Source organism: Saccopteryx bilineata, chromosome X (genome assembly GCF_036850765.1).
Source record: "Saccopteryx bilineata isolate mSacBil1 chromosome X, mSacBil1_pri_phased_curated, whole genome shotgun sequence".
In the NCBI taxonomy this organism is placed as follows: domain Eukaryota; kingdom Metazoa; phylum Chordata; class Mammalia; order Chiroptera; family Emballonuridae; genus Saccopteryx; species Saccopteryx bilineata.
In genome coordinates this window covers 128,163,794-128,302,295 of record NC_089502.1, presented here as the reverse complement: position 1 = coordinate 128,302,295, position 138,502 = coordinate 128,163,794, and the positions used below count along the sequence as shown (strand labels likewise).

Here is a 138,502-nt window from a genome sequence, read left to right as displayed (position 1 = left end):
CAAGCTATTCAGCGACCAGGGCTTAATTTTTCAATTTTTAGAGAGCCAGAGAAGGGAAGCATTTGTTGTTCCACTCAGTCGTGCATTTTTTGGTTGCTTCCCATGTACCCTGACTGGGGATTGAAACACAAACTTGTTGTTTCAGGATGATGCTCTTCTTAATTTTTTAAAGATTTTTTTTTTTTTTACAGAGGCAGAGATAGACAGGGACAGACAGACAGGAAGGGAGAGAGATGAGAAGCATCAATCATCAGTTTTTTGTTGCAACACCTTAGTTGTTCATTGATTGCTTTCTCACATGTGCCTTGACCGCGGGCCTTCAGCAGACTGAGTAACCCCCTGCTGGAGCCAGCGACCTTGTGTCTAAGCTGGTGAGTTCTTTGCTCAAGCCAGATGAGCCCGCGCTCAAGCTGGCGACCTCGGGGTCTCGAACCTGGGTCCTTCCGCATCCCAGTCCAACGCTCTATCCACTGCGCCACCACCTGGTCAGACATTTTTAAAGATTTTATTTATTCATTTTAGAGAGAGAAGAGGAGGAGGAGGAAGCATCAACTCTCATATGTGCCTTGACCAGGCAAGCCCAGGGTTTTGAACTGGTGACCTCAGCGTTCCAGGTCGACACTTTACCCACTGCGCCACCCAAGGCCAGGCCATAGGCTGACGCTCTTAACCAACTGAGTTAACTGGCCAGGACCAAGTTAAAACCTTACTTCAAGCCCTTACCAGATAGCTCTGCTGGTTAGAGCGTTAGCCCATAGCACAGAGTTTCCTGGTTCGATCCCGGTCAGGGCACATACAGGAACAGATTGATGTGCCTGTTTCTGTCTCTCTCTCCCTTTCTCCTTCTCTAAAATCAATAAAATAAACATTAAAAAAAGACCTTACCTCACACTAATAAACAAAAATTAACTCAAAATAGATCACAGACCTATTTTGTAACAGCTAAAGCTAGAAACCTTTCAGAAGAACACAGAGGAGTAAATCTTAGGACTTTATTTTAGGCAAAGTGTTCTTAAAAATGATACCAAAAGCATGACTCATAAAAGAAGAAATAAATTGAACTTCAAAGTTAAAAACTTTTGCTCTTTCTTCAAAGACACCATTAAGAAAATGAAAAGACAAGCTACAGAGTGGGAGAAAACATTTACAAATCATGTATCTGATAAAGACTTGTGTCCAGAATAGTTAAAAACTCTTGTACCTCAATAAGATAATGCAATTTCAAAATGGGTTTGAGAGCCCTGGCCAGGTAGCTCAGTTGCTTAAGAGCATCATCCCGAAACAATAAGGTTGTGGGTTCAATACCCAGTCAGGGGCACACATGGGAAGCAACCAAAAAATACACGACTGATGGAACAACAAATGCTTCCTCCTCTCCCTTCCTCTCTCTATCTCTCTAAGAATTCAATAAAAGTTAAGCCCTGACTGGATAGCTCGGTTGGTGGGAGTGTCATCTGAGAGTGTGGAGGTTGCTGGTTCGATTCTGCGGTCAGGGCACAAGCAGGAGCAGCTCAATGTTCATCTCTCTCTCCCTGCCTTTCTCAAAAATAAAGAAAAAATGGGTTTGAATAGATATTTTACCAAAAAGATATGAATGACTGATAAGTACATGAAAAGATGCTCAACATCATTAATCATTAGAGAAATGTAAATTAAAACCACATCTACTGCCTGACCAGGCGGTGGCGCAGTGGATAGAGCATTGGACTGGGATGCAGAGGACCCAGGTTCGAGACCCTGAGGTCGCCAGCTTGAGCACGGGCTCATCTGGTTTGAGCAAAGCTCACCAGCTTGGATCCAAGGTCTCTGGCTCGAGCAAGGGGTTACTCGGTCTGCTGAAGGCCCGCGGTCAAGGCACATATGAGAAAGCAATCAGTGAACAACTAAGGTGTCACAACGAAAAACTGATGATTGATGCTTCTCATCTCTCTCCGTTCCTGTCTGTCTGTCCCTATCTATCCCTCTCTCTGACTCTGTCTCTGTAAAAAATAAATAAATAAATAAATCCACATCTACTAGAATGTCTATAATAAAAAGAAAAGACAGTATCAAGCTGTGGTATTGTGACAGTGATATCAAGTTGATGAAGATGTGGAGAAACTGCAGCCTCATTATTGCTGGTGGGAAAGTAAGATGACAGCCACTTTGGAAACGTTTGGCTGTTCCTCCAAATGTCATACATAGATTTACCATAGGACTCAGCAATTACACAGCTAGATATTTACCAAGAGAAATGAAAACATGTTTTCATAAAAATTTGTACACAAATGTTCATAGCAGCATTATTCACAATAACAAAAACATGTACACGAATGTTTATAGCACTATCATTCACAATTGCCAAAAAGTGGAAACAATCCAAATATCCATCATCTGGTGAATGGATCAGCAAAATGTGGTATGTCCATAAAATGGAATTACATTCAGCAATAAAAAGTAATGAACTACTACTGATGGATGCTACAACATGGATGAACCTCAAAACCATTATGCTGAGAGAAGCCAGAAGCAAAAGGCCACATATTGTATTTTTCCATTTATATAAAATACCCAGAAAAAGCAAATCTATAGAGACAGACAGACCACTAATGGTTGCCTGGGGCCAGAGATAAAAATGAGGATTGACTGCAAATAATGGATACTGAAGATCTCTTTAGGAGTGATAGAAATATTCAAACTCTGGATGTGGTGATAGTTGCACAACTCTGTACATTTACTAAAAATCACTTAAATGTATACTTGAAACAGGTGAATTTTATGGTATGCAAATTTTACCTCAATAAAACCCATTTTCTAAAAAGAACATGCTTGCAATTGCATATGAATTCCAGCTCTGCTACTTACTAGCTCAGGAATCATAGACGTGTTATCTAATAATTTTAGGACTCATTTCTTCACCTGTCCAATAGTAATAATAGTATATATATCTAAAAAATAAATAGTATATACCTCATCAGATTGTTGTAAGGATTAAAGTTAATACTTGTTAAGTCAGTGCCAATGTTTAACTACTATTATTGTTATTTTATTTATTTATTTTTATTTTCCAAGAGAAAGGAAGGGAGATAGAAATAGACTTCTGCATGTGGCCCCACCAGGATCCACCCTGTAACCCCCTCCTGGGGTCAATGCTCTGCCCATCTGGGGCCATGCTGGCAACATAACTATTTTTAGCGCCTGAGGCAGAGGTTCCATGGAGCCAACTTCAGCAGAGCCATGGCTGCAGGAGGGGAAGAGAGAGAGAGAGAAAGAAAGAGAGAGAGAGAGAAGGAAGGGGGAAGGGAGTGGTGGAGAAGCAGATGGTCACTTCTCCTGTGTGCCCTGACTGGGAATGGAACCCAGGATTTCCACACCCTGGGCTGACGCTCTACTGCTGAGCCAACCAGCCACAGCCCTATTATTCTTATTAATGACATTATTTCCTGTTATGTTTCTACTTCCAAAAGTTTCTGACAATAAAGCATATATTATCAATGAATTTTATATTTTTATTGCTATACTTCACATACCATAAGATTCACCCTTTAAACTGTACAATTCACTGGTTTAGTATATTCACAAAGTAGTGTAACTATAACCACTAATTCCACATTTTTATCACCTCAGTGGGTTTTCTGAATTGGCTGGTACAACTATTTACAATGTAAGATCAATTCTAAACTTACAAACTTGTAAGTTCCTAAATTCAGAACTAAATGCCTTCACCCAAATACAATATATACAGTTTCTACCATTACTTAACCAATGAATGCATTTATCCAAACAACTTCCTATTTTAGGTAAACTGTTGTACCTAAAAATTATGAAAATACACTCATTTTAATCTTAAGTACTCAATGAACACAGGTAACCTAAATTCTTATTCATCTCTTATTAAAAATTTTTTACTAAAAATGAATTCTTGTTCATGATAGAAAATTTGTAAAGCATAAAAATGCATAAGGGAGAAACAAAACTTGTATTCTTTTTAACACTGGATAAAAAAGGGTTAAGTCTCAACTATCTTCAATTTTTTAAATATCGATTTAATTGGTAATCTTTCCATTAAGGAAGTGGGGTTTTTTGGATCAGTTTTATATATATATATATTTTTTCTTTTTTTAAATTTTATTTTTGTTGGGTCAGCTGTTTAAAAAAACCTCTCTGGACGTTCTCACCGACACCCAGCCTCTATCCTCCGCTTAACTGCATTCTAGCGCCACCACAGGCCACCTCCCTAGTTCGAGAAACCTTTCTCCTAGGACTCTGCTTTTGCCATCTCTGGGCCGCGGAACCTCCGCGCGAGGGCGCCCTCCCCGCCGCCTGCCAGGTGACGCGCGGCGCCGTGAACGTGGCCAGCTCAGCGCATGGCCTCCTCCCAGCCAATAGCTCCGTCACAGGTGGGCCGGACCCCAAGCCAACCTCGCCTTATTAAATTACGGAAATCGGTACAGAAGGACATTCCCACACTCTCTGCGCACACCCTAACTCTGGTTCCCAGGTTCCAGGGAAACCCTTCTACCCATGCGCACGAGAAACGGAAATGACTTCTCCGTTGCCAGCGCGCTCGCGTCGTTAGTTTCACCCGCCCACCAAGGGGCCTTTTTGGGGCTGCCCTCACATATGCCTGCACAAATAATCAACATGTCTGAGACAGAGAGATCGCGAAACTTTGCCTTATGTTTTCTGGCCATCTTCCCGGCAGGTAATATATGAACCCATGAACAAAGAAGTCCAAGCAGTGAGGCCCTACTGCACCGGTCATCTCCCGTTCCCTGGCCAGGGCCCTAGTCAGCCTTCCCGCCTTCGCCCCGCCCTCCTCTTCCGCACTGGCGGGCCTGCTTGTACGGTTAGGCTGTCGCCGCGGGGACACTTCCTTTTTCTCCGGACAAGATGGCGGGGGGCGATGCTGGAGTGACACTGGGCCAGCCGCATCTTTCTCGTCAGGATCTTGCAACCTTGGTAAGGTTTCGATCTGGCAGGATGCGGAGTGAACTCGGGAGTGGGGATGACAGAGCCTCCCGGGTGGCGTTGAGACAAAGCAATGCCTGGCTGTCCGGAGCATGCTTAGCTCCGGAGCCAGACGCCCTAAGCTGCCGCCGCCTGCCTCTTAGCAAGTCCGCGAGTTGGGGAGGGTGGTGGTGGTGGTGAGATCGTCAGACCTCGAGATAGTATTAAATGTCATTGAGCTTTTCACTTTTGAGTGAGAAAGGAGTGTCTACACTCGACTCGGTGCTAATGCTGTCAGTGGTGGGGCGGCCTCGAGCCTCTACATACCCCATAGTGAATGAAGGTGTAGTGTTGTATAACGATGAAGGACTTTTAGGGGTTCCCATTCATCAGAGTACAGATTGCTTATGCAGGAAAAGCGCTTTAGAAGTGGAAGAGAGCTATTCACATGGTGGCGAGCCGTAAATGAAATGTCAGGTTACAGGAAAAGTTGTGATCGCTTTATGTACCGTGATTAAAAATAAAAGTAAAATATTTTATTGCAGGATGTTACTAAATTGACTCCACTTTCACACGAAGTTATCAGCAGACAAGCCACAATTAATATAGGTAAGATAAGACAACTAACTTCTTGGAGACCTTTGTTGTTGATCTCTGGCAAGTGGTTTGAATGAACCTTTTCCTTCGTGTGATTACCTGAATTATAACGAGGATGCCAGTATTCAAATAGACATTGAGTACTTGTGAGCAAAGCACCTCCCAGATTTCTTTGGGAAGCACATGCTGCCCATGCCTAGCTTACAGACTAGGTGAGAAAAAGATAAGGACCTATGAGAAGTTTACTAGCATAAGGTGATATGTAGTCATGTAGCGCTTTAAAAATGCAGCTCTACTTGCCACGGTGTTATTGCAAGGGCAGGGTTTTTTAAAGTTTTATTTGATATATAGGCTGTTATTAAGTAGAGTATTTTTTCTTCTTAATTGACACCTAGAACTTTAGAGGAGAACTTATGTCTACTGAGTGTAAATTTGGGGTATTTGAGAGTCCATACAAACAGCACAGTAAAACCTACTTAAAAGTAAGGCTCCACCCTCAGGCAATTAAAAAGTTAGAAGATGTATGCTACCTTTGATAGCATTACCGTAATTAAATCTGGATTGTTCTCTCATTTTCATGGATTCCTTTTGGTTGGGCTCATCATACCTATTTATTTCATTCTGGGAATACTGGAAAGTTTCTGAATATACAAGATAGTATGTTTTTTATTGAGTATTTATTTCAAATGAAGGCAATCTCTTCTGTGATTAAAAGCATGAGACTATGGAGAATATTATGCTAAGTGAAATAAGCCAGGCAGAGGAAGAAAAATATCATATGATCTCCCTTATATGTGGAATCTAATGTGCAAAGTGAACTGAGGAACAGAATAGAGGCAGAGGTGGGGTCACAGGGAGCAGAGGGACAACTGTCAGAGGGAAGGGGGATGAGGGGATGGGATCAGAGAAGGTGAAGGGATTAGTGAAACTATATACATAACAGAGATACAGGTAACAGGACAGCAAATCCCAGAGGAAAAGGGGGAGGGACAAAAGGGGTATAAAAAGGAACACAGGTGGGGGTGAGGGAGTTATAATCAGTGGGACTCTTGAACTCATGTAAACACAATAAATTAAGAATTAATAAATAAAAGAAAATGCATAAGGAGAAAAGAATCATGCAAAATAAAAAAAAAGAACTAAAAAAACCCATGAGACTAATAGATTTTAGTATGCTGAGTATGGTTTTTGAATAAGGTTATCAGTTACATGGAAAGTTCTCTTCAGTCCTCTCTGAGAATGTTTTAAGTAGAAAAGAATATATAGGAGCAAGAATTTGAAGTCACTGTTGATTTTCTGTTGATTTTTTTTTTTTTTTTTTTTTTTTAGAGAGGGCGGAGGGGGAGAGAGTTAGAAGGAGAGAGATAGAGAAAGAAGGGGGGAGGAGCAGGAAGTATCAACTATATATGTGCCTTGACCAGGCAAGCCCAGGATTTTGAACCCGCAACCTCAGTGTTCCAGGTTGACGCTTCAACCACTGTGCCACCACAGGTCAGGCTTCTGTTGATCTTTATAGTGAGTTATGGCTTTGGGTTTTCTCCTTTAACAGTATTTGGAAGTGCACGTGAATTAATTTTTTGAATTTTGTCTGTAGGTACAATTGGTCACGTAGCTCATGGGAAATCCACAGTTGTGAAAGCTATTTCTGGAGTTCACACCGTCAGGTTCAAAAATGAACTAGAAAGAAATATTACAATCAAGCTTGGATATGCTAATGCCAAGGTGAGCTGTGTACTATGGAACTAGAAATGAACTTGAATTAGAATGCGCTGATAACAAATCCGATCTTTTCATTGAAACTTTTAGATTTATAAACTTGATGACCCAAGCTGTCCTCGGCCGGAATGTTATAAATCCTGTGGAAGTAGCACACCTGATGAGTTTCCTACAGACATTCCAGGGACCAAAGGGAACTTCAAATTAGTCAGGTGACCTCTTTGGTGCTTCATATTTTATTGTCTTGGGTTTGGTGCTTTTTTGAAATATTTAACTGAGATATTAAGCAGTGAACGTAATTGCTCAATGGTTTTGTTATTTTTCCATTATTTTAATTGTCTATAATGACAATAATTTGAAAAGTCAAATATTTAAACCTAAGATACTCACATGCAAGTTCTCCAAAGGAAAAGTATCACATAAGCAGAATGGGATGGAGGAAATACACTTTATTGGATTTTTTCTTTTTTTAAGAGAGAGGGAAAGAGGGACAGACAGGAAGGGAGAGAGATGAGAATCATCAATTCATAGTGTGGCACCTTAGTTCATTGATTGCTTTCTCATGTGTGCCTTGACTAGGGGGCTCCAGCTGAACCAGTGACCCTTTGCTCAAGCCAGCGACCTTGGCCTTCACACCAGCAACCATGGCGTTATGTCTATGATTCCATGCTCAGGCCACCAACCCCGTGCTCAAGCCAGTGACCCGGAGTTTGAAACCTGGGTCCTCAGTGTCCCACGCCAAAGCTTTATTCACTGCGCCACCGCCTGGTCAGGCGATTTATTGGATTTAAGGGATTCTTTTTGTCAGGCTCCTAAATTTCTTTTAAACAGTGTTGTTTTTGTTCTTTGATAGGGGAGACAAAGCCAGTCTTTTTTTAATTTTTAGAAACTTCAATTCATTGTTCCATTTATTTATGCATTCATTGGTTGATTCTTGTATGTCCCCTGATGGGGGATTGAACCTGCAACGTTGACATGTTGGGACAATGCTCTAACCAACTGAGCTACCAAGCTAGGGAAAGCCATTCTTAATTACCTCTTAATTAAGTGCATGGATTTGTTAGCCATCTATTTTCTAAATATGATTGCATATTCTGGTTCTTTATCAGAGGGTACTAACATGAACCTATTGATGTTTATGGGGGTTGGGTTGCTCCACAAAGAAATTTTAGATTGGGGGAAGGGCTCCGACTAGGGAGAGGTGAGAGAGGCCCTTGCCTTGGGCCCACAATTTAAGGGGGAAAGAGGATGCTAAAATACCCTCAGTAGTTACAATAAATAGTATTGTAAGGCAATTTTATTAAATTAATGCAAGGATATTGGGATAAACAATATCATTTGTTTAAATAAAGATGGGCTTGAAATTACTGATTTTTCTTTTATTTCAGCATCACTTTTTTCCTTATTTTGGGTTCAGCATGGCATTGTTACGGATCTTTTCTTCATTTAAAATTTGGATATTTTGGCCCTGCCTTGGTTAGAGCATAGTCGCAATACACCAAGGCTGCAGGTTCAATCCCCAGTCAGGTCACATACAAAAATCAATCAGTGAATGCATAAATAAGTGGAACAACAAATCGATGTTGCATGCACACGCGCTCTCTCTCTCAAAAAAAAAAAAAAATCAATAAAAATTTAAAATTCTGATATTCTGTTCATGATGCATTTTTTGCATTAGTTTTTTTAATATTAAATTTAAATATTATTTATCTTGATTATTAAGATTTTTTGTCACCCCCTTACATTTTGCACTCATGGCAAATGTGTCACTTGGCTCACCCTAGTTTGGACCCTGATCAGAGGTCAGCAAACTTTTTCTCTAGAGGGCTGACAGTATTTTTGCTTTGCAGACCATAGGCTCTCTGTTCTAGCTCCTCAGCTCGGCCCTTGTGTTATGAAAGCAGACATAGACGGTGTGTGCGTGACTGCTATGGCAGTGGGTCGGGTTCGGCTTGTGGCCGTAGTTTGCTGACCCCTGTTTTAGATAACTGTGAGCACATAGTTGTTTAAAATAATGCTTCTGGCCTGACCTGTGGTGGCGCAGTGGATAAAGCGTCAACCTGGAAATGCTGAGGTCGCCGGTTCAAAACCCTGGGCTTGCCTGGTCAAGCACATATGGGAGTTGATGCTTCCAGCTCCTCCCCCCGTCTCTGTCTCCTCTCTCTCTCCCTCTCTCTCTCCTCTCTAAAAAATGAATAAAAATAATAATAATAATAATAATAATGCTTCTGGCCTGACCTGTGGCAGCGCAGTGGATAAAGCGTCAACCTGGAAACGCTGAGGTCGCCGGTTCAAAACCCTGGGCTTGCCTGGTCAAGGCACATATGGGAGTTGATGCTTCCTGCTCCTCCCCCCTTCTCTCTCTCTCTCCCCTCTCTATAATGAATACATAAAAAAATCTTTTAAAAATAAATAAATTTTTAATAATAATGCTTCTGAGTGAGTAGCATGGTTGTTTTTTAAATAGTGCTGCCATCTCCACTTTAGCAATTCCAGCTTTTCAATGTGCTAGAGAAGTTTTTGGCAAATTATTTTTTCAGATGGCATTGCCCATTTTGTTAACACTTTTAGCTTTCAAATAGATAGCATTCTCTATATATACTCTATACCAGGAGTAGTCAACCTTTTTATACCTACCGCCCACTTTTGTATCTCTGTTAGTAGTAACATTTTCTTTTCTTTTTTTTTTAAATAAGATTTTATTTATTCATTATAGAGAGGGGAGAGAGAGAGAGAGAGAGAAGGGGGGAGGAGCAGGAAGCATCAACTCCCATATGTGCCTTGACCAGGCAAGCCCAGGGCTTCGAACCGGCGACCCCAGCGTTTCCAGATTGACGCTTTATCCACTGCGCCACCACAGGTCAGGCAGTAGTAACATTTTCTAACCGCCCGCTGGTTCCACAGGAACGGTGATTTATAAAGTAAGGAAGTAACTTTACTTTATAAAATTTATAAAGCAGAGTTAAAGCATATAATAATAATTACTTAACAAGTACTTTAGGTCAGATTTTCACTATTTGGCAGAATAAATCTTTATAAATTAACTTCTAAATCAATCTTTTATTTATACTTTGGTTGCTCTGCTACCGCCCACCATGAAAGCTCGAACGTCCACTGGTAGGCGGTAGGGACCATGTTGACTACCACTGCTCTATACCTTCTTACTTCCACTGGCTTTGGGAAGTCTTGGTTCTTCAGTTATTTCTAGCTATCACATGGCTAATTTCCTTTGCTTTGTAACGATCTACAATGATTTGACACTCAGCGAGTAGGTAATCTTATTTCTAAGGTTTAGAAATGCCAAGTCCTATAACCACTTGTCTTTATTATAGCAGTAAGAATTATTTTTACATTTTTATTCTATATTCATATGTAATGTTCATAGTCCACATTTAAAGTGATTTAGTTTTGGGAAATCTATAACTTGCATCTTGAAGTATGGGTTGATCTTAGGACTGACTGCTGTTTCTCCATTGTTAGACACGTTTCCTTTGTTGACTGTCCTGGCCATGACATTCTGATGGCTACTATGCTGAACGGCGCAGCAGTGATGGATGCAGCTCTTCTGTTGATAGGTAAATGCATCAGCATTGGTTTGGACAAATCAGTGTGGAGCAAACCCAAAGTGAAATATTTAAAGGGGAACTAAGGCCTTTAAGGGCCATATTTATTACTTGAGGGTGACATGAATGAAGGAAACTAACATGAAATCCAGGATGGCGTCCCTGCCTACCAGCGATCACGAAATGTTAGACAAGGTAGACCTAGGGCTGATGTCTTGTGAGAATTCATATGGCAGTATATATATATATATATATTTTTTTTTTTTTGCATTTTTCTGAAGCTGGAAACAGGGAGAGACAGTCAGACAGACTCCCGCATGCGCCCTACCGGGGTCTACCTGGCACGCCCACCATGGGGTGACGCTCTGCCCACCATGGGGCGATGCTCTGCCCATCCTGGGCGTCGCCATGTTGCGACCAGAGCCACTCTAGCGCCTGAGGCAGAGGCCATAGAGCCATCCCCAGCGCCCGGGCCATCTTTGCTCCAATGGAGCCTTGGCTGCGGGAGGGGAAGAGAGAGACAGAGAGGAAAGCGCGGCGGAGGGGTGGAGAAGCAAATGGGCGCTTCTCCTATGTGCCCTGGCCGGGAATCGAACCCGGGTCCTCTGCACACTAGGCTGATGCTCTACCGCTGAGCCAACCGTCCAGGGCCGGCAGTATATATTTTAAAAGCTTAGTGGTTCCTTTCCCCCACTTAGATCGCATAAAATGATTTACTATTTTAATTTTAAATTTACATGTAGAAGTACATGTACCTTTTTTCTTTTTTGTCTGAGCTGTCCACTGCAACAGTGACGTATAATGTTTTTAGATGCAGATCTCATTCTTAGAAAGTGTTGAAGTCTAGACCTAATTGGGGTTTTCAGAGCTAGGGTTGTGCTACCTTCCTTACATGAACTGTTCAGAGATTTATTGCTTTGGAATATAACTTTTTTAAAGTATGCCGAGCAGATACGGTATAGGACACCTGAACATCACTGCTCAGGGAGGGTGATCGTTTGAGTGCCCAGCCAGACATGCCTGCTTCTTTAGAATACGCTGTTTGGTATCTTCCCAATTCCCTCCTTCGTTAGGGAGTAGCCTCTGATAGTTGAAATCCATAGACTCTATTAAGTGTCTTTCCCTCTTACTCTTTCAGAAGCTTGACTAGGCCAGAACATTTCTAATACTAGATGGAACCTTATTCTTGAGCAAGAGCTGAGGGCAGACCCCAAGATGCCAAACTTGTTGATTCCAACCTTCTTGCTTAGGACCAGTAATAGGACCCCAACGATGTGATATCCAAGATTTTTGCTTTGAATAGGGCTAGGGCATTCAAATGTTTCATTCGTTGGATGGCCAGTTAATTTTTTTGGTAGTAAAATCCACATAATGTCAAATTTATCATTTTAGCCATTTAAAGTATACAGTTCAGTGGCATTAAATGCACTGACGGTGTTGTACAAGCATCACCACTATTTAGTTCCAGAACATCTTCATTACCCCTAAAGGAAGCCCTGTGCTGTCAGCGGCCATTCTGTTACCCCTTCCTTCAGCCCAGCCCCTGGCAACCACTAATCTGCTTTCTGTCTCAGGGATTTGCCTCTTCTGGCAAATATTTCTAGCTAATTCTCATGCATCATTTTTATTCTTTATCATCTAGCTGGTAATGAGTCTTGTCCTCAGCCTCAGACTTCTGAACACCTGGCTGCTATCGAAATTATGAAACTGAAGCATATTTTGATTCTACAAAATAAAATTGATTTGGTAAAAGAAAGTCAGGCTAAAGAACAGTATGAACAGATCCTTGCATTTGTACAAGGTAAGAAGGCATAATATCTGACACATCCATGAGTCACCTTGAGAGCCGTTTAATTCAGATACCAGATGTTAAATTAACTTTTTTTTTTTTTTGTATTTTTCTGAAGTTGGAAACAGGGAGGCAGTCAGACAGACTCCTGCATGCGCCCGACCGGGATCCACCCGGCACGCCCACCAGGGGGCGATGCTCTGCCCATCTGGGGCGTTGCTCTTTTGCGACCAGAGCCATTCTAGCGCCTGAGGCAGAGGCCACAGAGCCATCCTCAGGGCCAACTTTGCTCCAATGGAGTCTTGGCTGCGGGAGGGGAAGAGAGACAGAGAGGGGGAGGGGTGGAGAAGCAGATGGGCGCTTCTCCTGTGTGCCCTGGCTGGGAATCGAACCCGGGACTCCTGCATGCCAGGCTGACGCTCTACCACTGAGCCAACCAACCAGCCAGGGCCGAAACTATCATTTTTTAATAAAAAATCCTCCTCAGTGATAATACAATGAACAAAAGCATTTTTTTTAATTGGTCCTAAACTATTGCTGGGTAGTACTTTGAGAATTGGAACTGACGATCATTTATTGAATCTTCAGAGTCCCATTCTTAAACAGCATAGTATTTTCATTTCAAGGAAGACATAAAGATCTTAGTGTGGACGTTTGATTCTCTCTGAGCCTTGTTTTCTTGTTTAGAAAGGTTGACTTCCCATGAACCCAACTCTATCGTAATGAAAAAGAATAAGTCATATTGATTAAAATCTAATTGTTCGTTTCATTTCTTTGACCAGCCTGTCTGACATATAATTAATAAGGAGCAAATATTATATGTGCAGCAGTCTTTGATTAGCAAAGAGTCTGTAATTTTATCTTGACATTTATATGAAGATTAATTACATGTTATTAGAAATCTTTCAACCAGTAAAGTGCTCTTTCCCAGGAGTATTAGTGTTTTATTCCTTCATACAGTTTTTGTCATTTTAGTATATTAAATATAGCTATTCATATATTTTGACATTTTCTTTCCTTAAAGGGAATGGTATTAATTTTCACGAGTAAAAGCAAACAGAATACTTCTACCTCTCTAAATAGAATTATTACTTTCTACTGGTTGCTGGCATTTGGGTGAGGGTGGTTAGGCATCTCTTTTAGTAATTGAACATTTTCATGTAAAATGTATAGAGCAAGTTTTGTATAATTGAAGAATTCTGACTTTTCTCAATTTGATCATATAGGTACAGTAGCAGAAGGAGCTCCTATTATTCCAATTTCTGCTCAGCTGAAGTACAATATTGAAGTTGTCTGTGAGTACATAGTAAAGAAAATTCCGGTGCCCCCAAGAGATTTTACTTCAGAACCTCGACTTATTGGTAAGTGATAGAATTTGTCTTTAACCCTTAATTGGATCTTTTCTATATTGGCAGTTCCCCTTTTTGCAGAGGTAATAATAAATTTAATCTCCATTAAAAAAATTTTTTTTTGGAAATTGATGAATTTTGAGACTGTATTGGCAACGATAGATTGCATTACTGGGTGAGGAAAAGAGTCCTGAATGTATGGGATGTTCTATGATCAAGATGGGATGTTCCACAGTATTTTCTGTGCAATTCTGTTGTAGTCAGGAACAGGATATTAAAACTCCCATACAAATGATTTCTTCTTTTTTTTTCTTTTTTTTTTTTTTTTTTTCAGAGACAGAGAGAGAGTCAGAGAGAGGGACAGGGACAGACAGACAGAAATGGAGTGATGAGAAGCATCAATCATTAGTTTTTCGTTGCGCATTGCAACACCTTGGTTGTTCATTGATTGCTTTCTCATATGTGCCTTGACCGTGGGCCTTCAGCAGACCGAGTAACCCCTTGCTGGAGCCAGCAACCCCGGGTCCAAGCTGGTGAGCCTTGCTCAAACCAGATGAGCCTGCGCTTAAGCTGGCAACCTTGGGGTCTCAAACCTGGGTCCTCGGCATCCCAGTCCGACGCTCTACCCACTGCGTCACCGCCTGGTCAGGCACAAATGATTTCATTGTACCATTAACATTAATGAATATTTTCATGTCCCTTTCACTTTTATTTAAGTTCATAATACCAATATTGGTATAATTTGATCATTTAAGCTTGTGATCTCTACACAGAGATATAAGTCTTTTCAAAACTGACTTGGAGCCCTTCTGGGCCTTCACCCAGGGCCCACCTGTATGTTGTGGGTGGTTGTGATGTGCACCCATTATTAAGGGATACAGCTTTCAGGACCCAGATGCACATCATGGAGTCCTAGAGCGTTTTGTAGCTTTAAAACTAAATTTTTCTGAAACAATACCTGGGAAACTTGAGAAGTTTACCTATAACTACCTGTTGCTAAATTTGAATAAATTCTTGCAGAAAAAAAAAATAATAATAATAATTTTTATTTCAGAAGTCATAATGTAGAGATGTATAAAGAAAAAAATCCATAGTCTCCCTGCCTCCCATTTCTAGCCCCTTAGCCCTGGAATGACCAGAGTTAACAGTTGGTGTATAGTATTCCCATGCCTCTTTTTGTTCATATCATCATGTATAAACATATACGTGTTTTTATTTTAGTTTTTCTTTGTGGAGGTGGGATCATACTGTGTGTTATTTTAGTAACTAGTTTTGTTGTTGTTTTTTTAATAGTATAGGAGAGTTATCCTTCTAGATCATTACATACAGTTCTATATTATTTTCTTTTTTTCTTTAATGTTTTATTTTATTGATATTTTAGAGAGAGGAAGGGAGAGAGCAGGAGAGAGAGACAGGAACATCTGTTCCTTTATGTGCCCTGACTGGGGATTGAACCGGCAACCTCTGCACTCCAGGTCAACGCTCCAACTAACCGAGCTCTCTAGCCAGAGCTCTTTTTTTTTTTTTTTAAGTGAGAGGATGGAAGATAGACTCCCACATATACCCTGACTGGGATCCACCCTGGCACCCCCATGTGGGGTCGATGCTTGAATCAACCAAGCTATCCTTAGTGCCTGAGGCCGACACTCAGACCAACCAAGCCACTGGTTGTAGGAGGGGAAGGGAGAGGAGGAGGGGAGAAGAAGCAAATGGTCACTTTTCATGTGTGACCTGATTGTGGATCAAACCAGAGATGTCCGCATGCTGGGCCAATGCTCTGTCCATTGAGCAGATCGGACAGGGCCTGATTCTACATTTTTTACTACCTACGTGACACTTCATAGTATTGATATACCATAAAATATCTCCTATCAATGAACTTTTAAGCCAGAATAGGCGGTGGCGCAGTGGATAGAGCATTGGACTGGGATGCGGAGGACCCAGATTCGAAACACTGAGGTCACAAGCTTGAGTGCAGGGTTGCTGGCTTGAGTGTGGGATCATAGCCATGACCCTATGGTTGCTGGCTTGAGCCCAAGGTCTCTGGTTTGAGCAAAGGGTCACTCACTCTGCTGGAGCCCCCTGGTAAAGGCACATATGAGAAATAATCAATGAACAACTAAGGTGCTGCAACAAAGAATTGATGCTTCTCATCTCTCTCCCTTCCTGTCTGTCTGACCCTATCTGTCCCTCTCTCTGTCTCTGTCACATATACAGAAAAAGAGAACTTTTAAGTTCCTCCCACTTTTCTGTCCAAAATAAGGCTGTAGTAAATTTAGTTGGAATAATAATATTAGATTTTGTCACAAAATCACCTCTGTGGTGTAAATCTTATGTGTCTGGTCTTTTAGGAAAGTTAACTTAGAAAAGAATATTTTTTCTAAAGTTAAAAGGAACAGAATTGGCTTTAATATGTTTCCTTTTAGTCATTAGATCCTTTGATGTCAACAAACCTGGCTGTGAAGTGGATGACCTCAAGGGGGGTGTAGCTGGTGGTAGTATTCTAAAAGGAGTGTTAAAGGTAAATTGGGTTTTGTTCATTGTGGTGGTGTTTTAATTAGGGTAGCATTGGTTAATAACATTATTTACATTTCAGGTTTTTACAACTTTATAATACAACATCTGTATAATCCATTGTGTGCTCACTACCCTCACTACCCCAAGTCTAGTGGTTGTGGGTTTTTTTGTTTGTTTTTCTCTAGCCTTTATTTATTTAGTTAGTTTTTTCAATTACAGTTTACATTCAGTATTATTCTGTATTAGGTTCAGATGTACCTCAAAGTGATTAGAAAATCATGCACTTCCCTTGTCTGAATCAGAAAAACAGTATAGGATTCCAAATTGGAAAAATAAATGTTTTCTAAATAAAAAATAAAAATTTTTATTCATAGTGTCTAGTACTTGATATAGACGTCTTTGTTTCTGTTATGCTTTTTTAACATGTCTGACCTCTGACTTTATAGGTTACTCATGAGTACGAAACACATTTTTTGTGGGGCTAGGACTTTTTCATGTCAGTGGGAAATGTGTTGTCCCTAATGCTGCTTACAGTACTTCCGATTACCGATGTATATTTTTGTAGGTGGGCCAGGAGATTGAAGTCAGACCTGGGATTGTTTCCAAAGACAGTGAAGGAAAACTCATGTGTAAACCGATCTTTTCCAAAATTGTGTCTCTCTTTGCGGAACATAATGACCTTCAGTATGCTGCCCCAGGCGGTCTTATTGGTAAGGAGTTTCCTCTCCTCCCTGTGCTTTTCATTTGTGGTGCTTTGCACGTTCTCATGGGAAGTGGATTACCCAAACAGATACAGGTTTTTAATTGGATATTAATTGGATGGGGTGGGGGAGCATACATGTGCTTAAACTGTTAATTTTAAGTCATAAGATGATTTCGTGTGTTGTGTGTTTTTTTTAAGACTTTATTTATTGATTTTACAGAAAGGAGAGGGAGAGAGAAAGGGAGGGGGGAGAAGCGGGAAGTATCAACTTGCGGTAGTTGCTTTTGGTACGTGCCCTGACCAGCAAGCCTGGGGCTTTGAACCGGTGACCTCAGCATTCCAGGTCGATGCTTTATCCACTGCGCCATCACACGTCAGCCTCATGTGTTTTTCCGAAACTTACTTTTTTAGGGATGAAAAAAGAATACATTTTGGTTTAGTATGTAAAGCAGCTCCTTTTTAGCAATAACAGAAGTTTTACAATCTAGCAGTTAAAAATACCCAACTGTACCTTCCGGGGAGGCATCTACATGGTTGGGGAGTAGAGAGCGCTTGTTTTTATGTATGTTTCGCAAATGGAAAGTTACCAACAAGTCTTGCTTGGAACGCTGAGGTCACCGGTCCGAAACTCCGGGCTTGCCCAGTCAAGACACGTATGAGAAGCAACTGCTACAAGTCGATGGTTCCTGCCTCCCCACACCATTTCTCTTTCTCTCTCCTCTCTCTAAAAAAAAAAAAATCAATAAAATCTTAAAAAGAAAGAAAGTTACCCACAAATGTCATTTGAATTATATCAGATCATATTTACACTGAGGTGGGAATGAAAGAAGATATCTCCCATTGTGTACTAATTACTGAGATAATTTATGGTTTTCTTGGTCCCTTACAACTTAGTGTATTACCAGATAACCATAAAAAGGCTAGGTTAAGTGACAGTCAGAGGTACTGTGCCTTTGGATTAAAGAAGAAAATGGCGAAGAAGGAGTTTGCCCTTTGGTTCTATGGATTTGGCTATATAATTTTTCTACTTTGTCCTATAACTAAGAATTTATTGTATGTGTTTTGTTTTCCTTTTCAACCTTCATTGAAGATATTCAGACTCATTTTTGAATTAGGCTATAACCTCTTTGCCCTTTGTTTAGGGATTTAAATCAAGGGATTTTTTTTTTTTTTTTTTTTTTGTATTTTTCTGAAGCTGGAAACGGGGAGAGACAGTCAGACAGACTCCTGCATGCGCCCGACCAGGATCCACCCGGCACGCCCACCAGGGGCGAAGCTCTGCCCACCAGGGGGCGATGCTCTGCCCCTCCGGGGCGTCACTCTGCCGCGACCAGAGCCACTCTAGTGCCTGGGGCAGAGGCCAAGGAGCCATCTCCAGCGCCCGGGCCATCTTTGCTCCAATGGAGCCTTGGCTGCGGGAGGGGAAGAGAGAGACGGAGAGGAAGGGGGGGGGTGGAGAAGCAAATAGGCGCTTCTCCTATATGCCCTGGCCGGGAATCGAACCCAGGTCCCCCCGCACGCCAGGCCGACGCTCTACCGCTGAGCCAACCGGCCAAGGCCGGGATTCTTTCTGTTTTCAAATGCCCAAGTAACCTGTGAGTTTGCAATTCTATTTCTTTGGGCATTTTGTCATCCTTACCTAGCTATTACATGACTGTGAAAATATAAATGTGTATTAAAATGTAGAGGTATGTATGTGCTGGACTTCTTTAAGTTTTGAGGTAAAGAACTTTATAGGGGAAAAAGTTGGACCCTACATACATATATATATTATATACTTTATTTTATATCAGGAGTTGGAACAAAAATTGACCCCACACTGTGCCGGGCTGACAGAATGGTGGGGCAGGTACTTGGTGCAGTTGGAGCTTTACCTGAGATCTTCACAGAATTGGAGATCTCCTATTTCCTGCTTAGACGGCTTCTGGGCGTGCGCACTGAAGGAGACAAGAAAGCGGCAAAGGTATGTGCTTTCTGTAGTTCTGTTTCGGAAAAGTGACCGTGATGTTAAGATCAGTTTTATAGTTAAACATGGGATTTTAAAAATAACTAAAGGTGAGTAAGTTTGACTTGCTAAAAATTGAGAACTTCAATATGGCAATCAGTTTTTAGTGAAACCAAACAAAACGGGGGGAAATTCGTCACATATGACAGGGATATAGTGCTGTTATCCATGTGATTTTGGAAGTCTCAGTAAGATTTGGTTGGCAGAGGTGGAAAATGGCTGACATCTGTTGTTGGCAGGGATGAAGGAAAACCGCAGCAGTTTGGGGAAAGCAGTTTCTCAATTTGGGGGTTTGTTTTCCCCCAATTATTTCCCTAGGTGCAAAAGTTATCTAAGAATGAAGTGCTCATGGTGAACATAGGATCCCTGTCGACTGGAGGAAGAGTTAGTGCAGTCAAGGCTGACTTGGGCAAAATCGTTCTGACCAATCCTGTGTGCACAGAAGTAGGAGAAAAGATTGCCCTCAGCCGAAGAGTTGAGAAACACTGGCGGTAAGTTCACTAGCCTTAGTCACTAAGAAAGAAGCCACCATCAGTTTCCTTAAGTTCCTGGTGGTGTACACGCACACTTTTCCTGTATTTTCTAAAAACAAAGATATTCCATAAGCACTTAAAGAAGTTTAATATTGGCCCGGGCGCTGGGGATGGCTCCTTGGCCTCTGCCCCAGGCGCTAGAGTGGCTCTGGTCGCGGTAGAGCGACGCCCCGGAGGGGCAGAGCATCGCCCCCTGGTGGGCAGAGCTTCGCCCCTGGTGGGCGTGCCGGGTGGATCCTGGTCGGGCGCAGGAGTCTGTCTGACTGTCTCTCCCCGTTTCCAGCTTCAGAAAAATACAAAAAAAAAAAAAAAAAAAAAAAAAAGAAGTTTAATATTGATGAAGTACTGAAGTCTGCAGTCTGTGTTCCAGTTTTATTGTTTGTCCCGATGATGTCCTCTGGGGCCCTCCAGTCTGGGATCATGCATTGCATTTAGTCTCATGTGTCTTTGATCTCGAATCTTGAACTTCTTCAGCCTTTCTTTGTCTTAACTGACAGCTTTGAAGAATACAAACTAGTTCCTTTAGAGACTGTTCCTCAGTTTTAGTTTATCGAACCTGTAACCTAGGCATATTGGGACAACACTCTTAACCAACCGAGCTACCCGCACAGGGTGTTCCAGAATCATCTTGTACCTCCTTTCTCCAGTTTGGAATTGGCCATTTCTCTGAGGAACCCTAGTTCCGTTTAGTGGGAAATGGGATTTAGAAGTGAAGATCTCGGTGCTGAGTGTGCTCATCGCTTTTAAGGTGCTATTGCTTCTGGGCCCTTTCTGTTCTGTGGCCTCATCATTGCCCATACTACCATCACTTCGCGCTTCAAGACATTGCAGAAGATTCCTAGTTTGCCTCTTCGTTACTGAAGAGCTCAAACATTTTTATCATGCTGTGCTCGGTAATTTCCAGTAGCTTCTCACTACTTTCCATTACTCAGGACCTTTCTGGAAGCCTGCTTCAGTGCATTTTATATTTCCTCCTGCTTTGTCTCTAAACCCTCTGAATCAGACTATTGTGTGCCCTGTGTATCCCCGCAGTTCTTCAAACTGCCCTTGACTCTTTGTTTTTCCGTCACTATCGACCCCTTATTGAGGCTTCCTTGACCCTCTGCTCCATGGTGGTCTCTAATGACTTACTGTTCAGAAGATCTGAATTACTATTCTCCTACTTATGTTAAACTTTTTGTTGTCTTTTCTTTTTAATTTTGAAATTTTAAAAAATATTTTATTTATTGATTTGAGAGAGAGAGAAGGGATAGGGAGCAGAAAGCATCAACTCATAGTTGCTTCTGATATGCACCTTGAGCAGGCAACCCTGGGGTTTCGAACCAGCGACCTCAGCATTCCAGGTCGACGCCTTATCCACTGCGCCACCACAGGTCAGGCTTGTTGCCTCTCAAGTAAATAATCCTGCTTTGTGGTGACTTATGCCCACTGGATTGTACTCTTTTATATGATTGTACTATTTGTCATTATAGACTAAGGTGACCAACTTTTTTACAATGAAAAGGAGGACAAAAATAAATTGAAGAAAACAATATAAATAGAAGAAACATTTTATTCATTGCAACAATACACTATAATATGATAAATGCACAATAAAAACATTTGTAATATTTTATATTGTAATTGTGCTTACATGCCTATTAATTTTTAATATTGTAAGAAAAAATACTCATTTATTAAAACTAAATCTCAAACAAAACCACTAATTTAGAGTGATATTCAGATATATTTATCATTTTCTAATTAAAAACATGTTTTATGCAACTATTTAATCAAAATGTGTTATTAATAGATATGGTTTGAGGTTAGATTTCCACTTTAAAACTCGAATTTTGGAAAAATACTTGTAAATAAAATTATAGGTATTTGGAAATTATTAAATAGATAATGAATTAATAAAATGTGAATTGTGCTTCCCTGTCTATGATTGAATATTCACTGAGAAAGAAATAATCGTGAGTCTGCAATGTCGAATGCGCTGTGTTGTGTTTCAGTAAGAAGTACACAAAGCCATTTGCGCACTCAGTATATCGCACGCTCTCTCAAGGTCTCCCATGCAGAGCGCATGCGTCTCATAATCGCGTCTCGCGCACTGTACAGATCCTTGACAAATTGTCATACCAAATACAAATAGGTCACATTACACGCAATAGATCGACTCTGCATCAATTGAATACAGATATTTACAGATTAGTCTTCCAATATCAAAAAGGAGGACTTGTAGGAGGACACTTTTCGAAGGAGGACAGAACTTACAAAAGAAGGGCCGTCCTCCTTAAAGGAGGACGATTGGTCACCTTATTATAGACATACTGATTTTCAGTATATTTTAAAATTGGCCTAAATAGTAAACTTTCAACAACTCTCAACATGGGATACATTATTCTCAGTTTGAATGACACATTTCCTAGATTAGAACAGATTTTAAAAGAAAGGATTTGTTTGTGGAGAATCTATCCAAATGAAATGTTCGGCTTTGCTTAAAATTTGGCAAGTAGGAGGCCCTGGCTGGTTTGGTCATTGGATAGAGCGGCAGCCCAGCGTGCAGAGCTTGTGGGTTTGCCCCCAGTCAGGGCACATATAAGAAAGCAATCAATGAACAACTAAAGTGATTCAACTATGAGTTGATGCTTCTTGTCTCCCTTTTCTGTCTCTTTGTCTTGCAAAAAAAAAAAAAAGCAATTATGTTAATATTGTTAAAAGAAATGAGAGCATCTGACTGATTCTTACATTCTTTAGAATTGTGGTTTTAACCCACATGTAAATGGGTTTCGTTCTAGAAGCTACAGTTGAGATAGCAGTCCAGCCTGGTCATTGAGGAGAGCAGACATTGCAAGAGGGAGCGAGGCCTCTGCTGTTGAGAGTAATCTGCCAGTCGACTGTCAAGTCCCGTAGTTCTTCTCTTACTTTCCCTTACCAGCCCAGGTCAGGCTGACGCCTTCTGATATACTGAGTTGCTATGGATGGTAAACAAGCACTTTTCAAGGAGAAAAGAATAGAGAATGAGATTTTTTAAAAATATTAGACTGAGGGGGTTTTGTATCAGCATAGTTCCTTAGGTGGATGGGAAGGCTCTTGGCTCTGAAGGGAGAGGTATATTTCGGGAGAGTGAAGATGAGCATATTTATAGTAGCAACTTTTTTTTTTTTTTTTTTTTGCTTTTTCTGTCATTCATTCTGGCTAGAGCCCATCTCTGGGTCCAAGGAGCTAAGACGATAGTATGAACTTGCCTTTTGAAGGAGCAGGTTTTGGAAATATTCCGATTTAGCAGCTAGGCAAGTAAAACCACTTATGTCATCATTTTGTGGTAATGATGATGAAGTATACAAAAAAACTCACAGTTTCTTTTCATTTTGCAGTTTAATTGGTTGGGGTCAGATCAGAAGAGGAGTGACAATCAAACCAACAGTAGATGATGACTGAAGAACTTGCATCAAGCCACATTTACTATTAACATTCTAGGGGGGTATTTTCAAAGCTGTGCTGGGGAACGAATTTCGACCTTGTTAACTGTTACCTCATTTTCTGGCGATGAAAATGTAACTTCTAATACTGAAATAAAGTCTATAACAAGTGCAAAAACCATGGGTTTGTATCTCTCAGAAATTAATCCGTCACCAGTCATGTCTAATTAATCCTCACTGTCGGTTTCAAACGGACCTGCTACAACCAGCTTTTGCTGTAGCACATGTACCACCAAAGCCATTTGAAATAAAAATTTTCTTCTCATTTTCATCTTTTAGTAGCTCCAGGTTCGAAAGGTTGTTACATCAGTAAAAACTTGGAGATACAGATTCTTGAAGATCAGCTACCCTTGGCGCCATTTTCTGTTGCTTTATCTTCACAACTTTGAGTAAAAAAAAAAAAGTAATAGGTTCAAATAAAATGATCCTTTAGGGCTCTGGTCGGCAAATTGCGGCTCGCGAGCCACGTGCAGCTCTTTGGCCCCTTGAGTGTGGGTCTTCCACAAAATACCACGTGCGACCTCGATAAGGAATGTACCTTCCTAAATAGTTTATAGTTTAAGTTTAAAAAATTTAGCTCTCAAAAGAAATTTCAATCGTTGTACTGTTGATATTTGGCTCTGTTGACTAATGAGTTTGCCGACCACTGCTTAGGACAGTGGTTTTCAACCAGTCTGTGGAAGAATTGACCACCCTGATGTTGTGTGAAGATTATTGGGTCTGTAATCATCGGGTCTGTAATCTTTATTTACCACAACATCAGGGTGGTTCTCAGAGGGAAGGGGGAAGAAGGGACAGGATCAAAGAAGGTGAAGGGATTAGCTAAAAAACAACACAGACAGCCAACAGTGTCGACAGCCAGAGGGAAAGGGGGGAGGGGAAGGAGGAGGGCGGGAGGGGGGAATGCAGTGGAAAGACTGCTTGGGGTGGAGGTTGGGGGAATACGATGCAGGGTGTAGAGGTGTTATACTGAGTTGTACACTTGAAACCTGTGTAGTTTGGTGAACCATGTCAACCCAGCAAATTTCAATAAAAAACCCCAGGAGGGTTGGTTAACTTGCCGACTGGCCCGAAATTTCTGGGGGACTGGCAGTTGAAAAACACTGCTTTAGAGCCTGAGTGTTGTTTCCATGGACACACCTTCCTCTTCCTGGACTAGAACACAGGAACTCACCCGTTCCTCGTGAAACCCTGCCATTGTTTCTGTGTTGGTTGAGACCTGAACTGCCAACAGCCTACTCCCGTTGGAAAATCCTGTTACACCAGGTGATTCTAGAACAGCAAAACAAACCTTTCCAGGCCTTACTTTAGGACAGGGGTAGTCAACCTGGTCCCTACCACCCACTAGTGGGTGTTCCAGCTTTCATGGTAGGCGGTAGCGGAGCAACCAAAGTATAAATATAAAGGTAGATTTAACTATAGTAAGTTGTTTTATAAAGACTTATTCTGCCCAACTTAGTGAAAATCCGACATAAAGTACTTGGTAAGTAATTATTATATGCTTGCTGTAACTCTGCTTTATAAATTTTATAAAGTAAAGTTACTTCCCTACTTTATAAATCACCATTACTGTGGAACTGGTGGGCGGTTAGAAAATTGTACTACTAACATACAAAGTGGGTGGTAGGTATAAAAAGGTTGACTACCCCTGCTTTAGGAGATTCTAACATTAGTAATTTTTTTTAATAGTAATCTTTGGATCTTTCAAGAGGTAAAAGACATTTTAAAGCAAAGGGTGTGCCCTTTGGTTTCATTTGCTCTCCCTGCTCCTGCACTTACCCTGTGCTGTGCTTTTAAGCTTTAACTTATTTTTTGTTTCATAAGATTCAGTTAGAGCAGTGGTTCTCAACCCTGACTGATCAGAATTGCTGGAGAAACTTTTAAAAAAGAAAGACATGTCTTACAGAGATTCAGATTTAATTGGCTTGGGGTGGAGCCCAGGCGATGATGTTTTTAAAAATTCCCCAGTGTTGAGAAACAAGTTCAGAGAGTTGAAAAGTAGGTTTATCTGATAACACAATCTTACTGAGTTTTGGTAGTCTGATATGACTCTCTAGTTTACGTTTCTTAAATTTGCATCTAATGTGGGACTGGATGCCATAGTCATAATAGCATGCTCCTTTGGGCATTGAGGCCACCGCCTTGCAGAAGTTCAAAAGCTGTGGCTATGAGTTACATAAATGTGTAAGTTTTGAGGAAGCATATTAACGTTACATACTTAGTTGACTTTGAAGGATTGCGTTATAGCACGTGGAACACATTTAACTAAAGCCAAGTTCTAATTTAAGCAATTTTATATCTAACATGTCCCCATATGTTTTCTAAGCACCTTCTACCAGAAATTCTGGAATCACATAAGATCCAGAGCTCTTTAATAAATGACTACTGTATTTTTCACTCCATAAGACGCACTTTTTCCCCAAAAAAAGTGGAGGGGAAAATGCCTGTGCGTCTTCTGGAGAGAAAAATATGGTATTTTATTAAATATTTTAACACATCATTTGGTTCAGAATATTTTTTTTCTTTATTTTCCTCCTTAAAACCCTAGATGTGTCTTATGGTCAGGGGCATCTTATACAGCAAAAAATACGGTAATTTATTTTAATTAATGTCAGAATGAAACCAGAAGTCTCTTGTCTACTTCAAACATCCACCTGAATGTCAACAAAATTGCAAAGCACTATCCTTAGTGTAAATGAGAATACACAAATAAGAAAACAATGGCCTTATTTTCATAAAACTAGTCTACATACCTAGTTGGGAATCTGCTTGTAATGTGATGTTGCTGATGAAAGCACATTGCATATGTAAATCCCATCAGCTCTCCCGTGAAGATTGGAAGATATTTTCGGAATCTGACCAATTCTCACCTCCACTGCTACCATCCTAGCCGAAGTCACTACTGGCAATAACCTGGTAACTCCTTCCTGCTTCACTTTAACCTCAACATAGGCAGTTACCCTTTCTGTAAGAGAATGCTATGTACAACTTGATGATAATTACAAAGTTAGCCTCACAGAAATGGGGTGGCATGAGGACATTTCAGCTGTGCATCCAGATGATATCCAGGTGGACCTAGAAAGCTCACTTCACTATTTCACTGTGTGTAACCTCCCACAATGAGTGTGTGTGTGTATTTTGCAGAGGAAAAACTTTTCTTAAAATAAGAGTGAGCAAATAGCTGTGCTCTCATAAGATTTCTGAAATCCCATTTGAAAAAATATGAAGCCTGACCTGTGGTGGCGCAGTGGATAAAGTGTCGACCTGAAAATGCTGAGGTCGCTAGTTCGAAACCTTGGGCTTGCCTGGTTAAGGCACATATGGGAGTTGATGCTTCCAGCTTCTCCCCCCTTCTCTCTCTCAATCTCTCTCCTCTCTCTCTCTCCTTTCTAAAAAAAATGAATAAATAAAATTAAAAAAAAAAGAAAAAATATGAAGCTTCCAGTGAAATGGATGCTATTCTAGAAATACAAACTTTAAGTAAGAGGAAGGGAGATAGACTTCCACACGTGCCCAGACTGGGATCCACATGGCTGTTGGGAATCCACATCCCCTGTTCTGGGGCCAATGCTTAAATCATCCAAGCTATTTTTAGTGCCTGAGGCTGATGTTTGGACCAAATGAGCTATCATCAGTGCCTGGGGCAACACTAACCAATTGAGCCACTGGCTGCAGGAGGGGAAGAGGGAGAGAATGGGGAAGGGGGGAGAGAGAGGCAGATGGTCCTTTCTCTTGTATGCCCTGACAGAGAATCAAACCTGGGACATCCATATACCAGGTTGACTCTGTCCACTGAGTCAACTGGCCAGGGCCCATAAAAAATTTTTAAATTGCCTATAACAAAGCAGGTGCCCTTAAACTGTCGATAATCAAGAAACTGAGAAGGTTAGAAAATTACTTTTGCAAGAGTTTTCACATTCTGCCAAATTTTAATGAATAGGTAATTCTGATATTTAAAATGTTCCAGAAAATAGGAAATAAAAAGGGGTGAAAAAGGAGACATACTCATTGTTCAAAATTATTATATCCCTTGCCTGGCCAGGTGGTAGTGCAGTGGATAGAGCATCAGCCTGGGACTCAGAGGACACAGGTTCAAAACCCTGACATCGCTGGTTTGAGCCTGGGCTCATTCAGCTTGAGTGCACACTCACCAGCTTGAGCATAGGGTCACTGCTTTAAGTGTGGAATTATAGACGTGGCCCCACAGTCACTGGCTTGAGCCCAAAGGTCGCTGACTTGAGCAAGGGGTCACTTGCTCTGCTATAGCCCCTGGTCAAGGCACATATAAGAAAGCAATCAATGAACAACTAAGACGCTGCAATGTAGTATTGATGCTTCTCATCTCTCTCCCTTCCTGTCTGTCCCTATCTGTCCCTCTCTCTGACTCTCTGCCTCTGTCACACACACAAAATATTTAAAATCAATAAACTAGGCTGAAATCTAGAGGGTGGGAAGCAGTCATCAATTGCATTTCACCCAAATTCTTGTTATTTTTTGGTTTCTGTATTCTCAAGGTCTAGAACGAGTCAAGAATGTCAGCTGCCACTTCAATTGTACCACATGGTTCTCTGGGTCTTAGATGAGATATAATATTGGGAATGGAAGCAACAGAACATTATTTACAAATTATAAGATTGTCTACCTAAAAATATAACCCACAAACTGAAAAACTTGAACTGCTAAGAGAATTCAGTGAGGTGACAGAAATCAAGATAAACATACAACAATTACCAGTTTATTAAATAATTTACTAATTTACAATACACACACAAATACACAAATCAGAAAATGCAATGGGTATAAACTATCCAAGTATAAATTTAACAAGAATATGCAAGGTGTATATGAATCCAACTAACATTTGCTGAAGGACAAAACAGGAAATATGAATAATGAGAAAATAGGCAATATTCTTGGATGGGAATACAAAATGTACAGATGACTGCCTTTTTTCTCTAAATTCAGTGCAATCTGAGTAAAAATTTCAATAAGACTTTTTAAAGAACTTGTTCAACTGATATAAAAGATAGGGAAAAGTAAATTCATAAGAATAGTAAACTTTAAAAAGGAATTATGGCCTGACCTGTGGTGGCGCAGTGGATAAAGCGTCAACCTGGAAATACTGAGGTTGCCGGTTCAAAACCCTGGGCTTGCCTGGTCAAGGCACATATGGGAGTTGATGCTTCCTGCTCCCCCCCTTCTCTATAACAAATAAATAAAATCTTAAAAAAAAAAAAAAGGAATTATGATGGGAGAGTTCACATACCATATTTTAGAGCATAAAAAGCCATGATATAAGAAGTGTGGTAGTAATGCAGAAATAGATCAGCCATCGGAACAAACTATAACCAGATATACAATTTTAATAATGCATACTATAGGTAGCATTTTATCTCAGTGAGTTAAAAGACCATTTTTTTTAGTCCAAATGGCTAGCCAGTTGGGGATAAAAGATCTTTTATTTAAATCTTATTAAAGATTTCATTTCATTGAGACAAATTATGAACAAAGAAGATGTAGATTATTTTAGTAATTAGGATGAGGAAGGCAATATCAACCCCAAAGTCATAAAGGAAAAGTTGTCAGATCTGATACATAATTCAAAACTTACAGCCAAAGATTACAGATTTAAGAAATGATAGGTTAAGAGAAAATACTTAAAATTTACATGATGTGAAAAATGAATATCTCGTGCTTATCTGTGGTGGCGCATTGCATCAAGTGTTGACCTGGAATGCTGAGGTCACGGGTCCAAAACTCTGGTCCAGGCACGTAGGAGAAACTACTGAGAATTGTGCTTCCTGATGCTCCCTCCCCCATTTTTCCCTATATCTTCTCTCTAAAATCAACAGATCTTTATTTTTAATGAAATAGAGACTCCTTTAAAAAAATCAATTGACATAGATGTAAAAATTGATTTCTTGAATTCTTTTCTACTGATCTGTATGCCGCATTGTCTTGATTACCGTGGCTTTAAAGATTTTATTTATTTATTTTGTCCAGACAGTGTTTTTATTTCTATTCAACTGCAAGCAAACAGCAGAATGAACACAACATTCAGCAACTCCAGACCAGCTTTTCTTACACAAATGAAGAGTGATCAATTTAACAGGCACAGACCTGGATTTCCGATAGCCTCTCACCCAGCCCTGCAGCTCATAGAGACAGCTGTGCCTCAACGGGAAAGCAACTTCCCTGTTGCTTTTTCCAGTACTTACTTTAAAGGAGTCAGATACTAACCTGTTTCCCAAAGTGGCTGTACCACTTTGATGCAAGATACTGACACCTAGTAACTGATCCGAGATGTACCATATTGGGGGGTAGTGGACATACCAGCTTCTGGTCCTCTGGTGAGAAACAGGGCTGTGAAAACACATCTTGGAATATGTCAGCATGCACAATTCTGGACTTGGGCTCACAGAAGAAAAGGCAATGAATCTTTTCCTTTTTTATCTCCCTTAAAAGTTTTTTGATACTCTGCACTGTTATTGTAGACCTGTTCTTACCTAAATTTTTTCTCCTTTAAGTTCTTTGTTATTATTCTTATATTAACAATCTGATGACCACATCATAGTACCAAAATATCACCCTAAATGGAGTTCGAATTTGATCAAAACAGAAACCAGGATAGGCAGAAGGAAAAGCCACCCTAAACTACTATGTGCTCAGATATCCCTATGAAAATGGGAACAGGGCTTGACCTGCGCTGGCGCCGCAGGTGGGGCCTCCACCCGGAACTCTGAGGCCGCCCGGTGGAAACCCCGGGCTTGCTGGTTAGGGAAAGTACAAGAAGCAATCAATGAACAACTAAAATGAAGCAACTCCGAGCTGATGCTCCCCTTCTCCCTTTCTCTCTAAAAATCAATCAATAAATAAAAAGAAATGGAAGAGGAGAAATCTACATGCACCACTGAACTTGCAAACACTGTTTAGGGCTCCGAAGTCGATGTCTGTCTCCCACTTCCCAGAGAGCTGCTCATAGAATTTGGGCACATAGTTGTCCCATTGCACCTGGTAACACATGCCAACCAGTGTTACCAGCTCGTACTTTTTTTGTGGAAAGTTGCCACCTTGAATTTGCCACAGTGGTTTCCAGATCAGTTGCTGAGAACAGGATCATCGCACTTCAGCGGCCTGTCCTGCTCGTAAACCAGCCAGGTGTAGCAGTGAGGGCATGTGCCCCTCCCCTTATTTTAATTAAAAAAAATTATTGATTGATTGTTTAGAGGAAGAGAAAAGGAGAGACAGACAGACAGATAGAAACATCGACCTGTTCCTGTATGTGCCCTGACAGGGGAGCGAACCGGAGAGACAGACAGATGGACAGAAACATCGACCTGTTCCTGTATGTGCCCCGACAGGGGAGCGAACCGGAGAGACAGACAGACAGACAGACAGACAGAAACATCGACCTGTTCCTGTATGTGCCCCGACAGGGGAGTGAACCGGAGAGACAGACAGACAGACAGACAGAAACATCGACCTGTTCCTGTATGTGCCCCGACAGGGGAGCGAACCGGAGAGACAGACAGACGGACAGAAACATCGACCTGTTCCTGTATGTGCCCTGACAGGGGAGCGAACCGGAGAGACAGACAGACGGACAGAAACATCGACCTGTTCCTGTATGTGCCCTGACAGGGGAGCGAACCGGAGAGACAGACAGACGGACAGAAACATCGACCTGTTCCTGTATGTGCCCTGACAGGGGAGTGAACCGGAGAGACAGACAGACAGACAGAAACATCGACCTGTTCCTGTATGTGCCCTGACAGGGGAGTGAACCGGAGAGACAGACAGACAGACAGACAGACAGAAACATCGACCTGTTCCTGTATGTGCCCTGACAGGGGAGTGAACCGGAGAGACAGACAGACAGACAGACAGACAGAAACATCGACCTGTTCCTGTATGTGCCCTGACAGGGGAGTGAACCGGAGAGACAGACAGACAGACAGACGGACAGAAACATCGACCTGTTCCTGTATGTGCCCTGACAGGGGAGTGAACCGGAGAGACAGACAGACAGACAGAAACATCGACCTGTTCCTGTATGTGCCCCGACAGGGGAGTGAACCGGAGAGACAGACAGACAGACAGACAGACAGAAACATCGACCTGTTCCTGTATGTGCCCCGACAGGGGAGTGAACCGGAGAGACAGACAGACAGACAGACAGAAACATCGACCTGTTCCTGTATGTGCCCCGACAGGGGAGCGAACCGGAGAGACAGACAGACGGACAGACAGACAGAAACATCGACCTGTTCCTGTATGTGCCCTGACAGGGGAGTGAACCGGAGAGACAGACAGACAGACAGAAACATCGACCTGTTCCTGTATGTGCCCCGACAGGGGAGTGAACCGGAGAGACAGACAGACAGACAGACAGACAGAAACATCGACCTGTTCCTGTATGTGCCCTGACAGGGGAGCGAACCGGAGAGACAGACAGACAGACAGACAGACAGAAACATCGACCTGTTCCTGTATGTGCCCTGACAGGGGAGTGAACCTGCATCCTTTGCATATCAGGATGATGCTCCAACCAACAGAACCATCCGGCCAGGATTAAAAAAATTTTTTTAAATTAATTTTGAGAGAGAGAGAGAGAGAGAGAAAGAAAACACATCGATTTGTTGTTCCACTTATTTTTGCATTCATTGGTTGATTCTTATGTTTCATTCCATGACTGAGGTTCAAACCCGCAACCTTGGCACGTCCCGACTACCTCTAGTGGAGTTACCCGGCCAGCCCTCTGCCTGAGCCCTAAGGAGGCCCAGAGCCCACATAAGTGGAGAGGACTGTGCCACTGCTGATGTCATTGCCCTTCGTGTTGACCACCAGGAAATGGTGCCATTCCCTAAATTTGGGGTCCTTTCTGCTGGGAGCATCTGCATCTGTCAAGACCGAGGTGTAGAATTTACCTGGATTAAGGATATCCCATGTAATACTGGTAGGCCAGTTCATTTTTTTTTTCTTTTTCTTTTTTTTTTTTAATTTGAGAGCGAGAGAGGGAGGGGAGAGAGAGAGAGAGGGAGCAAGAGAGCGAGAGAGAGAGCGAGAGAGAGAGGGAGAGAAGGGAAAGAGAGGGGAAAAATACATCAACTTGTTGTTCCACTTATTTATACATTCATTGGTTGATTCTCGTATGTGCCCTGATTGGGGATAGAGCCTCAACCTTGGCGTTTAGGGACGACGCTCTAACTAACTGAGCGCCCAGCCAGGGCCTGGTGGGCGAGTTCTGAACCTGGGTGGGGTCAGCACTTTGCCCAGCTCGTCGACCTCCGCCCGCGTTTGACCTGCAGCGGGTGCTGCGGAGGCTCGTCCACCTCCCGCGGGCTCCGGGGCCGGGACCACTCGCTGAGGTCCACCGGCATCACGGGGCCGAGCGGGCGGACATCCGGGAGAGCCGCGGCAGACCAGGAGCAGTAAAGCAAGATTTTAAATTGGGTAATATAAATCCTCCAACTTTTCTTCTTTCCATATTCGTTTTCTATGCTAAGTCCTCTGAACGTCCATCTAAATGGTAGGTTCAGCTCGTCAGCGTCTCCCCCGAAAGGAAGCGAGCTGGGGTTTTGTAGGGATCGCATTAAATTTATAGATCCACGGCTGCTGGGCCCCGCGCGGCGCGGGGCCTGGAGCCGGATCTAAGATGGCAGCGGCGGCGGCGGGGCGGGCGCGGGCGCTGCGGGGGCTGCGGGCGGGCGGGCGGGCGCGGAGCCCCGCGCCGCGGTGTCGGGGTTCCCTGGCGCCCTTCGCTTCCCGAACGGAGGGAACGCGAACGGCGAGGTCCGCGGCGTGCGGAGCTGCGGGCGCCGCGCCTCGAGGTGCGCACTGCCCGGCCCGGCAGGCATCGCCCTCTGCAGCCATGAAGATGTGTGTGTGTGTGTGTGTGTCCATGAAGATGTGTGTGTGTGTGTGTGTGCGCGCGCGCGCGCGCGTGTGTGTGTGTGTGCTCAAGTGCTTGGTGTCCCGCGAGACAGTGCAGCCGCGTGGGCCAGCAGCCCTTCATCATCACCCTGAGTTGCAACAGCGTCCTTATCCAGTTGGCCACACCCAGTGATTTCTGTTCCTTCTGCAAAGTCCTGAAGACCTGCAGGGGCCATAGGGGGGGGGGGGGTGTTCAGCGAGAGGACTGAGGAGTCCTTCGCGATGCAGTATTTCCAGTTTTATGGCTCCCTGACCCAGCAGCAGAACACGATGCAGGAGTACGTGCAGACAGGCACCTACCGACGTGCGAGAATGCAGAACCACATGCACTCCCAGGATAAGATCATTCTTGCTACTGGCTGTGGCTCTGGGACCCTCAGGGAGATCTACCAGTGGAAGCCAACCCATGGTCCAGCACACCGAGGGCTTGGTGAAGAGTAACATCCTCACCAACTGCATTATAATTATCCCGAGGAAGGCAGGAGGTCTTGCTCCCTGAGCAGGTGAACATCATCATCTCGAAGCCCATGGGCTACGTACGTGCTCTTTAGTGAGCGCAAGATAGAGAGCCACTTCCATGCCAGGAAGTCCTGGTAGAAACATCTTCCCTCCCATTGCTGATGCCCACTTCACGAAGCCTTCACAGATGAACAGCTCTACATGGAGCAGTTCACTGAGGCCCACTTTTGGCTCTAGCCATCCTTCTATGGAGTGGGCCTGTCAGCCCTAAGGCACCAAAGTGGACGAGTATTTCTGGAAGTCTGTAGTGGACATTTTTCTTTAAAATTTATTGATTTTAGCAAGAGAGGAAGGGAGAGAGACAAAGAGACAGGAACATGGATTTGTTCCTGTATGTGCCCTGACTGGGGATCGAACTGTCAACCTCTGCGCTGCCAGAGGACGCTCTAACCAATCGAGCTATCTGGCCAGGGCTTATAATGGACACCTTTGACATTCGGATCCTGATGGCCGAGTCTGTCAAGTGTATGATGAACTTCTTAGAAGCCAAAGAAGGGGGTTTGAATGGGATAGGAATTTTTATCCCATTTAAATTACACATGCTGCATTCGGTCAGGTTCAATTTGGCTTTCTGGTTTGACATCGCGTTCATTGGCTCCATATGACTGTGTGGCTGTTGATGACTCTGGGGAGGCCCTGACCCACTGGTACCAGGTTTGGTGCCTGTTCTAGTCACCACTGTTTGCCAAGGCTGGGGACATATTCTCAGGGACGTGTCTGCTATTGCCAACAGAAGACAGAGCTAGGACATCAGTACTGTGGCCCAGGTAGACCAGATAGGTTCCAAATCAAGTAACGTATTGCGTCTGAAAAAGCCCTTCTTCAGATACACAGGCGTGACGCCCTCTCCCCCACCTGGTTTCCACTACACTTCCCCCTTGGGGAACGTGGGGAACAGGGGCAGCACCTGCAACCTCAGCGGCGGGATGGCTGCAGCTGGGGTGCTGACTGTCGGGGACCTGGGCAGTATTACCCCTGGTCAGTCGCTCCACTGTGGGCCACAGTCTGATTCCTCTAGGGTCCTCAGGCACTCAGGGCAGCAGTAGTGGCAGCTCCAGTGCCAGTTCACCTTGGGCAGTCCTGCCACCGCCCTAGCTTCATCCATGTCCATCCCAACCAACACCATGCACCATGGGAGGTAAGACACTCCAGGGGGCATGGACCGGCAGCACCAGGAAACCAAATGAAGACCCTGCCACCCACTCCTCCGGCCCAGGCGGCCCAGGCGGCTTTCACCCCTGGGCTGGAAAAGCCCAGACACTCGTGACAGCCCTCTTTGTTATGGGAACTTGGACATTTTTACGCAACATTGTTGCCGCTACCCCCACCCAACTGCCCACCCATATCTTAGCCCTGAGTGTGCGTCACTGCCACATTTTACACAAGACCATGTCATGGGAGCTTGTTTTCCCCTTCCTGCCCTCTCCGCCCTGACCTGGACTTAACATCCAACAAAACAGGCATGTCCAGGCCTGACAGCTGCAGGTCCTGCGGGGTGGGTGGCAGGGAGCAACTGGGGCCCCGCCCAGGTCCCCAGCGCTGGTCCGCTTTGCCCGCCTCCAGTGGGAAGGCCACCCTAGCTAGCCGGGGCCTTCCCTTCAACCACCAGGCCTTGGTCATAACGGTCGTGGCATGCTTTATTTTTATTATTTAATTTTTTTTTTTTTTTACTAAAGGAACCAATGTCAATCCACGGACTGTCTGAGAAATGAGATCGGTGGGGCCAAGCCAGCAAGCACCCCCTGTCCCCAGCTCAGAGGTTCAGCGGGGAAGGGTGGCCCGGCTAGGTCTTCAGGGCAGGGTGGGGCCAGGCCTGTGCAGCCCCACTTCACACTTGAGTGTACAGCCCACCCCAGCTGTGGAGAAGGCCCTCTGTCCAGCTGAGCCCCTCTGGGCCCCCTCCCCCGCCCCTGCCAAGAACTAGAACAGGAGGCCTGTGGGCCTGCAGGACAGCACGCTTTCACCCGGAGCAGACACAGAAACCTCACGGATCTGTCATGGAAGACGGCCTTTTTTTTTTTTTTTTTTTTGCAGCAAGTATTAGGCCTGTGCATTTGCCTCAGTATTTGTAGCTGCTCCAGTCCCTACTATGGTGATGGCATTTTGGTCCCTCCCAGCCTGGGAAGGGACCTTGCAGTGCTCTTTCCTTCCAAAGAGAAAAAAAGAAAATAAATAAACAAGGAAATGTGAACAAATAAATAAACTCATAGATCCAGTTTGGAGGGAATTACTATCTTGACAATATTGATTCTTCCAATTTGTAAATATAAAATGTCTCTCCATTCATTTTAGATTTTCTTTAATTTCTCACAGTAATGTTTCGTTAGTTTTCAGTGGACAAGTCTTATACTTCTTTTGTTAAAATTTATTCCTATTTAGTTCTTTTTGAGGCTATTGTGGATAGAACTGTTTTCTTAATTTCCTTTTGGGATTGTTTTTTTTGTTTCTAAAAATTTAGTTGATTTTCATATATTGATTTTATATTATGTGGCCTTGATAAACTCATTTATTGGTTATAATTATTTTGGTGAATTCCTTGGGATTTTCTTTATTTGCAGATGATAGGGTCATATCCCTATGATATGACCGTCACCACAGGTCAGATGATAGGTCCATATCATCTGCAAATAAAAATAGTTTTGCATCTTTCTTTCCAATTTGGCTACCTTTAACTTTTTTCTTTTCCTTTATAATACTGGGTAGAACCTCCAAACCCACACTGAATAGAAATAGCAATAGTAGACACCATTAAGTGTGATGTTAGCTGTTGGCCCCACGGATCTCATTTTTAGGTTGAGGAAGCTCCCTTCAATTCCTTGTTTGGTGCGAGTTTTTATCGTGTATAGGTGATGGATTTTGTGAAATGTTTTTTCTGCATCTATTGAGATGAACATGTATTGTTTGTCATTTATTCATCTTAAACACAGCGTATTGCTATAATGGATTTTTGGATGTTTTATCAACTTTGTATTCCCAGCAAAAATTCCACTTAGTCATGGTGTATGATCCTTTTTATATGTTGCTTAATTCAGTCGGTTTATATTTTGTTAAAGATTTTCGCATTTATGTTAATGAAAAGGATATTGAATTTTAGGGGTTTTTTTATTTAGTGAGAAGAGGGGAGGGGCAAAGACAGACTCACGCATGCGCCCCGACCGGGATCCACCCTACAAGCCCACTAGGGGGCGATGCTCTGCCCATCCAGGGCCCTTGCTCCGTTTCAAACGGAGCCATATTTTTTCTAGCGCATGAGGCAGCGGCTGTGGAGCCACCTTAAGCGCCCAGGACCAACTTGCCGGAATCTAGTTGTGGCTGCAGGAGGTGAGAAGGAGAGAGAGAGAGAGAGAGAGAGAGAGAGAGAGAGAGAGAGAGAGAGAGAGAGAAGCCAGAGGGGGAGGGGTAGAGAAGCGGGTGGGCGTCTCTCCTCTGTGTCCTGACAGAAAATCCAATGGAGGACATACATACGCTGGCTATCACTCTACCAGTGAGCCAACCAGCCAAGGCTTAGTTTTCTTTTCTGATGATGGCTTTGTCTGGTATTGTTATGGGGTAATGCTAGCCTCACAGAATTAATTGGGCAGTGTTCTATCTTCCTCTGTTTTCTGAAAGAGTTTGTGAAGGATTGGTAATATTTCTTCTTTGAATATTTAATAGAATTCACCAGTTTACCAGTGAAGCCACCAAGACTTGAGCTATTCTTCTGGAGATTTCAAATTAGTATCTCAATTTCTTGCTATAGGTGTATTCAGATTTCCTGTTGTTTATTGAGTTAACTTTGATAATCTCATCTAAGTTGTCTAATTGTGTGCACATAAGGTTGTTCATACAATCCCTTTTAAACCCTTTTAATTTCTGTAGTATGGGTAGTGATATCTCCTCTTTCATTCCTGGTTTTGGTAATTTGTGTCTTTTCTTTTTTTGAGAGAGAGAAAAGCATCAACTTGTTGCTCCACTTAATTGTGCATTGACTGCTTCTCCTCGTGCCCTGACCGGGGAGCGCGGACCGGCGACCGCAGCGCCACCACAGGTCAGGCTGTGTCTTCTCTTTTTCTCGTGGTCAATCTAGCTGAAGGTTAGTGAATTCTATCATTCTTTTTAAAGAATCAACTTTTAGGTTTTTAATTTTCTCTATTGTTTGTCTATTTCATTGATTTCAGGTTTAATCTTTATTATTATTATTTTGTGTGTGTGTGTGTGTGTGTGTGTGTGTGTGTGTGTGTTTTTCCGAAGCTGGAAACGGGGAGGCAGTCAGACAAACTCCCGCATGCGCCCAACCAGGATCCACCCAGCATGCCCACCAGGGGGCGATGCTCTGCCCATCTGGGGCGTCGCTCTGTTGCATCCAGAGCCATCCTTAGCGCCTGAGGCAGAGGCCATGGAGCCATTCTCAGCGAGCGGCCATCTTTGCTCCAATGGAGCCTTGGCTGCGGGAGGGGAAGAGAGAGACAGAGAGGAAGGAGAGGGGGAGGGGTGGAGAAGCAGATGGGCGCTTCTCCTGTGTGCCCTGGACGGGAATCAAACCCGAGACTCCTGCACGCCAGGCCAATGCTCTACCACTGAGCCAACCGGCCAGAGCCTTTTTTTTTTATTTTGAGAGTGCATTTATTAAAGCTGGGGACAGTGAAACGAGGAAGGGCTTAGGGTAGAAGGAGCAGCAGGAGAGAGCCTGGGCGGGGCCGCTTTGGCTCCTGACATGTTATGGGAAAGAACTGAACCGAGGCGGGGCTGCTGTCAGCTCAGTGGAGAGTCAGAGAAAAGGGGGCCTTGGAGACAGGTTCAGGGGGCGAACCCGGGATGAGCTGCCACTGCCCCTTGCTGTCCTGGTTGCAAGTCTCATAAGAACACGTCGAGTGTAAGAGAGAAAAGCAAAGATGCAAAAGCCTGAGAGGGAGAAAGGCTTGGGCAGCTGCAGAGAGAGCCCGCCTAGTCTTTATTATTTCTCATGCTGGCTTTGGGTGTAGCTTACTCTTCTTCTAGTTTCCTAAGGCAGAAGCACAGGTTATTGATGTGATATTTTCTTTTGTCATATAGACATTTAAAGTTATAAATGTCCCTCTAAGCACCATTTTCTCTGTGTTCCATCTTGTTTTTAAAAACCTTTTTATTATGAGATCATTGTGAATTCACATGCTGTTCTAAGAAAGCATGCAGAGAGATTCCATGTATCCTTTACAGAGTGTCCCCAATGGGGACAAAACTATGATATTGTGTTACAACCAAGATGCTGACATTGACACAGTCGAGATACAGGACTTTCCCATCACCAAAGACTCCTGTGTGGCCTCACACAGCCACACCTCCCTTCTTCCCCTTCTTCACCCCTGACAACCACGAATATGTTTTTCATTTCTATAATTTTGTCATCTCAAGAATGTTCTATAAATGGGATCATACCTTTTGAATTGGCTTTTTATTTTTCTCTCAGAATAATTCTCCAGAGATTCATCCAAGTTGGTGTGTGTATCAATAGTTCATAGTTCATTCCCTTTTATTACTGAATATTACCATAGTTTGTTTAACCGTTTGTTTAGCCCATTGAAGATCATCTTGGTTGTTTCTGGTTATCGCCCATTACAGTTAAAGTTACTATAAACGTTTATGTACAGGTCTTTGTGTGTGACATTAAGTTTTTATTTCACTGGTATAAATGCCTAGGAATGCAAATGCTGAGTCATGTGGAAGTTGCATGTTTAGTTTTCCAAGAAACTGCCAGACTGGTTTTCAGAATGGCTGTACTGTTTTACATTCCACCAGCAATACCTCAGTTTTTCCATATCCTGCCAGCATTTGACGTTGTCACTTTTTTTTAATTTTAGCTATTGTGATAGGTGTGTAGTGATATCTTATTGCAGTTTTAATTTACATCTCTAATGACTGTTAATATTCACGGGTTTTTTTTTTGTCATTTGTATATCTTCTTCAGTGAAATGTCCATTAGTGTATTTTCCTCATTTTGTAATTGGATCATTTGCTTTTTCGCAATTGAGTTTTGAGATACTAATCCTTTGTCAGATGTGTGGTTTACAAATATGTTCTCCCAGTCTGTGGCTTGACTTTTCATCCTCTAAATAAGGTATGTCACAGAGCAAAATTTTACTTCTTGATGAAGTTCTACCGACCCATTTTTCCTTTTATGGCGCTTTTGGTGTTAAAGTCTAAGAACACATTGCCTGGCCCCAGGTCCTGAAGATTTTATCCTATCATCTTTTCCTAAAAGTTTTTATAACTTTATGTTTTATGTTTAAGTCCACAATCCCTTTTGAGTTAATTTTATATCAGGTTGAGGTTTATTTTTTGTCTTATGGATGTTTAATTGATCCAGTACTAGTTGATGAAAAGACTCTCCTTCCTCCATTGACTTACTTTTTGCATCCTTGTCAAATATCCGTTGTGTATATTTGTATAGGTCTGTTTCTGGATTCTCTATTCTGTTCATTGATCTATGTCTATGCCTCTGCAAATGTCATCCAGTCTGGATTGCTATAGCTATATAATAAATCATGAAATCAGGTAGACTGATTGTTTTCTACTTTATTCTTCTTTTTTTCCTAATTAATTTAGCTATTCTAGTTCCTTTTCTTTCCTATGTAAATGTTAAGGTAAGCTAGCCTATAGTTATAAAAATATTGTTGATATTTTGATAGGAATTGCATTAAACCAGTACAGGAATTTGGGGAGAACTGGCATCTTTTCTATGTTGAGTGTCCTAATTCATGAACACAGAAAGTCTCTCCATTTATTTAGATTTTCTTGTATTTCTTTTTTTTTAATTTTTCCATTGATTTGAGGGAGAGAGGGAGGGAGAGGGAGAGAAAGAAGCATCAACTCGTTCCATTTAGTTGTGCATTTATTGGTTGCTTCTCATATGTGCCCTGATTTGGATCAAACCTGTGCCCTCAGTGCACGGGGACGATTCTCTATCCACTGAGCAACCTGGCCAGGGCTTGTATTTTTTTCATCGGTGTTTTATAGTTTTCAGTATACAAGTCCTATACATGTTTTATTAGATTTATACCTGAGTATTTCATTTTTTGGCTGATTATAAATGGTATTTAAAAAATGTCCATGTATTCATTGCTAATATAGAGAAATACAGTGATTTTATGCATTTATCTTATATCCTGTGATGCTGTTGAAATGATTAGTTCTATGAATTATTTGATAGATTTTTAAAAATTGATTTCAGAGAGAGAGAGAATTGTTGTTTCGCCCATTTATGCACGTATTGGTTGATTGTTGTATGTGTCCTGACCCAGGATCGAACCTGTAACCCTGGCACATGGGACAATGCTCTAGCCAATGGAACTACCCAACTAGGGCTGTTTTATAGATTTTTTAAAATATAGATATTCATGTTGCCTGCAAATAAGGACAGTCTTATTCCTTTTTTTTCAATCAAGATCCCTTTTATTTCGTTCCATTGCTTTGCCATGTTGCTCTGGCTGGGCTTTTCAGTACTATGTTGAGTAAGGTGACGAGAGCAGACTTCTTGCCTTGTTCCTGCTCTTAGCAGGAAAGCAGTCAGTTTTTCATGAACAAGTATAATGTAAACTGTACATTTTTATAGGTTTCTTTTAAAGGATTTTATTTATTCATATTAGAGAGAGGAGAGAGAGAAAAGAGAGAGAGAGAGAAGGGGGGAGGACCAGGAATCATCCACTCCCATATATGCCTTGACCAGGCAAGCCCTGGGTTTTGAACTGGTGACCTCAGCATTCCAGGTTGACACTTTATTCACTGCGCCACCACAGGTCAGACTATTTGTAAGTTTTATTTATCAAGTTGAAGTTACCTTCTATCCCTAGTTTTCTGAGAACTTTTTATCAGGAATCAGTGTGGAGTATTGTCAAATGCTTTTCTGCATCAATTGATGTGATTATATGCTTTTTCTTTTTTAGCTTGTTGATCAGAATTTTGGATACTGAACTAGATTTGCATCCAGGGAATAAACCTCACTTGGTCACAGCATATGATACTTTAAAACATTTTTTTAGCGTGACCTGTCGTGGTGCAGTGGATGAAGCATCCACCTGGAACGCTGAGGTCGCTGGTTCAAAGCCCTGGGCTTGCCTGGTCAAGGCACATATGGGAGTTGATGCTTCCTGCTCCTCCCCCTTGTGTCTCCCTCCTCTCTCTCTCTCTCTCTCTCTCTCTCTCTCCTCTCTCAAATGAATAAATAAAATCTTAAAAAAAGAAAAGAAAACAAAACAAAACCTTTTTTATTGTCATAAAATACACATAGCATAAAATGTACCATTTCAGCCATTTAAAATTGTACAGTTGTCATTAGGTACATCCCCAATGTTGTGCAGCCGTCACCAGTATCTAATTCCAGGACGCGTTCATCACTCCACAAGGAACCCTCATACTCATTATGGAGTCACGCCCCCGTTCCCATTCATCCCAGCTCCTGGCAACCACTAATCTGCTTTTTGTTTCTTTAAATTTGCCAACTCTGCATATTTCATATAAATGGAATTGTACAGTGTGTGGCCTTTCGTGTCTGGTTTCTTTCACTTAGCACAAGGTTTCTGAGGCCCCTTCATGTCGTAGAATGTGTCAGTATTTCATTCCTTTCTATGATTGAATAGTATGCCATATTTTGTTTATCTGTTCATCTGTTGATGAACATTTGGGTTGTTTCCATCTATTGGTTATTGTGAGTAGTGATGCTATGAACATTCATGTACAAGTTTTTGTTTGAACACCTGTTTTCAATTCTTTTGGGCATATACCTAGAAGTGGAATTAACTGGGTCATATGGTAATTCAATGTTTTAGCTTTCTGGAGAACAGCCAAACTTTTTTCTAAAGTGGCTATACTATTTTACGTTCCGGCTAGGAATATATGAAGGTTCCAGTTTCTTCACATCCTCATCAATGCTTTTTAAAATTTTTTATCTATTATTTTAATGAGAGAGGAAGAGAGAGGCAGAGAGAAAGAGAAAGACACATTGATTTGTTGTCGTCCTTATCTGTGCTTTCATTGGTTGGTTCTTATATGTGCCCTGACTGGGGATCGAACCCGTGGTGGGATTCAGCTGGTTTGCACCACTTTGGAAGAACAGATACCTAATTTTTTGTCAGCGAACATTTTAATTTGTTGTTAAAATGGCACTTATAATCAGGATTCTCTCTAAGGTGGGCGCTTGGGCAGCTGCCCAATGTGGAAATCACAAATTTACATCCCTTACTCTATTTTAACATTCATCTGCACAACAGTGTATTCTAAGCGCCCATAGTGACGTTCCTTCCGTCCATAGGTGAAAAAAATTTGATGGAACTCTGCTTGTAAGTCCTGCAATAAATTTATTCATCGTATTCTCTATGTTATTTGCAATCTCTACTGTTGCTGTTTGTTACTTCCTTTTCTGTTCCTAAGGTTATTTTCTCGCTCTCTTCTCTCTTTCTGATGATTAGACTTCCTGGAGTTTTTCTATTTTTAGTAGTTTGGTCAGAGAACAAGATTTGGTTTTATTGTTTACCGTTTTGTTTTTTATCAGTAATTTCTGCTTTTGTAGTTTTATGCCCATCTTCCTACTTGAGTTTCCTTCTTTACCCTGGGGTCTTGAACTGAATATATTACTCATTCAGCTCGTTTATTTTCAGGCTTTTCTATTTTTGCTTTTGCAACTTTTCTTTTTTATGAAGTCAAGCCCCTTTCCCAGGAGTGGCCCCTGGGCCCATCCTGTTCCTTGTGACTCAGGGTGTTGCTTATTTTATTTTATTTTTTCCTGAGAGATAATACACACATCGTCAAACTTGCCCGTTTAAAGTGCATGACTCAGCGGTACTTAGCATATTCACAAAATAATGCAGCGTCACCACAGTCCATTTTAGAACCTTTTCATCGCCTCAGAAGGAAGCCCTGACCCCTCTCACTGCCATCCCCCTCCCCCTGAGCACCCTTCCCCAGCTGAAAGCAACCACTAATCACACCTACTCACTCTTCTTATAGATTTCCATATTCTGGACTTGCAGATGACTAGCATCATATAATCAGTGGAGTTCTGCCACCTACTTCTTCCCCTTAGTGAAATGTTTTCAAGGTTCATCCATGTTGTAGCATGCACGAATACTTCATCCCTCTTTATTACTGGTGATCCGTACATTGTACGGACAGACCACATTTTGTTTATATGATACATTTGTCCATTGATGGGCATTGGAGTTTCCACCTTTGGCTAATGTGAATAATGCTGCTATAAACACTTGTATACAAGTTTTTGTGTGGACATATATATTTTAAAATTTTTATTTATTGATTTTAGAGAGGGAGAGGGAGAGGGAGAAACAGAAACATCAATCTGTTTCTATATGTTCCCTGACCAGGGACCGAACCGGCAACCTTTGCATATCAGGGCAATGCTCTAACCAGCTGAGCTATGTGGCAGGGCTGGACATAGGTTTTTATTTCTCTTCGGTATATTCCACCTAGGAGTGGAATTACTGAGTCATATGGTAACTATATTTAATCATTTTAGATACTGCCAAACTGTATTTCAAAGTGGCTGCTCCGTTTTACATTCCCGCTAGCAGTATGTGAGGGTTCCTATTTCTCCACAGCTCACCAACACCTGTCATTATGATGTTTTTCCTCCTTTGGCCTCATTCTTCTTAATTTTATGTTGTTTACTCTCTAGATTTTCTTCTTCTTTTCCTTTATTGATTGATTTTAGACTGAGGGAGGAAAGGAGAGAGACAGAGAGAGAAGCATTCATTTGTTGTCCCACTTAGTTGTGCACTCATTGGTTGCGTCCTGTATGTGACCAGGGATCGAACCTGCAACCTTGGCATTTTGGGATGACACTAACCAACTGAGCTAGTGGGCCAGGACCTATAGGAGGTTTTCTTAAAACTAAAGTCCATGGTTTACATTAGGAGTCACTCGTTTTACTTTTTTTTTTTAATTTTATTTATTCATTTTAGAGAGGAGAGAGAAAGGGGGAGAGAGAGACAGAGAGGGAGAGAGACAGGAGAGAGAGACAGAGAGAAGGTGGGGAGGAGCTGGAAGCATCAACTCCCATATGTGCCTTGACCAGGCAAGCCCAAGGTTTCGAACCGGCGACCTCAGCATTTCCAGGTCGATGCTTTATCCACTGCGCCACCACAGGTCAGGCACACTTTTTTTTTTTATTTTGAGAGTACATTTATTAAAGCTGGGACGGTGAACCGAGGAAGGGCTTCGGGTAGAAGCAGCAGGAGAGAGCCTGGGCGGGGCCGCTTTGGCTCCTGACATGTTATGGGAAAGAACTGAACCGAGGCGGGGCTGCTGTCAGCTCAGTGGAGGGTCAGAGAAAAGGGGGCCTTGGAGACAGGTTCAGGGGTGAGCCTGGGACGAGCTGCCGCTGCCCACTGCTCCCCTGGTTGCAAGTCTTGTGGGGACCCTTGGAGTTTAGGAGGTGCACGTGTGGGGAAGAAAGGCCTGGATGTGCTCCCGAGAGGGAGAGTGCTCCAGGACCTCTCTGTGTTCTATTTGCTGTGGGATTTGATAATTGTATAATGACATATTTCCACCATTACACTATCATACAGAGTAGTGTCACTGCCCTAAAAACCCCCTCGCTCCGCTCCTCATACCTCCCGTCCCCCGCCCTCCAGCTCCTGGCAAGCACTGACCTTTTCGCTGTCTCCATAGTCTTGCCTTTCCCAGAAAGTCATATCCTTGGAATCACACAGCGTGTAGCCTTTGCACGTTGGCCTCTTTCGCTTAGTAATATGCCTCGAAGGTTCCTCTATGTCTTCCTGGCTAGATAGCTCATTTCCTTTTATCACTGAATAATATTTCATTGTACAAATATGCCACTGGTTGTTTATAGATTCATCTATTAAAGGACATCTTGATTGTTTCCACATTTTGGCAATTATGAATAAGCTGCTATAAACACTCATGTGCAGAGTTTTGTGTGGATGTAAGTTTTCAGTTCATTTGGGTAAATACAAAGGAGAGTGATTGCTGGACCATATGGCAAGGGTATGTTTTGTTTTGTATGAAACTGCCAAACTGTCCTCCAAAGGGGCTGCACATTTTGCATTGTCACCTGCAGTGAATGAGAGTTCCTGTTGTTTATTATGACTTTTTGATCTAGCCATCCTAGTGGGTGTGAAGTGGTATCTCATTGTTGTTTTGATTTGTGTTCCCTTATGGTAATGATGTTGAACATTATTTTTTTATTCTTTTCCAAGTGAGAGGAGGGGAGATAGACAGACTCCTGCATACATCCTGACTGGGATCCACCTTGCAACCCCCATCTGGAGCTGATGCTCTGCCCATCTGGGGCCATGCTCACAACCAAGCTATTTTTAGCACCTGAGGCAGAGGCTCCATGGAGCCATCCTCGGCACTCAGGGCCCATGTGCTTGAAGCAATCAAGCCATGGCTGCAAGATGGGAGAAGAGAGAGAGAGATAGAGAGAGAGAGAGAGAGACAGAGAGAGAGAGAGAGACAGAGAAGGGGAGGAGGAAGGTAGAGAAGCAGATTCTAGCTTCTCCTGTGTGCCTTGACTAGGAATTGAACCGAACCCAGGACATGGACACTCTAGGCCAATGCTCTACCATTGAGCCAACTGGCCAGAGCCATCTCTTTTTTTTTTTAGTTATATTTTTAATTTAGAAATTTAAGTTTAACGGGGTGGCATTGATCAATAAGAATATGTAGGTTTCCTTTTTAAATTTTTTACTTATTGATTTTAGACAGAGAGGAAGGGAGACAAAGACAGACAGCCGGAAACATTGATCTGTGCCTGTATGTGCATGTGTCCTGACGGGATCAAACCAGCAACCTCTGTGGATAGCCGGCCACCTTTGTATACAGGGATGATACTCTAGCCAACCAAGCTATCTGGCCAGGGCACATTGAACATTTTTTCATGTGCTTATTGGCCATTTGTATATCTTCTTGGAGAAATGTCTATTCAGATCTTTTGCTCATTTAAAAAAATTGAGTTGTCCTTTTATTATTGTGACTAGCCCTCGGCTACCTGTTTGGAGCTACAAAGGAATCCGTTGTTTGTGGCTACTTCTGCTGGGCCTGGGTATGCATGGGGGGCACCAAACTGCACACCAAGGCTGGCTTCCACCAGCACCGAACTTGGGGGCTGGTTGGCAAAAGACCCTAGTCACCCCGAGATCCGCTTCTACCTGTGACATCCTGTTAGTCTCAATCACGGGAAGAGCCTCTGATGATATGCAAGTTGCATGAGGAAGGTTCTCAGTGAGTCACCAGGTAGGGGCCAGCGTTGTTTACCAGACCGATAAAGGTTCAAACGCGCGCGGTGCTGGGACTGAGGCCGTCAGCCTCAGAGCACACCGAGGTCAGCCAGCGCCCACCGGGTGCCCGCAGACTTTTGTAGTGGGGCAGTCCTGTGGAATGATCAGGGTGCGGCCGGCAGGGCTCATCAGGCCCAAACAGACCAAGATTTGGCCATGCAAAGGCAGGGTTGTCCCCAGGAACGGTGGCATTAGTCAGGCGTGTAAGGGAAAAATGGTACCTACTCTAGAGCCATCCATTTCGGTCTGTCCCTAATTCTGCCCGGACCTCCTTGAGAGGTTTTGTAGAAACTCTGCACTGTGAGCCCAGGCTGGCCACAGCCAAGTGACAATTCTACAGGACACAAGTTTGGCAGGGTGAGGCCACTGGGGGTTGGGAGGGTGGGACTAGTGGATTTGCTCTGGGTAAGTGCTGGTCAGGTGCATGAGGTGGGGGAATAGCCCCCACCCAGAGCCACACAACTCAATCTCTGACACCCCCTGAGTTCACCCTCAAGCGCCTTCCAAGAAATTCTACACCAGAGGCCCAGGCAGCTGAGTCCTTTTTAGGGCGGGGTGACAGGGGGATGGGAGGGTGGGGCTATTGCGTTTCCCTGGGCTGATGCTGCCTGGAGGGGAGTTTTCAACCCAGGGAAGATTATATCTGTGGGCAGTGCTGGAGAGGGACTCAGCACAAAGCCCCTGGTGGCTGTCCCTTCAGTTCTGTCCTGGGTGCCACACAGCCCAGTCTCTCCTAGCACGACTCCAGTCTTCTGGGAGCCACCCTCCCTTCTCTGAAGCCCGGGGTGAGTAGCTGTGAACAAGATTTTGTGCTCTGACCCTTTAAGAAGGCATTTGGATTTCTAGCAGACTCCTGCCTCTCCCTGACGGACAGAATCCCCGCTGATTTTCACAGCCAGATGTTCTGTGACGCCTCTTCCTGGCTCTGGTACTGTGGGCTGGGGAGCTCGGCAAGAGGCTGAGACTCTACGCTTCTGGCTCTGGCTTCTGGCTCTGGCTTCTGGCAGAGGGAACCTTTGCAGCTGAGAGGTCCCTCCAGATTCTCAGCCACCTCATGTGGGAGCGGGGCCAGCCCTTTTCGTATCTCCATTCTACCTACTAGGCTCGATGTGGCCTCTTCTGTAAATCCTTGATTATAAGACTTATGTTCAGTTAGTCTTCAGTTGTTTATTTAGGTTGATTTTTCTATATTTTAGTTGTAATTCCAGGTTGGTCCTAGGAGGAGGTGAGTGTGACTTCTGCTTTACTCTGCCGCCATCTTGGATCATCTGTGAAGGTATTTTTAAATTGTGATTAACATTTAAGTCAACAGCAAAGCGGATTATCCTCAATAAGGTGGGTGGGCCTTATCTAATCAGTTGAAGGCTTGAGTGAAAAAACTGACCTTCTCTGAGAAAGAAAGAATTTTGCTTTTGGACATAACTTTGCAGTTTTTTCCTAGTTCTCTAGCCTGCTGACCTGCCCTGAAGAGTTTGGACTTGCCAGCCCCACAATTGTGTGTGTGTGTGTGTGTGTGTGTGTGTGTGTGTATAGATAGATAGATACAAATACAGATATATTTTTCTATATCATTGATGTTTTGCAGTTTCAAAAAAAGTACCCACAAACTTCCTGAATATTCCCTAGAGGGCAGTATTGTCCCTGTTGCTTTTGAGCCCATAGCACTTTTGAGATCATTGCTGTCTCTCCTGAGGTTGTTTTTTGGCTAGAGACTTGGACGGGTTTTGAAATCTGGGCTGTAGAGTTCCAGTTTCTCATGGTCTCAGAGGCTAGACTAATCCCCTTTTATGGACAAAATGACATAGATTTCAAAATTTTAAATTAGGGGTTATGGCCCTGGCCAGGTTGCCCAGTGGGTAAAACATCAACCTGGCACACCAGAGGTCGCAGGTTTGATCCCTGGTTAGGGCATGTACGAGAAGCAATGAGTACACAACTAAATGGAACCACTGTAGTAAGTAAAACAAGTTGATGCTTCTCTCTCTCTCTTTCCCTTTGTCTCTCTCTCTCTCTCAAATTAATGGAAAAATTAAAGTAAGGGTTATACCCACAGGCTACATAATCTTTATTCTTCTTATATAAAAGTATATAAATAATATGTATCATATATTTATATATTATATAAATATTTCTGTGATAGTTCATGTTATATATAAAATGAGGGTTTTATATATGTTATATATATATATCAACACATCTACTTCTATTAAGCTCATCTAGTAAATTTTTAATTTTATATATTGTATTTTAATCCTCTAAAATTTCCATTTGGTTACTTTTTAAAAATTTTATTTATTAATTTTAGAGAGGTGGGGGCGGAGGGATGGAGAGAGATAGAGAGAAAGAGGGAGGAGCAAAAAGTATCAACTCCCATATGTGCCTTGACCAGGCAAGCCCAGGGTTTCAAACCGGGGACTTCAGCGTTCCAGGTCAACGCTTGATCCACTGTACCACTGCAGGTCAGACTGGTTATTTTTTATAATTTAATTTTACTCTGCTGAGAATTATATTTTTATTTATTTAAAGGGTATGTTTACCTCACAGAGCATAATTATAACATCTTTAGTTTGTCTGTTAATTTCAACCGTTGAGTTATCTTGGATTTGGCATCTGTTAAATGCCATTGCATTAGAAATTAGTCACAATTCCTTGATTCTTTGTATTTCAAATAATTTTGGATTGTATGTTAGATATTTTGAATCTTACGTTGTAAGAATCTGTGTCCTTTTAAAGTCCTCTGGTAGATGAGATTTTATACTTTTTTAAACAGGCAATCAACCCTGTTAGGTTCAGATTATGAGCTCTTAATTTACCTCCTGTATGCAGTGGTCCTAATGTCAGTTCAAAGCCTTTGATACTTTGGGCTAATTCCGCATATGCTCTACTCAGGGGTTAGTTTGAGTGGTGTTTTATTTAATAGTTTAGGTCTCAAAGTCTTTGCTATGTTGCTTTGGGTCTGTTCCACGCATGTTCAGCTCAAAAGTGAGCCTGGAATTTGTGCTGGTCCATACACAGAATTAACCCCTTCTCCAACAGTCTCCTCTTTGTGACTCCCTTCACGCGTCCAACTTTCAGGGGCACCTTACTCAGGTGGCTGGCCAGAAGTATAGGGTTCCTTGGAGGTTTTCTCCTTGTATCATCTAAGCAAGCTCTGTAGAGATTTCTCCTCTAATCAACGTTAGGATGGAAAGTAGCTACAATATACGGGTAACTCATCCCTGTATGAGTCACTTCTTTATTTTTACTTCCCTCTCAGTCCACCTGATTCTGCTTATATTTCAGAGTTCCCAGGTAGTTGCTTTTGTGCCCCCCTCGCCCAGAGATTGTAGTTGTTCTAAGTGAGAGACATAGACTGGAGTGGGCTTATTCCATCTTGGCTGGGACCAGAAATCTGCACATACACAGGATTTCCACTAGTGAGAGTCTGAGTGCTAAACTACTTCTTTGTATGTCTGTAAATATCTCTATTTTGCTTTTATAATGGTAATTTACCTAGGTATAAAATGCTATGTTGGTAATAACTTCCCCGTTTTAATTGGAAAATATCGTTCCGCTGTCTTCTGGCATCAACTGTTGGCTGATGCGAAGTCTGTTGGTAATCTAATTTTCATTTTTGAGTGGTAAGGCCTTTTTTCTCTTGTGGCTTTTAAGATTAATGTTTTGCTGTTTCACTCCAGCGTGCCAAAAAAAAAAAAAAAAAAAGTATCCACAAACTTCCAGAACACTCCCTAGAGGGCAGTATTGTCCCTGTTGAGCCCAGTGCACTTCAGAGACAATTGCTGTCTCTCTTGACCAAGGTTGCTGTTTGGCCAGAGATTAGGTGGATTGTGAGATCTGGACGGTAGATCTTCAGTTTCTCATAAGCTCAAAGGTTAGACTAATCTTTGCATAGACAAAATGACATGGCTTACAAAATTTTAAAGTGGGGGGGGTTGTACCTACAGTCTACATAATCCTCATTTCTGGGTTTATGGCCTATTTCTTTCATTAATTCATGGAAATCAACTTTCAGTAAGGTTTTGGCTAATTTCCTTCAGGCCTTTCATTGCTTTGTATTTTATTATTTTAAAGATATTTAAATATACTTTGGAGCAACTTAAAGCCACTTAAGGTCATTCATTGGATCCTTTGCCCTCCTTCCTTCCATCAATTATCAATTTATTTATTTAACATTAATGGAGTGGTTGTGCCAGGTTCTATACTAGACCAGGGGACAGAGAGAAAAATAAAACCCAGATCTTTCTCTCAAGGTTCCCTCAACCTCTTCAATGTATTAATAATCCAGAAAGAGAAGTTTCATGACATAGAACAGAGTTTTAAGGAACATGTGAAGTTGTGCCAGAAAATTATTTGACCAATCAGTTCTTGACCTTTTGGCTAAGATCAAGTGTAGAAAATTCTATGATTTACATAACTTAATCTCTTTCTTAGTTGGTATATTTTTGGTCAGGAGAACTTAATCATTATTTCTTAAGCTTCTATAGAACCTGCCCTGCTAGTTTCTATGAAATATATTACAGTAATATTTATTGACCCATGTGCATAGTGGTTGCGAGATATTTTACAATATTTATTGTCAAATCTCGTTCAATAGAGGACTGAAAATAGGACTTTTGGGAAATGTTATTTGTCAGGTTGAATTATTAGTTCTATAATATCATGTATTAAACCTGAAAGTAATAGACAAGTATTCAAAATCAATCTGAGTACTTTTTCTTTTATCAGTATTAATAACACCATTTCAAGTGGACATTTGAAGACAGTCTCTGAGCAGAAATTATACACATATAAATGTACTTGTATGATTTTAAAGATTTAAACAAATATCTGTTACTAAATATTAAAAAAATAAGTGATTGGTTTAGATTAGACACATCTTTGTTCATCATAAGTGGTTGTCCAGAGCTTGGAATTTGAATTTCTATTTCATATATTTATTAAAAATACAAAGAATCGCCCTGGCCGGTTGGCTCAGCGGTAGAGCGTCGGCCTAGCGTGCGGAGGGACCCGGGTTCGATTCCCGGCCAGGGCACACAGGAGAAGCGCCCATTTGCTTCTCCACCCCTCCGCCGCGCTTTCCTCTCTGTCTCTCTCTTCCCCTCCCGCAGCCAAGGCTCCATTGGAGCAAAGATGGCCCGGGCGCTGGGGATGGCTCTGTGGCCTCTGCCTCAGGCGCTAGAGTGGCTCTGGTCGCAACATGGCGACGCCCAGGATGGGCAGAGCATCGCCCCCTGGTGGGCAGAGCGTCGCCCCTGGTGGGCGTGCCGGGTGGATGCCGGTCGGGCGCATGCGGGAGTCTGTCTGACTGTCTCTCCCTGTTTCCAGCTTCAGAAAAATGAAAAAAAAAATACAAAGAATCAAACTATGTATTTAACCATTTAAAAAAAAAACATTTTAAAGGCATAGTTGTGTCTTGTTTGGGAAAAATAAACATTGCTGGTGAGAAGCAAATAATTTGTATGGTAATTTTGCCTAAATCAAATTTCTATTAATTGGATGCTGGTCCAAATTTTTTTATTAGAAAAACTTATACATGAAAATATTCTGTTTAAACCATGAAGTACTATATTAACAAGAAACATTACAATAATAATTTAAAAGGATCTTAGGACTAAAATGATTATAAAGTGATTGCATAGACTTAGTTTACTTAAATGTGCAGGGCTGTACAAGAAAATAATATATTTTAGGAGAAAATAATATTAATGAATAAATGTTTCCCTTCAAAGAGACGAAGAATGAAAAAATAGAAAGGAGAGGAGAGTCTTCATTTTCATTTTTTTATTCACAATTTAGTATGCAGTCCTCCAGAACATAGAACCAATAGTTCCGTTATTTGTAAAAATATTAAGATAAAATCTAAGAAATTAAGGAAAACACTATAAAATTAAAATTAAATTAGAAATGTTCATATAGCCTGACCTGTGGTGGCACAGTAGATAAAGCGTCGACCTGGAATGTTGAGGCCGCTGGTTCTAAACCCCAGGCTTGCCCAGTCAAGGCATATACAGGAATACAGGTTAATGCTTCCCGCTCCTCCCTTCTCCTCCTTTGTCTCTTCTCTCTCTAAAATCAAGAAGTAAAACCTTTAAATAAAATAAAATTTGGTATCTCTGAAAAAATATATTCATATAAACCCATGATTACATAGTGCATTAGTTATCTATTGCTACATAACAACATAACACAAACTTAGAGGCTTAACACAAGGCACATTTACTATCTCTCTTTTTCTGTGGGTCAGGAGTCTGCGCATGGTTTAGCTAGAAGCTCTGTTTCACAGACAAAGCTTCAGTCAAGATGTCCGCCCAGGCTCCAGTCACATGTGCTTCCTAGCTCACGTGGTGGTTGGCCGCCTTTCATTCCTTGCGGGCTGCTGGACTGAGGGGCTCAGTTTCTTGTTGGCTGTCAGCCAGGGGCTGCCCTCAGTTCCTTGCCAAGTAGAATCTGTATTTCGTTTAACCAAATATCCCCAACATGTAAGGGAAGCTGCATCACATATGAATGCCAATTAGTAAATGTAGACGAGATGATAGATTTTAAAATATAATAAATTTTAATGAAATTACCATGATCACTATCGTCATCAGAATAATTATCAACTGGTGTTAAAATGGGTGAATGGCATTGGATTTTTTTTTTTTTGTATTTTTCTGAAGTTGGAAACGGGAAGGCAGTCAGACTCCTGCATGCGCCTGACTGGGATCCACCTGGCACGCCCACCAGGGGGCGATGCTCTGCCCATCTGGGGCATTGCTCTGTTGCAACCAGAGCCATTCTAGCACCTGAGACAGAGGCCATAGAGCCATCCTCAGTGCCCGGGTCAACTTTGCTCCAATGGAGCCTTGGCTGCGGGAGGGGAAGAGAGAGACAGAGAGGAAGGAGAGGGGGAGAGGTGGAGGAGCATATGGGCGCTTCTCCTGTGTGCCCTGACTGGGAATCGAACCCGGGACTCCTGCATGCCAGGCCAATACTCTACCACTGAGCCAACCGGCCAGGGCCGTATTGGATATTTTTAAAATGCAAAAGTAACAATGGTCACTTGCTAGTTTCAGAACAAAAGTATAACTGTAGAATGGAGGGATTAGGCAGTCATCACCTTAATCCAGCAATCACTCTTAACATCATCAGTGGACTAACCATTATTATGTGTCTTCTGATGTGACTCAACACGAATACCCATCACCTATATAGCATTCTAGCCAAAAATGTTTAATAAAAATATTACAGATAGCGCTGGCCAGATAGCTGGGCTGGTCAGAGCATTGTCCCAATACGCAAAGGCTGCCGGTTCAGTCCACAGTCAGGGTACATACAGAAACTGATCAGCCTTTCTGTTTCTCTCTCCCTTCCTCTCTTTTAAAATCAATAAACATTTTTTAAAATGTTACAGGATATAACAAATAGACATCACCAAGAGGTAACAACTAAACAAATCCAGAAGGCGGCATATTCCTCAGAACAACTGTAGGACTATCTCTTTAATAGGCAACACCATAACAAAGGCGAGCTGATCATCAGATGTGATGTGTGGTTCTTGAACAGATCCTGATGGGGACCAAACAACTGTTAAGGCCATTTTTTTTGTCATTTGGGAAAGTTTTTATATAGTATAGGTCAGTGGTCAGCAAACTCATTAGTCAACAGAGCCAAATATCAGCAGTACAACGATTGAAGTTTCTTCTGAGAGCCAAATGTTTTAAACTTAAACTATATAGGTAGGTACATTCCTTATCGAGGTAGTGCCCGCACGTGGTATTTTGTGGAAGAGCCACACTCAGGGGCCCAAAGAGCCACATGTGGCTTGTGAGCCGCAGTTTGCCGACCAGGGTTCTAGGTATTTGATGAAATGAACAGATGGAGTTTGTTTTTATTTTTGGTTTTTTTTTTAATTTATTTTAATTTTTTTAATTTTTTATTTATTCATTTTAGAGAGGACAATGAGAGAGAGAGAGAGAGAGAAAGAGAGAGAGAGAGAGAGAAGGGAAAGGAGCAGAAAGCATCAACTCCCATATGTGCCTTGACCAGGCAAGCCCAGGGTTTCTTTTTTTTTTAAGACTTTTTAAATTTATTTTATAGAGGAGAGAGAGAGAGAGAGAGAGAGAGAGAGAGAGATATGGGGGGGAGCAGGAAGCATCAACTCCCATATGTGCCTTGACCCAGCAAGCCCAGGGTTTTGAACTGGCGACCTCAGAGTTCCAGGTCAATGCTTTATCCACTGAGCCACCAGTGTCACCTAAGCGCAGGGTTTCGAACTGGCGACCTCAGCATTCCAGGCTGACGCTTTATCCACTGCGCCACCACAGGTCAGGCCCAGATGGAGTTTGTTGACATAAAAAAGCAGGTTATAAAATAGCATGCACACTGTGATGTATTTCTCAAAAAAGTACATACATCCACAGACAAACAGTAGCACGGGGAAAGATCTGAAAGTATGGGTATTAAGGTGTTAACAGTGGTGGCTCTCTGTTGGAGGGGGGTTCTCATGAGTTTCCTATTGTTGCGGTAACAGATTACCACACATTTAATGGTTTAAAACAATACAAATTTGCCCTGGTCAGGTAGCTCAGTTGGTTAAAGCGTTGTCCTGACATTCCAAGGTTGCAGGTTTCATCCTCAATCAGGACTCACACAAGAATCAACCAGTGAGTAAGTGACAACAAATCAATGTTTCTCTCTTTCTCTCTCTGTCTCTCTCCCTTCCTCTCTCTCCAAGTCAGTTTTTAAAAAAGCCTCAAACAATGCAGATTTGTTCTCTGGAGTTTGGAGTTTGGAAGTTCTGGAGATTGGAAGTCTCAAATGAGACTCGTGGGACTAAAATCTAGGTGTTGGCAGGGCCGGTTCCCTTTGGAGGCTCTAGGGGAGAAGCCCTTCATTGCCTTTTCCAGCCTCTGTGGGCTGCCAGCATTCCTCGGCTCTGCCCGCATCACTCCAGTATCTGCTATCGTCACATCAGCTTCTCTGCCTTCTGACGTGCTGCTTGCCTTTACAAAGACCCCGGTGACTAAATGAGGCCCACAGGGCTGATCCAGGATAATCTCCCTATCTCAAGAGCCTTACCTTAGTCACATCCGCAGAGTTGCTTTGCCACGTGAAAGGTTCAAGGGATTAGGTCATGGACATCTTTGAGGATGGCCATTATTCTGTCTACCCCAGTATGTGATGTTTTTACTTTTTCTTTTTGTATTTATATTTTGTCCTTTTATATAACATGTATGAATTACTTAAAATGTCTAAGTTAAAAGTAGAAAACGGTTATAGTTTATTACCAAGTGACATGAAATATGGTTATTTTAAAACTTGTATCTGGTTCCACATGAAGCTTGAGTTTCACATCTAGTGGCTTCCTTGGTTGCTATGTATACTAAATCAGAAAATTCAAATGCACAAGCATGTGCTGCCAGAAATGGCAGCCAGTGTTCAGTAACTGGGTCAGAGACTTCAGTGTATTGGATTGAATAAGAACCCTTCAACTGAGAAGTCTTTTCTTCCATTTTGTGTTGCCCCCCGGACACTAAACGGATGAAATATAAAACTCAAATTCTGCCAGGAAGAATGCTTGACCTTAGGGTAGTAGGTGTCACTGAGGGCAGTACCACCCAAAGGGATGCTTTGAAAACTCGTGGGGCTATTTCGGTTGTAATAGTGATTGACAGGAATCCCCTGTCAGGGATTTCCTGGAAGTTAATGGGCAGGAGCCAAAAATGTCATGTTTTTCAATGCATGTGACATTCTTACAAGGACAAATTTTCCTACATCTTACATGATTTTCAAATGTCCCCCTAGACATTCATTGATATGAAAAACCTATTTGTAATTGTCTGAGCGTAAACCTAATCTCCTTTTGCATGTAAATTCCAAGTATACACTTCTTTTTCTAAAATTGATTTTTTTAAAAAAAATAGGGAATGGTTCCACAAATTTGCATGTCATTCTAGCACAGGGACCGTGCTTATCTCCTGTGTACTGTATAATTCCAATTTTAGTATATTGCTGCTGAAGCGAGCATAACTCAAAGTATTTCTTTTTTTTTTTTTGCATGGCTTTAATATCCTGGAATTTTCCAGGAACGGAGCTACTGTATAAATTGAAAGGAGTGTGTGTTGTTTTGTTTGGAGCTTTACCAAGAATGGTTTAATGGTTTAGAAAACCACACCAATGACATCAATGCCATTTATGGGCTGTGCTGGATATCTTCCATTTGCCCTCCCAGGGCCACTCCACCCCCTCTACCTGCTGTGTGTCCTGGAAAGGGACTGTATCCGCACATTTCCTTGCGCTCCAGCCTCTGGGTGGGTTCACACAGAGAGCATGCGCAAGAGATCAAGAGCGGCAGAGGAGAGGGGTGTGTGCCACTTGCAATGACCATCAGCTAGTAGGTGTTTCCCGATCCATGGAAATAGAAAATTGGATGTGACAACAGTGTTCCATTAGAAAATGATAATGCTCTGCATGTGATTGAGTCCCAGCTGGTCAGAAGGCACAAAACAGAATGAAGAAGTGTTTTAAACTCCCATGGCCATCATTGTGACAAGCTAAAGAAACATTTGGATATCTTTAAAATGTTTAGCATTTTTATGCTATTGCTATGAAATTTATTTTGCTTATGTTGGACTAATATTATTAAAACCCCATGAAAAGATAAACATATCAATTGAAAGGGAACCAACTATCTTAGGAAGTACATAGAAGACAATACCATTAACAATTTTCTATAGAATTTTCATTTGAAAAAAACCCTTTCTTGTGTAATATTTCCATTAAGAATGGGGAAGTAGCCTGACCAGTGTTGGCACAGTGGATAGAGCTAACATGACCCCATGGTCGCTGCCCTGAGCCCAGAGGTCTCTGGCTTGAGCCCAAGTTCACTGGCTTGAGCCCAAAGTTGCTACTGGCTTGAGCAAGGGGTCACTGGCTAAGGTGGAGCCCCCCGGTCAAGGCACATATGAGACAGCAATTACTGAACAACTAAGGTGCCGCAACTATGAGTTGATGCTTCTAATCCCTCTCTCCCTTTCCATCTCTCTCTAAAAAGGTTTTTTAAAAATGAGAAAGTAAACATGAAAAAATATTGGAAAAAAAAACTCCCATGGTACTTTCTCCCTTATCTTTACTTCTTCCCTACACACAGTAATGGCTTCCAGAGAGTTCTCTATGATCGATTTAAGAGAAAAACATAGGCCTGCCTGATGTTTGCAGTTTGCTGGCACTGGCTAAAAGTTGATAGCTGCATTCCAGCCCCTGAAAGACAGTGGTGAAGGAAAACACTCCTAGGGGCAAAACTTAGAGCAGTACTTCTTCTTATTTTCCACTTCAGGTGGCAGGAGAGATGGCTTATTTTCTCTCTAAGCATAATACTGTTAGGAGATGCAGTCTGTCACAGCCCGGAGTGTTCCTGCTGTTCTTGTTTTTATTTATTTATTTTTAATAAAGTTTATTTTGTTAAATTCATTGACTGATTTTAGAGAGACAGAGAGGAAGGGGGAGAGAGAGAGACAGACAGACAGACAGACAGAAGCATTAACGTGTTGTTCTGCTTAATTGTGCATTCATTGGTTGCTTCCCATATGTGTCCTGACTGGGGAAAGAACCCTTAACTTTGGTGTTTCTGGACAATGCTTTAACTGACTGAGCTAACTGGCCAGGGCCTCCTATTGTTTGTTTGTTTGTTTGTTTTTTGGTATTGACTGAAATCAGTGTAAAAACTTTATTTTTTTAATTAAAAAAAATTATTGGCTCTGGCCAGTTGGTTCAGTGGATAGAGTGTTGGCCCAGTGAATGAATGTCCCGGGTTCGATTCCCAGTCAGGGCACACAAGAGAAGTGACCATCTGTTTCTTTCCCCTTTCCTCTTCCCTTCTCTCCCTCTTTCCCTCCCGCAACCAGTGGCTTAATTGGTCCAAGCATTGGCCCCAGATGCTGAGGATAGCTCAGTTGATTTGAGCATTAGCCCCAGACGGGGGTTGCCAGGTACATCCTGGTCAGACACATGTGGGAGTCTGTCTAACTTTCTCTCCTCCTCTCATTTAAAAAAAAAAAAAAAAATATATATATATATATATATGTGTATATATATATATATATATATATATATTGATTTTAGAGAGAGAGAAACATCAATTTGTTGTTCCACTTATTTATGCATTCATTGGTTGATTCTTATGTGTGCCCTGACTGAGGATCAAACCCCACAGCCTTGACTTATTGGGACGATGGTCTAACCAGCTGAGCTACCCAGCCAGGGCTTATGTTGTTCTTGTTTTGTATGCCAAGAATGTGAGGCCCTGACCTTTTCTTTACCTGGGCCATCCTCTCTCAGGGCTGTATTTGCAGGGAGCTGTCTTGAGAGATAAGGTGCTATCTCCTCCTGGGACAGAGAGCAGGCTTGCTACAGAAGATATGAATTCCTCCGGCATGATGCAGATTTGCATTGGGTTCACAGTGTGTCCACCTGGGCCCCTCCACACGGCCCCTGTGTCACTAGAGGGGGTGGGGAACCCATGCAAATATGCTGATGATGTTCATACTGCTTACTGTGCCACTGGCACCCAGGGAATCAGAACAGGCTAACTTGTTAGATTGTAAGTAAGGAGATCCCATACCCCAGCAAATATTTGTTACACACTTTGCAGTTGGTTTTACAAGCCTTTGGATATTATGTGACTCGTATCTGATTTTGCATTGAAGGGTGCAACTTGGAATTATTCCTCTGTAATTTTAGGCCCTTAGGGAAAATTTTTGCCATTTTTATGTTTGAACAACTTATTTTTTTTCTTTGTTCAAGCAACATTCCATTGGCAGAGGTGTCATTGCACATCTGTTGGAAAAAACAGATAAGTTTTAATGACTTCATGAAACTATTTGACAAGTTTCAGAGCAAACAGTTCTAAGGACCCGGGGTGAACAGATTGCCAGTATAGTAAATCAGAAATTCAAATATTCATTGTCATTTTTTTCTGTTCACATTGTAGATGGATAACGTTGCATGGTCGTTTTCCATTGCTTATACTTCTATTTTGCCCCTTTCCTTAATGTATTAAGCTTTAATCTTCTTAGATCTGTCTTTATTGCTCTCAGTTCTAAATAATGGAACTTGAGCATATGAGAGGAAACCCAGAGGCCCTCTTTACTGCTGGTATAGTCCCAACAACAGAATAAGATTATTTCCTTGTTTTTTAAAATGTCCTTGAAAACGTTATGTCTAACAAGAGGGTCTTGTAAGACATCCAGAAATCAGAACTTATGGCTTGTTCTGTGAATTCTTTTTGTTTGTAATACTTGATGTGTTTCCTGGGTAATGATATTTAAATTAATATTTCCATGTCCTAAAAGCTATGAATACCAGAATTTTAATAACTAAGTGAATTGAAAATTTATGTGCACACAAAAACTTGTATGTAAATGCAGCTTTATTCATCAAAAACTGGAAACGACCAGATATTCTTCAGCAGGTGATGATAAACTGGTACATGCATACAGTGGAATACTAGACAGTGATAAGAAGGCAAGATCTATAGACTCACTCAACAACATGAATGAATTTTTTTTAGTGGTAAAATATACATAACATAAACATGGATGAATTTTTTTTTTTTTTTGAGAGAGAGAAAGGGACAGGAAGGGAGAGAGATGAGAAGCACCAGCTCATAGTTGGCGTCACTTTAGTTGTTCATTGATTGCTTATACGTGCTCTTACCTGCGGGGGCTTCAGGCAAGCCTGTGACCCCTTGCTCAAGCCAGCGTCCTTAGGCTTCAAGCCAGCGACCCTGGAATCATGTCAGTGATCCCACGATCGGGCTGGCGGCCCCGCACTCAAGCTGCTGAGCTATGCTCAAGCTGGATGAGCCCATGCTCAAGCCAGAAACTTTGGGGTTTCGAACCTAACCCTAACCCTAATCTCAGCATCCCGGTTTGGCATTCTATCCACTGCGCCACCAGCGATCAGGCTAAACATGGATGAATCTCAAATGAAAGAAGCCAGGCTCCAAAGACCTAAAAGTATTGTATGATTTCATTCAAGTGACATTTTGAAAAAGGCAAAACTATAGAGGTATGTGTTAGTTTCCTATCACTGCTATAAAAAATTACCAAAACTTGATGGCTCATGACAACACAAATGTATTCTTACAGTTCCGGAGGCCAGAACCCTGAAATCAGACTCACTAGGCTAAAATCAGGGTGTTGTAGGGCCAGTTCCCTCTGGAAGCTCTGGGGAAATTTTATGTTCTTGACTTTTCTAGCTTCTGGTTGCCACTGGTATTCCTTAGTTTATGACGTTTTCCTCGCTTCACTCTAACCTCTTGCTTCCATCATCCTGGCCTCCTATCTCCTTTGACTTTCCTACAGCTCTGTCTTAAAGACCCTTGTGATTACAGTTAAGACCCACCTGGATAATCCAGGATAATCTCCCCATCATGAGATCCTTAACTTAATCCGCAAAGTCCCCTTTGCCATATGATGTAACATTCATTGGTTGCAGGGATTAGGACATTGATATCTTTTGGAGTCATTATTCAGTCTACCACAGGACACAGGACAGAAGGCAGATCCGTGGTTGCCGGAGATCAGAGGAGAGAGGAAGGTTGAGTACAGAACGGGTTGTACGAGGGTGGTGGTGGACACATATCTCTACAATTGTCAAAACCTAGAGGATGATATATTACCGAGACTGAACTTTACTGTGGGCTATTTAAAAAAATCAACCTGGTTGTCAGTGATATCAAGATGAAATGCAGAGTGTGACAAATGAATCTAATTGTGTGAAAAAACATATGCCACAAGTTCACTGAAGAGGGTAGGGAAACTTTGAAAAAGTGCTTTCAGGCTGATAGACACAGAGAACAGATTGGTGGTCGCCAGAGCTGGCAGTTGGGACGGTTGAAATGGGTGAGGGCAGTCAAAGGTATAAACTTTCAGTTATAAAATAAATAAGTCATGGGGATTTAATGTACAGCATGGTGACTATAGTTAATAATACTGCATTGCACATTTGAAAGTTGCTAAGAGAGTAGATCTTAAAAATTCTCCTCACGAGAAAAAAATTCTATAACTCTATAGGGTGACAGATATTAACTAGACTTATTGTGGTGTTCATTTCACAATATATTGAACCATTATGTTGTACACCTAAAACTAATATAATGTTATATGTCATTATACCTAAATAAAAAAGAAAGAAAAACAGTGCTTTGATTCAATAATGTAAAGCTAATAACAAAAAAGAACTATATGGCCCAACCAGTGATGGTGCAGTGGATAGAGCATCAACCTGGGATGTTGAGGTTTAAGGTTTGAAACCCCAAGGTTGCTGGCTTGGGCACGGGCTCATCAATTTGAGCGCAGGGTCACTGTCTTGAGCATGGAACCATAGATATGACCCCATGGTTACTGGCTAGAGCTCAGAGGTCACTGGCTTGAGCCCAAGGTTGCTGGCTTGAGCAAGGGATCACTGACTCGTCTAGAGCCCCCCTGGTCAAGGCATGTATGAAAAGCAATCAGTGAACAACTAAGGTGCTACAACTACGAGTTGATGCTTCTCATCTCTCTCCCTTCCTGTCTGCCTGTCTGTCTCTCTCTAAAAAGAAAACAACACAAAAGCCAAAACTGTACGTAGATACTGTACTCTAGTTGGCAGACACAGAAATATAAATATGCATGTATACATGGAGTAGTACACTTAAATATATTCCCTGGCTCTGACTGCTGAGATGGCCTAGAAGCAGTGACGCCTCAGCAGCAATGAGCACACACCCAGATCTTTGTTTCTAAATACCATTCTCCAATAAATAGAACCGGGGCTCCTCGAAGAAATGGCTGATTCTAGGCAGGGAAGGGATAAAGAGCCTTCAAGTGACCTCTCCAGATCCCTGCTGTCAGTCACATGCTGTGATATTTATTCTGATTTTCAGGCGCCTGCTATAGTGTGTCCTTTCCCTGTAAATAAACTGTACATTTGTAACCTTTATTATTTGGGGTCCTGCAAATCTTCAGCAATTGAACCCTATTTAAGTGCCACTGTGATTGCAGCTATATATTTTATTTTTTAAATTGATTTTAGAGATGCCTGACCTGAGGTGGCGCTGTGGATAAAGCATTGACACTGAGGTTACTGGTTCGAAACCCCAGGCTTACCTGGTCAAGGCACATATGGGAGTTGATGCTTACTGCTCATCCCCCTTCTTGCTCTCTCTCTCACTCTCTCTCTCTCTCTCTCTTTCTCTCCCCCTACCTCTCTAAAAATGAATAAAATTTCTAAAAAAGAAAATAAATAAATTGATTTTAGAGAGAGGAAGAGAGAGAGAAACTGATTTGTTGTTCCAGTTGTTTATTCATTCATTAGTTGATTCTTGTATGTACCCTGACCAGGGATCGAACCCACAAACTTGGCTTACTGAGACGATGCTCTAACCAACTGAACTACCTGGCCAGGGCTATATATTCTATTCTTGTAAATCTTGCATGGAAACTAGGGGAATAAAAGGTATATTGTCTAGTGTGCATGTTTCTTTCTAGAAAACTGTTAAGCAAGATTTATTAGTCATATTATTAAATGATTCTCTATTCTTCATATTTTGACTTTATATTATATATATATTTCAGTGTCACTTTCTAATGTCAAATTATACTCATGTAAGTATTTTCATATTTGATTTCTCTTAATTTGCTTTTGTTTTATGTATTTCCCCTTCCTTTAATCTTTTTGTTTCATTTTCTGCTTCATTTAAATAATATGAAATAGAAAAAAATAATTGAAAATTTATTTTTAATTATTATACTTGCCATAACATTATTATATTAGTTGCAGGTGTACAACATAGTGATTCAATATTTTATACCTTACGAAGTGATCACCACAATAAGTCTAGTAACCACCTGTCCTTGTACAGAGTTACTACAAATTATTGACTCGAATCTTTACACTGTATATTACATCCTCATGACTTATTGTATAACTGGAAGTTTGTACTTCTCTTTAAAAAATTTTTTTCTTATTTATTGAATTTAGCGAGAGAGGAAGGGAGATAGAGAGAGAAAGGAACATCAATCTGCTCCTGTCTGTGCCCTGACAGGAGATCAAAGTGGTAACCTCTGGGCTTCGGGACACTGCTCCACCCAACTGAGCTATCCCACCAGGCTGGAAGTTTGTACTTCTTAACCCCTTCTCCTTTCTGCGGCACCCTCCTTCTGGCATCTTCCCTCCCCTCTGGCAACTATCAGTTTGCTGTCTGTATCCTTGAGTTTGTTTTTGTTTTGTTTGTTTCTTTTTTAGACTCCACATATGAGTGAAACCATATGGTTTTTGTCTTTCTCTGTCTGACTTATTTCACTTAACATAATACTCTCTAGGGCCATCCATGTTGTCCAAAATAGCAAGATTAAATCCTAAATTCAATTTGTGAATATTAATTTTTAATAGGGGAGTAGATTCCATTTATATTTATCACGATCACAAATACATTTGTTTCATTATTTATGTCATATTTTTCTATGCTATTATTGTTTCCTTATTTTTATTTGTTTCATGATTGTTAAATTTGTTTTCCCCTTTTGACTGCTTGCTTTTATCTTATTAATTTCTTTGGAAGGCATTCCCCTTTTGATGCTGCTAAGTGTGACCTTTAAGTTTTTCAAACGCATCCTGTGGGTCAAGGGAAGTAATGTACACAGTATTTTAATAGCAAGAAAGCTGTGAATGACTGTCAGGGTCATGTTGAAAGGACTTAGAGCCAACTTAAAGAAGTTCCCATTAGCCACAGTTGGGATAATTTGAGCACCAGTAAAAATAATTGCAGTGGATCGAAACACATGGAGTATACTTGACTCATGAGTTTAAAATACAACCAAACAAACTTATTTTTCACCAAGAAAAGAAAAACCTGCTTAAGATATCCAACTTTAAGAATGGTGGGGGGAGGTTCGTAGAGACACTCTCCCCAGTAAAAGAACCATTTAATTGGTGAAAATTATTTAAAAAACCCAACCATTCAAAGTCTCTGGAATTTGTCCCAAGGACATACAGCAAATAGAAACATTTATTCAAGACACTCTCCTTCTAAACCTTAGTAAGAACAATGGGAGTCTGTGGCATTTGAGCCACAGACTGCTTCCCACTCCCCAGCTCAGTGGGATGGAAACTCTATTCTTGGAAGATGCAGCCAAGAAAATGGGGCTCCCTTCCCTCCCAGTTCCCAATCTTAGACTATGATTTCACTCCTGGAAGGGCAAGCGGACAGCATCTCTCATCTCGCAGCCGCTCTGTGTTGCAGAAGCTGCATCCAGGCAGATGCAGAGCAGAGGACTGGAGCTCCCTCCTCTGCCCGGACTCCACAGTAGGACAGAAATCTTAATACTCATGTGGAGGCTGTGGTACTGGGTCCAGATTGCCCGTGCTCCAGCTTGGTCACAGTGCAGAGGTTCTATATTAGCAGAAGCAGGAGAAGACCAAGGCCGATGATCCCTGCCCAGTTTCCCTCTTGTAAGACAGATGTGTCACTCTGGGAGAAGTGGGACCTCCCCTCCCCTCCCCTCCCCCAGCTCAGGTGTAGTAGTACAGAGGTCCGCTTAGAACTTACAACAGTGCCAGTCACAAGGTGTGTGTTTAATATTTGTTAGCTGTTGTTGGGAAAGACCGTTTGGCAGAGAGAACGAATCTTTGATTACAGTCATTTTCTCTAAAAAGTCTAGCCGTTGCTCCATTTTCTACGGAAAGCTGATGTTGCAGAGAACTCGGAAACCAACCTGACTCTGTCTCCTGTACCAGAGCGGTTAAGAGCTCTGGTCGGACTAACTTGGTTTGTATCCTGGCTCCTCCGCTCATACTGGATGCGTGTGTGACTTTGGGCAAGTTAGCCGCCCTCTCTCGTCCTTGCTGTCATCACGTGCACAGCGGGACAGCTCGTACACCTCCCCGTCCTGGACCCTTTGCATTTCTTAGCCAGATCTCTTTTATTTGTATTTTCTCACTCCGCCCTTTTAATTCTGGTGGGATTTCTGGTCCTAGTGCCCTCAGCCCCTGGCCAGTTATCTCACTCCATTCCCTTGGCCACTGTGATGGGTCCAAGGGTGAGCACGGGGCATAAAGACAGCTGGAGAGCTCCTCTGGGGAACCCGGGACAGAGGCTGGGCTCTTTCTTCTGGGGTTCCCGGGCTAGGACAGCGTCGGGGGAAGCCTGTGGGCCCCCAGGACGAGGGGAAGAGCTGAGGCAGCTGGAGAACAAGGGGTCCTGACGGCGCGGTTCGGTCTGAGTGCCTGAACCTGGTCAACGTCAAGGCCAGCACCGCCCTTGCTTGGAATGCTGTGAGGTCTAAAGGAGAGAATTCATGTCATGCACCACGTAGTGTGCAGAACAAATGATGATTTGTTTTCTCCTGTCTCGATGATTACAGAGGTTTGCTTTTGTAGCTAAAAATTGTCGCCAAATGTGTCTGTGTGCAGAGAGTTAATTGTCTCTGAAATGGGGTAAGCTCTTTAGTCTCCAGATAGAGATCTTCCTTAGCTTAGGCAGACCTTCTAAAAGCTCTTTCATCATGTATCTCTTGGCCAGGAACATGACAAACCTGTAATTTGTTGTTCATTCTGTTCTAATGTACACCATCTCTCTCGTTGATCTCTCCTCCACCACGAACACTGAGCGCCTGGGGGCATGGAGGTGGGTGATACGGTATCAGTGCCAGGAGCTATTGACTCCCTGTTCTCCTCAACCCTCTTGGCCGCATCATGCCCACCGGAGGACACTAAGCCCTGGCTGCCACAAGCCCAGCCCTCCCCTCTGCGGAGGGTTTCAGAGGAAAGGGGTTTCTCCCTTGGGCCGGTCCCCCTCTCTGTCTAGCTGCAGTGCCCGCAGGTATTTGCGACAGCAGTTCTCAGTGAGACTTCACGCAAAGTCACGACTCTGCAGGATCCCAGAAAGCCCTGCTTCCGGGCCTTGCCCCTGAGCTCCTTGGAAATGCAGACCCTCAGACCCCATCCTGCTTCAGAAGGAGCGTTTTCACAACATCCGCAGGGGCTCTCTGTGCCCTTTCCAGTCTGGGAAGTTCTGCTCCAGAGCGCAGGTTCAGTTTAAGCCTCGTATTCATAATCCATTCTTTTGATCTACTCACGAAAATCGTTCCTTAAAGCAAAATCCTTCCCAAACTCCTCATCAGACCACATCATGTAATGCTCTGACACTTTACTACTTCATCTTCATGTGACTTTCCCTCCAAACAATGTTATGACCATAAAGTGGGGGTTCCATTGCCGGGGCATCTAGGGGTCATACGCACGATTCACGCTTTAGGGAAATCTTAATTTTTCAGTGAGATTCTGGCTGTGTTGTTGGCTTGCCTCACCTTTTTGAGAATTATGAAACTTTTCACATATCTGCCAGCTAGCTGCTTCTTCCTGTTTTGTTCTCAGTTTGGGTTGTTTCTACTTACTTGATGTCTGTATGCAAAAATAAGTAAAAAACATTTGTGGTTCGTGTAAACACAGAGCACAATTCAAGTTTATTCAATATGAGATTCTCTGACCAGGAATTCTTATGTCCTGCAATTGGTGAGAAGATTTTTGCTTTAAACTTCAATGCTTAATTATCACTCCTTTAAGCATATTTATTTAACTATTTGGAGTGAAAAGTCATTATACTTCTAATAATAAAAATAATTACAATAATGAAAAGTCATTAAAAAACGGTCTTTGTTCAAAATGTGGTAGAATTCTCAAGAGCTACTTTAACAAATGTTGCTGAGTTTATTCTGTAAGATAGTTATGTTCTTGGCAAAAATGAAAAAGTATGAGCACATCGAGAATTGGCCAAGGAGTGGGGAGTTGGGAATTCTCTACTGCTGGAGGGAATGTATATTAGTATAGTCATTTTGGAGAGTCATATTGAAAATGTGCCATGTCCAGCAATATTACTTCTTTATACTTTAGGAGAAACTCTTAAAAATATAGGCAAAGAGGCATTTACCAAGTTGTACTTACATTTCATCATTGGTGTATACCCATTTGTTTATATATCATCTGGGCTCCTGGTTAAATTGCAGATTCTTGAGCTTTATCCCAGACCTTCTAAAAATCAGAATTTCCAAGAATTGAGGCCCAGGAATCCACATCTTCAGCATGTTCCCTTGCACATTTGAAAACCATTGCAGTTTTCTTAATCATTAGTGGTTTAGTTTTATTGACTTCATTGCTTAATTATGGTAATTGTTTTGATAAGCAGTGTTATAAGGTCCACAGCAAGGCGAGAAAGGAAGCAACTAATATCTGTAATGCTTGCCCCACTCCTAAGATTCTTTGAAATTTGATGGTATTTTTGCCTTTGTATGTTTATTTTTGTTTGTTTTAAAATTGATTTTCTTTAGGGAGATAGGAGAGAGAGAGAGAGAGAGAGAGAGAGAGAGAAACAGCAATTTGTTGTTCCACCTATTTATGCATTCATTCATTGGTTGATTCTTGTATGTGCCCTGACCGGAGATCGAACCCACAACCTTGTTTATCGGGATGATGCTCTAACCAACTGAACTACCCGGCCAGGACCGGGTAGTTTGTTTGTATGAAAATTTTCAAATATATACACAAAGAGAATAACACATCAACCCCCACCCCTGCCAGGTTCCCATCATCAAGCTTCAACAACTGCCTGCTCATGGCCTGTCTTGTTCCATTTACATGCCCCACCAACTGCACCCTCAACCCCTGTTCTGCCCTCACTCTCCCATATTATTTTGAAGGCCATCTCTGATAGCATATCATTTTATCTGTAAATATTTCGATACTGTATCTCTAAAAGAAAAGGATTTTTTTAAAGATAGAATCACACTATCATAACAACTAAACCAAATTAATAATAATTTGTTTATATCAGCATATATCTGGTCAGTGCTGACAACAGTCCAGCACTTAATTGTCTCATCATTTTTTTATACTTGCTTGAATCAAGATCGAAACGAAGTTCATATACAGCAATTGGTTGATATGTCTTTTAAGTCTTTTCTCATCTATTGGTTTCATCTCCAATTTTTTCTCTTAATTTATTTGTTGAAGAAAGCAGGTCCTAGAGTTTCCCACCATCTTGATTTAGTTGATTGCATCACTGTGGTTTCATTGAAATACTTCTCTGTTCCTTCTGTTTTCTGTAAATTGGCAGTTAGACCTAGAGGGTTGATCAGGTTCTAGTTTGATTTTTTTTTTTTTTGGCTAATGGTATTGTGTACTTCCATCATGAGGCATTTGGTTGTCACTCTGCTTAGTAACCATTCATGGTCATAGCCTAGATCCATTGATTTATTAGTGGTTGTAACTCCATTAAGCCTTCATGTATTAGTTGAAATACTTCTATAAAAGGAAAACACCATCAACTATTTGTTTAGTCTGAGGAACAAAACAGTTCATATGGGATAAGTGCCTGATCTTACCCTTTACTAGTTTTCAAAATAATGGCTTGGTTCTCTAGCATTGTCCAAAGGTGATCATTTAAAAAAAATCAAAATATAATTCATATGCCATTCACCCTTCTGAAGTATACAGTTTACTAGTTTCTAGTATATTCACAAAACTGTACAACCATCACCACTAGTCAATCATTTTTAAAATTATTTAAAAAAATTTTTGACTTTAAAGAGAGAGGAAGGGAGAGAGAAAGAGAAAGACAGGAATATCAATCTGTTCCTATATGTGGGCTGCCTGAGAATCAAACCAGCAACCTCCGTGCTTTAAGATGAAGCTCTAAGCAACCCAGCTACTAGCTGGGTTGACTAGTGCCTTTACTAGTCAATCATTTTAAAAAAATCCATTATTGGCCTTGGTCAGCTGGCTCAGTGGATAGAGCGTTGACCCTGGCATATGGATGTCCCAGGTTCGATCCCCGGTCAGGGCACACAGAAGAAGTGACCCTCTGCTTCTCTCCCCCTTCTCTCTTTCCCTCCAGTAGCCAGTGGCTTGATTGGTCCATGCGTGGGCCCCAGATGGGGTTGCCGGGTGGATCCCGGTTAGGGGTGCATGCTGGAGTCTGTTTCACTATCTTCCTCTCCTCTCACTTAAAAAAAAATTCATTATCAACTCACCCACCTACTTGATGCATTTCAATCAATAGCAATTATTCTTTTGACATTCAAATTTTAAAATCTTTAGCCAACTATAACCTCTTTGAACTGGCTCCCAGACCTTTTGACACACCACTAGTAAGCTTTCTGTTATGAGGAGATATTCCTGGTTAATGTACTTCTCGGCTCCAGCCCAGGAATCAGTCATTTCTCCCAGAGCCTTGGTTCCTGTCGTGGATAATTGTACATAGAGGCAACAATCTGGACACCCAGCGTGCTCATTATTACTAGTCATTGTTGCTATGGCTCACTTAATTAATTTTCACCTCCTCAGTAGAGCTAGTTTGTTTGCTGTGTTCTGTGATTTATAATCCGTTAAGTAAAATGTGCCTATTGGTGATTTTCAGGAATTAAACAATGTCTTCTTTGACTAATGGCTCATGTGAAAAATACTGTTTGAAAATCATGTAATTGTCAGTCATTGTTTATTTTAAAATTATTTCCCTTGGGGAGGATGTGTGGCTTAAAAACTCAGATGAAGTACCCTTCCTAGTCTCTGACCTGTGGTGGAGCAGTAGATAATGCGTTGACCTGGGACACTGAGGATGCTGGTTTAAAACCCTGTGCTTACCTGGTTCATGCATATATGTGAGATGGTGCTTTTGGAGTTGATGTTTTCTGCTCTCCTGCCCCCTTTCTGTCCCCTCTCTAAAATGAATGAATAAGATCTTTTCTTAAAAAATTCTTACTTGACATTAATTATAGCCAGCTGAATTCCAACATGATGCAACTTGCTCATGTTAAGATAAATACAGATGAATTAACTATCAAGGATCAGACAAATGGTTAATTTTTATAGGGTATGCTTAGTTCAATAAAACTAGGACCTTTCTAGGGGAAAGTATTTTTTAACCTTTGGGATATAAAATAATCAATTACCACAACATTATTCAAGAAGGTCTATATTTTCTCATAACCTTATAATTTACTGCCTCATATTTGGATTTCCAGCAGTCAGTGATGTAGAGTGAAAATCAACAGTGTTTTTTCTTTTTCTTTTTTTTTTAACAGCTTCTTTTCTGACTAATCTTTCTCTGGAAAAGTGATTGAAAGGCCTTGTATTATTTCTGACTCAAGGACCTATAAACATGTCAGGTATTTTAAGTTAAGTTATTAAAACACTGTCAAAACCTTGAGTAGATGCTTTTAACTATCTGATATACATTAACAGCTCTGAAGGAACAAATAAATTTTAGCACAGAACCCAACTCCCTTTGACTGCTTGGAAACCATCTATTTTGTATTCACAGCATATGCCTTGGAACTGTTCTGCTCTCAATCTCCCTAAATCAAATTTCCCTTTATTGTGTTTATTTAAGTGAGAAAATGAAAGCACTTAAGAATGTTTTTATTCTGCCACAGGCAACCTCTTTACTCAGAGTTCCCCAAGGGCAAGCACCAGACCTCTTTATTTCCTGTGCCCAGATCTCTATAGATCCTTAATACCGAAACAATGAACGAAAGTATCAATGCAGGATAGGCTTTAGTAGGTCCTTTAAGGGCAGGGTGTCGGGTTAATCACCCAGTGCTTCGTTACCGAGTGCTTTCAGTGATCTTAGGTGTCCTTAAGATTTTACTGTGAACGTTTTCATGAACTTTATTTTGTATTTTATTAAGAGTATCGAATGATTTCTGATCTCTGCTGTTTATTCACACTTCCTTTGTGCCTTCACTTTCTCATGAGTATTTATATTAAGGGTATTTCTAGTAAAATGATTTTTATCATACACTATTCTTTACAGCCTTCCATAAATGGATTTAAGAAGTTATTTTTCCTTTCTTGAAAACTGAAAAAAAAAAAAAAAAAGTAGAGTTGACCTCATCTGTATAATCATCTATAGAACCATTTTTGTTGGACTTTAGTAAAATTTATCTAAAGTAGTTAATAGAAATAGGCTTTCCTTTCCTTGTTTCTCATCAGTTAAGTCTTTATGCATGAAAAGTAATGGCAAAGGGCTCTTTAAAAGTACTAATACCTAAACTATTCTGGTCTTTTAAGTTGAGGAAAACTTTATTTCATTTGTGTTCCTTGACACTCTTTTCTTAAGTGCTTCATACTGGTGGACTTAGAAGTATTTGATGGAAACTGTGGAGGAACCAACAAGAATGTTGACATTAGGTTTTTGTGTTCATGCTGCTTACAGTTGCATGCATGATGAGACCCCATTTTTGACATACCAGAGCATTAAACAGAGGTCCTTGGAAAATACTTAAATGCTGGTAATCAATTTTTTGAAGTTGTGTTAGAGTATACGAGCTGTTTCTCATTGTTCCTCACTTAGTTTTATATACCTTTCTGTGAGTAGAGTCTAGATCACAGCCGGATGGGGTTTTCTATGAATGATGAAGACGTTGTCATTTATCATTTTTGAAAGGAAATTTAATCACTTGAAAAAAAAAGCTGAAGCCGTGAGAGTAAAATTGCCATCCAGTAGTCTCAGAGATTTCTTGTTATTGTACCTTTGGTTTGTAAGATGTCTGAGGGAAAGGACAACTTGCATTCTGGGAGTTTTAAAATGTTATGACAGGAAACTAAAATAGATGGTTTCTGTATTTAAAGAGATTTCACACGTTTGTTTGAAAACTTTTGTATTCTGTACTGTTTAAAATGTTATCTAACATTTAGTGAACTAAAGAGTAAAGCATGTCAGATTCCTGACTAAAGACCACACTATTTACCATTTAACTATTAACTTTTAAACATAGTTTGAGTCCCAAGTTCAATATGGAAAGAGCCTAAAAATTAAACTAATGAAAACGGAAAAGACACATTTTGGGGGTCGACGAATGCTTGGTTTAATCAAACATGTTCACCAGTCTTTTAAAACTTTTAAGAGGCTTAAGTAGTTTGTAAAAAAACATCCAGACCCAATTCTGCTACCTCTCCCCATATTTATTAGAGAATGTGAAAAGTTGATGATTTATGAAACAATTACTCAAGACTTCCAATTCATAGGCTCCCAAATTCTGAAAGTTATATAGAAAATATACATTAATAATCCCTGTTCAATGCAATGTGCGAAACCAGTTTCAAACTGTTACCCTTTTCGTCATTTTTTTTCCCGCCCCCGCAAACTAATAAAATCAGTTAGGCTTTCTGGCTGAATGCTTATTAAAAACATTTTTAAAAAAAAGCAGTTTGGTAGTTGCTCTAGGATCCCCCTTCTCCCCCTGCTCTTGCTCACATACCCACTTAGGCTGGGAAGCCTATTTCATTTTATTTCGAAGACTTTTTTTTTTTTTTTTTTTAAGCGAAAGCAGGGGACGGCGGGGGTTGCTAAATTTATCTTCTTCTCCAGCCACGGGGATGAAGAAAACACATTTACTGCGGGCGGGGGTCTGAGGGCCTGCAAACAACTCGAGCAGGCGCCTCGGCCAGGGCGGCGTGGGCAGGCGGTAGGTCTCCGAGGAGGGCCCGGGGGGCGGCCGCGGCCCACGGGAGATGGTGGGGGGCGGCCGGGCCGGGCCCCGCGCGGGCTTTACGGCCGCGGCGGCAGCAGCGGCGCGTGTGTGGCGGCGGCGGGCGGGAGCGCGGAGGAGGTGGAAAGAAGGGGGGCGCTGTCACGGAGACTCTGGCCGCCGGAGACCCCGCGCCAGCGAGGCCACTGGGCTCCCTGGTGGCCGGGCGGGAGCTTCGCCGACCCGGGGCTCTAGGGGGACCCACCGGGCGGAGGAGGGGGCCCCTCTACCCTTCCGCATTTTCCTGGGGCTCTCTCCCGGGCGGTGACGTGACGTGCTGACGGCGGGCCCGTGCCGGGGAGCTGGGCCGCTTTTTGTCAGCTCCGAGCTCGGCCCCTCCTCCCTCCCTCCGCCCGCCCCACCAGCCGGAGCCCGGCCCAGTGCTCCAGAGAAAGGCCGGCCTGCAGCAGCCGCCGCCGTCGCCGCCCGCCCGTTCGCACGCCCGTCCGGTGAGTTCCGGGCGCCGCCGCGGCCGCGGGGCCTAGCGCGCCTGGAGCGGCCTGGTCCCGGCCTGGTCGGCGGCCCGCGAGGCGCCCTTCCGCGCTAGGCCGGGCGGCGTGGCGCGCGGCGCCGAGCAGGCCCCGAGGAGGCCGCAGTTAGGCCCGGGGAGGAGCCGGGCCGCCCCGAGCGGCGGCGGAGGCGCGCTCAGTGAACGGGCGGGGGTTGGGGGAGGGTCGCTAGGTGGCTCGGGGGCCGATTGAGGGGCCTCGGGTCACGCCGCGGCCGGCCCGGGGCACCGCGCAGGGGCGAGGCCTGGCCGGGAGGCGAAGGCTGCAGGCGTGAGGTGAAGGCCGCAGGCCGACCGGGCCGATTTTCGCTATGTAAATATCGGCGAGGGGGGGAGGGACGGGGGACAAGATGGCGGCGGCTCGGCGCCTGCTGCAGGGGACGACTGAAGGGGTTGCCGGGACGGGGAGCCGCCATCTTGAAGGCGGTGTGGGAAAAGAAAATTCCGCTAGAGCCCGTGAGGGGGGGTTGGAGAGCGGGCCGCGGCGGCGGCGGCTCCGGTGACGGGCCCCGGAGGCCCGGCGCGGCAGCGTGTGCGCGGAGGGGGCGGGCTCGCTCCCCGCGGCGGCCATTGCCCTCGCCGCCATGATGGGCTCCAGGCGCTCGGCGGCAGCGCCACCTTCCTGCCTGACTCGCGCAGCCCCGTGACGGGCTGCTGCTTCCGCTGCATTTTAGCTGAGGTGCGGCAGGCGGCCATGACCGCCGCCGCCCGGGCGCCCCCGCTCCGCGGCTTTCCCTCGCTCTTGCAGTCATCCGAGGGCGGTCGGGGCCGAGGGCAGCCTAAGCATCGGGGCTCGCCGCGGCAAGTGGCACCTCCAGACATCTTACTTTCCGCCAAGCGAAGTCATACTTGGCAGCTAGGGCGCCCCCAATGCGGTTGTTTTCCAACAGCCATTGCCTTTCCTTTTTCAGTGTCTGAAGCAATGGAGTAAAATTTCATAGGAAAGTAGTTCTCACCACTCTTATCCAATAGGGGGAAAAGTGCAAAGTGCACAGCGCGAAACGGAGGAATAACATTTTGAAGGAGTCCTTTGAGCCCATTTTTTGGGAAACAGCTTGCTTGAAAGGTGCATTTAAGCTATTTAGTGATCTGTTGGTAGTATTTACTTTTTTTTTGAGGAGTAAGGAAAGGGCAGAAAGTTTTTCATTCTCTTTCCCGAAAGACAACATAATGCGTGATGCAGTATTTTTTGTTCATGGACCGATCGTGGTTTTTAGGTTTCTTGATTTGATTTGAAAAACTCGGAGGTGGAATTTCATCCCTTAGAGTACTTATCCTTGCAAACTGTACAACTCCTCCGTAAACTCGGAGCCCAGTGTTAGTGATGCATTGTGCTGGGTGCTGAGAAGGATGCAAACGGTTCTTCTATGCAACCAGGACGCAAGAACTGGGTTGTTCAGTGGTCGTTGAGGTGCTGCGTGGAAGGTACAGCCAATGCCTGAGGTTTCAGAGGAAGGCGAGGCTTCCTTCTGGAGCATCAGGGAAGCACCCCTGACATTCTGAGGTTACTGAAAGATGGGTAGGACTTGATTAGGCGGTGGTGGGAAAGGGCATTTCAAGGGTGAAGGTTCTTGGGAAAATAACAAGCATTTCCAGTTTGGCTGGAGTAGATGGTGTAGGCAGGGGAGTGGTGGGAATTCTGGCCAGGAAAGGGAGATGGTGGAAGAGCTTGCTTGCCAGCTGGAAAGGCTTATTTATACCCGACGGCAGAGCCCAGGGAGTCCTCAGGTAGCTGGGTTAGGACACACCTGAGCCAGGCTTTGTATTTGCCTACTAGTTCCTCGAAACCAGGAAAAGTCTCCAAGTTGAGAAATAATGGGAGTAGTGCATTTATTACTGTTTTCACTACTGGAATGACTATGAAGAATGTTCAGAAGTGAAACCAATTTTGCTACTTTTCCAATGGTCCATCTACTAGGTAGCTGCTGCTTTTTCTATCCTAATTTCTCATCCCAAATAACCTTTTGCTCAGTGTACTTTCTCTAGTACACGGGGGGAGGGGCTTCTGACTTCTTGTTTACCAGGTGAGACAGGACTAGTGCCATGGACTACCTTACTAAAATGAGGCATGAACCTGGAAGCATTCCCATGGTAATTTTTTAAGAAGTCAGTTTTGAGAAGTAGGTTAGAAGAACCGGTTCCTGAAAAGGCAGTGGCCTTCATAAGGCCCTTTGCATCCCTGTTCTCCCCCCTGGTCAGAGTAATCAGCGTTTTGTTTGAGAGACTTACTAAAGCTGTTTGCTAAGCAAAACCTTCTCATATTTTGATTCATATTTGACTATTATAGATGCATATGTGGGAATGTGTGTCCTAGAATTTTATGGCATAAAACACAAGTATTCACTAGAAACTTGTTTAGCGGGAAGGAATTGGAGTTTCTCGTGGTGGTTATAAATGGCCTTGGTTTTGAGATGTTTAAGAAAGTGCATTGTAGGGGGCCGCTGGAAGCAAATTGCTAATGTGGGCTGGGCTGTCGAGGTGGTAATAAATGTATGGTAAGAAATGTAGAAGAACCAGTTGCTTTCTATCGTGACAGCTGGGAAAGACATAGAAAAGCTCAAAGAAGGAGAATGTTGCTGTGTACACAGTATAGCAGCCATAGATGTTTTAGTACAAGAGTGAATGTTCAAGATAAAGATTGTTAGACTCAAGTTGTATGACAAAGACAGATTAAGTGCCTAGTCTAGAAGGATTTCTATCTCAAAGAGTTACATATAAAATGCTTTTTGGGTGAAAAGGTAGGCCTTGATCTCAAAAACTGACCTGTGGGAAACCTTATTACCCTACCATCTTGGATTAAATGAGGTGTTAGTTTTTAAGTTATGTGGATGTTTCAGATAGATGAAAATTTCCTTTTTAAAAAACACGCTCACAATACATTAAAACGATGTTTTTCCATATTGCTTTTTAAAATGTTTTTTCTTTAACCCCGTCTGCACTTGTATTGTCACTGATGATCCTGTTTTTATTATGTGTTTGTGCGCACTGGCGAGTCCAGACCTTTTCACTCTAAAATGCCTCAGCCTGCCCTGAAACCCCTCAGCCTTAGCGGAGATCACCTAATCTTTTATTTAAGCCAGAAGGAGAGATGATCATCTGAACTAAGCATTTGCGTTTCTTTCCTTCCCTGTCATGCGCTGCCTCTGTCTCTGCCTAGGCTTTCCTCCCTTTCTGGTTCTTGCGCTGCTGGAGGAGTGGGCCTCCTTGAGGCCCAGCTGCTCTGCCTGTGCACCCCACCCTTCCTTTGGGAGGGAGCTCTGTAGCTGAGTCTGCCGGCTGCATCATTGCCTCGAGCCCCGCTGGTGCCTTTCCCTCCCATATAAACATTCCTAGGTTTGCTCATTGTGCAAAAAACCTCACCTTTTTTCTTTCACCAGTACTTTTATTTCTTTTTATCCCACTTATTCCTGAATTGAGTGACTGTTCCACAGCATGTCACCGGGTGCATTATATAGAAGTGTTCCGCGTTTCAGAAACCCTGTCTTCTCTGCCTTCTGTCATGAGATTTTCCTCAAGGTCAATCCTCTCTCCTTTTTTCTCCTATCTTCTCCCCTGGTTGCACTGTTTCATACCATGCCCATCGTCTCCTTTAGGTTCTCATCTAGCATTTCTAGTTGCCTACGGGCCATGTTGGCGTCTGACTCTCCCAACATGGCTGAAACCAAATTTATGTGGCACATAGTGAGTAGATGCCCGATACTATTTAAAAAAAATATTTTTAACCCAAAGCTCCTAAAACAACACCTGCTTCTAGCTTTCTCTCTCTTAATGGCATCATTATTTTCCCAGGCTTGTTCTTTCTTTGTCTCATATAGCAATGTGGACATCCTTAATTTAGCATTTAATTTGTTATGTTTTAACTGTGTGTGTGTGTTTATTTTTTTTAGAGAGGAAGGGAGACAGAATCATCCAGTCATTGTCCCACCTAGTCATGCTGCCGTTGGTGATTGTCGCACGCGCCCTGCTCGGGGATAAACCCTGAAACCTAGGCGTATTGGGGCAGTGCTTTAATCAGCTGAGTACCTGGCCAGGGCCTGTGTTTATGTTTTTGTCATCTTTTCTAAACTTTGAGTGTAGAAACAGTTTTATTCTTATCCCCAACCTGTACCTGGCACATGGTCATTATCTCTGAAAACAATTCTGTCAATTATTAGGTACAGAGTTTTATGTAGTTGAATAATTTTCAACTATTCAAGCATCTGCTCAGTGTGTCCTTTGACCAAGGGGTGTGTGTGTGTGTGTGTGTGTGTGTGTGTGTGTGTATTAAGGTATACCACATGAGCTGAGTACCCCTGCCCCTACTGCTTACCTGTTTGGGGTTAATATAGCCCGTGTATTCTTACTCTAGTCACATCAAATTTATAGAATAGATGTATAGGTACAGATAAGATATATGCTAAGTAGTGGAGCTGGAATTTGAATCTGGCTATGCTCTACTGCTTTTTATAAAAGCTCTTGCACAACTTTTGTTAGATTTTTTTGGTCAATACTGTGTAATTTTTGTTGTCATGAATAGGCTTTTCCTTTAGTTATTATTTCTATTTAGTTATCACGGATATATAGGGTGCACTATGCACTTACGTATTGACATGTAACCTTGCTAAACTTATATTACTGTATTTCATAGATTCCAAGATGCACTTCCCGCCTTAAGTTTTAACATCTCTGAAATCAGAATAAATCTTGAATTGATGGTATCCTATAATCAGTGTTGTCCAGGCAGCAGTCTTAATATATGTAGTTATTGCCTGCACATGCACAAACTTGGTCAAGACTCTTTATTTTGTCATCACTTAAGTGAGTATGTGCATTGTTGTGCTGTTTCATGCCAAACAATACAATTGAAGGTAGAAGAAATGGCGAGTGGGCATCGGACTGGAAAGAAAGTCCCAAAGATAATAACAGCATTTTAGTAAATGCTGCATCACTCTTGGCAGAGGGCAATATTGTTGGGAAAGACTGAATAACTTTGAGTAGAAAAATAATACATAGTGGGAACCCAAATATGAAGTTTTAGGAATACCTTACCAATTTCTTTTTATTAAGTGAGAGGCAGGGAGGCAAAGAGACAGACTCTGGCATGTGCTCTGTCTGGGACCCACCCTGCAAGCCCCCTACAGGGTGATGCTCTGCCCATCTGGAGCCTGCTCCGTTGCTCGGCAACCGAGTGGTTTCAAAGCACCTGAGATGAGGCAATGGAGCCATCCTCAGTGCCCCGGGCCAAATTGCTCTAACCATTCGAGGCATGACTGTGGGAGGGGAGTAGAGAGGGGAGAGGCAGATGGTTGCTTCTCCTGTGTGCCCTGACTAGGAATTGAACCTGGAACTTCCACACACTGGTTTGACGTTCGACCACTGAGCCAACCAGTCAGGGCCCCTACCAATTTCTTTTGCTTTTATTTTTCTTTCTATATATGCACAAGATACGATAAAAATAAGTCTAAAAGAATTGTCTCTTAAGTCTAAAATGAAAATTCTAGATAATAAAGTAGAGCATTATTTTAATTGGCAGTGTTTTTTCTTAGTTGTATATAGAATAAGGATGCAACTTATAATTGGTAGTATCTTTAAAATCAGTAAAATGTGGGAGTAATAACACTTTATAATTCTTCTGTATTTTCTAAGTGGTTGTGTGTGAATAGTGTTTTGTTTTCCATTACTTTTGCTTCCTGTTTCTTTTTTTTTTCCTTAAAAATTGCATTGAATGTCACTACTAGCACAGTGTTAAATAAAAGCATTGGTAACAGGTATCCTTGTCTAGGTACTTTAATGGAGTGCTTCCAATATCATTAAGTATGAAACTATGGGGATTTTTTGTAGGGAGTAGATGTTATTAGTTTACATTCTCTTCTGCTTATTCTAGAGTTTCATTGTGAACAGGAGTTGATTTTTTTTAATGCTTCTGCTGTATCTACTGGTCTGGTGAGTTGCATTATAGATTTTCTTTTTTAAAATTAAAGTTTTTAATTACAATTGACATTCAGTATTGTATTAGTTTCAGTCTGTTAACTTGCCTGGAAGCTGTGGATATTCTATTTTAAATTGTTTTTGGATTCCCTGGATATTTGCATTCCTTTGTTATTGGCATGTACTCTTCCTTTTTCATGTAGGCTTTGTATTATTTTGATAACAAACAAGATTATGCTAACTATGAGTTGGGGAGTATTTCGTCTTGAAACAAGTTGTATTTAAAAAATATAATCTGTTTTTTGAAAATTAGAATTAATCTGTGAAACTACATGGTGTCTTTTGTGAGTTGGTTTTTGATGAAGTTTTTTTCATGGTGGTAAGTCTTTCTGTTTTTTCTTAAGTTATTTTGTTATTTATACAAAATGTATATTTTAGAAAAATTAAATTTTCACATAAATTGGTATAAGATACAGGTTTCTCTAATGACTTTAAAATATGTAATTTGAATAATTTGCTCCTTTTTTCCTGATCAGTGCTGTCAGTAAATTGACTATTATTATTAAGACTTTTCAAATAGTTCATATTGACCGTTTCTCTTTCTGCTCATTTGGTAATACTTCTTTTCTTCTACTTTATTTGCATTTATTCTAACATTTAAGAAGTTTAAATTGGAAGTTTAGCTCACTAGTATTTAATCTCTACTCTTATAATATGTGGCTTTCAAACTACAAATTTTCCTCTGCACTATAACTGGATGTGATGATTTTTTATATGAATTTTTATTATTTAGTCCTAAATATATTTGATTTCCATAATTTTCTTATTGCCCATTGAATTATTTAGAACTTTGTTTAAAATTAGTGGGATTTTTTTGTTATCTGTGTGACTTTTCTTTTTAACTTTAAAAAATTGATATTAGAGAGAAGAAGGAAGGGATAGAGAGAAACATTGATTTGTTGTTCCACCTATTCGTGCTTTCATTGGTTGATTATTGCATGTGCCCTGACCGGGTATCAAAACCACAACCTGGGTGTTTTGGGACGATGCTCTAACCAGCTGAAGCTACCCGGCTAGAGCTGTGACATTTATTTCTAATTTTATTGCATTATAGTTGGGGATATTGGTATGTAAAAAATTAATTATATTTTTTATACTAACAAATAAATTTAAAAATCAAGTTAATTTTTAATTTTGGAAGTCTCTTTAATGTACAAAAATGTATAAGTAGAAACTAAAGCAAATTAAACATCATATTTGTTTATACCGCTATCTAGTTCTTCATATCAATTTTACTGATCAAACAATAGAAAACTGCCCTTTGACTCAGCCATCCCACTTAGAGAAATATATCCCAAGGACACCATATCATCGACTGAAAAAAAGAACACCCCCATGTTTATGGCAGCATTGTTCATGATAGCGAAGATCTGGAAACAGCCCAAGTGTCCATCAGTGGACGAGTGGATTAAAAAGCAGTGGCACATATTACAATGGAATACTATGGGGCCATGAAAAAGAAGGAAATCTTACCTTTTGCAACAATATGGAGGGACCTGGAAACTACTATGTTGAGTGAAATAAGCCAGGCAGAGAAAGAAAAATATCATATGATCTCACTCATTTGAGGAATCCAAGGAATAATGAGAACTGAGGAATGGAATTGAGACAGAGGAGAGGGATCAAAGGGACCAGAGGAAAAGAGGACAGAGGGAAAGGGGATGATAGATGGGATAAACCTGAAGGGAAGGGGAGGGCGCTGTAGGGAGAGGGGCAAGGGAGATGTTGAGGGGAATGGGGGGAGGGAGGAGGCATTCGGAGTGACCCTAGAATCTATGTAAACACAATTAAATAAAAGAAAAAAGAAAGCAGGTGGCAATATAGGGATTGGGAAAGAGATAAAACTTTTCTACCATGTTTATTGTATACTGGGTAGAGCTATGCTCACAGAGATATCTTTTACTTCTCCAATTTTCAGGAATTCAGTTGTATATAAAATTTAACCTGCTCAGGCCCTGGCCGGTTGGCTCAGCGGTAGAGCGTTGGCCTGGCGTGCGGGGGACCCGGGTTCGATTCCCAGCCAGGGCACATAGGAGAAGCGCTCATTTGCTTCTACTCCCCCCACCCTTCCTCTCTGTCTCTCTCTTCCCCTCCCGCAGCCAAGGCTCCATTGGAGCAAAGATGGCCCGGGCGCTGGGGATGGCTCCTTGGCCTCTGCCCCAGGCGCTAGAGTGGCTCTGGTCACAGCAGAGCGAGGCCCTGGAGGGGCAGAGCTTCGCCCTTGGTGGGCGTGCCGGGTGGATCCCGGTCGGGCACATGTGGGAGTCTGACTGTCTCTCCCCGTTTCCAGCTTCTAGGAAAAAAAAAAAATTTAACCTGCTCAAATGCTGAGGGAGACTAGAAATGATGGGTCCATATCCTGATGAATTGTCACACAATTCAAACAATGGTGTGGATGCCAGCTTGTAATTTTTAGAGACTGCAAACAAGGCTTTTTCTTGACGTTGAACCAAAACCAACTTACGTCCCTTTGGTTTTGTAATATGTACAGGAAAATATGGATACTGAGGAGATGCACAGTTTGGTCTCCACCTGTTACCAAGGCAGTCATCAATGACCCAGTCTTGCAGGACCCCATCTTGAGGACCTAGTATCTCTGTCATTAAGTGTTTCAGTCCTTCAACTTTATCTTCTCCTGGATTAAGTTCATCAGCAGGTAGTTTGAAGAAAGTTTTCCTAGTTCTAGCAGTAATACATGGAGTAGCTGGTGCTCATGTACAATCGGAATCCCTTCTACAGCCCTTATTCCAATTTTATCGAATTCCTCCTCCATGCATTGAAATCTGGCTGCAACAGAGCTGTCCTCATAGAGGGGCTCTTTTTTACCAGAAGTATAATTGGCAAGAGGGTGTGCTCCAAAGTGAGGGGATTAGTCTGCTGCAAGTACTTGTTGCCAAACTGGTTGACCCCCTGGGGCCAGCCTGTCTGCCAGCAATCCGGCAGCACCATGGACATGCTGGCTAGCACTGGTGGCGAGTGGAAAGGGGGAGAGGCAGGGAGACTGTCCCTGTGTAGGCTGTGGTTCTCTGCCTCCCACTCAGCAGCCACTGCCCACCACTAACAAGAGAGTGCAAGAGCACTAAAAATCAAATTTAAAAGCCAGTACAGTTTATAATAAGGTCAGAGAACATCCAATATCTTGAAATAAACTCAACAAAGCATACTAAGACCTTTAATAAAAGCATTACTAAGAGAAGTGAAAGAACTAGATTTTTGGGGAAAGATAAAATGTTCATGGATGGAAGTATTAATATTACAAAAATGTCAGTTTTGATATGTAGAGATTTGGTGCAATCCCAGTCAAAACCCCAACAGGATTTTATTAACCGATGTCACCCCACTAAGTTTAATTAAAAAAAAAACAAAACCTGGCCCTGGCTGGTGGCTCAGTGGATGAAGCATCATCCTGGCACCCCTAGGTCGTAGGTTCGATCCCCGGTCAGGGCACATAGGAGAAGCAGTCAGTGAGTACACAGCCAGATGGAACAACTAAGGGCAACAGTGTGTTGATGCTTCTCTCCCTCTCCTCAGATCAATAGAAAAACACCCTGAAAATCCAATAGGACTTTTTTTTTGACAGATTAGTTCTCAAATTTATATGGAAGTGCAAGGGCCAGGAATAGCAAAGGCATCTTGGAAAAAAAGTTGGAAGACTTATACAACTATATATCAAAGTTTATTATGAAGTTACAGTGATTAAAACAGTACAAAAGAAAAAAAAAACAATGCAAAAGCCAGATTGATCAATGGAACAGAATCAAGTCTGAAAGCAGGCCTGTATATATAAGGTCAGTTGATTTACAACAAAAGTATATTGGCATTTTGATTGAATGTTGAGGTTAAGAGTATTGATACTACTGATACAACATATTCAAGAGCAGGATTGATTTCTCAATATAAGTATTTGCCTTTAAAAAAGTCTTGGTACTTTTTCAGTTATCCTTATGAGTGGAATTTTTTTTTTTTTTTTTTTTTTTTTTTTTGTCTTTTCTCTGAAGTTGGAAATGGGGAGGCAGCCAGACAGACTCCTGCATGCACCCGACTGGGATCCACCCGGCACGCCCACCAGGGTGTGATGCTCTGCTCATCTTGGGGCGTGGCTCTGTGGCAATCAGAGCCATTCTAGCGCCTGAGGCAGAGGCCACAGAGCCCGCGCTCAAGCTGGTGACCTCTGGGTCTCGAACCTGGGTCCTCCGTGTCCCAGTCTGACGCTCTATCCATTGTGCCACTGCCTGGTCAAGCTTTTTTTTTTTTTTTTTTTTTAGATTTTATTTATTCATTTTTAGGGAAAAGAGAGATAGAAGGAGGAGGAGCAGGAAGCATCAACTCCCATATGTGCCTTGACCAGGCAGGCAAGCCCAGAGTTTTGAATCAGTGATCTCAGCATTCCAGACTGACGCTTTTATCCACTGCACCACCACAGGTCAGGCCAGCCTATTATTTTTTTAAAGGACTTACTAAGTTATAGGTACAAAACATACTGCTAACTGCATTAGCAAAAGATCGGTGTATAAACACTCCATAATTCTGCAATTTTCTTTTCTTTTTTTTTAAAGTGAGAGGAGGGAAGATAGACCATGTGCCCTGACGGGGATCCACTTGGCAACCCTCATCTGGGGCTGATGCTCCGACCAGTCGAGCCACTGGCTATGAGAAAGGAAGGGGGAGAGAAAGGGGAGAGAGAGGGGAAGAGAAGCATATGGTCGCTTCTCCTCTGTGCCCTGACCAGGATTGAACCCGGACGTCTGCATGATGGGCCAACGCTCTATCCACTGAGCAAACTGGCCAGGGCCAATTCTGCAATTTTCAGTTTAAAAATTTTATGGTGGTTTCCCTGCCTGGATAGCTTGGCTTGTTAGAGTGTTGTCCCAGAGTGCAGAGGTTGCCAGTTTGATCCCGGTTTGGGGCACATGCAGGAACTGATTGGTGTTCCTGTCTCGCTCGTTCTCTCTCCCTTCTTCCTGCTCTAAAAATCAATAAATTAAAAATAAATAAGTAAAAATTGTATAGTTGTTGGAAAGGTTGAAATTATATTCTTTTATTTTATTTTTTTAATTAAAATTTTTTTTTTAATTTATTCATTTTAGAGAGGAGAGAGAGAGTGAGAGAGAAAGGGGGGAGGAGCAGGAAGCTTCAACTCTCATATGTGCCTTGACCAGGCAAGTGCAGGGTATTGAACCGGCAACCTCAGCATTCCAGGTCGATGCTTTATCCACTGCGCCACCACAGGTCAGGCTTGAAATTATATTCTTGCCAGTGTTTTAAGATGTTCAGAGAGCATTGTTAGTGTTAGCACTGAGTTTACAGAACCTTAAAGACCCATGTCAGGGTCATGTATGATGTTTAGAAAAAACTTGAACAGGAAGTATGGATTCATGTTGGTGAGGGAAAAGTAGACTTAGTCAAGTTACTGTGTTGGTGATCTGGCAAGAAAGGAAGAAGTTTCGTAGTTTGAGAATATTTAAGTTTAAAAACAAAATGCTGCAATACATGTTTTTACAATTAGTAACTAGAAAACTAAGGAAAGCATTTATTAGCTTGACTAAAGTAACATGAAAGTGAAAATGCTTTAATCTGAAAAAACAATTCTAATGCATTATCAGAAAGATTTTTTAATACAAGGAAACACATTACTCATTAAGGAGTTCAATAAGATATACTGACCTTTTTCATCATATGCTACATTTGCCAGAAGTCACCCTTTCAAAAAGTTTTCCCCTGGCGTTTTATTTCATTTATTTCATGTACAATGTCGTCTATAAATTAATCTCCACTTCATGTTATGTCAAAACACTGTCTTTATCCTTTGATCACGTCAAGTGCTTCAAACACTCTACTCCATTACACCTGCAACTAAAGGAGAATACTTGATTAGAGGAAACGTGAATAGGATTTCTGTTCACAATCTCAACAAAAGCTACTAAACAAGTTTTAAATACACTACAAAATAAAAAACGTGTGATCCGAAGAGATGAGCTGTACATTATGATAAACAGTAGAATGTTATGTAATAAGCATGGATTAATAAATAGTGAGTGCATTGAATAGTAATACTTCATTAAGGAGGCTCTACCGCTTTACATTGAAAACTATTAATAGTTTGAAAGTATATGCATTTCCTAATAACAAGCTACAGTCTTAAAGACAAAGGCATTTAAAAGGTGTGGTGCTTAGTGTTTATAAAATATCAATGCAGCTGAATTCAGAGAGTGTATTGGCAGCTTCTAATCTGAGCATAAATAGGGACTTTGGAAAAATAAATCTTTAGGGAAGGCTTGTCATTTTAGGACCAAATTTTAAAAGGTTAAGCTTTTAGAATTTAAATAAGGCTTTAAATTGCAAATTTTTACCAGTTCTAGTTTCTCCCTAAGAAAATTTCTATTATAAACGGATCTGCTTTTGTTTGGCTTTCCGGCAGCTTCAGCAGTTCCATCTGTTGTGTATAATATGATTTGGTTCATTGGGTGTGACTTAGGGAGAGGAACTAGAGTTGAGTCATAAAATTAAAAGACACTGAATTTTTGGGAGACCAAAAGCAGAAAAGTAATTCTTGTATGCATATTAGCTGCAAAAAGCAAAGTGATTATATAAACACCCTGTTAACTTGCCCAAGAGGGAGATCATGAAAGGATCCAGGCATCAAGAGATAGAAAACAGAAATAAATTGTTTTCATTATCCCTGATTTAAGATAGCTAAAATGCCATTTCTATACCTATTAACTTGGTACACTATTTTTATTGCTATATTTTAATGAATGGAAGGAAGTTTTTGTGAATTTCCTGAATTTCCCTTCATTTTCCCCTTAAAACTACTTTTAAAAAAATTGTGAATTCTTCTACAGCAGTTTCAGGATCACAGCTCCTATAATTGGGAAGGGAATATTTTACTGAGCTTGAGGTGAAAGAGGGGGGGTCCCAGAACTATTTTGAGGGCATTTGATAATTGTTAGCACGTGTTCACCCAAATTGTTAGATTCTTTCTGCTTGTTTGTCTTCAGATTCAACTGGTCTCTGAGCTTGGTTCCTGCAGCCAAGTCAGGGGCACCTTTACTTTCATCACAGTCCTTAGAACTCTTCTGAGCAGGTTCCATTCTAACAACATTAGTTTCATTCTTATGGTCAGGAATTACTTCTAACCCCACTGAAGATTACAGAGCTGAAGTATAGTCATCTCTGCTTGGAAGTGCAAAACATGTATTTTACTGACTTGAATGTTTATAGTGACAAAATAGAAAAGTGACTAGTCAAATCCGTTCATTGAGGAATTACTGGATCACCTAAGTAAAAATAAGATGAGGAAATACCCTTTATTTGGGCCATAATGTCTTTTAGGAAATGGATGGGAATAATGGCTAATAAGTCAGTTGTGGTGCTCGGCTGAGCTTTTCAGAGCACCCTGAATATTGGGGAACTGTTGAAGCTTTCTGAGCAGGGCAGTGCCATAATCAGAGCGGTGCTTTGGAGGATGAGGCTGCCTCAGGACTTGGCACCAGCCCTTAATTGTAGTAAGATTCCTAGTCATTTGTTGTGGGAGTGGCAGAAAGGAGTGAAAGGCCACTTGAGAGGTTATTTTTGTTTCCCGGGGATTAGGAAATATGAAGCTGAGAGAGAATGGTGACAGTAGGAATAAAAAGAAGGGGACACATTCCTGCAAAATTGTGGACAAGGAATGGACAGGGTGTGACAACCTGACTGAATGTGAGCGTAGAAGAAGGAAAAGGCCATAGTGGTCCTGTCAGGAGAAGCAGGGCTTTATCCTGGTGACAGTCTTCAGCAGACGATCTGGTAAAAATGTTAGATGCTAGCCTGAGTATGTGGGTTTGGGAATCATCTTTGTGTAAATGGTAGTTGACACCATGGAGTAAAGAGAAGGCAGAAGAGAAGCGGGCTGAGTGGCCCTGGCCAGTTAGCTCAGTTGGTTGGAGTGGAGCATTGTCCCCAAAACGGCAAGGTTGAGGGTTCAGTTCCCAGTCCAGGCACATACGGGAAGCAACCAGTGAACGTATAACTAAGTGTAGCAATAAACGAATCTTCTCCCCTTCTCCCTTTCTCTGTCTCTCTAAAATTAATCAAAAAAGAAGAAGAAAAGTACCATCCTGGGCAAAGGGTGCAGTAGTGGGTGAGGGGAGGCAGAGTAAACAACAGTTGGGAAGGTGGGAAGAGAAGTAGAACCCAGTTTAAAGAAACTGCAGAAGAGAATTTGAAGTTGTTGAGGGGATTGATTATCTGTCAAACCCCAGTAGAAAGCTAAGGAGGATGAATACCAAGAAGAGGAGTTATTGTGCCAGTTGAAAATTCTTAGGCTTAGGTTTATGTAGGGAAATTGGGGAAAGGCACTTGACCTTAATGAATCATATTTATTGCCTTCTTAATTGGCTTAATTTCATGTTAGTAGTATGTCATTATGCTTGGAACCTTAATTCACATATATCATTTTGTAATTACATTTTTTAAAGGTGAAAAAGAATTACAGCCAGAGGTGATGTTGATGGGGATAAAGTGACAACTTACTCAACAAGTACCCTTTCCATTTTTCATAGTTGAAAATTTTTTCCTTTATTGGCCCTTTTAGTTTGAAGCAGTTTGAATAAATAACATGAAACATGCTTTCTTGAAAATGAATAGAATATGTCTTGAGCTGACATTTTGAAAATCCATTTATTAATAATGTTAGTTCATTGGGTTTCTTGTGAATATTTTTAAAGGAATATATACATATACAGATATGTTTAGCATCTGAAAACAAGCGTATGTAAATTATGATTTATGGTACAATCAAAAAAAGGAAAAAGGGTAAATGACAGTGGAAATTTAGAGAGGAGAGAAAGATTTTCAGCTTTCTCTTTTTTCGTGGGGAAGGGGATTTGGGGGAAAGATAGAAGAAACCCTGAGCCAGGTACAGGGTTGGGGTCATATGGGGACATTGGGCTTTTTTGTTTGGCTGCAGTGTGTGCATGTGCTGGTGGGGGAAGGTGCTTGAAAGAAAGAGGAGATGCTGGAAAGATAGTTTGGGTCCCCAACTTAGAAGACGGCAGGAGTTTGAACTTTATTTGAAGGCAGTAGGGAGCTATTAAACGTTTTTGAACAGAGGAATGACATTACCTAGCTGATGCATTAGAAAAACTACTCTTGGCCCTGGCTGGTTGGCTCAGTGGACCTCCTGGGTTTGATTCCCGGTCAGGGCACACAGGAGAAGTGACCATCTGCTTCTCTCCCCCTTTGTCTCTCCCTCCTCTCTCTTCTCTGCTCGCCGCCAGTGGCTACATTGGTTTCGGCATCGGCCCTAGGCGCTGAGGATAGCTCAGTTGATTGAGCATGGCCCAGACAGGTTGCCAGGTGGATCCCGGTTTATGTTTATGCAGAAATCTGTCTCCCCATCTCCCCATCTCTCACTTAAAACAACACTACTTAAAGGAAAAAGAAAAATGACTTCTTATTTGAAATTTTAATAAGCATGAAGCACTTATGTCATCAACAACAAAATGATAAAGTTAAGAAATTGTGTTCAATATACCATTTAGGTTGGGTTAGAAAGTGGATAAGTAGAGATAAGGAAACCAGTGAGAAAGGAGGTTTATGTGATGCTTACTTACTACATGAGTAAACCACAATTTTTGATATCTGCTCTTTTCAAACAGTCATTAGTATTAACTAGTATATTATTTTATGGGCTAAGTTCTTTTTGTTGTACGTTTTTGGCTTAAGTAGAAAAGGGAACATTAAGGTCATTGGGATGTCTTACAAAAACTCAAGGAAAACAAGGTGCTTTATCTGGACCTCAGAAAAGTCTAAAAAGCTATTGGTGAGCCTCTCTTCCCTGCTCCCTCTACTCCGTTTCTTGGGGCATTCACTGGATTCTTTTTATTTTTTATTTATAAACTTTATCTCATTACTCTAAGCCAAATTGGAAAATGGCCTTCTTCAGCTCCTATATTCTAGCCACCAGCAGAGAGAGACTGAGTGACCCTTGCTCATGGTTTCAGTTCTCAGGGACAGGACTTAGATTTTATTGTGCTCAAAGATGAACTTAGTGTTACCATTTTATAGCTAGTACCAATCAGCTACATGGCCGGGAAAGTATAAATGCACTGTGGGAATTTACTTCTCTAGATTGGGGGGGTTAGTTAAGAGATATCATTATAAGTTAGGCAGAAATCCCAAAGGGTATTTACTATAATTATGCACTTTGAGCTTTTACTGATGTTTAATGTATTGGTTGAAAGCAGACTACAATTGAATTTAGAGAAGTAATAAGAAAACTGTGTAGAAATGTCCCCCCTGTAAAGTACAGCATGTTTAAGTTGAACCTTAGTAAAATGGGTTACCCTTGTGGAAATGTGGGGTATATGAACTGAGAGGAGATAAGTTCTGGGGTGCTGGAAATGTTCTAGATCTTGATCTGGGTGGTGTAGTGATTACACAGGTTTTTGCATGGGTCAGAATTCATCAAGATGTACACAATCAAGATGTACACAAGCAGTATCTCAAACAAAAAGTCTAGGCAAATTTGATGTTTGATATATCTGCCTTGCCTTGTCATATAGATGCCCATATGTCACTGAAAATCAGTTAAGTTCCCTTTTATTTTAGATACATTTTTGATAGGTCTTCATCTGTCACATAATTTTGAGTATTGCAGAAATCTAAATATCATGGTGACATTTTAAATACATGATATAAAAAAAAGTAATAGTTGGTTTATTTTTTCCCTAATTTAGGAGCTGTGACTGATGAAAATTAAAGGCCATGGATGAAGATGGACTTGAATTACAACCACAAGAGCCAAACTCATTTTTTGATGCAACAGGTATAACTACTTGGGTTGTTCCACTTTCCAACTACCGTTTTTGGAGTTGGTTATGAAGTGGAAAAGTTGCTAGAGTCTCACATTGATATTCACATTTCAGTATCTTGTTACCTTGTCAAGTCTACAAATGTTAAAGTGAGCACATTATTCCTCTCAAAAATTTGGCTCCATCCCAACCAACTCTCATATTCTCGTCAGTAACAGCAGCAGTATCAAAACCTCAGTGTTATCTGCAGTTACTCTCATCTTGCCCAGTTATAGCACTAAGTCCCGTTAATTCTCTTTGAAAACGTTCTGTGTTTATATCTACATAGACAGGCTCTGTCATCTCATTCCTAGTCTGCAGTAACTTTTATATTATTTTCCTTACCCGTAGTCTCTTCTATAGCCCACCACCAGAGTATTCATCGTAAAATACCATGTAGATCCTGTCCTTTTTCTGTTTTCCGTTCCCCAGCAGGTAAAGGGGGAACCTCAGGCCCTGCACATTCGGACTCCGTCCTACTTGTACAGCCCTGTCTTTCACAGGTGGACAAGAGGAGGCTTTTGTTTAGGCAGACAATCTTAACCTCACTCTCCAAACTGTGCAAGGAAAATTAAATTCATGAAGTTCTAAAAATAGCAAAAAGTTATTCACAATTTTAGATTGTCCATGGTTCCAATTATATAATATCATAAAACGATTACATTAGGTTTTATGATATAAGATGGATTTTTATCACACTAGCTAGCTACCCTTATAAAATATTAATGCGCTTTCCATTGGACTTAAAATCATATTGCAGTATATTAAAGAAATACAACTATATCAGGAAATTAAATATTAGTATTTAATTTTAACTTTTCTTTAATCTCTAAATCCAGTGCGTGTGTGGAATGGGGATACGTGTATTTTTCTTAAGAATTTGGGATAGTCTTTTGACTCAAGTTTGGAACTTTTATTTATAATTCTTCATTAGGACATGGAGTATAATTAATGTTCTTGAAAGAGAAATGAAGTTTTTTAAGGAAAAACGTAGCTTAATCCTGCCACAGGCAAGTTTAGGTCGTGGGCTAAGTGATAGATTGAAGGGGGCTATTTCATTTTAGCCCGGATTGCTAACACTTATGGGTTTGTTTATCTTTGAGCAAGTCACTTAATCTGCCAGGGCCTCCATTTTTATTTGTCCTGATAATAATGAAACCTCTTATTACAGTTTTTCAGAGTACTTCCCATACATTTCCCATTTGATCATCACAACAGTCCTGTGAGGTATGCATGGCAGATACTGTTGTCCTCACTTTACTGATGAGGACACCGAAACTTAGAGGTTAAATGACTTGCCCAAGGTCACAAAACTAATAAGTGTCCGAACTCTGTTCTCTGTTTAGATTTTTAAACTATTGCTTTTACCACTAATTGCTTTCATCTTTATATCTGCAAAATGGAGATTACAGTGATTTACTGCTTGATGTTAATATTGAAGATTTTGAGAACAAAAGAGTATTAAAGCATTTAGTAGAAGTTCTATAGACATTAAAGCAAACATACTTCTTATTTATAGATGGAATTAAAATGGATATTAATTGGCTTTAACATTTCCTACGTTTTTAAAGGTTTTTTGGGCCTTGTCGATCATTTGTGTTTGTTAAACAAGCCATGTGTCTCTGAGAGCCTGGCCAGTAATGATACACAGTCTTTGAGTTAGGCAGCTGCTTGGACTTAGCCTGGTCTGAGTCACATCCAGAAGCACTAATTGAAATGAATTGCTTTTTAGGTAAGATTTTTATGAAACTTCATTTACTTTTTTCTGGACCAGGAGCCAAGATACCAGATTTGTTTTATATTATCTTGTTTTTTGGTAAGGATGTCTGATTTGGAGTTCCATTTCTGACAATTATTCAGAGTAATATTCACTGAGTATCATAATATGTACCAACTGTGTGATCTTGGAGAAGTCATTTAATCTCACTGGGCTTTAATTGATTCAACCCTCGACCTTCATTCTTAACTGCAGAGTGGACTGGAGTAGGGTTTCTTACACTTTGAGAGCGGCCTGGGGCATTGGGGCACGGGCAAGGAGGCTGGATGGAGGCAGAGTACCCTGATGAGGTCGGGGCAGGCCCCGCTCCAACTGGTCTCACCCCCCGGCTCCAGAATAGCTGCACTTGTATTTATCTTATCTATCCACAGAGGCTCCTTAACCAGTTGCTTTCCTCTTGACCTGTGGCCGTCTGGCCCTCTTTTATTTATGCCCCAATCCTTTTCTATCCTAGATGCAGAAGACAATTTCTAAATTTCCATAGTCATAGATGGGGGGGTATTGATGGGATATTATACTAGAACAAAGAGGGAGTGGAGAAGAGAAAAATGGAAGGAAAAGAAAAATACATGGGAGAGATGGAAAGAAGGAAAAGTATGACTTGAGGAGGGACAGGTGGAGCAAGATGGAAGAGAAATGAAAAAAATGAAGGAAAATGGTGCGTTTGCCACCTGAAGTTGCTTTGCTTACTAAATTTTATAATCATCCCATAAGTACCTACGTACCTATGCATATGGGTTTAATTTTAGTGAGCCTAGAATTTTACTTTCTTGAGTATCTTTGTGACTATCTCAGTTGCTTGGGCTTTCTGTTTCTTGATCTATTAATTGATTTGGGATGAGTATAAAAGTTCTATTAAAATTTTTTATTTCTGACATTCAAAAATAGATTCCCTCTTTATTTCTTTATTCAATCTGAATGTTTGAGAAAACTGAGGAGCGAGTCTGTTTTTCTGGTAGAAATTAAAATACCATTTGCATTAATTGAGGTAGTCATGCATGCCCACCTGAAATTGTAATTGTAGTCGTTTTGTGTTTTTTTTTAAGGAGCTGATTCTGTACACATGGATGGTGATCAGATTGTTGTGGAAGTACAAGAAACCGTTTTTGTTTCAGATGTTGTGGATTCAGACATAACTGTGCATAACTTTGTTCCTGATGACCCAGACTCAGTTGTAATCCAAGATGTCATTGAGGATGTTGTTATAGAAGATGTTCAGTGCCCAGATATCATGGAAGCAGACGTGTCTGAAACGGTCATCATTCCGGAGCAAGTGCTGGACTCAGATGTAACTGAAGAAGTTTCTTTAGAACATTGCACAGTCCCAGATGATGTGTTAGCTGCTGATATTACTTCAGCCTCAATGTCTATACCAGAACATGTCCTGACAAGTGAATCTATACACGTGTCTGATGTTGGACACGTTGAACACGTTGTTCATGATAGTGTCGTTGAGGCAGAAATCGTCACCGATCCTCTGACAGCTGACGTAGTTTCAGAAGAAGTATTGGTAGCAGATTGTGCCTCTGAAGCAGTTATAGATGCCAATGGGATCCCTGTGGACCAGCAAGATGATGACAAGAGCAACTGTGAGGACTACCTTATGATATCCTGTAAGTCTTGGGGTGCAGTGATAGAGGTAGTTTTGGAAGGCTGTTCTTCCTGACTTTATTATAAGGGGTGAATTTTCTTGACTTCTATAAAAGTAAATTTCATAGACCTTCCTGCATTATTATTTCAGTTTGGAGCCTATAAGAGAACTCAAAATTAAGAAAAGTAAAATTGTACAGAATAAAGAGTCATTTCTCTATGAAGACGCAATAGAAAGGTATTTCTTCAGTCTAGAAAGACAAAGAGGGAAAGGAATAGAACTGAACTTTGTAAAATGAAGGATATGGTTAGGCTGTTACCAGCCTTTTTTAGAATTAGGAACCCTATTGAAATGTAAAAAGGAGTTCAAATTGGAAAAAAATGTATAACCAAACTAATTATATTCTTGTATATGCATGTAGTTACTACTTATATAATACTTACATGCTTATGTAAAATACTATTTCTATAACAGATAATAAGGAAAAAAGCTCTGGCATAGCATTGAATCATAAATGATTCCAAAACATGATTTCAAGTGTGATGGACTTGTATTAGGTTATTGAAGAAAAGTAAAGTGTTTTGGAACACACCTCTAAATGTTTAACTTAACATCTGGGAGGATAGCTGTGTTTTACACGTGTTTCTTGGTACCGCTTGCATAGATAAAATCCTCAGTTGGATAGACCACAGTTTGGATCCAGGATGGAAATTCTTATGCTGTTAGAAACTAAGCGTCAAACAAAAAAGACCCACTGACTATTTGCTTATATAAATTCATAGGACTATTTCTTTGTTTGAATAGCTATTGTACAGGAAATTCAGTATAACATATATTGGAGCCCAGGATTTTAGGAAATAACCTTTTAAAAGTTCTTAAGATTTTGGAAATCAGAAAATTCTTTGTGTACAAAGGAAGAGAACGCTTTCATCCAACATGTTGTCTATGGGGCCGTACTGCATAACCATTGTCTTTGGAGAGGTTACGGTCTACTGCTGGAGAGAGAGATAGGTTGCACTGGGATGCACAGATGTGACTAAACTGCTGTGGAGACAGGATAGAGTTGCTGAACTTTGAACTCAAGGATGAATTCCAGTTTTACAAGATGATGAAGGGCACGGGTTGGGAGACATAAGCAAATGTTATAGTACATAAAAAAGGTCCTGGCCTTTGTTTATGATCGGAATTTTGCATTGTACTTGTATATCTTTGTGCACTTTTCTGTTTAATCCCTTAGAAATAAGTTTCTAGAAATAGAATTGCTAGATCAAAGAGCATACACACTTACAAATCTGGTTATATTGCCTTGATATTTTGCTTAATATAACTTCCCCCTCTGAGTTTATGAGAATGTCCATTTCCCCACTCTGACCAACACAGGGTGTTTCCTTTTTAGGTTTTGCCAGTCTCACAGGAAAAAATGTGGTACCCTGTTTTAAATTTGAATTTATTTTAGGAAGCTATTCCTGATGGTAATATGGAGTAAGAATAGGTGAGGGAGAGAGTAGTGGCAGAAGATAGTTGAAGTGGTTCATGTATGAGATAAAGAAGATCCTAAGTACCTTCATAGTAATGTGAACGGAGAAGGGGAACCGGATTCGAGAGATATTAGGAAGTGAAATGGATGAGATTTGGTGACATTATAGGGGTATTTGAGGGAGAAAGAATTCAAGAAGGACCCCAAGGTTCTACGTTGGGAAATGGGGTGCCTGGTCATGCCATTACCTGAGAGGAGGAAATTGGAAAGCTAGGGGAAGAAAGTAAAAGGGGTGTTTGAATGGAGGAAGCTATTTTCGCTGTGCAGCACATTCACCTGCTGATATTAAAAGAATCTGTAGAGGCCGGGTGGAAAGCTAAAGATAGTGGCAAAGGGTTGAAAAGCCTTTGTATTATGGGTACAGGCCAGGGCAAGAAGCTAAGAATTTAGCAGATTGTTGAATTGCATTCAGGGGCTAGCTGAAATGGAAGGTCTTTTAGGTTTGAACATAAGACGCACTATTTCTTTCTTTTTTTAAGTGAGAGAGACAGGGACAAGCAGGAAGGTAGAGAGATGAGAAGCATCAACTCATGGTTGCAGCACCTTACTTGTTCATTGGTTGCTTTCTTATATGTGCCTTGACCTGGGGGCTACAGCAGCGTGAGTGACCCCCTTTCTCAAGCCGGCAACCCCACACTTAAGCTAGTGAGCCTGCGCTCATGCCATTGACCTCGGGGTTTCAGGCCTGGGTCCTCAGCGTCCCAGGCTGACGCTCTATCCACTGTGCCACTGCCTGGTCAGGCCATTTAGTTTTTGTATTCTAAGGCCAGTGACTTTTTTTTTTTTAATCAGGATAAAATGGTATTCAAAACACTCTTTTCTACAATATGTAACTTTTTATAAAAGCTGAATGTTAATAAAGCATTAGATTGGTTCTTTTTTTTTTTTAGATTGGTTAGTTCTTAACTAATGTTTATTAAACTCTTCTAGTGGCGTATATATAATTTAAGTCCATTTGAATTAATACTTCACAGGAAGAGCTCAGGTACTAATGTGTGCAAAATGCTTTCAGACTCATCAGATCCATCTTCTAAGGACCCCTCAGTCAACTGACATTTCTATCAGAAGATGTAATTAAGTTTGGTGAAGTTTGTTGTTAATAAAGCTCTCTTTCAAGGGAACAATGTTTAGTATTGTTATCAAATCAATTTGTTATCAAGTCAATATGGACAATTTTAAAAAGTTTTTTTTACTTGAAGCTTTTTTTTTATCCCAAGAAAGATTATTTAGAGATTTGTAACATGCCTGGTAATGATAAGAATAGGTAATAGTAAACTTTTAATAAATAGTATCTGTGTGCCAGAACTATAGATATATGCATTCCTTACAACAACCCTATAGAATTGGTGTGATCAGCACCTTATTGATTAACTGAGGCCTCGTTTAAGTAACTTGTCCAAGGTTAAACATATCCAGTTAGCATTAGGTGAAGATTTGAAATCAGATGTATTTTATTCCAAAGTGTTTACTAAAAAGAAAACAAAAAACAAAGGCAAGAAAAAAGAAAAAAATTTTAAAGGCAAGAAAGATTTTAGAAAAGTGTCTACTCCACTCATATTTCTTTAGTGTATGTGTGTATATTTATGTTTATATGTATGTATGTGCAAAGTTAATATTATAAAGCAGTTGAGTTTGAGATAAATAGCGATTGTTAGTGGATAGGAGGAGTCAAATAGAATTTTAGTGATTACTAAAATTTGCAATGTTATTCAACAATGTTAGGAAATAATTGGGGGGGGGGGGACATAAACTTACTCATAGCAGAAACCACCCAGCCTCCACACCCTATTCCATTGTTTTTCTACCTAAAAATGTAATATTTTTATTCTTCCCCATGTTTATTTTTATTGTGTCTTCATTCAAAAACATTTATTAATCAGCCATGATAAGTCAAGAATGTTGCTAGCTGTTAGAAATGGTGAAAGTCTCTGGCTTTTTAAGAGTTTACAGTCTAGGAGAGGAGACAGACAGAAACAGGTAATTACAGTTGAATGTGAAAGATATATAACTGGATAGAGGAAGTATTTTGGAAGCACTAAGGGAGGAGATGGTGAGAAATTTTTGCTACACTTGAGTGAGCTAGATGCTATAAAAGCATAAACCAAAGTTCACTGGGAGATTGGTTGAAGATACAACTAAATTTATTTCATAGCTCCTATTTTTTTTTTTTTTTTTTTTTTTTTGATTTTTTTTTTTTTTTAATTTTTTTTTATTTATTCATTTTTAGAGAGGACAGAGAGAGGGAGAGAGACAGAGAGGGAGAGAGAGGACAGAGAGATAGAGAGAGAGAGAAGGGGGGAGGAGCTGGAAGCATCAACTCCCATATGTGCCTTGACCAGGCAAGCCCAGGGTTTCGAACCGGCGACCTCAGCATTTCCAGGTCGACGCTTTATCCACTGCGCCACCACAGGTCAGGCTCATAGCTCCTATTCATTTTCATTCCTCCTATGTTTTGAAGCAGATCTCACATATTACATTTATAAGTATTTCTTAAAGACAGGGATTAAAAAATACACTAATTACATCTTTAAAAAATAATTTGAAGTGAACTCAGTTTGAAGGGAGAATAAAATGTTCAGTGGGTGTCTGAGGAGGGAGGAATGGCAGAGAGGAGAGCGTATTTAAAAGCAGGGATGTGGCCCTGGCCGGTTGGCTCAGTGGTAGAGCGTCGGCCTGGCGTGCAGGAGTCCCGGGTTTGATTTCTGGCCAGGGCACACAGGAGAAGCGCCCATCTGCTTCTCCACCCCTCCCCCTCTCCTTCCTCTCTGTCTCTCTCTTCCCCTCCCGCAGCGAGGCTCCATTGGAGCAAAGATGGCCCGGGCGCTGGGGATGGCTCTATGGCCTTTGCCTCAGGTGCTAGAATGGCTCTGGTTGCAACAGAGCAATGCCCCAGAGGGGCAGAGCATCGCCCCCTGGTGGGCATGCCGGGTGGATCCCGGTCGGGCGCATGCGGGAGTCTGTCTGACTTGCCTCCCTGTTTCCAACTTCAGAAAAATACAAAAAAATAAAAATAAATAAAGGCAGGGATGTGAAAGGTCTCGAGTGTTCAGAGACTTTTTCTTTGGGGTACAAATAATGTCTTTGAGGAGAATGGAGGAAATGAGGAAGAAGTAAGAGTGGCAAAATACGGCACAAATCATAAATACCCTTGAATACACTAAGAAACCTGCTTTACATTTCTGATGTGGGCAGCTGTTAGTATTGTAAGCAGATTGATAATAACATGGTTCGGTTTATAGTTTAGAAAGGTAATCTTAGTGGCAATATTGAGAGCAGACAAGGAAAGAGTAAAATCAGTAACAAGAAATACACTATGGGAGGTTGCAGTCCAGGTAAGAAACACGATACTTTGAAGTAAGGCTCTATCGGTAGAGTTTGGCAGAAACTGCTTCATGACATATTTAGGAAGTAGAATTTGGATTAAGTTTAGGGTGGAGTGGGGGTGGGTTTGAAGCTCCCTCCCTGGTTTCTGGCTGTGGATCTGGGCAGATGGCAAACCCATTACTAGAGGAGGAACACATTTAGACATGCTGGAGATCTGTCTGCAGGATGGCTGCAGGCAGCTGCCGGCCGTCCAGCTACAGAGTGAACGGCACCCCTGCAGGTGTGGAGTGCCTTGGCCTTCTAGTTTAGGTGTCTGACCAGTTGGTCTGATGCAGCTCCTCATTAAGCACAACTTTGGTCATAGTAGACATCCAGTAACAAGTAGTTCAGGAATGAATGTGCAAATAAGTCCAAACTCCTGTTTACTGCATGAACTCTGAGGATCAATATAGTCAAATGGTTTAGAATCTAATGAGCACAGGAGACATGGTAAAACATTTGTGTATTCCTTTGTTATACAGGCTGATGGTTGTATATGCCATACCATTATTTTTATATATGCACACTTCAACTTCATTTTGTATCTTAAGCCATTTGGTAAATCACAGTAAAATTTTAGAATTTTAAAAATACCCATCTACATAGGAATATTTCTGAAATGTGAGAAAAGTCTTAACTAACACTGTTTTAGAGAAGATATGTTAAACAAGCTTTAAGCTTGTTCTGATAAAATTCAAAAGGTTTCTGTTAATCCATCTAAAGTTATTGTGTCTTTAGGCACTCAGATTTATTTAGAAATCAATACTGAAAGAGTTTCAGTTAAATGTTTAATCTAGATGTCAGATTTATACCAAGAATAAAGTGCTCAAATAAGGCAGAGTATGTAGCTCTCTTCTCTCCTCACCATAAAAAAAAAAAGATTGGGTAAAAGGTCTCTGTCTGTATCTTGAAAGCAGCTGGCACTTCAGATTGGCCTTGACTCATTTACTGTTGAGCTGCTTGAGACCTAGACAAACTCATCCAACAGCTTGCCCTTTGAACAGATCTGTGATTACTTTGTGGGATAATGGGGGTTGGGAAGGGAGAAGAGAAGGGAGGAGAGAACAGTCTCACAGTACCTTAAAGCAGCAACGTGGTGTCTGGAAGCACTCCTTACAGCTTGGAGTCAGCCAGCTTTCCATTTGGGTGCCAGCCCTGCTGCTCACTATTGTGGGCTATAGGAATTTGAGCAAGTTCCTGACTCCTTTTGGTCTTAGTTTCCTTATTTGTGAAATGGCAGCGATACTACCTGGCCCATAGGATGCTTACAAGAATTAGAGATGACATATACCAGGCGTCTAGCACAGAGCATGCCTGTTAGTAACTGCTAGCTGTCATTAGCATCTATCAGTGGCATCAGTTGGGCTAGCAACACTAATTGCACTAGCTTCACTTAAGACCTTCCTGTTGTCCCATTAGGGAATTCTTAGGTAAAGGCAGGCACAGGGTGGGACTGTCATAGTCATTCCTTTTCCTCCTGAATTTGTAGAATTAAGAAATAAGTTTTTGGAGAACGAGCTGTAGTTAACTATGTTTTAGACTAATTCAGTACAGTTTGGCAAATATTTTTCATTAATTGTATATCAACACCATGCTGGAGATCACTGTAACTTATTAGGGATAGGCACTTGAATGGCTCTGAGCCTTTAATTCCCTGTCTACAGAATGAGGCTAACTCCGTTAACCTTTGGACCTCTCTAGGAAAGTTTCAGGAATTAAACGAGATCAGATTGGAACCAAATCTTTGAAATCTTTTATAGGCTATATAGTAAAAATAAGATGGAATGTTAACCCCTGAGAGAGGGTTCTTGAAGAGCAACGTAAGAGAGAGGAGTCTAAAAGTAAACTTTAAAATGTATTTATGTACTAGCACATTTGTTGCCTTGGCAGAATGCTTCTATAAGCTACTTGGTCTTTTAGGTTCCCCGATATCACATCTGTAAAGTGGAGCTATCAAACACTTCAGTTGTGAGGTTATTATTGATTTCATGATAAAATATAGGGAAGCCACTTCCCACTGTCTGGGATATAACAGAGCTCAGCTATCTTTTAAGAGGAACTACGTATCCATACTATCTTCACTATTAAGTAGCCACTCACCCACACAGGAACCCTTAGAATGGTGAATAATGTCAAGTTTTTATTCTGTAGTTTTTCTTTTGATTGGATTTTGGGTTTAGAGGTTTAAAAAAAGTTGAAGTGACTACGTAGTAAGACTGTTGGTCTTGTGAGAGGAAGAACAGGCCAAATTCCAGAAGAAGGGAACAGCAGGTAACTAGAAAAATACTTATAATGGAAGAAAATTTTCTGAAAAAGAGATAGAATCTTTCTTGTTTCAAGAAATTGACAGCCCTGGCCAGGTTGGTCAGTGGATAAAGCGTCAACATGGCATGCCAGAGGTTTTGGGTTTGACACTGGGTCAGGGCATGAACAAAAGTCAGTGAGTACACAACTGAATAGAACAATTAAAACAGTGTGAATTAACGCTTTCTCTCTCTCTTCCTCTCTTTCTCTTCCTCACCCCACACCCCCTTCCTTTCTCACTCTCTCATAAATCAATGGAAAAAAGAAAAATTGACAATGATAAAACCAAGTCATAATCATAGTGATGTTTAGTGAACTTTAAAATATATCGATATTCATACAAATTCAGTGCTAGAAGACAGTGGAACAGTGTTTACAAAATTCAGAGAGAATGTAGCCTAAGAATTTTATACTCAACCAAAATTTCATGGATTGACATTTTTAAGTAGGAACTCAGGGACTGGAGCGTCCATTAGCCCTTTTTGATAATGAAATCAGCAAACCATAGGATCAATCAATAAAAAGTCTAGAATGGAGAAATTGTCACAAAAGGATTTGTAGTGAGTGCTGAATCCAGTTAATATGAATCTAAAATATTTGGGAAGGGGAGGTGTGTAAATGTGTTAATTGCAATATCTTTCATAGTATGAGAATAGATACTGGCTTTAAAATTGATTCATATATTATAAGCAAAATATGACAGTGTTTTTATATTATCTTTTGAGGGTTAAGAACTAATAACGATTAAACATTTACTTCAAGATCAGTATTTATATATTTAACAAAAGAATGTTATGTGCTTACTCTATGTCAGGCAGTATTGTAGGCACTTGGGAAAAACACCAGTGAACAAAACAGATGACAGTGCCTTGCCCTTGTGGAGATGATATTGTTGCAGCTGTATGCAGACATAAATAGGTGACATAGTACAAGTGATATGTGCTTGGGGAGAAAAAGGAATATAAAAAGGATTTTGGGTTGCAAATGTGGTCAGGGTTTTTGCTGAGATGACATTTGAATAGAGACTGAATTGTGAGATGTCTGATAGACATCCAAGACGTACAAATCTGAATTTGGAAAACAAGACTACAGTGGAGATGCAGAATTGGCATATGGGGTAAAATGTAAACTCGAAGACAGAATGAGATCACCATAAGAGTAATTGTAGATAAACCAAGACCAAGGACTAAGCAAGCCCTGGGATTTACAACATTAATAGGCTCCTGCAAAGACCGAAGAGATGTGGCCAGTGAGGGAGGAGAAAATCAGGAGCCTTGATCCTGGCAGCCCAGTGGGGAAAGGAAATCACAGAGAGAACGCTGCTAGGACGAGTCTGATGAGAATGAATGACCTTGATGAACAGTTTGGGGAAGCCATGGGTCTGATTGAAGTGAGTTTAGAGGATATGGAATGATAAGAATTGGAGAAAGGAAGTGGCAGAGAAATGGAATCAAGAGTTTTTTGTTTTGTTTTAAAGATGTTATTTATTTATTTTAGAGAGAGAGAAAAGGGGGGATGAAAGCATCAACTCGTAGTAGTTGCTTCTTTGCAAGTGACTTGAGCAGGCAAGCCTGGGGTTTTGAACAGGCAGCCTCAGCGTTCCAGGTTGATGCTTTATGCCCTGCGCCACCACCAGCCAGGATTATTTTTTCTTTAATGTTTATTTATTGACTCGAGAGAAAGAGGAAAGGAGAGCGAGAGAAAGAAAGACAGGAACATCGATCTGTTCCTGTCTGCGCCCTGACCGGGAGCAAACTGGCAAGGTCTGCGCTTCGGGACACTACTCCGCCCAACCGAGCTACCCGAGCTGTATTGGCCAGGGCGAAGAGTTTTTGTTTTGAAGGTGGGGAAAGAAGAGCTTGTATGCTAAAGACAGGAATCCAGTGGAGGGGTAGGGGTAGAGGAAGTACAGAGGAGGCTTAAGCTAGCAGTGCAGATGGTTTGGCCATGGTTACAGGCCCCTTTAGTTGTTGGTTGGTGGGTTGATCTTCTCTTCTGATTGTTTCACTTTTCAGTGAAATAGGGTTATCAGCAGAGACTGAAGATGGGGAGGTGATAGTAAAGAGTTGAGAGAGGAGAATGGGAAAGATGGGAAAGGGGGAGAATAGCAGAAAAGGTCCATGGCAGGTTCAGGGTCAAATTTAAAGTGAGACCCATCAGCAGGAGCATGTGTGCATTTCCAACTAGATTTAGCTGCACAGGCAGAGAGGAAAATTGCATTTAGCCAGTTTGTGTTCAGCCAAGCCAGGATGATGAAATGAAAAGAGAGGTGAGGCAAGGGAGTGGAGAACCAGGGAATGGTATTGACCGCAGAATTAAAGTTTGAGTAAATTCTTTTTTTTTTTTTTTTTTTTGTATTTTTCTGAAGCTGGAAACAGGGAGAGATAGTCAGACTCCCGCAAGTGCCCAACCAAGATCCACCCGGCATGCCCACCAGGGGGGGCGATGCTCTGCCCCTCCAGGGCGTCGCTCTGCCGCTACCAGAGCCACTCTAGCGCCAAGGAGCCATCCCCAGCGCCATCTTTGCTCCAATGGAGCCTCGCTATGGGAGGGGAAGAGAGAGACAGAGAGGAAGGAGAGGGGGAGGGGTGGAGAAGCAGATGGGCGCTTCTCCTGTGTGCCCTGGCTGGGAATCGAACCCAGGACTTCTGCACGCCAGGCCGATGCCCTACCGCTGAGCCAACCGGCCAGGGCCGAGTAAATTCTAATGTAATATATGCCCTGGCCGGATAACACAGTTGGTTAGAGCGTTGTCTTGAAGCACAGAGGTTGCCGGTTCGATCCCCAGTCTGGGCACATACAGGACCAAATCAGTGTTCCTTTCTCTCTCTCTCTCACTCTTCCTCTTTTGAAAATCAATTTTTTAAAAAATTCTAATGTAATATGACACTCCCAGGATTTTCTCAATCCACTCTTGGCCTCATACTGCAGGTTTTCACTGTGTGATCTCAAAGTGTGGTTAACATGGAACTAATAGCTCCCAAATCTGTGTGTCAGACTTCAGCTTTCAGACTGGAATATCCAGCATCTGGCTTCGAATCTCAGCCATTCACTGAATCATTGATTCAGCACTATTCCGAGCATCTACTATCACCAGACTCTCTCTAAAAGACTGAATAATGAAAATACAGGTTCTGCTCTATTGGTAGAAAAGATAGAAGGAAAAACCCAGATGGTGACAATACAGTGACTTGTGCACTCACAGAAACAATCAATAGGTGCTGAGAGCACAGAGAGATGAGACTGGCACCAGCTCGGAGAGCTTTTAGAGATGTTACCCCTCAGACCTTAATTAATTTATACGGGAAGAGAGAGTCTTTTCCTCATTTATCTTAACATTTCTTCCCCCCAGTCAGTCACCTAAATCAGAATCCCATAGTTATCTTTGACTCCTTTGTCATGTTAAATTTTCAATTGGGCATGAAGTCCTGCTATTTTAGTCCTAGGATAGGCCTCAAGTCTAGCTCTGTTCCCCGTCTGTGCTGCCTCTGTCCAGATCTGAGGCCTCGGCATCTGTCGCCTACATTATTGATTAGAATAGATTCACAAGATGTCCCTGTTTCATTTCTTAACCCTTTTGGATCCACCTTTCTCAAGGTTAGCATGGTATAGCAAAAATGGCGATCTCGCCTTGTCACTGCTTGGCTTAAAAGTGTCCCATTGCCTATAGCAGAGGTTCTCAAAACTCTGATCAGTGTCCCTAGGGAAGGCTACCTCTGAATCTTGTCTATGTATCAGGCCCTACCCCTGCAGAGGTAGATTCTGTAGAATGCTGGCAGCTGGCCTGTGTTTTTAAGTTTCCTAAGAGATTTTTGACACCTGACCAACTTGAGAAACCTCCAGCCTGCCAGGATCAAGTCTGAGCTGCTCTGCCTGGTTACACAGGGCCATCCACGACCGAGCTTTGGCTCAGCCATTGGCCACATTTCCCATCATGCCCTGCGTGTCTACTTGTCTGGGTAAAATTACTCAATTTTATGTGAATCAAGGTAAAGATTGTATTTGTGAAAAAGACTTTTGAAAATGGTAATATTTAAATACCTACTAATATTACTGTAATGTGTTTTCTGCCTTTTTAGTGGATGACGCTAGCAAAATAGAACACGATGGTTCCTCTGGAATGACCTTGGATGCAGAGACAGAAATCGATCCTTGTAAGGTGGATGGCAGTTGCCCTGAAGTCATCAAGGTGTACATTTTTAAAGCCGACCCTGGAGAGGATGACTTAGGTAAGAGGACGTCTTCAGCATATTACACACCCTGATCACTTCCCGGTGGGGTAGGTTGGGAACATTTGAACCTTCTCTGAAGGTAACTTTTAAGCGAGGCTTCCAGTGTAGCGGTAGTAAAGTAAGTAAAATGTGATGAGTGAAAGAGGTGGAAATGAAGTTTTCACATAAATTGTTGGAGCTGTCATCTTCCCTGATAGGTGGCACCGTAGACATTGTGGAGAGTGAGCCTGAGAATGATCATGGAGTCGAACTACTTGATCAGAATAGCAGTATTCGTGTGCCAAGGGAAAAGATGGTTTATATGACTGTCAATGACTCTCAGCAAGAAGATGAAGATTTAAGTAAGTAGGTGGCATTTTTGTGGGAGAAAATTTTATGTTCCTGTAGTTACTTTTTTTAATATGGCCAGTGTTTAAAGGAAACAAATAGCATTATTGTAGAGATTCTTATACTGCCACATTCCAAGGGAAACATCAGTGACTCACCATGTGTGTTTAGAATGTTGCTTTAAAAATGAATTATGGTGACAACCAAGAAACGAATGATTCATTCAAATACTTAACTGTTGACTATGTGAAAGCAATGTTCTAGGTTTATAACGTTTGAACCTTCTTTCTACTTGTCTCTTAATTGAATTCATTTCAAATGATAGTATCTTTCCTGTGATCTCTGTAAACCTGGCCACAAAAGTTGATATAATTTTCTACCTAGATGTGGCTGAAATTGCTGATGAAGTTTATATGGAGGTGATTGTAGGAGAAGAGGATGCGGCAGCAGCGGCAGCGGCGGCTGCCGCACATGAACAGCAAATTGATGACAATGAAATCAAAACCTTCATGCCAATAGCGTGGGCAGCAGCTTACGGTACGTGGCTTTGCAGCTCTTAGGATAGAGGTGGTTCTTGAATGTGAATCCATGATTGAAAAATGGTTTCTGTGGTCTTAGGTTTCAGAAGTCCAAAATGCCAAGTACCCTGTAAGGGTTATTGGATTTGAACAGGAGTAGAAAAGAATATGAAATCTGCTTTTTGTCTTTATTTTTAACAGAATTTTCCTTCATGTGTATAGCACATAGAAGGAAGTATTGCAAGAAGTACACAGGCTTTCAAACTGCAATTCTTTATCTTGATTATATCAGGCCCGTGCCTTTTCAATGTTGGGAGACAACAGGGGAGTCCATGGGACAAAATGCTGGCATGGTTTTAGACTTGGCAGCGTGGCCATTTGTTCCGGTCTTGCTCTAATAAATGTGGTCATGAAACCCATTACCTAGAATGGGGAGTTTCTGTCATTCATGAGTATCATGGCTTACTTTTTGTTGTTGTAGTTAATAAAGAATCCCTAATTCTTTATAATTTATAATACAGTATGATTTTGTTTTTTAATGCGCATTGTTAGGTAATAATTCTGATGGAATTGAAAACCGGAATGGCACTGCAAGTGCCCTCTTGCACATAGATGAGTCCGCTGGGCTCGGCAGGCTGGCTAAACAAAAACCAAAGAAAAGGAGAAGACCTGATTCCAGGCAGTACCAAACAGGTGAGGGCCCACGAGTTCCACAGCGCAGCGTGCTGCGCGCTCTCAGGCGAAACTAGTATGATCCACAGGTGTTGTGATGGCATTGTAGCTGCTAGACCACGTGTAGCTTGGTGTATTGAAGTTAAAAAATACAATTTTAAGAATTCAGTGATATTCATGAATGATTTTCTTGGATAAAAAGAAACAGGGAATGGATCAAACACAGATGAGAAATTTCAAAACTCGGGTGGTTTTTATGTGGACATGAAAAGAAATCCCTCAAATATGTTACAAGTATTAACTCTTTTTTGAACTAATATATTTAAAGAATCTGATTATGTCAGTGGAAAGGAGGCATAATTTATAGAGCAGCAGGACAGGTACTTAGTTCATGTGACATTCCTGTCTATTCTTCTATGCCTACTTGCATATCAAAAATTTTATAGTCTATTTAAGCTTTACTGTAAATTGACATAAATTATGTTTTTTTAAGAATAACTCAAGCAGAACTTGTGATTATGGAACTATTTTTAAGAATAATTTCCCACTGATACCTAAATTGATAATAGCTTTTATCACTAGTTGATAGACGTTCCATATTTATTCATTTATTTTTTTTAAACTAGAGGGAGTGAGGCTGGTGTAGTCACACTGAACGAAGTCCAGACCAGGTCCCTCTTTATGACAAGGTTGCTATTTCTCTATGTTGAAAAATGGTAAAAGGAACGTTAAGCCCCAAATAGCTTAACTTAGGAATACTTCCCCGAGCTTCCGAGCACACCCTTTAAATTCTTGAAGAAACCAAAGCAGAACTTGGTTTGATCACTCGTGCACCTTTCTTTTTCTTCCTTAGCAATAATAATTGGCCCTGATGGACATCCCTTGACTGTCTATCCTTGCATGATTTGTGGGAAAAAGTTTAAGTCAAGAGGTTTTCTGAAAAGGCACATGAAAAATCATCCTGAACACCTTGCCAAGAAGAAGTACCGCTGTACCGACTGTGACTACACCACCAACAAGAAGCTAAGTTTACACAACCACCTGGAGAGCCACAAGCTGACCAGCAAGGCAGAGAAGGCCATCGAGTGCGATGAATGTGGGAAGCATTTCTCTCATGCTGGGGCTTTGTTCACTCACAAAATGGTGCATAAGGAAAAAGGAGCCAACAAAATGTACAAGTGTAAATTTTGTGAATATGAAACAGCCGAACAAGGGTTACTGAATCGTCACCTTCTGGCAGTCCACAGCAAGAACTTCCCTCATATTTGCGTGGAGTGCGGTAAAGGTTTCCGTCACCCTTCAGAGCTCAAAAAGCACATGCGAATCCACACCGGGGAGAAGCCGTACCAGTGTCAGTACTGCGAGTATCGCTCTGCAGACTCTTCCAACTTGAAAACGCATGTGAAAACCAAGCATAGTAAAGAGATGCCATTCAAGTGTGACATCTGTCTTCTGACTTTCTCAGATACCAAAGAGGTGCAGCAACATGCTCTTATCCACCAAGAAAGCAAAACACACCAGTGTTTGCATTGTGACCACAAGAGTTCGAACTCAAGTGATTTGAAACGACACATAATTTCAGTTCACACGAAGGACTACCCCCATAAGTGTGACATGTGTGATAAAGGCTTCCACAGGCCTTCAGAACTCAAGAAACACGTGGCTGCCCACAAGGGTAAAAAAATGCACCAGTGTAGACATTGTGACTTTAAGATTGCAGATCCATTTGTTCTAAGTCGCCACATTCTCTCGGTTCACACGAAAGATCTTCCGTTTAGATGTAAGAGATGTAGAAAGGGATTTAGGCAACAGAATGAGCTTAAAAAGCATATGAAGACACACAGTGGCAGGAAAGTATATCAGTGTGAGTACTGCGAGTATAGCACTACAGATGCCTCAGGCTTTAAACGGCATGTTATTTCCATTCATACGAAGGACTACCCTCACCGTTGTGAGTACTGCAAGAAAGGGTTCCGAAGACCTTCAGAAAAGAACCAGCACATAATGCGGCATCATAAGGAAGTGGGCCTGCCCTAACAGTACTTCTACAGACATTTGTGGAGATGTTGGCCTTGAAGCAGAGAATTCATTTTAAAGCCAATCATTCTCTTTCGCATACAATACTGTATATTGATTTACGCTGTGTAAAAATAGAATATTGCTTCTAGTTGACCTTTTTTTTTTAATTTTTTTTTACATTTTGTTTAATAGTGTGTTCTGAATTCTATTCAGTTTGTTTAATCAATGGGGAAAAGCAGCAACAAGCAGGTTTCTTTTAATGAAGTAGACCTTGCTTGTAGACTGAATTTTTCTACCTTATTAGTTTTGTATTTATTTAAATATTTACCTTGCTTACCTTGATGGTACTCTTCTAAGACCATTTAACTTAAAGTTAGGGGAACTTTAGATTGAGTCAACATGATTACTTTCAGATTAACTCTTTCCCCCCATAAATTTCTCACAATAAAATTGCCAGAGACATCTGCTAACATAAATGGGAGATTTACCAGTCAGGTCTAATTACGCTAACATGGAAGTCATTTACTTGTCTTGCTTAATCTTTTCAGACCACGTGACAGTGAAAGTTTCCATTGGAGCTTTTGCATCCCTGGCGTCGCTGAGTAAAGCACAGTGGCTGGGTTTGTGTTAGCTTTTCATTGTGTTTAGCGGACAAAATAGACTTTTGGGGGACTTTCTTTGGAGTAATTTCATCTTTTGTCAGCATAGCAAAGTTGAAAACTTTATTGAAAATTTTTGCTTGATCCTGTTGTATTTTGATTATTCTGTCTGTGCTGCTTTGTCTTGGAATGGTTGTGTGCTAAAAATGAGACTTATTGAGGACTGCATTTTGGAATTTCCTAGAGGTAATTTGTGGCTCATAGGATCTTTCGCAACTTTATATATGTAAATGTACCCTGAATTATATATATGCACATATATATATAAAACACGTATCTGTGTGTATCGCTTATTTTACATATTTATACACACAACTCCAAGTAGTAGTTGTTTAAAATCTATAATGAAAAGTATTAAATTTACAATAACATGAAAGATGCAGGGATGTATGAGAGCATTTTGTAAGTCATGCTCTTCAGAGAGACTACTCAGGTGAAGAATTAGAAGGAAAATAAGGACACTAGTATTTTTGAAGAGTAAAGGTATTTTCTTTTAAATATCTTTGGTAATTGAAAAAAAGAAGTTAAGATGTTTCTAGATAGAATGTTTTCATACAACTTCAGCTCCATGCCTTTATATTTTTCTGAAAAGCTAATGAGTATCCAGACAGACCTTCCTTGGTTCTCTCTGAGAGGCCCCGAGGGGCCAGTGTGTCACCAAGCCAGGGAGACCAGGAAGCGGCGGCTCCTGTACCAGAGATCGGGTGCTAGTTAGGATTACACTTGGCAAGCTCAGCCTGCTCCTGTTACTTCTTAGTTAGAGTTAGGAAACGTTTGAAAACTTGAACGTTCAAGTTGGCTTTGATTAGAACAGAAGATAAAGGTATGTTTTAAGTGCATGAAGAAAATCTGAGGCCTTATTTGGAACATCGAGTCTTTCACTGTTTTTGTTTTTCTTTGAGAGTTGACTTTTTACAAACAAGTCATAAATTCATAAGATGGATTCAGTTCATTGGAGTTTGAGTGCTAAGAAGAATTTTGGAGAACAGAAGGCGGTGTTTGGGGTCCTTAAATTGGCTGTCAGCACATGAGTACCTGGCATGTGGTGGGAAATTGAGGACTCTTCTTCCCACTTGCTAGCTGCCTTGCCACTTCATTATGGTGCTCTATTCTCTTTGTGCTTCTAGGTTTTTACCGTTCATCTTTCTTCTTGTTATTGAGATCTGTACTCAGAGTTTATAGGATTAGAAATCTGGATACTGGGTGTTTGGCAAGCCTCTGAAGTGCTGGACTGTTAGAGTCCAGTTCTCAGATGAAATACTTTAAGCTGGTATGAACTCCAACCTGAATGCCAGTCAAAACCACGGCACGGGCCTGTTCCAGTGGGAATGCCTGTGCCCTCTTGGCCTCCATAACGTGCTTCCTAAAAAAAAAAGTAACTTCAAATTGTGTGATTCATTGCCCTGTAGTACTATTCTTAAAAGCTCTGTCTGTTTTTTTGTGAGAACCTTTCAAATCTCCCTTATTCCCTCTCCCCAGAGGTAATGTAAAACACTTAAATGAAAGTAGAACTTTATTAATTTTAAAACATCCTATAAAATTAATACAGAAAATATAAATAATTGGTCATCCAACTATATTTTTTTAAATAAACTGAAAGATAAAGAACACAACATTTTACACACTTTATATTTCTCTTACATAGTCTGGAATCATACACAGTTCTTTTCTTTTTAAAGCACAATATTGAAACCTTTAAAAGGTATTTAAGGGTTTGGTCAAGTGAATATGGTAAAATGTATTTGTCTGTATAAAGAGAAAATGAAATTGTAGTCACTGTTATGTACTGACATTAGTTACAACCTAGTTTTAATTCTTAAAACAATTTTGATTAGCAAAGCTAAAAAAATTGATGTTTCAGTTAAATGTTTTAAAGAGGTACAGATTTTTACAAGGACATAATATAAGTTATTGTTCTGTAGAAATATCCTATTAAATATTGTATGTCCCTCCCTCTGTATACTTTGTAAAAAAAAGTAAAATGCATAAAAAGAAAATCATATAGGGATGTGTGACATTATTGTAATTGTGTACTTGAGAATAACGTGCAAAAATAAAAATCAGAATATTTTCCTGTTAATGAATGTTTAGTCTATTTCATACCAGTACTAAGTTAATGCTTTTTCTTAAGAAAAATATGTACAGTTTTTGTAAACCTAATAAACATCAAAAGCAGTGGATTATTTTCATTTCCCCATTTCTTAATTCCTTTTATGCAGCAATGAAATTCAAAATGCTTGATTGCTTTGAATTTTGTGACTTGAATGCAAATACTGATAATATTTCAGTCCTAGGAATTCACAAGTAATATTTCAGAGAAGTTAAGTGATTGGTGAGTCCTTTAATGAGCATGTTCTTGAAATTCCTTGTTTTTCTTTTATCTTCATAAAGGATTTGTTTTATTAGCATTTCCAGTTTTCCTGAGATAAATTTCCCTTGCATAAAGTAGTTTTCGAGAGCACTTAAAGTTCATTTCAGTATTAATCCATAGCAAATTGAATTGGTGGGTCTCGTCCCCGCCTCCGCAGCAGGAGCCCTGCCTAGTTACCCCTTTGTGCCCAGTTCAGAGCACTCTAGTAGACACTGACATACTAGTCATAGTGAAAATTGGAAGTTAGGTAAAAGGTACCAGGAGTCAAAAGAGAACGAGATAGATTTGAGTGACTGATTTTCAAAGATGAGATCCTGTTTATCTTCAGCTATGTAGGAATAAGTGTTTGCCTAATAGTTGAAACAGTAGATCAAAACTTGAGGTAAATGGTCCAGGGAACGTGATGAATGTCACTGTCCAGAGCCATAAATCAGACAAAAATCATAGCATGCCAAGAAACTCAGTTGTAATAGGATGCCTGACAGATGACATCGTACTGGTCTGTGATCTCAGGCGGTCCGGTCATGCATTGCTCTGTTCTCTGGGAATCTTGATATTAACAATTTCATTTACTTCCCACAAATTCTAGGATTCATGTAAAGAAAAGCATGACCAGTCCAAATCTTAAAGGGGTGCTGTTTCAGAGCAGTGGTTTTTAAGTGCTGTCCAACTTTTGGCCTCACCCCAGACTCGCTGAGTCGGGAAACTGGATGCAGGATCCCGTGATCTTGTGACTTAACAAGCCCTCCCAGTGATTCTGATGCATGCTCGAGTTTAGGAAACACCGTTTTAGAGCACTTGAGAAACACACATACACACAAAAGCCAGAAATAAGCAGTTGAAGGTGAAATGGGACTCCCAATTTATACCTTGGGTTTACCCCTTTTAAAGTGTGAGCCTGCCAGTCAGCAAACCCTTCAGCACACATACATGTAAATAGCCTAGGCTTCATAAGTCTCGTACGACCTCCCGAAGTTACACTCCTCGAAGGCGAACCGGACTCGGAGGAAGATTCAGCAAGTAAAAGAGAAGGGCTGGAAAGTGTGTGTGTTTAATTGGCTCAATGTTACTTAAGTAATTCATATCTGAAAACCCGTTTTACCACAATCTGTAGCTGTTTAGATAAGGTCAAATTAAGTTTGCCCTTTTGGGTCTTGTTTTGTCTTTTGTGTATATATTGTTTGCCTTTTTTCATAAAATAATTCCTGGATTTGTTATATATTGTTCCTGTTATTTTTGACATCTGCTATTGTTGTAAATAAATTCCTATTTTGTTTTAAGTTACCCTAGTGGAGTGTTGGCTGTAGACAAGGCACGCACATGTGCGCACACAGAAACGAGGAAACTTAAATCACACGGTTAATAAATTCCCAACACGGTGTAAGCTGGAAGTGATGTGACCCCATCTAGTTCAGTGCTTGGTGCAGCAATGGAAATATCACTGTTGTGTATAGGTATAATATCTGCACCTGCTCAGACTCTAAAATCACTTTCATGATTTCTGAGATGGAAATTCTTGGTCAACTAAGTTTGAGGTGAAACTCAAGAATGATTCTCCTTATTTGGTTTTTCCTATTCACTTGGTCCCATGTTACTTGTATTGCTGGCAACGATGAACACAGGGATGTGACATCGTAGTGACCTGCTGGTCCTGGAAGCCATTAGGATACTTTGCTACAGAGAACCTGCTTAGGAAGTATAGATGGCATGTATTCATTCATGATGTGAATTACCACAGAAATACAGTACCTAAATGCATTGACGAAAATAGAATAGTTAACAAACTATATTATGTTGCTTTCCAAGAGAGGCCAGTTTCTGCTTTTCCTTCAGGTTTGTCTTGTGCTTTAAAAGCAGAACCTATTTCCTTTTGCCTGGGCTTCTTTGAAAGAAAGGAAGGTTTTGTGAAGCCATCTGTTCGGGTTTTGGAGATTCTAATTGTACCCATCCTCCTCTCTGGGTTCTAACCACATTGAAAATAGAAACAAGAAACCACCAGTTGAGTTGTGTGACTTCACTTAGAAAAGTTGGGTTGGGAGACCCGGAGGCCCAATCTATTTCCCCGCAATGTAGGCCTTGACTGACGGAGCCAGTCGCTTGGTGTGGGGCCCTCCTTCCCCTCTGTGAGCTATTGGGAGACTGCTGGGTTTCCCACCAGAGAGACGGGACAAATGGACAAGAATGGCTGCAGTATTCTCCCCCGCACTTCCAGGCTGGGACTCGGGGAGGGCCTCATGAAATAATAAGGGCTAGTCCAAACCTGGGTGGCCCTCTGGCATTAGCCCACTAGCAAAGTGTGAGGTCATTTACCTTTAGCCTTGCATATACGTGTTTGTTTTCCCCTATTGACTTTTTTTTTAGATTGTTTAAAATTCATTTTTTTAGAGAGGAGAGAGAGAGGGAGAGAGAAAGGGAGAGAGAGGGAGAAGGGGTGAGGAGCGCCAACTCTGCTATGTGCCTTGACCAGGCAAACCCAGTGCTTCAACCCGGCGACCTCAGCATTCCAGGTCTCTGTTTTATCCACTGCGACACCACACGTCAGGCCTCTACTATTGACTTTTATTGTCCCCTCTTGGGGTAGTGGTTGTGGTAGAATTTCAAAGGTTTAGTTCCTGTTTCTCCCAGGGCACTATGCTTTAATTTTTCTTCAAAAACATAACTTCCAAAGGACAAATTTACTTAATTATAACAAAGATGGAAATTATTTTTAAATTGGTTTTCAGAGAAAAGGGGAGAGAGAGAAAAACTGATTTGTTGTTCCACTTATTTATGCGCTCATTGGTTGATTCTTGTATGTGCCCTGGCTGGGGATCGAACTCGCAACCTTGGCCTGTCAGAGCAACGCTTTAGCCAACTGAGCTACCCAGTGAGGGCCCAAAGACGGAAATCTTGCCAGTTATTTTTATTGCATGTTTTCATAACAACATTTGGGAAAATGATCACCCTTGAAGACACTGCTTTATTAAAGAGGTTGTTCATCTTTGTTCTTTTCCAATCTTAGTTCATACACATAAATCTTTTCTTCAGCTTGTAACCACAGCATTAATTTTATTGTGTCCAGCAATTTTCAAACATCAAGTGTTTTGATATCTATTCGTTTCTGTAGAATTTTTTTTTGAGAGAGAGAAAGAGGAAGGGAGATGAGAAGCATCAACTCGTAATTGCTTCATTTTAGTTATTCATTGATTGCTTCTCATACATGCCTTTACCAGGGGGCTAAAACCAAGCCAGTGACCCTTTGCTCAAGCCAGCGACCTTGGGCTCAAGCCAGTGACCTTGGGCTTCAAGCCAGTGACCATGGGATCATGTTGATGATCCCGTGCTCAAGCTGGCGAGCCTGTGCTCAAGCCACATGAGCCTGTGCTAAAGCTGGTGACCTCAGTGTCCTAGGTCAATGTTCTATATCCACTGTGCCACCACCGGTCCGGCTCTTTAGAATTTTTTAATGCACACTTTTTGGGGAGAATAGGGAAAGTTCAGAAGAGCACAAAGAGGAAAGTAAAATTCCTCTCCCCCTCAATCCTATTACCCAGAACATTATTATTATTTTTAAAACGTCTTTAAGTGGCCCTGGCCAGGTGACTCAGAGAATAGAGCATTATCCTGGCGCACCAAGATTGTGGGTTCAATCCTTGGTGAGGGCAGGTATGAGAAGCAACCAATGAGCACACAACTAAATGGAACAACTAAGTGGAACAATGAGTTGATGCTTTTCTCTCTTCCATCCTCCCTCCCTTCATCTCTCCCAAATCAATGGGAAAAAATTTTCTTTTTATATGTCTTCAGTGAATTTTAACTTTATTAAGATTTTCAATTGGGAAATACATTTTGTAACAAATGTACAATACAAAATAAGTGTAAAGACAAACTGATCTCAACCCCACACTTTCTCCAAGCCAATTTTCTTGAGCTAATCATACAGTGTGTCCGTAAAGTCATGGTGCACTTTTGACCGGTCACAGGAAAGCAACAAAAGACGATAGAAATGTGAAATCTGCACCAAATAAAAGGAAAACTCTCCCAGTTTCATACCTATTCAGTGCAGTTCGATGTGGGCTCATGCACAGATTTTTTAGGGCTCCTTAGGTAGCTATCCCGTATAGCCTCTACAGACTCGTCACTGACTGATGGCCTACCAAAACGGGGTTTCTCCACCAAACTGCCGGTTTCCTTCAACTGCTTATCCCACTGAGTAGTGTTATTCCTATGTGGTGGTGCTTCGTTATAAACGCGCCGATATTCATGTTGCACTTTGGTCGCGGATTTGAATTTAGCGAGCCACAGAATACACTGAACTTTCCTCTGTACCATCCACATCTCGACTGGCATGGCCGTGGGCTGCTCCACTGTCTACATGGTGTTACGTCATCATCTGCGCACATGCACATGCTGCCACATCATCCTACAGAAATTGGGAGGGTTTTCCTTTTATTTGATGCAGATTTCACATTTCTATTGTCTTTTGTTGCTTTCCTGTGACCGGTCAAAAGTGCACCATGACTTTACGGACACACTGTAGTTAACAGACTGCGCCTTCCTTCCATGCTCATACAAACCCGTACAAAGATAGATACGACGAGAGAGCACAGGCTCGCCAGGTTTTGGGGGGATTTCACTTTTTTTTTTTTACTAAAATGAGATTACACATCTTTGCAAGTTACTTAATATATCTGTCCCCCCCGAACAGTGGACCGAGCTTCATCTTGTTCTCTCTTTCTTTTTCGAGAGAGAGAAAAAGAGAGAAGGGGTGAGGGGAGAGAGAATGAGGAGCATTAACTTGTTGCTTCATTTCAGTTGTTCATTGATTGCTTCTCATACGTGCCTTGACCCGGGGGCTCAAGCCAAGCCAGGGAACCCTTGCTCAAGCCAGCGACCTTGGGCTCAAGCCAGCGACCATGGGGTCATGTCTATGATCCCACACTCAAGCCAGTGACCCTGTGCTCAAGGTGTCAGGGCACACTCAAGCCAGTGACCCTGTGCTCAAGGTGTCAGGGCACACTCAAGCCAGTGACCCTGTGCTCAAGGTGTCAGGGCACACTCAAGCCAGTGACCCTGTGCTCAAGGTGGCAGGGCACACTCAAGCCAGTGACTCCGCACTCAAGGTGGCATGTCATGCTCAAGCCAAGGAGCCCGAGCCCGTGCTCTAGCTGGTGACATTGGGGTTTTGAACGGAGCCTATGGGGCAGCTGTGTTAGGCTTGCTTGAGAGTTTACCAGCTACAAGCATTCTGCTTGATTAGTGCGTGAGCACATGGCAGAGGCACGTGTGCATAGCCTAGATAAGGCTATGGGTGCTTCCAGTGGGCGGCGATTTTCCCAGATACTTCTCCCTCCATCGTGAGGTGTGGTGTTCCTTGCTCCCTTCCCCTTACTGCGAATAGCAGGTTTTCCTTTGTTTATTAGCTCTTTCCCATTGTTGTTTATTTGCTCACCTGTCCTTGTGAGCCTCCAATAAATGGGTATGGCCCAACATTTTTGGTCTCTGCAGTTCCTCTACCGCAGGGGTCTCAAACTCAACTCAGCATGTGGGCCGCAGAGCAAGATCACAGCCGTTCGGCGGGCCGCACTAGGTCTACAAAAGGCAACTGTTACGCAACACTTTTCTCACTGCAGTTGAAAACAAAAAAAAATCAGTACAACAAGCACAATCGTACATGCAGTTTACTCAGTGTCACAAAACGACCAGAAACTGTAGTTCGCATCACAACTGCTGTTAACTAAGCTAATATCTAGCTAGGATGCTAGAGAAATGAAAAATACAAGTAGGCCCCTAGGCTTACTTAATTTTATCCAATATATTTTGAACTTCGTGGATTAGTCTGCGGGCCGCACAAAATTGTTCAGTGGGCCGCATGCGGCCCACGGGCCACAAGTTTGAGACCCCTGTTCTACCGTCTGCCTGGATTCAGTGAGAACCAGCCTGGCCTCGGCCCTCAGTGTCCAGGGTAGATACTCTATTCTCTGTGCCAACACTGGTCAGGCAATCTCATTCTCTTTAATAGCTGAATAACTTCCCAGAAATTGGACCCACCGTAATTTAGCCAGCCATTTCCCCTTTGATGGACATTTAGATTGTTTCCAGTTTTCTGCCACTACACAAAAGCTAGAATAACTATTGTCATGGATATAAATAATCCTTACATACTTGGGCTTCGGTTTCTGTAGGACAAATTCCCCCAAGATGCGATTGCCAGGGAAAAGAATATGTGCTATTTTAAAACTGTTACTAGACATTATCAGATTACTTTTTCGTTAGAATGTGAATTCCAGGAGCACAGGGATTTTTGTGTTTTGTTTGTTGCCATTCACCCACGGTGTGTAGCTGGTGTTAAGGAAACACTTGTTGGACGTTGAGGTTTTCGGGGTTGTAGCAATTCATTCTCCCAGAGCAGTATACAGAAGGGCCCATCCCCCCAGTGTTAGAAGCAGTGGGTGTTAGAGCCAATAACATCACAGATAAGAAAACCGCTCTCTCCCCATGCCATCGTTGTTTCAATCTGCTTTGAGCAGGCTCCTGGTGGAGTTAAATAATACTTTCACATGCCTCATAGCCAGAGGCGGATTGAACGCGGGCGCACTGGGCGCACACCCTGGGCCCCGTCTTCTGAAGGGCCCCACAAAACCCCAACTTTACACTTTTTTCTAATGACACCAAGTTTGGTTTCATATGTGCAATTTTAACATTAATAGTACATAATATTTTTTTCCTTATTTAAAAATATGGTTAACATGTATTTTTATTTTCCCTGTCTCTCTCTCTCTCTCTTTTTTTTTTTGTATTTTTCTGAAGCTGGAAACAGGGAGAGACAGTCAGACAGACTCCCACATGCGCGCGACCGGGATCCACCCGGCACGCCCACCAGGGGCAACGCTCTGCCCACCAGGGGGCGATGCTCTGCCCCTCCGGGGCATCGCTCTGCCGCGACCAGAGCCACTCTAGCGCCTGGGGCAGAGGCCAAGGAGCCATCCCCAGCGCCCGGGCCATCTTTGCTCCAATGGAGCCTTGGCTGCCGGAGGGGAAGAGAGAGACAGAGAGGAAGGAGGGGGAAGGGGGTGGAGAAGCAAATGGGCGCTTCTCCTGTGTGCCCTGGCCGGGAATCGAACCTGGGTCCCCCGCATGCCAGGTCGATGCTCTACCGCTGAGCCAACCGGCCAGGGCTCTTTTTTTTTTAAAGGGCCCAATATTTTCTTCTGCGCACGGGACCTCAACCAACCTTAATCCACCTCTGCTCATAGCCATTTGAATTTTCTCTTTGATGAATCATCTGTTTAAATTCTGTGCCCCGTTTTCTCCTTAGAGACTTTTGTACATTTGACCTATTAGCTTTCTAATATATATGCTGCACATCTTTCTAGGCTATGATGTATCTTATTATTGTTTATGTTGCCTTTTGACATACAAAAATCTTTAATATCTATATAATCAAATATGTCTTTTTTTCCCCTTTCTGATTTCTGGATTTTTCTGTCTTACTTAAAAAGGTCTTTTCTACCCCCAAGGTTCTACAAATATATGCCTAGATTTTTTTCTAATATTTGTATTGTTTTCATTTGTTTGGATTTTTATGCAATTAAAATTATTTTGGTATATGTTGCTTGATAGGAGGTCTAGTGTCTTTTTTCTCTTGGATAGTCAGTTATTTGTTATATATTAAGTTCATATTGGATCTATTTCTGAAGTCTATTCTGTTTTAGTGATGTGTTTGTTATTCTTGTGCTGATATAGTGTTTTACTCACAGTGAGTGCCCTATATCTATAATGAACTCTAATATCTAAAAAAGAAATAAATAAAAGATAAGTCTTTTTTTTTTAGAGTAATAAACAGGGACAGGCAGGAAGGGAGAGAGATGAAAAGCATCAATTCTTTGTTGTGGCACCTTCATTGTTTGTTTGTTTGTTTTTTGTGACAGAGACAGAGAGGGACAGATAGGGAAAGACAGACAGGAAGGGAGAGAGATGAGAAGCATCTATTCATAGTTGTGGCACCTTAATTGTTCATTGATTGCTTCCTCATTTGTGCCTTGACCAGAGGGCTTGGTGACCCCTTGCTCAAGCCAGTGACTCTATACTCAAGCTGGTGAGCCCGTGCTCAAGCCAGTGAGCTCGGGGTTTCGAACCTGGGTCCTCAGCGTCCCAGATCCATGTTCTATGCACTGTGCCACTGCCTGGTCAGGCATAAGTGGTAAGTTTTTACTTTTCTGATAGCTTCTACATTAATTGGTTCATCATTGTTTCTTCCTAAATAAATTCCAGTATCTATATTTCCCTTGGAAATTGTCCATTTCCTCTAGATCAGTACATCTCATGTATATTAATGTGTACACAGATCACCTAGGGGTGCTGTGGAAGGTTCATTCAGATTCAGTGGGTCTGGGGGTGAGGGCGCCATTCTGCATTTCTTGTAAGCACCCTGGAGATGCTGATGCTGCTGGTCCATGGACCACACATCCCAAACCCTCTAAGAATTCTAAATGTTAGTATTACATGGGGCAGCTTTGAACATCCAGGTGTCTGGGCTACACCCTACACCAGGTAAAGCAGGATCTCTGGGAGTAAGTCTTAAGCATCAGTAATTTTCCAAGCTCCTTGGGTGATTGCAATGGTTAGCCAAGGTTGAGAACCACTTTTCTAGATTTTCAACTTACTGCAATAAAGATGCACACAATATTCTCTTATCATTATTTTAATCTCTTGTATTTCTGGTTGTATTTCCTTTCTTATCCTGAATGTTTTTATTTTACCTCTCTCTTTTTTTAACCAGGCTTTCACAGGTTTAGCTATTTCATAGATATTAAAGAAACAACTCTATATTTTGTTTATATTTTTTGGTTTTCTATTTAAGTAGTTTCCTCATGCATTGTTACTAATTTTCTTTTCCTCCTTTCTTCTGGTTTATTTTGTTAATCTAGTTAAAATGTCTTATGTTTTATACATCATTTATTTTAATTTCTTTTCAAATGAACACCTTGAAGGCATTTCCTTTGGTATACAACTAACTTTAGCTGTGCCCCATTGCATATTCATTGTTCTTTTTCATGATTTGCTAGATCTACGTATCAGTTAAATTAAAAAAAAAATTCAGCCTGACCTGTGGTGGCGCAGTGGATAAAGTGTCGACCTGGAACGCTGAGGTCACCACCAGTTCAAAACCCTGGGCTTGCCTGGTCAAGGCACATATGGGAGTTGATGCTTCCTGCTCCTCCCCCTTCTCTCTCTCTCTCTCTCCTCTCTAAATTGAATAAAATCTTTAGGTGGTGCAGTGGATAGAACATCGGTCTGAGATGCGGAGGACCCAGGTTCGAGACCCCGAGGTCGCCAGCTTGAGCAGGGGCTCGTCTGGCTTAAGCAAAAAGCTCACCAGCTTAGACCCAAGGTCGCTGGCTCGAGCAAGGGGTCACTCGGTCCACTGAAGGCCCGCAGTCAAGGCACATATGAGAAAGCAATCAATGAACAACTAAGGTGTTGCAACAAAAAACTGATGATTAATGCTTCTCATCTCTCTCCATTCCTGTCTGTCTCTATCTATCCCTCTTTCTGACTCTCTCTCTGTCCCTGAAAGAAAAACAAAATGATTCTGCCTGACCTGTGGTGGCGCAGTGGATAAAGCGTCGACCTGGAATGCTGAGGTTGCCGGTTCCAAATCCTGGGCTTGCCTGGTCAAGGCACGTATGGGAGTTGATGCTTCCTGCTCCTCCTCCTGTTCTCTCTATCTCTTTCCTCTCTCTCTCTCTCTTTCTCTCTCCAATAAAAATGGATTAATAAAATCTTTTTAAAAAATTTTCAGTTACAGTTGACATACATTATATTAGTTTCAGCTGTACAACATAGTGATTAGACATTTATACACGTTATGAAGTGATCACCCTGTCTACATATCAGTTTTGATTTCTTCTTTATAATAGTGTTTAACTTCCAAGTAGTAAAAGTTTTATTACTCTCTTTAATGTTGATCTCTAGTTTTATTTTTATTTATTTATTTATTCATTTTAGAGAGGAGAGGGAGAGAGAGAGAGGAGAGACAGAGAGAAAGAAGGGGGGGAGGAGCTGGAAGCATCAACTCCCATATGTGCCTTGACCAGGCAAGCCCAGGGTTTCGAACCGGCGACCTCAGCATTTCCAGGTTGACGCTTTATCCACTGCGCCATCACAGGTCAGGCTGATCTCTAGTTTTAGATAAGCTTGTTGATCATATTTTCAAATCCTCTATATCCTTGCTAATTTTTGACTGCTTAAATTTTTATTTTATTTTTTCTTCTTTTCCAAGTGAGAGGAGGGAGGTAGAGAAACAGACTCCCACATGCACCCCTATTGGGATCCACTGGGCAACCCCCATCTGGAGCTGATGCTTTGCCCATCTTGGGTGATGCTCACAAGCGAGCTATTTTTAGCACCTGAGGCAGAGGCTCCATGGAGCCATCCTCAGTGCGCAGGACCAATGTGCTTGAACCAATGGAGCCATGGCAGCAGGAGGGGAAGAGAGAGAGAGAGGAGAAAGAGGAAGGGATGGAGAAACAGATGCCTGACTGGGAATTGAACCTGGGACGTCTACACACTGGGCTGACACTCTACCACTGAGCTAACCAGCCAGGGTTTAATTTATTTTATTTTTAAAGCTAGGTTTTTAAAAAATTTCTTTTACTTATTTATTTATTCAATTTTAGAGAAAGGTGAGAGAGAGGGAAAGAGAGAGAAAGAGAGAGAGAGAGAGAGAGTGAGAGAGAGAGAGAGAGAGAAGGGAGGAGGAGCAGGAAGCATCAACTCCCATATGTGCCTTGACCAGGCAAGCCCAGGGTTTCAACCCAGTGATCTCAGCATTCCAGGTCGATGCTTTATCCACTGCGCCACTACAGGTCAGGCCAATTTTTAAATTTTTGACAAATTATTAAAATCTTCCACCATAAGGCTGTGTTATGCAGTGTCCTTGTACTTCAAGTCTTGCTTTATGTCATTTGACTTCTGCAGATATTTGACACATCACCTTCGTAAGTGTGCCTTTATCAGACCATTTGTTTGTGTTCTCTTTAACATTTGATCTTGAATTCTGCTTGGTCTGGTACGTGTTTTCTATTTTGACGATTCTTTCTTATCTTTTACATTACAAATAGCAGTCATGTTATAATCTATTTAGACAGAAGTGGACATTGAGGATTTACTGCTGCTGCTGTTTCTTATTCATTTCATCTTTCCCACTTGACATCCCTGTGCTGAATAAATTGTCGTTCAATCGCTGTATACTGTATGTTTATGGCTTCGTGTCTGGTATGTGGCTGTACATTCTTTCTGAGGCCTTGAGCACTTCAAACTATCTCCTTTTGCCTTGACAGATGATATCTCAGTTGGCAGGTAGAAACTTTTGGTCGTAATCCCTTTTCTTTCACAGTTTATAGATGTTTTACTTTTTTCTAACCTCAGTGTTATGAGAAGTATGACGCTAGTTTTCTTTTGTTTATGTTGCCTCTTCCTTTGTTTCCTGAAGTTTATATGATTTTTCTTCTTCACCTTTGGAATTCAGAAAGTTCACTAGGATCTAGCTAGGGGTGTGTGTGTGTGTGTGTTAGTTTAATCCTAACTGGGATTTGTTATTTGTTGAGACCTTTCTGCCTAAGGAACCAAGTTTCTCTTCAGCTGAAGGAAATTTCTTATGTTAGTGTAATTACTACTTCTCCCAGGGGCATTTTGCTTCTTTGGGCATTCCTATCATTCACATATAAGATCTGGATTTGTCTTGTTATCATAAAATGGTACTGAGAAGAATCCCTTTAATCCCACACCCCAGTGTGGGATCATTCTTGTACTGAAAAATGTAAATGTTTGACATCACTATCTCTTGAAGAAAACAGCAAAAGCAGTAATGTTTGGGAATGTGTAGCTGTCCTGATGGATAAACACTGCTCCTGAATTACTTTTCTCTAGTAGAAGGGACTTCAGCCAAAAGTTTCCTGTCAGAATAACAGCATTCTGGGCACCCCTTTTGCCTCAGCTTTAAATAAGGAAGCCTGTGAAAAAGTCTCCATGCTTAGCACATACTGCTGAATAAGAGTTCCTCATATCGTCCCTTCCTGGTACATTATAAATCTCGTTAACCTCGGAAGAATGAGAGCATTATTGTAGCGGACATCACCATTGCCTCAAATATCCTTTCTCACCTTATTCAAATTAAACGTGCATAGCCAAGCTTTGTTTCAAAATGGGCCAATTTACATTCACCCCCCCCCCATAAAAATCTGGAAGTATTAAGTTTTAGTGAGAATGTGTAGCAACATATGAGAATTTCCATGGTTATGCCTGCTCACCAAATCATATTTTCACTGTAAGTATTGCCAGTTTTGTGTGTGTAAAAAAATTACGTTGAAGCTTTAGTTAACATAGGCCTAACTACAAAAGCTATTGAGTATCTTTTCACATTTATTGACTACGTTTTTTGATTATTTGTGTATCCTCTTTTGTGACATGCCTGTATAGTTTTTTTGGGGGGAGGATTTTCAGTTGGATCATTTGTTTTCTTTGTTGATCCTACACATTTTTTATATACTCTTGATGTTAGTCCTTTGTAAGTTATATGTAACTTAACAGTCCCTGTAAGTATCTTCTCTGGGGCTTGTCATTTTACTCTTTCTATTGTTTCTTTAAAATTTTTTCTTTTTACTTATTGACTTTTAGGGAGAGAGAGTGAGAGGGATCGATTTGTTGTTCCACCTATGCATTCATTGGTTGATTCTTGTATGTGCCCTAACCGGAGAACGAGCCCACAACCTTGGCGTATCGGGATGACGCCCTGACCATCTGTCCTACATGGCTAGGGCCCTCTACTGTTTCTTTTGATGCACATAAATTCTTCATTTAAAGTAGTAAAACTGAAATATTTTCATGGTGAATAGTACTTTCTGTGTCTTAAAAAATCCTTCCCTTCCCTACAGTAATGAAGGTATTCTCTATATTTTGACTTTTCTTTAATGCACAGATTTGGTTTTAGGATATATGAGTTAGGCATCCAATTTAAGTATTTTTCAATTTCAAATTGATACAAGTTTAACTTTTTATATAAAAAAAAAGCTTGCCCCACTAATTTGCAGAACCAGCTCTATAATATATAAAATATTCCTATGTATGTGGGCCTGCTTTTAGGCTCTTGGTTTTGTTTCATTTGTCATGTCTTTTTCTGCAACTATACCACACTGTTTGAATTACTATAGGTTTTTTAAACACTTTTATTCACACACCATAAAATCCATCCATTTAAATTGTACAATTCAATACTTTTAGTATAATCAAAGAGTTATGCAACCATCACCATGATCTAAGTTTAGACTATTTCATCACCCTGAAAGAAATCCCATACCCAATAGCAGTTAATCCCTAGTCCTCACTGCCCCCAGCCTGTAACAAACATTAATTTACTCTCACTTTCTATAGATTTGCTATGTTGGTCATTTCAAATAAATGTAATCCTACAATATGTGTTCTTTTTGCTGGCTTCTGTCACTTAGCATAATGTTTCCAGGGTCATCCGTGTTGTATCATGTGTCAAAACTTCATTCTTTTTTATGCTAGAATAATACAGTATTCCACTGTATGGATATACCACATTTCTTTATCTACTCATCAGTTCATAGGCATTTGAGTTGTTCCACTTTTGGCTATTATGAACAATGCTGCTATAAGCATTTGTGTACAAGTTTTTGCATGTATGTGTGTTTTTATTTCTCTTGGTTATATACCTAGAAGTAGAATTGCTGGATCATATGGTAACTGTATTTTTAACATTTTGAGCCACTGCCAGATTATCTTCCAAGGCAGCCGCATGATTTTACATTCCCGTTACTAGTGTGTACAAGGGTGCCATTTCTCTACATTCCTGTCAACACTTGTTATTGTCCATCTTTTTTATTATAGTCATCCTAGTTGTATCTCATTGTGGTTTTGATTTGCATTTCCCTAATGACTAAGGATGTAGGGCATTTTTCATGTGCTTGCTGTGTATTTTTATATTTTCTTTGGAGAAACGTCTATTAAATTCTTTGTCTAACTTTAATTGGATTATCTGTTTTTTTATTGAGTGAAAAGAGTTCTTTATATATTCTGGATATCAGTCCCATGACTTACTATGATTTAAAAATAATTCTTATATTTCTTGGGGCAGACGTACCCATTTTGTTCTTCTTCAAGGGTGTCTTGATTTTCTTGGTGCTTTGCAATGTTGATATACTATGTGCATAAAAATAAAACATTTTCCTTAAAATATTTTTCTTGTAGTATCACCATGTTTTCAATTAATCTTATGTAAGCAATATATTAGCAATTTTTTGGTGACAGAGACAGAGAAAAGGACAGATAGGGACAGACAGACAGTAAGGGAGAGAGATGAGAAGCATCAATTCTTTGTTGTGGCACCTTAGTTGTTCATTGATTGCTTTCCCATATGTGCCTTGATCCGGGGACTCCAGCTGAGCCAATGACCCCTTGTTCAAGCCAGCGACCTTGGGCTCAAGCTGGTGAGCCTTGCTCAACCCAAATGAGCCCACGCTCAAGCTGGCGACCTTGGGGTCTCGAACCTGGATTCTCTGCATCCCAGTCCGACGCTCTATCCACTGTGCCACACCACTGCCTGGTCAGGCATATTAGCAAATTTAAAAAATTCAGTACTACAGTCTTAGCCTTTTAACTAACGGTTTTAATCAGTGATATAGTTCATACTTATCTAAACTGCTGTATGTACTTTTTACATTTATTATTGAAAATTTCAAGCATAAACAAAAGCAGTCAGAATAATACAACACCCCTGCTTACCCATTATCCAGATGCAATAGTTATCACCATTTTGCCAATCCCCTTTCATCTACCTCTTCCATCCCATTTTATGCAGGAATGTTTTAAAAGTAAATCCTAGATATCATATAGTTTCACTGATTAATACCCAAGCGTCCTTCTCAAACAGATGGCATTTAAATAAAATATAACTACCATGCCATCATCAGTTGTAGAAACATTTACAATATACTTATCATATATTATTTAATCTGTATCCAAATTTCCCTAATTGGCTCTTTTATTCTCTAAGGGTTCTTCACTCACTCACGCACCCATTTTTTATGAAATTGATTTTCAGAGAAACCAGGTCATTTGTAGTATGGAATGTCTTACAGATTGTACTTGTTTGGTTGCTTCCTTGTGATGTCATTGTTTTTGAAGACCTAATTAGCTTTACTAAGCGATTCATAAAGCTCATGAATTGGGCAGCATCCCATCTAGCAACTAGAAGGGTATTACCCCTTGTGACGTCATTTAACCTGTTCTTCCTTCTATCTCTCATATTTCTTTTTTTTTTTTTTTTTTTTACAGAGGCAGAGATAGGGACAGACAGACAGGAACGGAGAGAGATGAGAAGCATTAATCATTAGTTTCTCGTTGCGTGTTGCGACTTCTTAGTTGTTCATTGACTGCTTGCTCATATGTGCCTTGACTGTGGGCCTTCAGCAGACCGAGTAACCCCTTGGTGGAGCCAGCGACCTTGGGTCCAAGCCGGTGAGCTTTTTGCTCAAACCAGATGAGCCCGCGCTCAAGCTGGCGACCTTGGGGTCTCAAACCTGGATCCTTCTGCATCCCAGTCCAACGCTCTATCTACTGTGCCACCGCCTGGTCAGGCTCATATTTCTTTTTCAAAAACTTATTTATTGATTTTAGAGAAAGAGAGAGGCAGGCAGACAGATAGACAGAAACACCGATCTGTTCCTGTATGTGCCTTGACTGGGGACCAAACCCACAACCTTTGTGTATTGGGACGGCACTCCAACCAATCAAGCCAGCCGGAGGGGGCGTATTGCTCATAGTTCTTGTAAAGGGGTATAGATATCAAACCTTGATTAGATTCACAGTCAATTCTTTTGGCAGGAAGACTTCATAGGTGGTGCTGCATGCTTCACGTTGCAACACATCATTGGACACAGAAGATCTGGTTTTCCCACTTTTGGTGATGCCAAGATTGTTGAGTACATTTAGATACCTATTCCATCTATTTACTTGCTTTGTTATGTATTTATTTTTTTTACTATTCCATTTGCCCCTTCTGTTAGTCTGCAGATTAAAAGAAGTTTCTTTTACTATTTTAACAATGGTTACCCTGGCTATTACAACATGGTTCCTTAACTTATCAAAGTCAAATGTTAATTGGTACTTTTACATTTCTCTGAGAAAATGGGAGGACTATAGAATGTCTCAACCACATTAGTTCCTCCAACTTAAATGCACTGTTGTCATATATTTTAATTCTCTCTGTGTTTTAAACCCTCTGAGACATTATTATTTTGAATATATAAGTCAGTGTTCATTTTTCCCCACATATGCATTGTTTTTGTTGCTTTTATTTTCTGCATCTCTGATCTTTTCCTCTCTTATCATTTACATTTTGCCAGAAGAATAGTCTTTAGTTTTCTTTTTTAAATTTATTGATTTGAGAGAGAAGGGGATGAGGGAGAGACAGAGGAAGAGAGAGAGAGAGAGAGAGAGAGAGAGAGAGAGAGAGATCTGTTGTTGAACTTATTTATGCATTTATTGGTTGATTCTTTTTTAAAAAATTTTTTATTGCCTGACCTGTGGTGGCGCAGTGGATAAAGAGTCAACCTGGAAATGCTGAGGTTGCCAGTTCAAAACCCTGGGCTTGCCTGGTCAAGGCACATATGGGAGTTGATGCTTCCTGCTCCTCCCCCTTCTCTCTCTCTCTCTCTCTCTCTCTCTCTCTCTCTCTCTCTCCCCTCTCTATAATGAATAAATAAAATCTAAAAAAAAAAAGTTCTTTAAAAAACCATTTTTTTATTAAATGAAAGGAGGAAGGCAGACAGACAGACTCTCACATGCACCCCGATCACTGGGATCTACCCCAGCAAGCCCACTGGGGGTGATGCTCTGCCCATCTGGGACATTGCTCCATTGCTCAACAACCGAGCTCTTCTTAGCACCTGAGGCAGAGGCCATGGAGACATCCTCAGCACCCAGGGCCAATTTGCTCCAATCAAGCCATGGCTACAGAAAGGGATGAGAGAGAGAGAGAGAGAAGCAAGAGGGCTAAGGGGTGGAGAAGCAGATAGGCGCTTCTCCTGTGTTCCCTGACTGGGAATTGAACTTGGACAAACACATGCTGGGCTGATGCTCTACCACTGAGCCAACCAGCCAGGGCCTCATATTTGTTCTTAAATGATGTGTTTGCTAAATACAGAATTCAAGCTTAGCAGTTATTTTCTTCTAAGTTGACAATTTCTTCGTATGTAAATATAAATATATATATAGATAAACACTTGCTTTATCTATTTATCCATTATGGGCACTTAGCTTGCTTTTATATCTTGGCTATTGTGAATAATGCTTCAGTGAACCTGGGACTGCAGATATCTCTTTGAGATGCTGATTTCATTTCCTTTAGATATATACCTAAAAGTGGGGTTGCTGGGTTATATGATAATTCTGTTTTGAATTTTTTTGAGAAATCTCCATACTCTTTTCCGTAAGGCTGCACCAATTTACATCCCCACCAAGAATGTTCAAGGATTCCCTTTGCTCTATCCTCACCAACACTTGTTACCTTTTGACTTTTTTTTTTTTTTTTTTTTTTTTTTTTTTTTTTTTTTTACAGAGAGTCAGAGAGAGGGATAGATAGGGACAGACAGACAGGAACGGAGAGAGATGAGAAGCATCAATCATCAGTTTTTCGTTGCAACACCTTAGTTGTTCATTGATTGCTTTCTCTTATGTGCCTTGACCGCGGGCCTTCAGCAGACTGAGTAACCCCTTGCTCGAGCCAGCGACCTCGGGTCCAAGCTAGTGAGCTTTGCTTAAACCAGATGAGCCCGTGCTCAAGCTAGCAACCTCGGGGTCTCAAACCTGGGTCCTCTGCATCCCAGTTCGATGCTCTGCATCCCAGTTCGATGCTCTATCCACTGTGCCACTGCCTGGTCAGGCTCTTTTGCCTTTTTGATAATAGCCATTGTAACAGGTGTGAGGTGATAGTTAATTGTGGTGTTTTTTTTTTGTTTGTTTGTTTTTTTGTTTTTTTTTTTACAGAGGCAGAGATAGACAGGGACAGACAGACAGGAATGGAGAGAGATGAGAAGCATCAATCATCAGTCTCTTGTTGCGCGTTGCGACTTCTTAGTTGTTCATTGATTGCTTTCTCACATGTGCCTTGACCGCGGGCCTTCAGCAGACCAAGTAACCCCCTGCTGGAGCCAGCGACCTTGGGTCCAAGCTGGTGAGCTCTTTGCTCAAGCCAGATGAGCCCGCGCTCAAGCTGGCGACCTCAGGGTCTCGAACCTGGGTCCTTCCGCATCCCAGTCCGACGCTCTATCCACTGTGCCACCACCTGGTCAGGCAGTTAATTGTGGTTTTGATTTGCATTTCCCTGATGATTTATGATGTTGAGCACCTTTTCATGAATCTGTTGATCATTTGTATGTCTTTGAAAAAAAGTCTATTCAGGTTTTTGCCCATTTTTAAGTTGTGTTATTGGTTGTTTTGCTACTGAGTTATGTGAGTTCCTTATATATATTGGCTATTAACTCCTTATCAGATATGTAATTTGTAGGTATTTTCTCTTATTTCATAGGTAGTAACATTTTGTTGATTGTATCCTTTACTGTATAGAAGCTAAATTTTAGTTTGATGTAGTCTCACTTGTTTATTTTTGCGCTCTCTCTCTCTCTCTCTCTCTCTCTCTTTTGCCTATGCTTTTGATGTCATATCCAAAATATCATTGCCAAGGCCAATGTTGAAGAGCTTTTCCTATGTTTTCTTCTAAGAGTTTTATGGTTTCAGGTCTTACACTTAATTCTTTAATCCATTTTGAGTTAATTTTTGTGTATGGTGTAAGAAAAATATCCAATTCTATTCTTTTGCTTGTGGATATTCAGTTTTCCCAAGACCATTTATTGAAGAGACTATCCTTTGCTCATTGTGTGATGACTTCTATCAGGTTTTGTAAATTTGAAAAAGTCTTTATTTCCTTTTATTTTTGAAAGACATTTTCACTTGGAATAGAATTCTAGGTTGATTTTTTTTAATACTCTAAAGATGTTTCTTCACTGTCTTCTTGCTTGCATTGTTCTAAAGAGAAATGTGCTGTTTCTGTATTGTGTAATTTTTTTATTATTATTTTTTGGCTGCTTTTAAGTTTCTCTTGATCGCTGTTTTTGAACAATATGGTTATGATGTGCCTTATTATGGTTTTGTTTTTCATGTTTTGTGTGTGTTTTTTTGTACTTAGGATTCATTGAAATTCTTGGATCTGTGAGTTTATAGTTTCTATTATATTCGGGAAAATGTTGGCTGTTATTAATCTGCTATTAATCCTATCCAGTGTGATTTCATCTCAGACACTGCAATTTTTATCCCTTGAAGCTCTATTTGGGTCTTTTAAAAAATATCTTCCATGTCTTAACTTTCTGAGTATATGAAATACTCTTGTTACTCTTTTAATGCTCTTGTCTACTAATTCTAACATCTGTGTTATTTGGAGGTTGGTTTGATTGATTGATTGACCCCCCCCCCACACACACACACACATTTTGGGTTGTACATTCCCGCTTCTTTGTATACCTAGTAATTTTTAATTGGACACTAGACATTGTGAATTTTACCTTGTCAAGTGATGGATAATTTTGTATTTCTATAAATATTGTTGAGCTTTATTCTGTGACACAGTTAGGTTACTTGGAAAAACAATCTGATCCTTTCAGGTCTTGCTTTTAAGATTTGTTAGACAGAACCAGAACAATGTTTAGTCTAGGGTTAATTGTCTCCACAACTGACCCAAGATTCTTCTGAGCACTCTGCCAAATTCCCTGTGAATTTTGAGGATGTCCAGTCTGTTCAGTGGGAACAGGCAGTATTCTTGGCCCTGTGTAAGCGCTGAGTACCGTTCCCTCTAATCTCTTCGTGTGGTTCTTTCTCTGGCCTTGGGCATTTCGTAACATGCTTGTGCTGATTAGCACTCCACTGAATCCTCAAGGGGACCCTCTGCAGATAGCTGGAGTTCTCTACCTCTTTGCAGTTCTCTCCCCTCTGGAACTCATTCCTGCAGATTCTAGCTGTTTCGATTGCCCCAGATTTTCAGCTGTCTCCTTCATTTGGGTTGGTTGCCAGTCTATACGCCTGGATTCCCCTTCCCTGCCCTGTGACCTAGAAACCCAAGGCAGGAACTTGGCGCGATCCTAGGGCTCACCTTCTTTGTTTCCCAGCTTTCCCCGTCACTGTCTTTTGTTGCCTAACGTCCAGAGTCTTATAACCCAGTGTTTCACATAATTTTTTTTTAATCTTTTGGTTGTTTCAATGGGAAGGTAAATTTGATCCTCTAACTCTATCTTGGCCATAATCCTCTTAATAATTTCTGATGGAACGTTTGACGTTGTGGATGCAGAATCACAGAGATAACTTGATTCTCTGCAAAGTGTTATTTTCTTATAGAACAGTTTGACTTGAGCTTCAGGCTGGCAGCTGAAAGAGAGGCAGTTCTCCTTAATGTAATCAGGGATTAAACTGATTTGAAGCTGGGAGTCTTTTTGAGGGCTTATTCATTTCTGATTCATCCTTATTCCTAATATATGGCCATTCTGAGATTACAGTTGAAAATATGGCATGTTTATCAGGGCCTCTTTTCCTTAGTGGACCCTAAACTTTTAATTTCCCCCTTATCCCTTGGAGACCGTTGGAAGCACAGCTCAGGTCCTTGGCCCATGAGTCATCGCCTCTGCTAAGCTTCTCAGCCTTTCAGCTGCGTTTTTAGAATCAGTAAACGCCTTGAAGGGAAAAGCAGCCAAAAATGAATGTTGGTCTCATCTTTGTGTGTTTCTCATCTCTTTTTTTTTTTTTCTTTCTAAATCTTGGCTCTCAAAGCCCTCATTGAATTGGCTCTCAACCTTCAAACAGATTTTAAAAAATACCTTACCTAGTTTTTCTGGTTGTACTTGCTGAGAGTTGGTATGCAACAAGTTAGTCCACTATTGCCAGAAATAGAAAATCTACCTTTCATTTTTTTGTTGTTTATTTTACTTCAGCAAGGTGTTTGAAATGTGCACTCTAGTCTATAACCACACTTTTTAGTTTTCGTGTTACTTCTAAATTTACACAGGTCCAACGTTCATTGCCAGTCATTGCAGGATCGCAGAGCCATTTCTGAGCTCTTTGTTTTGCTTCAGTGTTTGGTTGGCTGGACTTTATTCTCAAAATGTTTTCTCAGGGAGCCTCCTTCCCCTGTTTTAACTGGCTTGGTATCCCTCCAGGTCTGTTTGTGCAGCTGTTATCCTCAATTATTTCTGCTTCTCTTTTCCTGGTGGCATTTACTGTTTCTTTAATATTCTGTCTTTCTCTTTCTAGGCTTACACGGTTACATGCTGGAACACATTCTCTGAATTCCTGAAAAGGGTTTGGGAAGGTAAACTCTGAGTCTGGGCATGCCTGAATATGTCTTCATTCTGTTCTCACACTTCAGAGCTGAAGCTATGTTCTTTCCTTTCTTACAGTATTTAGAGGCCATGATGAGAATTCAGACAATAAGATTATTCTATTGTCTGAATAGTTCTCCTGAAGGCAATATGTTTTTCCCCTTTGTAAATTTTAAGGGTCTTTTTCCCCCCTCTATTCTTGGTGTTCTGATATTTCACTATAATTGGTTCAGATAAAAAAAATTTAAATTGATCCTACTTGGCATCTGATCGACTCTTTGTGAACACTGTGTCTTTTTTCTTTCACCTCTGGGGTATTTTCATCTCATTTCTTTTCATCGTCTCTCCTCCCTTCTCCTGAACTGCTCTGGAACCTTCCATTAGACCAATGCTGATACCTCGGGATGTGTCTTCATCATCCTAACCTTCACATTTTTCAGCCCTTTTGTTCCCCTTTCACACTGTGTTAAAGGAAAACCCCTCAGAAAAACTCATTCTACAGTGAATTTTTGACATCCAAACTTTTATTTTCCAATCTTTAATTAGTTGGTTTCTTAACAGCCAATTCTTATTGCCAACTGCGATGTCCTCTCTAATCTTTCTTCAGAAATTAATAATGAATTTTAAGTCATTTTCTCTGTGCTCTATCTACTCTTAATAATTTTAATTTAAGTCAGGGCCTTATGTGATCCAGTTACTGCAAGGCATTCATCCAAAGAAATCTAGGTCAGCAGCCAACATCCATGATGAGTAATTTACAGCTCTACTGGGTCTCCTGAGAAAAACCGAAGAGGAAATGCATTTTTAATGCCTATCTAACATCTTAACTCTTCCCTCTCCCTGCTGCTGCTTCCCCAGTACACGGTGGCAACGGGCCTGTGGAAATCCCTGCCACCATCACTTTCCAACCCTCTCAGCTCCCCTCTACTGACTGGTCCATACAGCTTCTTCTCCCCTCCCCACTTTGCTCTTCTTTTTCCAACATGGAATCTCTATATTCTTTACATTTCTTTAAAAAGATTTTTTAATTGATTGATATTAGAGATGGGGGAGAGAGAGACAGAAAGAGAGAGAAAGGATGGGTGTGTGGAGGAGGAACAGGAAGTACCAACTTGCGTGTCATATGTGCCTTGACTGGACAAGCCCAGGGTCTCAAACCAGCAACCTCAGCATTCCAGATTGATGCTTTATCCACTGCACCACCACAGGTCAGGGTATATTTCTTTGCATTTTAAAAATATCATGTACATTACCTGTGGGTTCTCCACAACAAAGCAAAACCCAAGAGCTGCAACATGAGGAAGCATCTTTGTCCCTTGGAAACAGCATACAAGGGAAGATTGTAAATACTGAGTCCCTGTTACACTTTTCCCAAGGAAGTATTTAGAGATTTCTGTAAAGAGGATCCCGGGATTTAATAGTGGCGCCTAGAGACTTCTTTTCTGGTTCCATCTCCATCCTTCTCCTGCCGGATGAGTTTAATTACTTTTTTGGCATCCTGGAAGCCATGCCAGGCTGAGCCTGACTTCATCGTGATTCCTTCCACCAAAATCTCAGAGCCATGGAGTGGCATGCTCCACAGTTCCTGCCCTGTGTAATGAGAAAACAAGAACTTTATTATTTAATCTTGCTTTTGGAGAACAGATATGGCAACCTTTCTTTCGTCCTCAGATTAGCTTCAACAATGAGAATTCTGAAGATGGTGATGAAGCCTAAAATGGCTTCATAAATCTGGCCTATAAATTAGGATGACAAAGCCTTCATCTGGGTCAGAGTTCCCAACTCTAGCTGCACATTAGATTTACCTGAGATTATTTTTAAAATTCCTTTGCATAGGATTCAGCCCAGGCCAACTGCACTTGAATCTCTGAGGGAAGGGCCAAGGCATCAGTATTTTTTAAAAGGTCCCTAAACAACTCAATGTGCAGCCAAGGTTGAGAACCTCTGCTTCTGGTGCTTCTGGTCCATCTAGCATTGCCATTTCCCGCCCCCCGAGATGCTGCTGTGACAGTAGTTCCGGGCTGGTGAAGTAGGTGGTGGCCTCTTCCCCTTCTCACCAACATGTGCTAATAAATGGGGCTATGAATCGCAGCCATTGTCCATTCTGCTAATCTCTCTAGGCCAGTGGTCCCCAACCTTTTTTGGGCCACAGACCGGTTTAATGTCAGAAAATATTTTCATGGGCCGGCCTTTAGTGTGGGACGGATAAATGTATCACGTGACTGAGACAAGCGTTATGAGTGAGTCTTAGACGGATGTAACAGAGGGAATCTGGTCATTTAAAAAAAATAATACATCATTTATACTTAAATATAAATAAAACGGAAATAATGTAAGTTATTTATTCTTTCTCTGTGGACCAGTACCAAATGGCCCACGGACTGGTACCGGTCCATGGCCCGGGGGTTGGGGACCACTGCTCTAGGCTATGAGGCCACTCTCAAAATCAAACAAACAGGCCCTGGCCAGGTATCTCAGTTGGTTAGAGTATTGTCCTGTTATGCCAAGCTTGTGGGTTCGATCCCCAGTCAGGGCGCATGCAAGGATCAACCAATGAATGCCTGGATAGGAGGAGCAATAAATTGTTTCTCTCTCTAAAATCAATCAAAAAATCAAATAGACAATGTGGTGACTCAGGGTCCATGAACAACCTTAACATGGGAGTCATTTAATCTCTGCTACATTCTTTTCATACACACACACACACACACACACTGCTCACAAAAATTAAGGGATCAGGGAATGTGCAGATACTCCAGTACTTTCAGCCTTTTGTATAGTGCATTTTCACAATGAAATAAAAGTTGATTTTGCATCTCATTTGCATAATCAAACAACTTCCTTTGACTTGTCATTTACTTTTCTGATGTTCTTGTTTCATAAAAAGAATCAAATGCTTCTTTTTTTATTGCTTCATATTCATTTTGAAATATCCCCTAATTTTTGTAAGCATATGTAATTCTTGTATATATATATATATACACACATACCTACAAGAAAATATATTTTTACAACTACAGATACAGAAAAAAGAAAAAAAGTTTTAAACATATACTATTTCCTTAGAAGAGGCTTCCTTAAAGCAGTTTACTAAACTTACTATATAAGAAAAGTAAGAATTGCAAGGAAAAACAACCTAAAATTAGTATTAAATCTGTTTAATATCTTCAATAATTCTATTTCTAAATCCTTCCACAAAAGGTCATTACAGTTCTTCAGTTTATTGCAAACATATCTTAAAAATAAAAAAGTCAGCCCTGATGTTGAAGCTATACTCCAAATTTTTAATTATCGGCACTATGCTATAAAGCGCAGTGAAGAACATCTGCTTTAAATAAACAAGAGCCACGTTTTGCTCAGGAATACTGCTGTACACATACCATATAGGTTGTTTTACAGCAGACACTAATTTGCCAAACTTCAGCTGGCAAACGCTGAGTTGTGAGTGTGATGTTGTCCAGCTAGTTCTTTCTCGTTGTCCTGGAGAGTCTGGTGGCGTGTAATGTTGAGAAATCGCCTTGTCACCACCATTTCTTTCTCACAAGTGACTGCTGTGGTAGAACACTCATTTCCTTAAGATGCAAGGCCTAGCAAAAAGCCTCCCACGATCCACTGAGTAGCGCAGTGTTCTGTTTGACAAGTTCTGGTGCCTGTTCAATTAAGCTATTAATTTCAGGTACTGCTTTCTTTGCTAATTTCTTAATCTGTCTTTTTGCTTTGTTTCCACCTTTTGCAACTTTCTTCCATCCCTCTACACATAGCCACTGTGACCAGCAATCCGAAGGAGAAGAAAACTATTACAGTACCTACTGTGGTTGCTGCAAGTTTTCCAACTCTCTGAAACAAAAATCGTGCACACCAGCCAGTCACTACACCTATGACAATCTGGGTGGCTACTGAGAATTTTTATACCATAGGTCCAGAACCGTGGCCCAAAATACGATTCCACCAGTGGAGTCGTCTTGCATACTCTGTTAAACCCAACACTTCGTAAGAGCCATCATCACTTTCATATTCTTGAGGAGGGAGGTTTCTTCTTTTTTTCTTCTTCTTCTTTTTCCAAGTGAGAGGAAAGGAGATAGACAGTCTCTAACTAGGATCCACCTGACAACCCCAGTCTGGGGCCATGCTCACAACTGAGTTATTTTTAGTGCCTGAGGTAGAGGGCCCATGGAGCTATCCTCAGCACCCAGGGCCAAGGTGCTTGAATCAATCAAGCCATGGCTGTGGGAGGGAAAGAGAGAAAGAGAAGGAAAAGGGAGAGGGGTGGAAAAGCAGATGGTCGCTTCTCCTGTGTATCCTGACCAGGAATCGAACCCAGGACTTCCACATGCCAGGCTGACACTCTACCACTGATCCAACCAGCCAGAAGAGGGGGCTTTCCACTCTTGTCCTATTCTGTTGGCATCTCTAATCATCAATCAAGCTCTTTTGATCTGGTACCTTAAGAGGTAGTTCTCACTACTTGATCATGTTTCTGATAGCAAGTATGCCACATCAACTATTTCAAAGCCTATATTATTGCGAGCCTCACAGAAGCTGCTAAGTCTCAGGGGGCTAATGGCATGGGTAGAGCCAAGGTCGTGAGTGAATGCTGGCATATTGGTCACAAGATCTCTGTCCCCATCCAAGAACTTTAATATCTTAAGGAACTGGATATCTGTGGAGGGTATGTTTTAAATGACATCTGATTTACAACTTCAGACTTTCTCAATTTGGTAGACTTACATAATGCTGCATGTATTTGGTTTTCTCTCCAATATATACAGATCTAAAAGCATATTCTTTCCCAAATTTGCCACCTTGACTTCTGAGCGCCCAGGGTCCCTCTTGTGAGCTGTCCAAGTGAATGGCAGCTCTACCACGGCTTGGGCTGGGCAGTTCCTGTTCCTTAACCCCATCATTCCAATAGTCTGACATCCGTGGTGAAGTAGTTTTCTTGTTTGGGTTTAACACAGAAGTTTTACTC

At 41.4% G+C, this 138,502-nt stretch overlaps 2 protein-coding genes, 2 non-coding genes and 3 pseudogenes across 12 annotated transcripts; 4 read left to right on the top strand and 3 right to left on the bottom strand.

Annotated features, from left to right (window-relative positions):
- Positions 1-4,794: 4,794 nt before the first annotated feature.
- EIF2S3 (eukaryotic translation initiation factor 2 subunit gamma) lies at positions 4,795-23,286 on the top strand. The gene is made up of 12 exons (XM_066249891.1): positions 4,795-4,941; positions 5,475-5,538; positions 7,121-7,248; positions 7,333-7,454; positions 10,723-10,817; positions 12,448-12,606; positions 13,821-13,955; positions 16,370-16,464; positions 17,026-17,170; positions 18,957-19,126; positions 19,487-19,659; positions 23,061-23,286. The coding sequence occupies exons 1-12, from the start codon at positions 4,873-4,875 to the stop codon at positions 23,122-23,124; spliced, it is 1,419 nt and encodes a 472-aa protein (XP_066105988.1). The 5' UTR covers positions 4,795-4,872; the 3' UTR covers positions 23,125-23,286.
- A 5,897-nt stretch (positions 23,287-29,183) lies between these two features.
- On the bottom strand, positions 29,184-32,545 carry LOC136317860 (phosphatidylethanolamine-binding protein 1-like; annotated as a pseudogene).
- On the top strand, positions 32,512-113,388 carry ZFX (zinc finger protein X-linked). Of its 9 annotated transcripts, XM_066250571.1 has the most exons (10): positions 32,537-32,618; positions 37,543-37,689; positions 79,803-79,861; positions 90,625-90,713; positions 93,562-94,128; positions 105,390-105,539; positions 105,740-105,883; positions 106,254-106,406; positions 106,940-107,080; positions 107,913-113,388. In XM_066250571.1, the coding sequence occupies exons 4-10, from the start codon at positions 90,653-90,655 to the stop codon at positions 109,094-109,096; spliced, it is 2,400 nt and encodes a 799-aa protein (XP_066106668.1). In that variant the 5' UTR covers positions 32,537-32,618; positions 37,543-37,689; positions 79,803-79,861; positions 90,625-90,652; the 3' UTR covers positions 109,097-113,388. The 9 variants fall into 9 exon arrangements, with proteins under 9 accessions (XP_066106667.1, XP_066106668.1, XP_066106675.1 ...); XM_066250570.1 differs by lacking the exon at positions 79,803-79,861 and having other exon boundaries at positions 32,512-32,618; positions 37,541-37,689; XM_066250575.1 differs by lacking the exons at positions 32,537-32,618; positions 37,543-37,689 and adding an exon at positions 48,145-48,161.
- On the top strand, positions 32,664-34,759 carry LOC136317859 (histone-arginine methyltransferase CARM1-like; annotated as a pseudogene).
- On the top strand, positions 51,841-51,917 carry TRNAA-AGC (transfer RNA alanine (anticodon AGC)). The gene has a single exon. It is a non-coding gene; the product is annotated as a tRNA-Ala (tRNA).
- On the bottom strand, positions 56,783-56,893 carry LOC136317989 (U6 spliceosomal RNA). The gene has a single exon (XR_010727972.1). It is a non-coding gene; the product is annotated as a U6 spliceosomal RNA (small nuclear RNA).
- LOC136317858 (cleavage and polyadenylation specificity factor subunit 5-like) lies at positions 75,083-82,861 on the bottom strand (annotated as a pseudogene).
- Positions 113,389-138,502: the final 25,114 nt, after the last annotated feature.

Bases quoted from the DNA above. Each gene is read 5' to 3' on its own strand.
- EIF2S3 (XM_066249891.1), top strand. From the start codon at position 4,873: ATGGCGGGGGGCGATGCTGGAGTGACACTGGGCCAGCCGCATCTTTCT. The intron at 17,171-18,956 runs GTAAGGAGTTTC...ATTTTATATCAG, and splicing joins TGCCCCAGGCGGTCTTATTG to GAGTTGGAACAAAAATTGAC. The intron at 19,660-23,060 runs GTAAGTTCACTA...TTCATTTTGCAG, and splicing joins AGAGTTGAGAAACACTGGCG to TTTAATTGGTTGGGGTCAGA.
- ZFX (XM_066250570.1), top strand. From the start codon at position 90,653: ATGGATGAAGATGGACTTGAATTACAACCACAAGAGCCAAACTCATTT. The intron at 90,714-93,561 runs GTATAACTACTT...TTTTTTTTTAAG, and splicing joins CTCATTTTTTGATGCAACAG to GAGCTGATTCTGTACACATG. The intron at 105,884-106,253 runs GTAAGTAGGTGG...TTTTCTACCTAG, and splicing joins GCAAGAAGATGAAGATTTAA to ATGTGGCTGAAATTGCTGAT.